Raw genomic sequence first — 144,179 nt, forward strand, 5'->3', positions numbered from 1 at the left:
GCAATGAGCACCATTCATAAATCTGTAAAGAAATGAGAGCAAGCTTCAAAAGGAGGCACACTTTTATGCAGAAGTTACTTTCAGGAGAAGATAACTTCCTTCCCTTTTTCTGATAGATCATAAGTCACTAAACTGAGAGTAAGAGAGAAGTAGATACCTGCTGAAAGAACTCATCTGTTTCTTTGGACTCTGATTCTGTGGTAAGAGCATGTACCTGGTTAGTGATAGATGGGATGGCATCTACACCAAGCTGCCTCTGGCAACCTGCATCAGTAGAAATACAATGAGAATGCCCATAGGTCATTATATTGATAATTAAATAATCCAATAGGGGATGGGAAGGAAAATAAATAAAAATCCAGTAAACCAGCAAATATTTTATTCACAATAAAGGCTTATATTTCTCTGCAATATAAGCTCCCTGAGAATAGGAATTTTCATGTGTTATGCTTATTGCTGTTCCTGTCACACAGTAGAAACTAAAGAAATATTTATTGAAAGAATGAACAATCTAGTATCATATAACCACTGATGTATATCTGAAATACAAACTCTGCAAACCCTTTCCTTATGCTGGCTCTCCTTGGAGTGGCTCTCCTTGGAGCATCTCTCCTTGAAATCAGTAGCAGCAGTGTCCAGATGTTATTAAAACGTTATTAAAACATTAATCCCTACAGGTGGCCTCCAGTGGTCCCCCAGTAGCTAGAGTACAGAAGGTCTCCCTTCTCCACAGAAGCAGCATGGGTCCATCTAATCACAGTTTTATGCCCCCCAGGAGCATTTTCCTTGTACTGTCTTACGATGTTTTATTTTCCATGCCACCTTCTTTCTCTCTTCCCACCTTTTCCATTTCTCTTTAGAAATCATAACTGGCCTAGTCCTTCTTTCTTACTTACCACACCCATAAGATTTAAAAAATAGAAATTCCTCTTAAAATAATGAGTAACTCAACACTGTGAAATTCTCTAGATAATTCAGCAGTCTCCTGATCACAAACTGTATCCTATCTACCCAATTGTAAAATTCCCAATTCACTACAGAAACTCATGATGAATTAGAAAAAGCAAGTTGTAAAAGTACTGTGGGGTTAGCTCTATTCAGGAAAGAAAATGAAAGCAATAAGGGCAAAACAGAAAAAACAAAAACAAAAACAAAAAAACTAGCACTGTGCATTGATACTGTTTTTATAATAATAAAAAATCAAAATTGTTGAGTACTTTGTCATTTACACAATCCACTGGTACACGTAATTAAACTGAGGCCCAGTATTTTTAAGCAGGTTCTTCAATATTATGTAACTGATATACCTTGGAACACAGAACTAGACTCAAGTCCTCTGAGTCTAAATGTTATGTTCTTATCTATACATTGTGTTACTTCTAAAAAGATTAATATACATTCAAAAATCATTAAAAAGCCTTACATCCTGTGGCAGGCCAGTACATTTACTGAATATAACAATTGTTTAAAATCATGGTATTGTAGCTTAGTAATTTATCTTCATCAGTTGAAAGGTATGTTAGAAGTAATTTAACAATAATAAGATGCCACTCTTCAGGCATGAACAATGGCTACTTTTTCTATAACTTAGAGCAGATATCCTTGTCACCCACACTCATTCACTTGCATTCCAATATGCCCTTTTAAAGGAACACAAAATTAGTGTAATGATAGCTATCATTATCAGGCCAGCATTTGTACAGAATTTTGGTTCCACCAATGAGAGTGCACCTCAAAGGGAAATAGCATTTTTGTGTATGTCATTTATGAGAACCTCTGGGTCAAAAAAAAAATCTAAGGTTACAAATGTTATTTATTTATTTATTTATTTATTTATTTATTTATTTATTTTACTGGTCACAGACTACACCAGCCACAGTACAAAGTTGTGCCTTTGGGTCATAAGTGGGACCAGTGAAGATCTGGGGTTAGAAGAGACCTGGGGCTGTTATTGGAAAAGAGAACCAATGTAATCATCTCTGTATATAAATGCCAACATCTTGCTTTTGGTCACATTTACTATCATGACCAAAGGAGTAGGAAAAACTAGAAAAAAATTAAAAGAACAGGACTCAGCCTCCATTAGCCAGTACAAATGCCATTTCTCTGTAATCTTCTAGGTCTATAACAGGCAATTCTAATTGATTGCTCCTTTCTCCCATGTTCTGTACATACATTCAATACTATAATAGTTATTGCTCTTGTAATTATTCATTGCATTTTTGTCTTCTCCCAAACCCAAAAACTCCTTAAGGGGAAGAAAAATGTTTTATTCATTTTTATGCATCTATAATAGGTACTCATAAAATGTCTATTTAATATGAATGATTGATTAGGATTGGAAAGTAGAACTTATGTTCTCTTTTAAAAAAGCACTGGGAATTTTTCAAGATGTGGAGTGGTCAAAATAAGGGTATTTTTTAATGAATGACTACTAAGACAGATACAGATAGTAATCAAACTCTTGTCTTCACCAGAAAAAAATAACAGTTTTATCAAAGTGATATTTATGTTACTCTTTGTGACAGGTTAAAGGTTTTCAAAGGGACCCAGAGTTAAATGGCAAGTTGTAGGTGGGAGGCAGCCTTTCACATCTACATGTACTCTGATATGAGCTGCCTGCCCTCTCTCCTCTAGTAAGGGATGGAAGTGGGACTCTTGTGAGGGCTGGAGTTCTCAGGAGATGGAATGTATTGGGAGTAAATGATGCTGGGAGATGGTAAGGGATATAGAGCTAAGGAAACTCAAAGGCCAAGTCATTGACCAAGTGATTTAGGACATAAAGGACAATTTTATCGTCAAACCCAAGAGAGTAGTGATGAGATACAAAAAGAAAGATGAAGAATGACACCCTATGAGGCATCTTGGGACTTTGGGCAGAATGAAACTCTCTAAAGTATCATGCGAATTTAAGTATAAATTTGTAAATATGTTTATATAAAAATTTAGGACAAAAATAGTGAAAACGGGAATAACGCTAGTCAAGGGAAAATACAGCAGTTTTTAAAGCCTCTCTCTTAATGGTCTACATGAGTTTTTGTGTAACGTTTGTTATACAAGCTTTTACTCATCTAACAATGGATTTTTATAAACATTCAGTTTATTTTTTCATGTCAATCTTCTAGATCATTTAATTGATATTCAAGATATGCCCCAAATGTTATGGACCTTTTTTTCAACTCTGGGTGGATAAACAAAAGTCACTTCATCATGTCACATGTTATGAGATCCAATTTTCTAAAGAATTAAATCACAGCATTTATCTGACTTCTGTCATTATAGGAATATAGTCTAGGTCATATTTGTATATGTTCTTCTCCCTTCAGTGCACTGCTGCCTGTATTCAATTGTAAGCTTCCTACAGGTAGTATCTGTAAACAGTCGCTGGTTATCTCTCATCTGTATGGTCTTCATGGCACTTGGCTGTGAGGACTCAAACAGTGCTCTTTGAACTGTGTATAATCACTATTTCTATATTTTCTCTAGCCATGCTGAAAGTTTTGCCATGGAAATAAATTCATTACTTTTATTCTTAAATTAGGTTGTCTGATACAAGAGATTTTCCAGGCTCCTTCATTTATTCATTTATTGAACAGATGTTTGTTAAGTACCTTTTTGTCTTAGCCATAGGTCTACATGCTGGAGAAACAGCAATGAACCTCAAAACAATTCTTGTTTACATGAATTTTATATCTACTAGTGGCAAAAGGATTTTAAAAAATTATAAGTATTTAGTATGTTGACAAGTACTACAAATTTTAAAACTGTGGTGGCAAGTCTATTATATAGAGTGTAGTCAAGGAAGGTCTCACTGATAAAATGACATTTCCCAGAAAATAACAGTTGTATGGGAATAAGCCATGTGGTTGGTTGATATAAATAAATAAATAAATAAAAGATATAGGTCAAAGCAAAAGCCTGGGCAAAACCTATGAGGCAAAAGCATTCTTGATGTGCTCAAGAAACAACAAGGAGACCAGTGTGGAGCAGAGTGAATAAGGGATAAGATAATAGAACATAAAGACAGTGAATGATTTTGCACTTACCAGTTATTATGGGGCTTCATAGGTGCTATGATTTGAATGTATGTGCCCCTGCAAAATTCATATGTTGGATGTATTAACATCAACAAATTTCAATATGACTGTATTAAGAGGTGATGCCTTAGGAGGCAATTAAGTCATGAGGGTGGAGCCTTCATGAATGGGATTAGTAATCTTGTAAAAGTACTGAAGGGAACTAGCTAGGCCCTTTTGCCCCACCTGCTTTTTGGCCGTGTGAGGACACAGCAACAAGGCACCATATTAAAAGCAGGGCACTTTGAGAGGCCAAGGCGGGCAGATTAGCTGAGGTCAGGAGTTCGAGACCAGCCTGGCCAACATAGTGAAACCCCATCTCTACTAAAAATACTAAAATTAGCCGGGCATGGTGGCACATGCCTGTAATCCCAGCTACTCGGTAGGCTGAGGCAGGAGAATTGCTTGAGCCCGGGAGGTGGAAGTTGCAGTGAGCCGAGATTGTGCCACTGCACTCTAGCCTAGCCAAGAGAGCCAGACTGTCTCAAAAAAAAAAAAAAAAAAAAAGCAGGGAAGAGCCCTCACTAGAACACCAACTCTGCTTGCAGCTTGATCTTGGATTTCTTAGCCTGCAAAATTGTAAAAAATAAATTTATATTATTTACAAACTACTCAGTCTAAGGCATGATATTACAGTTCAGAAACAGCCTTAGATAATAGGGCTTTGGGTTTTACGTGGAATCGCATGGAAAACCACTGGAGGATTTTACGTAGAGGGTTTACATGGCTGCTCTGTTGAAAATAATTTGTAGAGAAACAAAACACAAAGACAGGGAGAACAGGTGGGAGGTCATAATAATAATCCAGGCAAGAGATTATAATGACTTTGGTAAGAGTGGCAGTAGTAAAAGAAAAAGTGGTAAAATTATAGATTTTTATTATATGCTTAAAGTAGAGACAAGAGGAGCTCCATATAAATTGATTTCCATGTGTGTAAGGAGAAAGATGACAGCAAACACTTCGGCTGGAACAGTAAGAAGAATGGAGTTCTACAAGCCTTGAGACTGAATCATACAGGTAAGAGAGAAAGTGTAGGTAAAGAGGTATAATGCAAGAGATTTCAAAGACTGTGATATTTAGAAGTGGCCAGAGAAGTAGAAATAGAAGTAAGAGAAAGTGATGTTTTTGAAGTCACATGAAGGAATTATTTTTAAAAAGAAGGCATAATTGTGTCAAACCAGATGAGGATCAAAGATCCATGGACGTAGCAAAATGGAAAACATTGGTACACTTAAATAACAGCTACTCTTGATGGAGTGGTTGAGCTAAAATTCTATTGCTATGGGAACAGGAGAAAATCAGAGAAGACCTAGATACAGTGTGTATTGATAGCTCTTTTGAAGGCTTATGTTGTAAAGAAAGAGAGAAGAGAAATGGAGAAGAAACTGGAGAGGGGCATGTAATTAAAAAAAGAGGGCTTTTTTTTTAGTAGGAAAATCACCTAGATGAGGTTCTAGTGAACATTGGAGGGGTTGCATAGGAGCACAGTTAGCTGATTTACATTAAGGAGAGGGAAGGTGAAGTATATGGGTGGGTCTCCATGCAGATGGGATGGTAGATGTGGTGGTGAGACACTGGGAACAATATTTTCAGATTGCTTCTATAATTTCAGTGAAATATAAATCAAGATTATCAGAGACTGAGTATGAGGGAGAGTTTGATTCTTGAGAAGAGGGTAGAAGTATTGGGAAAAATGAAACAGACTAAGGAAATGTGGGTCTGCCTGACAGCACTGTAAGTCTAGTGGAAATGGTCATGAACTTAAAGTGCAATGAGTTAGTATAGATTTACCCTCAGTTTAGCTGCTGAGATGCAGGCACAAAGCAGGCAGAGTTTAAATACTGCTTCACCACTTACAAGCTGTGTGTTCCTGGAGGACTTACTTAACTTCTCCAAGCTCCTATTTTCTTATTTATTTTTACAGGTGTGTTGTAAGACTCAAATGAGATAATATATGTATACTGCAGTAATTAGGAGCTCAAACACTGGAATTAGTCTGATTGAGTTTAAATCCTGATTCCTAAAAGAGAGAGGGACAAGGGAAATGCAGGCATATGCAAAGTAATGTTTATAATTACAAACCATGGAATCTAAGCTGTTTAAGGAGGAAAATAAGAATATGAAATCAGATAAGAGAGGACAGTGAACACATGATTGAATCAGTTGAGCTTGTTTTGGAGTCAGCTTACTAGCTAGAAAAATAGAAGGTGGTCACAAAGTAGAACACTTAAAGCTGAGATTATGGAAGGAGTGCAGTAATTGATAGAACCTTGAAAACAAATGTCTCACATAAGGTAGAGGAATAGATTAACAAAGAAGAGGTCAAGAAGCTCAATGTCAACAAGTGTCATTCATGTGGTTATTGAGATCCCTAAGAAGTATGATGGGAAGTGGTGTTGGTAAGAATGACAATGAGGCAAAGCTAAAAATACTAAAGGAATGAGTGCATTCTGTAAGTGACTGCAGCAAGGAAGGATGTACGGATAATCTCATGGCAGCATTTTCAAAGACAGGGAAATGTTAAGGAGAAATATGGGAAAAAGAAGTGAGGAAGACACCACCTTACCTTGAAGCCTAGTAGTACAAGAAATGCAGGAGAAAAAAAAAGTCCCCGCTTCATAGAGATCAGAGCAAATTTGAACTGCCTAGTTTCCTAAGACTCAAACTTCATGTTCCTAGATCATAAGCAAGCCAATCAATTCTGCACTTTGTAGGAATGCACTCTACAACATCATTCATCCCCTATATTACAGCATTTTGCTGCATCCTTAGAGGAGTCTGTTGCAAATAAAAGGTCAACACATGTAATAATGGAATCAAAAGAGTGTGAAAATATGCAATAGGGCATCCTCAGAAAAATATTCAGAGTAATTAACTAAGTACATACCTGAAGTTAGCATTAATAGTAGGATAAATATAAAACACTATTTTCTTTTAAATAGTTACATTTTTCTGGTCGTTTCCAAATTTTTTTACATTGATATAGAAATCATTGAAGGAAAAACTTATAGATATTATTTTCTCTTTATTACAGAGTATGTGTGAAAATACATATATATTTTCTATAATATATGTTTGATATATATGTACACACATCACTATAATTAGTAATTAGAAACTATTACAGGAAAATATATTTCAATAATATATATTCTCTATGGTGTGTGTGTATATATATGTACACACACATGCACATACCCCATTCCTTTAACATGTTATTTTTGAATGCAAAAATCTATAAATACATGAATAATAATTCTTTAAATTTAGAATTTTAATTTTTTTTTATTTTTGTGGGTACAGGAGCAAGGTTTCACAATTCTAAATAAAGACGAGATCCACCACTTGCATGACTCTGCCTCACTCACGTTACCCTAATCCCCAGGCCTGGTTTCAATAACAATTTATTGACAAATATAGGCAGCTGACCTGCAAGCCATAGTTTGCCAATTTGATTTTTTAAATATTGCATTAAAATATTATTTAAGTTGATTACTGAATTTTTTATACCCTCTCGAACTTTATGCTTGAAACATGGGTTTAACTCACATCATGCTATTCCAAGACTGTCAGAAATTTTTGAACAAATAATAGCAAGATGGCTAAATAGGAGCTTATACTCATCATATTGCCACAGAAATATTAATTTTGATAACTATCCAGAGACAGGAATATTTCTCTGAGAACCTGGGGTTCCAGTGGAGAGAGTCCCTAACCCTATCCTAGCAAATAATCTGAAAATAAACACACTGAAGGGGTAAGAGAAACAATTGCACTTATCTGTGTCACCTCTACTGCAAAGTGGCACAGCTCAAGAGAGACCCCCTTGGCCCATGGCTTGTCTTACGGGGAAAGTATAAACAGAGTGGGCACTGTAATTATCTGTTCTTATGCTCCTATAAGGACATACCTGAGACTGGGTAATTTATAAAGGAAAGAGGTTTAATTAACTCACAGTTCCACATGGCTGGGAAGGCCTCAGGAAATTTACAATCATGGTGGAAGGTACCTCTTCACGGGGTGGCAGGAGAGAGAATGAATGCCAAGTGAAGGGGGAAGTCCCTTATTAAACCGTCAGATCTCAAGAGAACTCACTCACTATGATGAGAAGAGCAGGGGGGAAATTTCCCCATGATTCAATTACCTCCCCACTAGGTCCCTCCCATGACATGTGGGGATTATGGAATTACAATTCAAGATGAGATTTAGGTGGAGACACAAAGCCAAACCATATCAGGCACTCAGCCTCACTAGCCTTGCAGAATGCTGTCCAAGAAGGTCACTTACTGTCTTGCCCTACTCAGATTACTGAGGAGACATGCACAACAGAACAGCCTGAGAAGAGTAGTGCAAAGAGCAAGGAAAAGGGGCAGGGCTCACAGCAAATGACACATGGATCTCAAAAACTGCCCACAGATCCCAGTAACTGGCTTATAGACTTCACCAAGAGACCCACCCATGAATTCCATGGGATACATCACCTGTAGCTACCCCTTGCTGGCCAGCGTGTGCTCCAGCTCTCTGTACATTTCCTCAAAACAATGCACATAGCCACTATAGGAGGCATTGGCAAATCCTTGCAGATAGTACATGAATATAAGCAGCTGGCTCAACTGTGCAAGATTGGGAGAAAATGCACAACTGTGAACACTTAAGGGGACTTTACTGGAGAAGGAAATGAAAGGCTGTCAGCATTCAGACAGACTTTGTGAGAACAATAAAAAACACACAATCCTAAGACTCTCTTCCCAAAAGAGGAGAAAAAGAGAAATGGGACAAGCACACAAATACATAATGCCCGAGAGACTCCCAGTACTTCTACGCAGACTGGTGAAAGTCTTTCTTTGTCTCTCAAAGCCTGTTAGTAAAGACTAGAGAAGGACATTGCTTCTTCAAATGCAAAAACAGCAACACAAGATTTTAAGAAAAACGAAGACTCAAAAACATAACACCACCAAAGAAAAAATATCAAGTTCCAGTGGCTAACCCTAAACAAATGAGGATTTACGAATTTCGTGACAAAAATAACCTTTTAAAGAAGTTCAGTGAGCTACAAGAAAAAAGACATAGACAAGAGTACCAAGAAAACAATACATTAACAAAATTGGAAATTCAATAAAGAGATTAGAAACTATAAAAAAGAGCCAAAAACATTCTGGAGCTGAAGAATGCAATGACTGAAATTAAAAATTTGATAGACAGCTTCAACAGCAGACTCAAGTAAACATAAGGAAGAATTAAATAACTCAAAGATAGATTATTTGAAATTATCCAGAGGAGCAAAAAGAATGAAAATAGTGAAGAAAGGCCGTATGACTTATGGGTCACCATTAAGTAAAACAATGTATGCATTATGGGAATTCCAGAAAAAGCAGATAAAGAAAAAAAGGAAGGAAGCATATTTTAAAAAATAATGACAGAATGATTCCCAAATCTGGGGAGAGAAATGAACATTCAGACCCATGATGCCCAAAGAATTTCAAGTAGGCTGAATATCAAGAATTCTTCACCAAGACACGTTATAATTAAATGTCAAAAGTTAAAGACAAAGAGTTTTGAGGCAGTAAGAAAAAAGCAACTTGTCACATACCAGGGAACCTCCATAATACTATCAGCAGATTTCTCAGAAGAAACCTTGCAGATCAGGAGAGAGTGGGATAATAGATTCAAAGTACTGGGGGAAAAAATTCAACTAGGAATACTTTACCCAAAAAACTATCTTTCAGAAATAAAGGAGAGATAAAGAGTTACGCAGACAAAAGCTGGGGGAGTTAATTATTACCAGACTTGCCTTCCAAAAAATGCTAAAGGGAGTTCTTAAAGTTGAAAAAAAAAAAAAAAGAACACTACATAGCAACATGAAAGCATATGAAAATATAAAACATCCTGGTATAGGTAAGTATATAGTCAAATTCAGAATACTCTAAGACTGTAATGGCAATTAATAAAAACCTTTTAATGATAATATAAAAGTTAAAAGACACAAGTACTAAAAGTAGCTGAAGCTACAACAATTTATTAATGATGCACATTATAAAAAGATGTAAATTGTAACATCAGTGAAATAAAATGTGTGTCGGGAAAATAAAAGTGTAGATTTTTTGTATGCCATTGAAGTTGAGTTGTTATCAGGTTAAAATAACCTATTATGACTATAAGATGTTTTATGCAAGCCTCATGTTGATAACAAAGAAAAATCTAATAGATAGATGAAAGATTAAGAAGAAATAAACCATAACAATATAAAAAAGTCATCAAATCCCAAAGGAAAACAGCAAGAGAAGAAGGAACAAAGAAACTATAAAACATTCAGAAAACAATGAAGAAAATCACAATAACAAGTCCTTATCTATTAAAAAATGCTTCAATTACTTTATATGTGAATGGATTACATTTCCCAATCAAAAGATACAGAGTGATGGAATGGGAAAAAAAAAATCCACCCTACTCTATACTGACTACAAGAGACTCACTTTAACTTTAAAGATACACATAGGCTAAAAGTGGAGGAATGGAAAAACATATTCCATGCAAAGGGTAACCAAAAGAGCAGGGGTGGCTATATTTATATCACATAAAATAGATTTAGGTAAAAAATTGTCACAAGAGACCAAGAAAGTCATTATATAATGATAAAGGGGTCAATTCATCAAGAAGACATAACTGTTATAAACATATATGTTCAACCACCATTGGAACACCTAACTATATAAAACAATTATTAATGGAACTAAAAAAAGAAATAGAAATACAGTAAGCATAGGGGATTTAAAAATCCTCACGATATTAGATAGATCATCCAAACAGAAAACCAATAAAAATAAAAACAGCAGACTCGAATAATACTATAAATCAAATAGATCTAATGAATATACACAGAAAATCCAGCAAGAGCAGAACACATATTCTCCTTAAGTACACATGAAACATTCTATGAGATAGATGATGTGTCAGGCCACAAAACAATCCTAACAAATTTAAGACAATTGGCATTGTATCAAGTATCTTTTCTGACTACAATAGTATGAAACTAGAACTCAGTAACAAAAGGAGTATTGGAAAATTCACAAATATGTAGAAATTAAACATCACACTCCTGAACAACCAATGGGTCAAGACAGATATCAAAAGGAAAATTAAAAATCATATATTTAGACAAAAATGGAAACACAGCATTCCAAAATTCATGTTATGAAGCAAAAGCAGTTTCAGGAGAGAAGTTTATAGCAAAAATACCTACATCAGAAAAAAGGAAGATCTCAAATAAACAACCTAACTTTATGCCCAGAGCAACTTGGAAAAGTATAAACTAAGCCCAAAGTTAGCAAAAAGAAGGAAAGAGTAATTATTAGAAGAGAAATGAATGAAACAGAGATTAGAAAAGCAATAGAAAAGATTAAAAAAATAAGGTGTTTGTTTTTTGAGAAGATAAACAAATTTGACAAATATTTAGCTAAATTAAGAAAAAAAGAAGACTCAAAATCATAAATGAAAAAAGAGACATTGCAACTGATGCCACAGAAGTACAAAGGATCATGAGAATACTATAAAGAATTATATGCCAACAAATCAGATAACCTAGAAGAAATGAATAAATTCCTAGTAACATACAACCTACCAATTCTAAATTATGAAGAAAAAGAAAATCTGAACAGACCAATAATAAGTAAGGAGATTGAATTAGTAACCAAAAACCTACCAATAAAGAACAACCCAGCACCAGATGGCTTCATGGGTGAATTCTATAAAACATTTTAAAAAGAATTAATTCAAATTCTTCTCAAACTCTTACAAGAAAATAAATAGGAGGGAATACCTGCAAGCCCATTTTATGAGGCTGCCAGCATTACCCTGATACCAAAAACAGACAAGGACTCAACAAGAAAAGTATAGGCCAATATCCCCAATGAACACAGAAGCAAAAATCCTCAATAAAATGCTAACAGACCAAATTCAACAGTATATACCATGATCAAGTGGGGAATTATCCATGGGATGCAATGATGGTTGAACATACACAAATCCATAAATGTAATATATGACATTAACAAAATAAAGAATAAAACTTACATGATCATCTCAATAGACGCAGAAAAAGCACTTGACAAAGTTCAACATCCTTTCATGATATAGAAAGTATGCACCTCAACATAAAAAAGGTCACACATGACAAGCCCATAGCCAGCATCCTACTCAATTATGAAAGGATAAGAAAATGGAAAGATATCACATATTTACAGATCAGAAGTATTAGTGTTATTAAAATGTTTATACTACCCAAAACAACCTACAGATTCAATGCAATCTCTATCAAAATTCAATGGCATTTTCTGCAGAAATAGAAAAAGCAATCCTAAAATTTATATGGAATCACAAAATACCATGGATAGCCTAAGCAATCTTGAGATAGAAGAACAAGTATATGCAGGCATCACATTTCCTGATTTTAAAATATATTACAAAGCTACAGTAATAAAAACATTGTGGTACTGGCATGACACCAGTCAGACAGACTTCATAGACTAGTAGACCCATAGAATAGAGAGTGAAGAAATAAACCAACGCATACATGATCAGCTAATCTTCAACAAAGGTGCCAAAAATACACAATGGAGAAAAGATAATTGTTTCAATAAATATTATTGGGAAAACTGGATATCCATAGGTCAAAAAAATGTAATTTCACCTTCATATTACACCATATACAAAAATCAACTTGAATTAAGGACTTAGAAATAAGCTCAAAAACTATAAAACTCCTAAAAGAAAACATAGGGGAGAAACTGCTTGGCATTGGTCTTACAAACAATTTGTTGAATATGACACTAAAAGCACACAAAAGCAAAAATAAACAAATGGGATTACATTACACTAAAAAGCTTCTACACAGGTAAGGAAGCAATCAACAAAATAAAAAGTCAACCTATGAAATGGGAGGAAATATTTGTGAACCATTTATCTGATTAGGAGTTAATATCTAAAATATATAAGGAACTCATAGAGTCCAACAGAAAAAGAAAAAACAATCCAGTTAAAAAAATGAGCAAGGGACCTAAATAGACATTTTTTCCAAATAAGACATACAAACATTCAAGTATATAAAAAATGCTCAACATCACTAATCAGCAGAGAAATGCATATTAAAACCACAATGAGATATTACCTCACACCTGTTAGAATGGCTTCTGTTACAGAGATAAAAGATAACAAGTTTTAGCAAGGATGTAGAGAAAAGGGAACCCTGGTACACTGTTTGAGGGGATTGTAAATTGGTACAGACATTATGGAAAATAGCGTGAAGGTTCCTCAAAAAATTATAAATAGAACTATCATATGACCCAGCAGTCCTACTTCCAGGTATTTATCCTAACAAATTAAAGTCAGGATCTTAAAGACATACCTGTACTCCTATGTTCACTGTAGCATTTTTCACAATAGCCAAGATATGAAAATAACCTAAATGCTCATAGACAGAAGAATAAATATAGAAATGGTAGTACACACACACACACTCTTTCTTTCTCTGTCTCTCTCCCCCTCAACACACACTCACACATATACAAAATATTATTCATCCTTAACAAAGAAGGAAATTCTATCACATATAACAACGCGGATGGACCTGATCGAAATTATGTCAAGTGAAATAAGACAGACACAGAAAAGCAAATACTATTTAATCTCACTTATAAGTGGAATCTAAAATAGTCAAACTGATAACAGCAGAGAGTAGAATGGTGGTAACCAGAGGCTGAGGAAAGAGGATATGGGGAGATGTTGATCAAAGTGTACAAAGTTTCAGTTATGCAAAATCAATCAGCTCTTGAGATCTAATGTACGGCATGGTGACTAAAGGTAACAATACTGTATTGCATACTGAAAATTTGCTAACAAGGTACGTCCTAAGCGTTATCATCCCCAAAATAAATAAACAACTATGTTAAATAATGAGTAAGTTAATTAGATTGATTGTGGTGATTATTTCACAATGTATATATATGCACATCAAATCATCAAGTTAAATATATACAATTTTTAAATACATAGAATTTTTAAAGTCCCTGGAAATGAATGTTTATGGTATTAATATTTCTACTTCCACACTCCCCACAAATCCTGCTTCACTTTACACAGAGACACAGACAACTGATACACAAACACACACCTTAAAGTACCAACCAGTTACTCATTCCATTCATTTCGGTACAAAAAGTACTTCCTGGGAGTCTTGTGACTCTTTGCTTGCCAACTGCCCAGTTTGTCCATGCAATATCTATTAGTGAATTTATCTTGGAGCAAACAAGAAGCCCAGGAGGGTTGGCAATTATAACCAGCAGTTACCAAAATGGTGTTGAAATTATTTAAGACAGTGTTGGTAAGATTTGTTAAATACCCTTTGAAACTATTTCACATCTGGAATGGCTAAATTGAGGTGATCTTCACAGGAAAATTAAGTCACCAAGAATAATATGATTATACACCATGACAATACAGCATGATTATATCAATGATGTTAAGCTAATGGGAGAAGTACAAAAGTCTCAACTCTATCACCATTCAGTCTGGAATAAATAAAAACTTAGGACAGAACAAATTAAGAAGTGAACAATTTAATACCATAATTGGTAGTGAGAAATGTAAAAATTAGTAATCATTGAAGAAATTATTACCATATGTTTAATGTATTAACTGTAGCTATTAAAACTATATTATATTATTTTGTCAGATTATGTAATTAGTGAGATTTTTCTAGAGTGTAAGCTACTTCCTGAGAGGAAAATTCGGTTTTTGGGAAACCTCAGTATTTAGGACATATTTAACTGTATATTAATTCTGTATTATGGTTTATGCAATGTAAGGTCTGATTCAATTGTAAAAATAGGTTTTTTAAGGTGAGGTGCCAAATAAGGTGTCAAAAAACAACATTTAGTCACTGGTAATTACAGATCACTAAATAAATCTGGAGCCTTTATGCCTCCTACAATCTTGTAAGATTTTAGGAGATAGACCTGGGAAAGTTAGGGTGACCCTCATAGATCTTAGAATACTCTCCCAGTCAAGACATACACCGATGTCAAAGACCCTCAGAATATCAAGTACATTTCAGAACATTCCCAGGATACTAGTATGGACTGATGAGACAAGTCTATTAATGACTAGAAATTCTTGAAGAAAACTGGAAATGCGGACCTACTTAAAATATTCAGGATTTTTGTAACTTATCATCGCTTAATACAGGGAATATTCTTTTTCATTTATTCATTCATTTGTCACAAAATATTAAATATCCACATTGTAGCAGGCACTCAGATACATATACTCCACTTACAGGGCTTATATTTTATTAGAGAAAAGACTAAATATAGACATATAAATGCACAGGCACACACATAAATGAAACTAACTCAAAATTAAGCTAAATGCTATGAAAGAAATTCAAAAAAGATCAAAGATATTATGGGGGCTAGGGATCACCTTTACAAAGCCAGGGAAGACCTCTCTAAGAAAGTGGCATTAGCAAAAACTTGAAATAAAAGCAACCTTGAGAAGCTTGGTGGGAAAGAACATTCTAGGGAGAGGTTGCAGCATGTGTAGCAAAATCTCCTGGAGCAGAGTGTAACTTTTGCATATTCAAGAAACAGAAAAATTCTATCTGAGCTGGAACATTACAGAGGAGGGTAAATGTCACACATGCACATCTCAATTTCCCTGGACTTACACAGCATGCAAAATTGGAATACAGAGCTATAGAAATTGGACATAGATGTTAGAAATGGATAAGCATTCAGAATTATAGTCTTACTAAGATTAGTTTACATAGCATAAAATTCACCTCTTATGAGTATCAGCTTAATGATATTTAATAAATACATATATAATTGTGCAACCAACACCCCCAAATTTAAAACGTTTTCATCACCCTAAAAAGTTGCCTCATGTTCTTTGTAGTTGATTTCTACTCTGTTAATCACCCCCGGGCAACCAGTGATCTGTATTTTTTCTTCATAGATTTACCTTTTCTAGAAGTGTCATATAAATTTAAACATACAATACATAGTCTTAGTGTCTGGCTTCTTTCACTTGGCATAATGTTTTTGAGGTTACTCTGTTGTTTCCTGTACACATGATTCATGGCTTTTATTGCTGAATTGTATTCCTTTGTATGGATGTACCACATTCTCTTTATTCATTTACCAGTTGATGGACATTTGTGTTGTTTCCAATTTTGAACTGTTATGCATAATGCTGCCATAAACATTGGTTGACAAATCTTTATATGAACACAAGTTTTAGTTAGATACCTAGAAGTGAAATTACTTGGTTGTTTATATGGTAGCTCTGTAATTAGCTTTTGAAGCAGTTGCTGTACTGTTTGAGTCACATGTTTTTAATTTCTTACTCATAAACTGGTTATGGAGGATAATAGTAATTATGAGAGAGCCTGCTGGAATACTGAATGGAATCTGTAGAATACTCATCTCTTTCTAATCTGACATCATAATATCACGAGGAACCTGGATATGAAAATAGCAACTACTGCCACTTACTTGGAAATAAAAGATCATGAGAATAAAGTGGACAACTTTTAAAAGGTTTATGAGGGCTTTACATAATTGTTGTTTGTTTTTTTTTTTTTTGAGATGGAGTTTTGCTCGTTACCCAAGCTGGAGTGCAATGGCGCAATCTTGGCCCACTGCAACCTCCACCTCCTGGGTTCAAGTGATTCTCCTGCCTGAGCCTCCCGAGTAGCTGGGATTACAGGCACGTGCCACCACACCTGACTAATTTTGTGTATTTTTAGTAGAGACGGTGTTTCACCATTTTGGTCAGGCTGGTCTTGAACTCCTAACCGCAGGTGATCCACCCACCTTGGCCTCCCAAAGTGCTGGGATTATGGGTGTGAGCCACCACGCCTGGCCTACATAATTATTTTAATGAACCTCTCAGTTCATCACATTAATGCAGGGTCTGTCATAGAAAACATTTTTTCTAATTCTTGAAACTGAAGTTTGTATAATTCCAACCAGTGTGGAAATCTATCTTGCGATAACCAGAAATATTCCTCCACCATGAGGTCCAAAATGTAAGTTTTCCTTTTCTCCTAATAAGAACTATTTCCATGGCATTAACCTATTTCTTGGCCACCATCTACGTCTGGACAATGGAATTTTCCTATAATAACTTCAGATCTCAGAAATGTAAAAGGTAAATGAAATGCTAAATTTTGCCTACTAGTAGAGGGTGGCAAAACTGATGAAGACAATGTGCAATGACTTTCTATATGAGGCAGAAACATGCACAACGCATAAAGAAAAAGAAACTAAAAATATCTGATGTTGTTATAAAGGAAAGCAGAGCCAAAAGCAATTTGTCTGTGCTTCTTGCCCATCTGTGTGGCTCCTTCACTTAAACAGCCAATGCAGTCAAATCTGATTTGCTTTCCTGTTATAAAAGTTGTGGCTTAACTAGGAGCTATGCTGAAATGTCTAGATAAAGACATCTTTACATAAATACTGTATATATGTCTATGTTTTACACATATGCTTTCTACATGTGATTTTTGTACACACACCCTGTCTTCCCATCTTCAGGTAATGTGTTAGCCCATGAGAAATATCTAAAGGGAAGTCTTTCTTCTAGAGCTGGGAGAACTGTTCTTTCTTCTGAACTTGACTATATCACTAGCAAAGCTACAGAGACAGAGTTATTTCTCTGGTCTCATTTCAGAAAAGAAAGTTACCTTCAATGTACTCAAAACTGGAAGAAATAAACTGAGCACTTATAAAAATACCCCTGGGTAGCCAGGAGGTATATGTACTGTGGTCCTTGTCCATCGAATTGGGAGTCAAGAGACTAAGTGATTTGTCCAACATTATTAAGCTCTTCCCATGAGGAGCTAAACACGACATCCAGATAGCCTGTCCTTCAGACTGGTGTTCCAACCAGCTGACCACTCTAGCTATAAACATTTGCCCCGGCTGTATTTTCCCACTCCTGGATGATTGTCTGCCTGGCATTGAGACGACAGAAGCACGAAGCCAAAATATCCTTATGTGGGCATAGCTGCCTCTTCATGGCAGAGCCAATTTGGATCCCATCCATTGGCAGGGATGTCCCAGAAGCAGCCAATTTTAGTTCAGCCTCTTTAAAACTCTGGATTGTAAACAAACAGTAGGAGTTTCTTTCCACAGTGGAAGGGAGAATAATGAGAAGAAGGATGCAGAAGAGAGGGGGTAAGTGAGGCTAGCACCTAGTTTACCAGAGGAATTAGGAATGAAAAAAATGAGCTGGAAACCTCCAGAGACTAACTGATAATGCCCTAGATCTTTTAGCTTTTAAAGACGATGAACTGCATGTAGCTCTTTCCTCCTTTTCTTCCATACTCCTTTAAATTTCCATCTCATTGCTTAGTTCTCTCCATTATTGTCTTGGCCTTTTTATTTTTTATTTTTAATTATTTACTTATTTATTTATTTTTAGACGGAGTCTCACTCTGTAGCCCAGGCTGGAGCTAGGCTGGAGTGCAGTGGCGGGATCTCAGCTCACTGCAAGCTCCGCCTCCCGGGTTCACGCTATTCTCCTGCCTCAGCCTCCGGAGTAGCTGGGACTACAGGCTCCCGCCACCAAGCCCGGCTACTTTTTTGTATTTTCAGTAGAGACGGGGTTTCACCATGTTAGCCAGGATGGTCTCGATCTCCTGACCTCGTGATCCGCCCGCCTCGGCCTCCCAAAGTGCTGGGATTACAGGCATGAGCCACCGGGCCCGGATGTCTTGGTTTTTCTTGATATTTGAAACAGTAGGTCAAAATTGGACATGTCTAGTAGGCGGTTGCTGGTTTAGTAATAAAGGGTAGTAGCTGTAATTGCCCAGTTTGAATAGTGTTCATGTTTTTAAGGATTTCACAAACAAATCTTCATCGAATAAATGTTTTTAAAAAATGATTACTGATTAGATTCAATATAAATTAAGGAAGGTCCCATCATATCTCTTGCACAAATCATTGCCTTCCAGAATTAAGCACAGCATCGATATGTATGTCTTACATGACATATTGCTCTGCAATGTGATGGAATCAACAGAACAAGATGTTTGGAGTCAGATGGCTAAACTAGGATTTAAAGTTCACATTATTTACTAGTTAACTGTGGATGCTAAGGCAATATTCTTGAAGTCTCCATGTCTTGATTTCCTCTTAGTGAAATGGGAATCATAATAATAATAATTTTACAGGGTTGGTGTAAAAACGAAATGACTGCCTGCACTCAATACAATACCTATTATGGTTATGTTAGTTATATTATGATTAATGTATTAGTATACTATTGATAAAATGAATATGAAATTGCTAGTAGCCAGCTCACAATATTAGTATGACAAAAATTATTTCAATTTGGTTTAAATACAATACCTGTGGTCAATAACATCATCTTTTCTTAAAACTTAATGCACTGAGCACTGTCAATTACAATGAAAAAAAAATGCAAGTAACCCAGTTGGACTATCCATTAACTGAGAAAATATAATATGAAAAAGCCACCATGAATTCAGGACCACTTATGAATGTAGCTGTATTTTATTGATAGAATTTATATGTGCTTAGAAAAAACATAGTACATTTTATGTTAGATATATTTATTCAGATTACCAAAGAAAATGCTTACTGTACATATGGATTGATGGGCCCTATCCAATAACTTTCATCACTCCTCAAGGGCCCTTGGCACACAGGCTGGGAATCACTGATGTTGGTTAAGGTCACAATAGACAGGGGAGCCTCATGCTTATAATTCTGCTTGCCAAGTGGAAATGCTAACCTGCTCTTTCCCAGGATTTTAGAAAAACATTTGAAATATTTCACAAGATAAATGAAAATGGGTAAACACAAGGCCTTAAGGAAAATATACTTCTGGTGCATTTATTAAGCACTTGGATCTGATGCATGACACCTGCTTAAAACTCAAAGAATTATCACAGGCTTTGCTGAGGAAGAAAGAACAAGAATTATGACTGCACACAGGCTCATACTTCAGCAAGTCAATGTTTTTAAATCAATGAAAAACAATCCAGTGATTGTGTTTGCTACAAAGGGAAAGCAATGTAAGATGACATACAGTATTTCAAGCTGTTCAAATTACTGATGGCACAGTGGCAAGATATATATCCATTAAAACCAAATAGTTGTTTCAAAGTATGTTGGCCAACAGAGATAAATAATGTTTCTCTGAAGTGAATATAAAATAATGTCTCTCTTCAGAATGTAGGACCCTATAATGGCTTTAGCCACAAATACCTCTTGCTTATTTGGGGAATACGCATTTTCCACCTTCATTCAGAAATTCTTTAGTTAGCTCAACAAAATTCATCTTTCACCTCAACAAAAAAGCATGCGCATTAAGTATCAAAGTATGTATATTTCTACAGTAGGCTCACTGATGGTCTCATTCCTATTGGTAAATTTGTCATAGTGAATGAGTAAAGTATGAATAAATACAATGTGTTGAATGTAGAGGCTACTTTCACAAGAATATTGCATCATCAGTGGGCCAATGTTAAGAGCATGTTTGTGAGGAAGAGGAACATACAATTTCTCTTTTTTTCTTAATTCTTCTCTTATCAGCATTTTAATTAATAAACATAAAAAGGTAACACTGATACACAAAGTATTAAATCACCATCCATTCGTCTTTAAAGATTTGCATTCTCCTAATCAGTGAAAACAATTCTTTCTTCTTTATCTTTACAGAAAGTTGAAAGTAGCTGATATGGGACCACAGAATATTGGCCAATCAGTAAGTAGCATGTACCGACTCTAGGTGTCCAAAACTTAAACAGATTTGTTCTATACAAGGATTTTGTTGATACAAGTGATGATTTAAAAAATTACCTCAGTGCTATTTCAAGCTTCATCCCTCTCAACTATAACCTATACAAATTCTTATAACATATAGCCTAAAAAAGAGATATGTTAAATTTTCACAACTGAAAAAAAAAAATTCCTCTTTTTACTCCCTCCTACCATACTCCTCAAGAACTTCATCATAATAGTAAAGTCCAAATTTAGACTTCTATTTTCATCAAAAACCTGGAAAAATCCAAAAGATACTTATAAATTAAGTTTGATAAAGATACCAAATACAGAATAGTGGTGTTCATTGAAGGTGAGAATATAGCATGACAGTTTTTAAATAAAATGTGAAATGTAAAAAATATATGATAGTGAATGACTGTTGGTTCTTAGTCTTTTATTATTATTATTATTGTTTTGTTTGTTTTTTGTTTTGCTTTAAATGGGGTCTCTCTCTGTCACCCAGGCTAGAATACAGTGTCGAAATCAGTGCTCACTAAAGCTTTGACTTCCTTGACTCAGAGATCTTCCAGCCTTAGCCTCCTGAGTAGCTGGAATCACAGGCAAATGCCACCACACCTGGTTAATTAAAAAAAAAATTTTTTTAGAGATTGGTTCTTTATATGTTGCCTAGGCTGGTCTTGAACTCCTGGGCTCAAGTGATCCTCACGCCTCAGCCTCTCAAAGTGCTGGTACTACAGAAGTGAGCCACTGTGCATTGCTGATTCTTGTTCTTAATGAGGAAAACCACATAGGATACTAAAGATGTAAAAATAAAAAATGTTTGTATTGGATAATAGTATAAATATCTATAGGTCTTCATAGACAAATGAACCATTGGGAAGCAACATATTATAGGCATACCTTGAGAATATTGCGCAGTTTATTCCAGACCACAGCAATAAAGCAAATATAGCAATAAAGCGAGTCACACATGTTATTTGGTTTTCCCATGCACAGAAAAGTTACATTTAAACTATAAAGTAGTTTTTTAATTTTAAGTGTGCAACAGAATTATGTTTTAAAAATACATATCTTAAAAATACTTTTTTGCTAAAAAATGCTAATAATCATCTGAGCCTTTAGCAAGCTGTAATTTTTTACTGATGGAGGGTCTTCCCTAGGCATTTATGGCTGATAACTGATCAGAATGTCAGTTACCTAAGGCAGTGGTTGCTGTGGCAATTTCTTAAAGTAAGACTACGATAAAGTTTACACCATCTATGGACTCTTTCTTTCCCAAAAGATTTTGCGTAGTATGCAGTGCTGTTTGATAGCATTTTACTACTCACAGAACTTCTTTCAACATTGGAGTCAATCCTCTCAAACCCTGCCACTGCTTTATCAACTATGTTTATGTAGTGTTCTAAATCCATTGTTGTCATTTCAAAAGTATTCACAGTATCTTCACCAGGAGTAGATTACATAACAAGAAACAATTTTCTTTGCTTATACATAAAAAGCAATTCATCATCTTTTCAAGTTTTATCATGAGATTGCAGCAATTCAGTCACATCTTCAGGTTCCACTAATTCTAATTCTCTATTTCCACCATATCTGCAGTTAATTCCTCTTCTGAAGTCGTGAACCCCTTAAAGTCATCCGTGAGACTTGGAATCAACTTCTTCCCAAACTCCTGTTCATCTTGATATTTTGATTTCCTCTGCTAAACTGCAAATGTGCTTAATGACATCTATAATGGTGAATCATTTCCAGAATTTTTTTGACTCACTTTTCCCAGATTCATCATAGGAATCAATGTCTCTGGCAGCTATGGCCTTATGAAATGTATTTTTTAAATAATAATCTTGAAAGTTGAAATTACTCCTTGATCCATGGGCTGCAGAATGGATGTTGTGTTAGCAAGTATGAAAACAACACTCATTTAGTTGTACCTCTATCTTTATCTGAGCTTCTGGGTGAACAGGTGCATTGTCAATGAGCAGTAATATTTTGAAAGAATTTTTTTTCTGAGCAGTAGGTCTCAACAGTCAGCTTAAAATATTCAATAAACCATGCTATAGACAGGTGTGCTGTCAGTCAGCCTTCGTTTTTCCATTTATAGAGCATAGGCAGAGTAGATAGCATAATTCTTAAAGGCCCTAGAAATTTAAGAATGGTAAATGAACACTGACTTCAACTTAAAGTCACTGGCTACATTATCCCCTAACAAGAGAGTTAGGCTGTTCTTTGAAGCTTTGGAGCCAGGCACTGACTTCTTCTCTCTAGCTATAAAAGCCCTAGATGGTATGTTCTTGCAATATAAGACTGTTTCATCTACATGGAAAAATCTGTTGCATAGTGTAGTCACCCTTATCTATGATCTTAGCTAGATCTTCCAGATAATTTGCTGCTTCACCTTGCATTTTAACGTTATGGAAACAGCTTCTTTCCTTAAACCTTAACCAACCTCTGCTAGCTTCCAACTTTTCTTCTGCAGCTTTCTCACCTCTCTCCACCTTTGGAAAATTGAAGAGGGTGAGAGCCTTGCTCTGGATTAGGCTTTGGCTTGAGGGAATATTGTGGCTGATTTTATCTTCTATCCAGACCACTAAATCTTTCTCTGTATCAGCCATAAGACTGTTTCACTTTCTTATCATTTGTGTGCATGCTGGAGTAGCACTTTTAATTTTCTTCAAAATTTTTCCTTTTGTGTTCACAACTTGGCTAACTGTGTGGTGGGTGCAGGAGGCCTAACTTTCAGCCTATTTCAGCTTTCAATATGTCTTCCTCATTGAGCTTAATCATTCCTAGCTTTTGATTTAAAGTAAGAAACATGGAACTGTTCCTTCCACTTGAACACTTAGAAGCTATTGTATGGCTTCTAACTGGCCTAATGTCAATATTTTTGTCCCAGGGAAGAGGGAGGCCCAAGGAAAGAGAGGAAGACTGCAGAATGGTCAGTGGAGCCGTCAGAACACAAACATTTATTGATTAAGTTCACTGTCTTCTATGACTGCAGTTCATGGCACCCCAAAACAATGACAATAGTACCATTAGAGATCACTGATGGTAGATTACCATAACAACATAACATATGAAAGTAATGATCGTACAATAATAATGAAGAACTTTGAAATACTGTAAGAATTACCAAAATGTGACACAGAGACAAAAGCGAGTACATGCTATCAGAAACATGATACTACAGACTTGCTTAATGTGAGATTGCCACAAACCTTCAACTTGTAAAAATAACACTATCTGCAAAGCTTGATACAGCAAAGTACAATGAAATAAGGTTTGACTGCACTGCAATAAAATGAGGTATGAGTGTACTATGGTTAAAACAACACTGTGGTATATTTCCCTCTCCTTGGAGCACCGTTCTCCCTCATTGAGTAGGACTGACTCTGCCTTCTTATTTAGATTCCAACTCAGATGTCAGCTTACCCGGGAAGAGCCTTTCCTGAATCCCAAATCTAAAGTAGCCAGGCAGTCACTCTTTTATCACCCCACCCTATACTAGTTCTCTGCATTTTTCACACCCAGTATTTTCTTATTCTTGTTGGTTCGCTATTGGGTTTCTACACCCAAAAGGATATTACTTTGCTACTTCGCTAAGACATTGTCTAATTCACTGCTAGATTCCCAGGTCCCAGATGCTAGATGTTCAACAAATACTTGCTGAACAAATCACAGCTGAGGGGAGCTACTGTAAAAATATGGAGCATTTTATCTGATCACCTACACAAAATGATTTTGGTGATATTGACAGTAGTCTTTTACCTTCCTTTATCTAATTTATATAGTAACCCTGCAATTAAAACATAAATGTAAGAAAAAATGCTCTTTGTTAAAATTTAGGCATCCTTTTCAAAAGCTTACATTTTACACTGTAGCAATCATTTACACTTTAATGTGGATAAGGTTAACAGTTATACATCTGAAGGTTGTTTGATAAGCTATGGATGAGAAAAGCAGAAAAACTGAAGATATTAAGTGACTGAAAATAAGGAAAAGTAAAACTAGGGCTTTAAGACTTACCTGACAACTTCAAAGATTGTCCCAGCTTCTGTCCTGAGTGGGACTTTTGCATTAACAAGTGAGCCTGATGGAGGCTTAATGTTTCTTAGAAACAGTCTTCAAGTACTGACAGAAGATGGCCATCTGTTCTTCTGATTGCTGAGCCAGAACAAAGGGAAAAGAATAAAATGCAGTACAGAGGGTTTAGATTAGATCTGAGGAAGGATGTCTGCACAAAGTGAGTTATTATACAATAAAATAAGTTTCAGGAGAAAAATAGTTTTAAACTCTTTCAATATGGGACTCTTCAGAACTAATTCAGATTTGTATCCATAAAGGATGTTTAAGATAAAATTTTCTTTCTGAAGCCAGGAAAGCCAACTTTGTTGCTTTATTCCTGGAAGTGTTATCGATTTGATATAGTGAATGAAGATATTCAAAAGACCTTAAGCAATTAGAAATCCAGGGTGATATTTGCATATTCGATCCCACCTACATGACTACCTGTGACCAGGTACTTAAGTTACATTACATAACAGAAATCCACACATATATATTAATGATAGAATGACACATGTGATATATGCAAGCCTGTCACTATATGCTATAGCAGCATGGAGACTCCAAAAAATCAACCTGAGTATATTAAGCTGCTTTGTTCAATTTACTTGTATCAGAAGTCCTCTATTGTATGGCATAGAGTTGCCTGACTGTGGGATTTTAAGTGGCCTGCAAGGAAAGTGCCAAGAGAGGACACAAAATAATAGAGAAGATTGCCAGTGGTTTACTTTTTACTTTTCCAATGTTCTCCTTACAGGATTCTTTCCTTCTTTAAGCCCTCTCTTTTTTTTTTAATATCTAAATCTCCTACCCCCCTGAGGTGCCCATGATCCAAAGTTTGTCTTCTTCTATATTAATTTCCTCATTTACTCTACTCCCAATCCAAACCAGTGCTCCAATGAATGATTTCAGGTTTCTAAAGACCCCAAGAGCAAAGGTCTACTCATTTTGGTTTCGGAGCTCTGGAAGTTTTGTTTTGTTTTAGTGTTATGTTGTCTTTTCTAAAAGAATTTTGGAAAGTTGATATTTGCATATTCCATCCCACCTACATGACTACCTGTGACTAGGTACTTAAGTTACATTTGAATGCATTTTAAGTGACTGAAGGTCAAATGATGCCCAGCATGCATTCTGAATGACATTGAGTTATCAAAAAGCTTGCAATTGCAGAAACATACTGACCAGAGAAAAACTTCCCTGACAGAGAGAAAAGGCCAGTCTTTGAAGTGCTCATTGACTACAGACTATCTTAAGATAGTTCATTATCAGTGCACATAAGGACAAATATATTCTGGAGAATTTCTTATTTAGTTCTTGATCAATTGTATTACTATATTTTATATTGCGTACATATTCTTAAATTGGCCCATGAAAATAATAGAACAGTAGTTTTAAAAAACTGTTAAAAAGGAGAAATAGTTATAATGCTGATGAATTAAATTATAGCCCCTTATGCTCTCAAAAGCATAAAAATTAAGTTGATAGCAAGTGACACAGTAAACAAAGAGGTACATTTGTCACTTTTAAATATAATAGGAGAAATATAGTTTCAATAAAAATTCTGCCTGATTTTAAATGTTTCTCACTTGAATTTTATGTTTCTATAGTTTTGTTTGAAATTAAACGTTAGGTTTAATTTTATAGCTATATAAAATGTAAACATTGTGTTATGTTTGTACAATATTTAAGAAACTTTATATTAAATATAATCTGAGTCAACTATGAAGATCAAAGAGGTGTTTGGTTTTCCTTTAAAAGGTGGTGGTATATTATCTCAGACTGAGAAATGTTAGAACAGCCTAGTTCTATGTGTGTTAAAAGGAAAGGGACTTGAGTACTTGATTAAAATAACCTATACTAACTCTCCAAGTTACTATCATTTTAAAAGAATCCCTGGTAATCCAAACAAATCTCCCCTTGGACTTTTTGCCTTCATAGGCATCCTATGTGAAACCTAACTCATGGCTGTCACCAATTAGAATTGACTTCCCCGTGCTTCATCCCACATGTAGTGAAAGAATGGTGTTGATAGGTCATATTCATGAGTTTGATGATCCTGAGAGAGAGCTACACTGAAAAAAGTGTACATAAGAACCACCAGGATACTTGGGGGAGACACGCAAATTTAATTTGTTTGGGTTAATTCTGAGACTGTATTTTTCCCAAACACCTAAGGTAGTACTGATTCAAGGAGGCCAGAGTCCACTCTTAGAGAAACATGCCTTACCATGCCTTCATAGGAACAAGACAATGGGTACTTTAGATTTCATGTGACTGTGTATAAGTGACCATATAAGTGGAATGGACCAAGAATTACAATCGGAAGAATACTCGAAGCTACTTTGCTACTGAATATGAGTCAGTGGTCATCATTGTTTAGAGAGTTTTTTAAACTACAGAATAAGTGTAGACATATCTGTCTATTTTGCACCAAAGTTTTAAGCATCTTCATTTTTGGTACTAGAAGTTTCATTATCTAAGGAATCAGGACATTTGATTCTTGAGGCTTATTAATGGAGATCATATCCCAGCTACTCTACTTATTAGTTGGGTGACTATAGACTAGTCACTTAACTTCTTGGTGCCTCAGTTTATTCACCTATAAAATAAGAATGAAAATATGAGGATAATGAAGAAGTTAAATGAAATAATGAGTGAAACTAGAAACATGCCTAGCCACATAATAAGAACCCAGTAGATATTAGTTGCTGTTATTATCATATAATATCGTTTATTATTGCCATTTTCATGACTATTATATAAATAACAGAAATCCACACATATATATTAATGACTTCTCTCTCTAAGATATTGTGTTAGAAAAGATAATAAAACCCAAAATGTGCTCTGAAATACCTTACAAGCTAATGGAAGAATTTAGATATGTATCTAAGTAAAAAGAATAAAATGTAGAGAAAGTGGAAATTAAATGTAAGAGAAATGAAATGCAGAAACATTTCAGAGAAATGACACATTACTTGTGACCTAAGTAAATGAAAGAGAACCAAGGATGGCTTATGGGGGATGAAATATTTGGGCTGAAACTTGTATGACTGAAATATAGAGATAAAGAAGAGCTTTCTAGGTTAATTGGAGTAATGTAACAATGCGATGAAGGTAGGAAACCATTTGGACAATATGGAAAATTGTGGAGAATTCTCCATATTTGAACAATATGGAGAATATGTGAACAATATGGAGAATAATGCATTGGTTACTCTATGTGATATAGTGTTAAGGGTCCAGGGGAAAACAACTTAAAGATGAGCAGAAAAGACAGACTTGGAGTGGGTGGGGAACATGATAGCAATTGCTAAATACCCTGCCAAGTTTAGCTTGATTCTAAAGACTACTACAAGCTAACAAAGCATTGTAGAAATGGGAGTATTAGGGCAAGACTGGCTTTAAGGTAATTTATAAGGCTCCAAGGAAGTAGTTTTCAAAATGTGGTCCCGGAACCTGCAGCATCAGCATCACCTGGGAACTCATTAGAAATGGACATTCTCAGGCCTCTTCCCAGAATAAGTGGATTAGAATCTCTGGAAGTCCACTGTTCTATGCTTTATCAAGTAATCCAGGTAAAAGTACTCTATGCAAGCTCAAATCTGAGAACCACTTCTGTAAATTACAGAAGAGATTGAAAAAGAAAGAGACCAGAAGCTCTGGGATCCACTATGAATCAAGGAAACCAGTTGATGGGCTATCAATGATACTGAAATCCTATGTGAGAGGAAGTGAGGGCATGAGCCAAATCAATAGAGAGAGGAAAGGAGGTTGAGCCAGTAATATTGTAAAAATAATGTCATTTATACAATATATAATGTTACTATTCTTGGCATCTGTTAGTCTACAGCATCATTAATTTTTAAAAATGACTTATCAAAAGATAATCCTTAGTTAAAACTATACATATTATGTTATTAGTCAGAAAATATTAAAGTGGGCTAATGGTGCCAACTTCCCACTTCTACTTTAAATTTTTGAATTTCATTACAAAAGAAAAGAGGGAATATTCTGCTGTGCTACCATTAAAATTAGCATAGTGAGTACATTTTGTATGAATTTGACAATCTCTGTTACCAGTGAATCTAGAACTACCAATCTTCTCTTGCTAAAACCCAACTCTATTTGGTTTCACACTGTGATTTTTTAATGGTCTTATTTGTGCATTATTTCAATTTTCATTATATATTGTGCCATTTCGTATTCTCCATGATTATGTTTTCACTGAACAGATGCACTACAGTTTTGCTGCACCAAATTCTATGATCCATAATTAGATGTCAATATGTTTTCTTTATGAACTAAATACATTTTTAGTTACTTGGACATTAATTAAAATCACATGCTGGATTGTTACATCCTTTCAACACATTTTTGAGGAAATATTTTTGGTTTACTTGAATGCTTTAAAACATTCAGTTTTATACTATGTAATTCTTTTTTCCTAAGAACAGATACTGTAGCTAATATATAAATATTAATTACAGAATTATACCACAGAAACCATTAATGTAATATACCCATTCACACACAAAAGAAATGACACTTGATGAATTAGGAAAAAGAGTACCATTATTTGTATTTATTTTTATAGTAATTCTAGGAAAAAATAAATAAAACAAAATTTCACAATAATGGCAAACAATGACCAATACTGAACTACAATGGGAAAAGAAGCAAATTTTAAAATTCACCTACAGACCAAAAAAGACAGGATGAAAAGACAATGCAGAGCTCACACTCTTTAGTCATGTTATATTGTATCATTATGGATATTTTTAACTCTTCATAAGTTTGAATGAATGATGTACTCATCTCATGGAAAAACTGAGAACAGGTTTTCCCAAGGATGAAGAGAACATTTCTAACCTCTAACAAAATGTTGAAAAATCTAACCCCACAGAGTTGCTCCGCATATTCCAGGCATTCCCATCCATTTTTATATCATAAATGCAGTCTGAAACTGGTGAGAGGTTAGAACAGATAGGGAGGTAAATACATATGGAAATTATTATAGCATGTCTCTATCATTCTATCCCTGTTACTCTAAAGTTTCTGCATTTAAAGTTACATCCAGCTCACGTGAAAATTCAACAGGTATAAAACTTCCTTCAATAGAAGATATAGGGTTTCCTAACACTCATCCAGTTCTGGCTCCAATATATTGGGATATAAAGCTTTGGCTTTATGGAAATTTGTTTATCTGAAATAACTCCTCCATTTGAAGTTTCTACTGACTTGCTCCAGGGAATTTAATATATAGCAAAGTGATATTTATTTGGTTATCTGTGAAATATCCTAAACTACTTATATCTATACAAAGTGGTAAAGAGAACAGTAGTGGGTTCCAATACCTTAGCATTTTAAATAGTGAGGTGGTATTTTGGAGAATTTGCTGCAAGAATTGGGTCTATAAAACACACAGTCACATTTTATTAGTGATATTTATGTGCATACTTAATAATAAAGTTCAGAACCTGAGAAAATTAATTCTGCCTTGAAGGCTCCAGGAGGGAGCAGCAAGAAGTCCTTTCCTGTTGAGCAGAGATTATTGCTTGACATTTCTCTTACTTGCTGAGCAGTTTCCATGTTGACACAGCAGATCTCATCCATGTTAGGAAGGCAGAATCTCATACTCCATCCCAGACCTACTGAATCAGCTTCTGTAGTTTGACAAGATCTTCCAGGTGATTCGTATTGCACACTGAAATTTGAAGACTATTTCTTTGAGACTTTCAGTAAGTCACAATGGAGTGTTCATAAATCATATATTCTAGCATATCCAATGCTACTTGGATATTTGTAATGAGAGATGACTGGATGCAAGAGAATATGGGAACATATGTTTTAAAAAATTATTGTTCATCTGAAATTCAAATTTAACTGGATGTCCTGATTTTATCCAGCAATCCTATCTGGGATACACATGCTAACATTATTCCTGCCACTTTAAACATTGCACAGTGAAACTCCCTGGGGCCCTCACCAAAACTAACCTTTCCACTGGGAGAAGCTCTCATTGGTCTCTGTCCCACACAACTCTCCATAGTCAGGAATCACTAACTCCTGGCATGCCTGTGCTGAGAACATCCTTGCTATAAGGAATTACTAAAAAACCATGGTAACTTTTTTTCTTTTCTAAGTTTTATATTGATATTTGCCAGTCGAAAAGCAAATACTGAGACTTTCCTTTCTGGAAATATGGAACACCCACTTTCCCACTGAAAAACTTCTGAAAATGCCAGATATCTTCTTAAATTGATTAATTCAAAAGAAAATAAGGAATATTAAAAGTAAAATCTAAATTAAAGTGGGAAATAGAGTATTAAGCTAATTATTGAGGCTAGGTTTAATCCTGAAAGATTTACTACACAAAGTAAACCTGCGATGTTTCTAACATGATCTTCCAGAACTCAAAGAACAAGACACAAAGGACTTGTAAAGGCCTAAGGCCTGCCAGGGTAAGGAGTCTAAGAGAAAATCCTTAAAAAGCTGTGACCCCAGAGGTCCAATATTTATAAGTAAAAGTGAAGGTAAACACATTACCCTGAGTTTTCATAAGTAAAAGCTAGTTTTCACATGGGTTTGTAGCCTAAATTCACATGAATTGTTATTCTGAAAATCTTACACCAAAAACTGAATTTACATTTGTTCCAAAGTAGGTAATACACACAGATGCTATACAGAGGCAAACTGAAACTCTCTTGAGCACGTACCTTCATCTTGGACTGGAGTATTTCCCACAAATAATATTTAGAAAAAGATAAGATCAAATTGCATAACCTACTCCTACTCTGCCAAAGAAGACACCAAATGAGAAAACAAGCATAGAATAGCAGAAATGGATTTATCAGAATAAAATATTAAATAAATACATCTAATATATTTTTAAAATAAAAGTGGTATTAAAATATGAATATAAAAATTACTATGTTATTAAAGGAAATGGCCAAGCAGATTTGAAAAAGAACCAGAGACAATTTATGAAAATAAAACATGTAATTGAAATGTAAAATTCAATGGATAATAATAGATGAGGAATATATAAAAATGGAATTAGTAAACTAATGAGGAGTCTAAGAGAAAACCCCTAAAAATCTGTGGCCTCCCAATTGTCCAATCTTTATAGTAAAGGCAAAGTTAAGTTAATAACATTTATAAACAAAATCCAGCTTCACATGGGTCTGCAGCTTAATTCACCCTATTGGCATGCTCTGAAAAACTCAAGCTAAGATTTGAGTTTACAGAAACATATACAGAAGAAGAAAAAAACTAAGGTAGAGGAAATATTTGAAAAAAATAAATCTGAGCATTGTCTTATACAAATGAAAGACATCAATCTACATATTCAAAAAGCCTCAAAATTCTCAAGGTAAATAAAGGAAAAGAAATTCTCGCTAGACTTACAATAATAAAACTGCAGAACCAAAGACAAAGAAAAAAATCTTACAAGAATTGAAAAGCAAATTATTTGTCAATGAGTGAAGGGTAGGCTGATAGTTGACTCAATCAAAGCCAGAATTAAAGTTTACATTAAATGTGAGGACAAAAATAACTATGAACAATCAATTCTACCTATAAAGTTACTATTTCTTGAGAACAAGATGGCATAGGGTCTTTTCCAAAGAAAGCATGATAGATTTTCTTAGCACACAAGAAATAGAAAAACGTTTTTACTGGATAAATGTAATTAGAAAAAAAACCTATACCTAACATGATTCTTAACAATGAAATACTGAAAACTTGCCCTGTAGCATCAGAAACAAGACAATGGTACTGACTATCATTACGTCTATTCATGATTGTACTAGTTGTGATGGCCAGGACAATAAAGCAAGAAAAATAAATCAAAGTATATGCATTGGAAATTAGAAAATAAAGATTTCCTTAATGATCAACATATTAGAAAGCCAAGGAAAATCAGTAGACATATTATTAGAATTGATTAGAAGATAGCGTAGCAAGCTTGCAAGATACAAAGTAGCAAACAAAAAGCAATTACATTTTTATGCACGAATCACAAATTTAGAATGTACAACATTTTTAGTGTCATTTAATGTTTTATAGAAATATATGGAGCCTAAGGAACAAATCTAACAAAAATCTGTGAAAAATGTATGAAGAAAATTATAAAACTTACTTAAAAATTAAAGAATTAAACTAGAGAGATATTAAATAAATTGAATATTAATAAGTGGAAGGATTCTGCATCATAAAGATATTGAATCTCTCTTTTTGTCAATAAAATACAGTTTCTAACTAGATTTTCTTTATGTAGAACTTGACGAGTTGATTAAAAATGAAAGACTAAAGGACTAGGAATTGCTGACTCTTCTAAATAATAAATTGGAGTGTATCACTAGATTTCAAGAATTTTTATTTTTAAATTATTGAAATTAAGACAGTGTGGCATTACCTCAGAGACCAAAAAATAGTCCAAAGAAAATAGTCTAGAAAAAGCCCACCAATATAAAGAAACCTGATTTATGACAAAGGTGACATTTCAGATCAGTGGTAGAAAGATGAAATATATTGTAAACACTGCTGGGACAATTGGTTATCCATATGGAAAAAATAAATAAATCTGTATTTTTAACTCATGCCTTTCACAGAAAATAATCCATGGCATTAGGAACCTAAGTATGATAAAACTTTTATTAGATAATATATATATATTTGTTTTTAAGTGAAAGCAAGTTTATTAATAAAATAAAGGAATAAAAGAATGGGTACTCCATAGGCAGAGCAGCCCCGAGGGCTGCTGGTTGCTCATATTTATGGTTATTTCTAGATTATATGCTAAACAAGGGATGGATTATTCATGCCTCCCCTTTTTAGACCATATAAGGTAACTTCCTGATGTTCTCATGGCATTTGTAAACTGTCATGGCGCTGGTGGGAGTGTAGCAGTGTGGACCAACAGAGGTCACTCTCATCTCCATCTTGGTTTTGATGGGTTTTAGCTGGCTTCTTCACTGCAACCTGTTTTATCAGCAAGGTCTGTATGACCTGCATCTTGGGCTGGCCTCCTGCCTCATTCTGTGACTTAGAATGCCTTAACCTCCTGGGAATGCAGCCTAATAGGTCTCAGCCTCATTTTACCTGTCCCCTATTCAAGACAAAGTTGCTCTGGTTCAAATGTCTCTGACATTTTTCCCCTCCGTTTTATAAGAAAACTCTTAATGCTAAGGGTTGTAGAGGGATGAAGATCCATCTTCTATAATTTGTTCAGGCTAATTAGGGGGGATAACATTCCTGCCTAACTAATGGGTCTCTTGCATTCAAGATAGAGAAGAGCTCAGTCAGAAAACATCGGTATGGCATGGGCCATTTATAACTCTTAAGTTCCAACAAAAGGATATCTAGAAGATAAATAAGTGTTCAATTTAAGAAAACATTTGGTAAGCTTACCCTGTATTTCTACACAAAGAGTACAAGAGCAAAATATTCCACAACAGTAAAGTAAAATAAGTAAAACTATCCCAAGTAAACTAAATGAGAAGAAGTCTTTCTATGAAGTGGGCAACTGTTGGAACCAAGCTGATACGGGATGCTAGCTGATTCCAATATGTGTCCAGAATTAGAATACTGATCTTGATTTTTACATGACCCATCTCTCTTGTTTCTTTTGAGCTGCAGTCAGAGATTACTGATTGGTTCGCAGGAATGAGCAAGGTCAGTCTAAATTGCAGGAAAAAAAAACCAAAAGCAACTGATGAGACTGGAACCTAAAACAGGTGTACCATAGTCCTTGAAACATAACTTTTTCTCTCCAGTTTCCCATTTTCACTAAAGACAAATCATGGTAAGACTGACTTGCTTTAATATACTTGGCCTGATTATTTGTGTAAAGTGTAGCAATAATATTTTTTACAGAGGCTTTTTAAATTGACTTTGAACTTTGCTCCATAAAAGGAATTTCAGATAAGACTTTTTTTTAAAGCTGAACCCAGCCGTGGGTTTGGACCTTAAAATATCCATGAGTTGAGTAAATTCCTCTCCTCTTGAGGTCTCAAGATAACTTGGGGCTCCTAGGCCTGTCAAAAAGTGACATTCTTTACTTGCCACAGGTCAGGAACCTGGCACAGGGACTGTGTAGACAAGATACAAGACCAGTTTGCCCAAAGGACTTTTATTGGCTCTATAAGTCAAGTTTGATTCCTTAAAGGAAAGCACACCATTCCAGTTAAAGTCTTGGTAAAATAGCCAGTTTCTCCAATTGTGTCCTCTCACAAAAGAGAACATTCTTATTGCACTTATGCAAATAATCATATTGTCATTAGTTAAGAATATTTACAATTAGTTTCCAAATTCTGGATAAATCAGGTAGAGAGAAACAAATTCTGTTCACAGGAGTATACTTTACTCAATTGTTAAAAGCTGTAAATAGCTCAAAAGAAAGTATCCTTGACTCTGAAAAACAAAACAAAGGATCAACAATGTTTTAAGCAAAGTCAAAAAAGATTACTTTAGTCTCATATTAGTTCAGTTCATTCAGTCAACTCTGTTCTGCTTGATATTAATGAACATTCCAGCTTTCCATGAATCCTGAAAGTGTTTTTCCTGTATGCTAATGTCACAATTTTCAAAGTTTTCAGAAACATACATTCAAGAACACATGTCAAAGTCCCATCACTGATTATAAACCACCTTTCAAAGAAGATAGATAATATAGGAAGATATTTTTATAAACAGTCATGAATGAACTTTTTGTTAATAATACAAAAAGTGTAAGCCATACAAGGTAAGATTAAAAATTGGATCACATTCAATTTCTCTTCTTAGCTGAATGGTGTCTATTGTTTTAACATGTATTTTCAACATATATAACAAAGTACTAGAATCCAGAACTTCCAAAAAACTTCTACAAATAAATAAGAAAACAGGAGAAAAAATAGGCCAAATAACTAAACAGATGCTTCAGAAAGAGGAAATTCAAATAGTTAATAAAAATTAGTAACAAACAGCATTAGTTTTCAGAGAAATGTAAATTAAAACTACAAGGTAACATTACATACCTACTAAATGTGCAAAAAATGTAAAAGTCTAACAATGGCAAGTGTTGGCAAGCATGCAATGCAAACAGAATATTGATACATGTACACAATGCTTGTAGTATGTAAGTTGTTAAACTACTTTGGGAAGTAGTTTGAAGTTGTCTGTTATATTTGAACAGTTACAATTCTTATGATCCACAAATTCAATTTCTAGGTTTAAATCCTAAAGAAATATGTACACACACACATCAGGAGATGTAATTAAGAACATTCAAAACTGCATTGTTTATAATAGCAAGTAGCAATTAAAAATATAATATACAAGTAAATCAGGGTGTGATTATACAATGAAATGCTAGAGAGCAATGGAAAGTCAATTAATTACCTGCATCAATATATCTAAACCCCTGAAACCTAATACTGAGCGAACAACACTAAGTCCTGAATACATATGGTATTAATCCACTTATGGAAAGTTAAAGACAACATGCAAAAGCAAGCAATATATGGTTTAATGTTAAAAACATGCAGTTAAAAAATAAACAGAGGGCCTGAGCATGGTTACCAATGCCTGTAATCCCAGAAATTTTGGAGGCCAAGGCAGGAGGATTGCTTGAGACCAGGAATTTGAGACCAGCCTGGACAACATAGTTAGACCCCTTCTCTACAAAAAGGTGAAAATTACCTGGGCATAATGGTGTGCACCTGTAGTCCCAGTTACTCAGGAGGCTGACATGGGAGGATCACTCGAGCCTGGGAGTTTGAAGTTACAAAGAGCCATGATTGCACCACAGCACTTAAGTCTGGGAAACAGAGTGAGATCCAGTCGCTTAAACACACACACACACACACACACATGCACACACACACACAGAAATAATAAACACACACACGGAAATAATAAACAAGTTCAAAGTGGTGGTTTTCTCTTCATTCCATGGCATGGAATGAATTCAGAAAAAGGAGCACAGATTTGTGATATGGAATGATAATGTTCCATCTTGTAATTGTGTGATATGTACATAAACATCCATTGAATAATGATCATGTGTACATTATCTATATTTTATAAATATTTCTTAGAATCTCCTCGACATTTTATAAAAAGACAAAAGCATTAATATAAAGTGACTAATTTTATTAATATTCACACATTTCATATTATTGACTTTGAGAGTAATGTTGTACAAAATTAGCATAGAATTAGAAACAACTTAATAATGCATCAATCTGTATCAGGTAAAACATGGAAAAGCATTTAAATAAAATCTCTGATATCAGTCTCTACTTGGGGCTGTCACTGAATTCCCCTCCTTTACCTGTGCTTAGGAAACAATGAACTAGGACCCAAAGACTGTATGAAAATGTCCACAAAACGATGAAATGTTTATTAGCATATATGTTAATCCAACCAATATTTATTAAGCACCTTTATATGGAAGGCAATGTCTAGATATGTGGACTATACAAAAATACAGAGGATATTCAGGTCTTCTCCACCTCTCACTTAGAATTTCTAAATAACCTCCTAGTTTCTCTTCCTTTCTTCAACAAGTGCATTCCCAAACCATCTTCCATGTGGCTACCAGACACATGTTTCTACTACAGAGAGGCTAGCCAAAGTACCCAACTTATGATAAAAGTTTTAAATTAATTTCTCTGATTACTCTTTACTTGCAAGCCACTTATATTTCCCTATCACATTCAGAGCCCATCAAGTTAAATGCCTACCAAGGCGAGGCTGGTCATTTGATGAATGAAGCTTGCCAAGGAGAAGAAAGAAGATGAACAGCAGAAGCCCTATGTAAAAAGGGCAGCAACCCTATTCCAGCCAAGTGTTGCCTCACTAGATGGGGAAAAGCCACTAGTGTGGCTTTTTTTTGAGAAGCATGAACTCTGAATTTTTTCTTAAAATCACCTATGCCAAATGATGCCAATGAATTCATTTTCAAAAACACAAAAAGACCTGTTGATTTACAAAATAAAATACAAACCTCTTGACATATCATGCAAGGCTCTTCAAATTCTATTGCCGAATTGACTTCCTTAAGCCTCTTTCCACACTCTATGTTCTGCATTCACCCTTCTTGAATATGCCATGCTCTTTGACAGTTCCAAGATGGGTGCACATTTAGACTGTAGGCCAATCTCTGCTCCAGGTCTACTCACCCCCAAGGACTGTACTGAAAACCACCTCCACTCTGAAGTCTTCTTTAACACCTACAGGACAACGTCAGCCAGGGTTTACTATATCTGTCTCCTTTTCTTTGTTCATATACATACAGGCTGTCCCTGACTTTCATATTTTCAGCTTCTGAACAGCCAACACTTTCATGCATTATACATCGACACTCCAAAGTGCCTTTTGTATGCCAAATCCAGACTTTCATACATCAGCAGATCAACGAACATTTTGCACTAATGTGTGGTGGCACTGCCTGACAGCCAAGAGTTCTGTTTGGGCAGTCATGCCATCTTTGTCTGTAAGAGCAGGCTTTATATAATTATTTGAATATTTTTTGCTCTTTGCCCTTATTATTTTGCCAAAATGAGTGGAAAATGAACATTGAAAACGCTGGTAATAGTGATAAAAATCATAGGTCTCATAAGCCTAATACACTTGAAACAAAGATGAAATCATTAGGCATTCCCATCAGGGCACATCTTTAACCCCAATCAGGCTCTTATTAGATTTAAACCCAGTCAACTGTGGTTCAATTATGAAAGGAAAAAAAAAATAAGACTAAAGGCTCTGTATAAAATGCTGGAAATAAATTTGTTGAAGATTGTGTGTAAATGGCAAGGTATAATCAGAGATTATATCATATATTTTAGCTCTCAAGAGAGAAAAAAACTGTATAACATGTAAGTCTACTTTTTTCTTAATTTAACATGACTCTTTTATATGGTTAAGAAATGCATTATATATGAATCAACAGTTATTTGATGAGCTCTTTCATTGGGAATCATAGTGCTTTTTTACTATATCCTTTATCTTTGAATACCTTTGATTCACTTTCGCCCTCATTGTTTACCAGCTTTCACACCATCTTAGTATCCTTAGGGATACTAAGGAATCTAGCCTGCTCATCATCCACTTAATAGCCACCAATTCCAAGGTGGAGGCTGCAGTATATCTTCTGCCACCAACAGAGTTGGGATGATCAAGTTAATGGAAATATTGCACTTGCCTTGTGAAGCAAACAGACAGAACTTCAGGTTTTGAGGAGTGAGAGACAGCATTCTAACAATTTCTGAAAATCTAACTCTATGTGAAATAATATGTAATGTCACTTTATTTATCCTCATAAATACCTGTGCTTGTGAAACAACCATTGAACAGATGAGGAAAATGAACTCAGAAAGTTTAAGTAACTGACCCAAGGTCACACACACACGAGTAGCCAAACTGTTATTTAAAACCAAGTGTGTCTGAATCCAAAGTGTATACACTTTCAAAAAACACGATGCCTTCAGTGTATTGTGTTACAAATACTGGTCAAGACTATTGTCAAATGATCAATAGATATATTTTCTGCTTCTCTGTCATTTACGCTTATCCGTCTGTCTATAGTGATTTAACCTCCTTTTTCTGGGAAGTTCTAATGCAGTCATTACTCAAAGGGTTCACTTTAAAAAGAGCTACAAAGAAACATCTTGTTCTTCACCCAACAAGTGGTGAATTTTTCAAAGATGTTACATGTTTTATACAGTTCACTTAGAGCCAGTTTTCTGAAATGAATTCCTTTTGTTCTTCTTAAAAGTGAACTTTTTCCGTGTGCATCATCTCACAGTTCTTCCACTCAAAAGAGATTTTGAAATTTCAATAAAGCAATATACATGAAAGTAATGAATAGTGTATAAAATACAAGGAAAATTAAACGTAAATTTTCTGCTCATAATGATATACTGTGTGATGCCATGCGATCACAGCAATTTCAAACAGTTTTTACTCTATAAATGTGTGCTCAATACAGAAATGAATAACTAGGCACTATTCTTGTGAATGTCTTACTCCCTTGCCTCAATTTATCACTATCCTTTTCTTAAGATATTGCAATTAGTTCCTAGAAATCTAACAAATCTGTGGGTCTTAAAGGTATCCAATATCTACCTGCCCAAGCTGATTAGCTTGTTTTCCTTGATCTCTATATAGCATTTAATATGTGCATGGTTCTACTTTATTCCTGTTGTGTACTCTGGCTGCTCTGAAATGAACAACTTTCAAAGGATGTGAAGACTCTGCTCTCTGGCTGCAATCACTTATCTGTCCATCTATATCTACTTCTGCCAGCTGGATCCTTATTGCAGCCACTGCTGGTGCCCCTCCCAGATATTCAGGGATCCTTTTCACCTGCTGCTATAGGTGCTGCTGCTAACAGCTCATGAGTTCATATTTCAACCTTTTCAGACAGATAAGCCCACAGGGTCTTTTAATCACCTCACTGGAGGTGCCTGAGAGAAATACCCTTCACCTTAGGTGACCCTGACCCAATGAGTGACTAATGCAGATTACAAAAGCACCCCTCCTGAAGGCAGGACAGACTCTGTGATAGAATTTATGCTCCAGTGCTTCCCTGTAGGATCAGACTGAGGTTTGACATCTGAAACCAAGTCTTTATTTTGCTTCGTTCTTTTCCCTATCCTCCTTCCTCCCTCATGTATAGATTTATCCTAATCATATACCATCTGTTTTAATCCATTTTGTGCTGCTGTAACAGAATACCATAGACTGGGTAATTTATAAAGAACATAAATTTATTTGCTCACGGTTCTGGAGGCTAGGAAATCCAAGATTAAGATGCCAACGGGTTTGGTGTCTGATGAGGGCCCAGTCTCTGCTTCCAAGATGACACCTTGAAGGCTGCATCCTTGTGAGGGCAGGAACACTGTTCCTCACATGGCAGAAAAGTAGAAGAGAGTCAAGAGAGAAGCAAAAGAAGGCCAAATTTGCCCTTTTATCATGGCAATAATTCTATTCATGAGGGTAAAGCCTTCATGGCTTGATCATCTCTTAATAGCCCCATCTTTTAATACTGTTACAATACCAATTAAATTTCAACCTGACTCTTGGAGGGGACAAATGTTTAAACCATAGCACTCTCTTTTCTACTTTTAGGCATTGTCTTAATTGAGGCTCTACTTCAAGGAAACCTGATCCCAGAAAATGCCTAAAACCAAAACAGAGAGTATGTGGCACTTTTTAATTTTTTCCTGGAATCAGTGGTCATAACCCAGTTTACTGTTTGTGTGATTCTAAAATTCTGGATTGTGGATTGTTCCTTCCAAAATCTGCTACTTGTTTGCTGCATTCAATTGGAACTTAAAATAGATTTTAAATCCATCCTGGTAATTTCAGAATCATTCATTTCCTGTCCATCTCGTCACTTATTGGCCAAGTTTCCAGTCTTAACACTGCTCTACTGGAGTAAAAGGAAACCTAGTGGTATTGCCAGAGTGGGAATTTAGGGCCTTACAGCTTATGAACCTATAGGTGGTGTGGATTTATAAGCAATTAAAGAGACCACCTCTGATGGGAAGAAGGCTCAGGACCAAAGAAACAACATGAATAAGTCAATCCCAAAAAAGTAAAAATAAATTCCAAAGCAAAGAGCTTATGATGGAATCAAGAGACGGATCATGAAAGTTTGGGTGGTGAATTCAAGGCTAAGCTTCGTACAGATTCAGGAAACACTGACATATAGCACATACATACACCGATGGCCTAGGCGTATGTGGTGACCTTTAACAACTAAGCTATTCTGCACATAACTAGATGCTGAAATCCTATCTACTTTATCACACATCAATTTACTTATTCTCTTCTGGCTTCCAGAATAGTTTTAAAAACTATTCACTGCTTGACCATTCCTTTATCATTAACCTGACAACCTGTGACCAGTGCCCCTCCTCACCTTAGCTCCTATAGTTAAGACTCTTTCACCACTTCTATTCAATGTAGTACTGGAAGTCCTAGCCAGAGCAATCAGACAAGAGAAAGAAATAAAGGGCAACCAAACTGGTAAAGAGGAAGTCAAACTGTCGTTGTTTGCTGATGATATGGTCGAATACCTAGAAAACCCTTAAAACTCATCCAAAAAGCTCCTAGAACTGGTAAATGAATTCAGCAAAGTTTCAGGATACAAAATTAGCATCATAAATCAGTAGTTCTGCTATACACTAACAGTGACCAAGCTGAGAATCAAAACCAGAACTCAACCCCTTTCACAAACCTGCAAAAATAATTAATTAACTACTTATGGATATACCTAATCAGGGACATGAAAGACCTCTACAAGGAAAACTATAAGATACTGCTTAAAGAAATCATAGATGACACAAACAAATGGAAACACAGCCCATGCTCATGGATGGGTAGAATCAACATTGTGAAAATGACCATACTGCCAAAAGCAATCTACAAATTCAATGCAATTCCTATCAAAATACCATTATGATTCTTCACAGAACCAGAAAAACGAATCCTAAAATTAATATGGAACCAAAAAAGAGCCTGCATAGCCAAAGCAAGACTAAGCAAAAAGAACAAATTTGGAGGCATCACAATACCCGACTTCAAACTCTACTATAAAGGCCATAGTCACCAAAACAGCATGGTGCTGGTATAAAAATAGGCACATGGACCAATGGAACAGAATAGAGAACACAGAAAGAAAGCCAAATACTTACAGCCAACTGATTTTTGACAAAGAAAACAAAAACAAAGTGCAGAAAGAACACCTTATTCAACAAATGGTGCCAGAATAATTGGCAAGCCACACATAGGAGAATGAAACTGGATCCTCATCTCTCACCTTATACAAAAATCAACCCAAGATGATCAAAGAGTTAAATCTAAGAGTTGAAACCATAAAGATTATAGAAGATAACATTGGAAAAACCCCTCTACATATAGGCTTGGGCAAAAAGTTCGTGACAAAGAATCCAAAAGCAAATGTAACAAAAACAAAGGTAAACAGATGGGACTTAATTAAACTAAAAAGTATCTGCACAGCAAAAGAAATAGTCAGCAGAGTAAACAGACTACCCACAGAGTGGGAGAAAATCTTCACAATCTATACATCTGACAAAGGACTAATATCCAGAATCTACAAATAACTCAAACAATCAGCAAGAAATAAAATTTAAAAAAAATCTTATCAAAAAGTAGGCAAGGACTTGAATAGACAATTCTCAAAAGAAGATACACAAATGGCCAACAAGCATATGGAAAAATGTTCAACATCACTAATTATCAGGGAAATGCAAATCACAACCACAATATGATACCATCTCACTCCTATAAGAATGGCCATAATAAAAAAATTAAAAAATAATAGATGTTGGTGGGGATGCAGTAACAAGGGAACACTTTTACACTGTTGGTGGGAATGTAAACTAGTACAACCACTATAGAAAACACTGTGAAGATTCCCTAAAGAACTAAAAATAGATCTACCATTTAATCCAGCAATCCCACTAGTAGTTATCTACCCAGAGGAAAAGAAGCCATTATACAAAAAAGATATCTGCCCACGCATGTTTATAGCTGCACAATTTGCAACTGCAAAAATATGGAACCAGCCCAAATACCCATCAATCAATGAGTGGATAAAGAAAATGTGATATATATATATAGATATAGATATATAGATAGATAGATGCATAGATAGATAGATAGATAGATAGATAGATAGATAGATAGATATATGTATATATAATGGAATACTACTCAGCCATAAAGGGGAATGAAATAATGGCATTCACAGCAACCTGGATGGAACTGGAGACTATTATTATAAGTGAAGTAACTCAGGAATGGAAAACCAAACATTGTACGTTCTCACTCACATGTGGGAGTTAAGCTATGAGGGTGCAAAGGCATAAGAATGATACAATGGACTTTGGAGACTCGAAGGGAAAGGTGGGGGTGGCAAGGGATAAAAGACTACACATTGGGTACAGTGGACACTGCTGGCGTGATGGGTTCATCAAAATCTCAGGAATCGCCATTAAAGAAATTATTCATGAAACCAAACACCATCTGTTCCCCAAAAAGCTATTGAATTTAGAGAAAAAAATAAAGATTTTCATAGGTTAATATTCCTGAGTCTCTGACCTCTTCCATGTAAACACAACCATACAAAAATTGGGGTTTCTTGTAATCTTATGTGCCCCAAACTTTTCTAAACCACTTAATTATATTGCTACCCAAGAAATATTATGGTACATTGTAACATTAATTTTAACCATTAAAGTTACCTACAATTTTTAATTATATATCTACTTCCATCTCCTCAATTGGATTAGAGACTCCTAGAAGAGCCACATTGATATCCCCTTTAAATCCTAGTGTTATTTGCCACGGTAGGTTTTCATAAATTTTTAGAATGAATCAATAGCATGTGTTTATTTAGCAAGGAATTACTGTGTACCTACTATGCCCTGGGACTTTTCCACCCCTACCCGCTGATATAGGTATATTACTTTGAATAATATAAACAAAATATCTCCTCATGGAATTTTACATCCTATTGAGCAAAATTGGTAGATTAAAAATAAGCACATAGTAGTTAAGTTATATAAGGAAAATAAAAGAGAGAGGTGTGATAGCAATAACTTCTGTGCGAGAAGAGCTCCTCCAGTTAGCATGGTTAAAGAAGGTTTTCTTAAGAAGTGATGCTTATACTTAGAAATCAAGAACAAGGAGGAAGGGTATAGTGGAAGGAAGAAATAGCAAGTATAGAGTTCCTGAGGTAGGAAACAGAAAGAAATTTGTTAAAGAAAGAGGCAGAGGGGACTGGCAAGTTGGGTTCTATAAGATGCAACCTCAGAGGAAGGCATAGGAGATCAGGCTGAAGTGTCTGACCATTCTGCCACATGTTTGGGAACCAGCTGCCTAATTTGCAAACCTCAGTATAAAAACAAAATGTGGTGCCCCTTTGTTCAAAAATAACTGGGGGAAAATGAAGTTAAAAGTACTAAAATGTAACCCATTTTGCTTTACTTCTCAATCTCATTTTTAACCCTATACTTCAAATTGCTTTCAACTCAGTATTGTCTCACTATAAAGATGGAGTTTTTCCAATAATGCAATCCTCTCCTGCTTCTTCTTCTCCTCCTTCAGTGAATTACCATGTCTCTTATATTCTGTCATTCACAAGTATAGGAGTGATCAACAATTCTGAAATACCAATCTCCTTTAAAAAAAGTGCCCATCTTGTTTATATTTAGTTACTTCTAGAAGAACTATACTTCAAATTGCTTGAAATGTCTTTTTTAATTTGCTATTTAATATCTCACTCCTTCAGGCACAAGGATACTTGCTAGGCAAGCTGCACATAGGGACAGCGAGTTGCCATGACCTCTCCCAAAACACAAGGGGGTGTAAGTGTCCAAACCCTGATCTTTCCATGCCCCTGGTCCTCTCGGGGACTGATATAATGTAAATTCTGTTATTCAGAAAGACTGCAATATTCCATTGCAATATTATCACTTGCAATGGAAATACTGGGTTGTAGTGAAGGTAAGATCTTGAAGAGTCAAACACAAATGAAAGTACTTGAAACATACTTAAGAAGATACAATAAAACTAAAATAATTATGTAGCTTTTTTTTTTTTTACTTAAAGGTAATATTGCATCAATCATAGATCTAGAGATAGTCAAGACAGAGCTGATGAACCTCTTCCTATTCTTTCATTTTTTAAAAAAATAAATTTCTAGTTAAATTCCAAGATTTCTGTCTAAGCCACAATGTTTTCACTCAACATTTAATGCACGACCCTTTTGTGACAGGCACATACCTGAATACATTAACTCCAAAACTGAAATGTGGACCACAATATAACTAAAATTTATCTTTCATACAGTACAGTCTTTTTAGAATGAAAGTTTCATATTCCCCATGAAACAGGACTTTTAAATTCAGCATTTTTCAATGTCCCAAGTACTGCTTTATTTTAACACTCTAAACCTTAAGACAGAAGTGTTATTATTCTGCATTAGTAGATGAGGTAACCAAAGACCAGAGCTCTTAAGCAATTCCTAGAGTTGCACAGTGGGAGACTGAGCTTTCAACTCAGTATTGTCTCGCTATAAAGATGGAGTTTTTCCAATAATGCAATGCTCTCCTTCTTCTTCTTCTCCTTCAGTGAATTACCATGTCTCTTATATTCTCTCATTCACAAGTATAGGAGTGATCAACAATTCTGAAATATCAATCTCCTTAAAAAAAGTGCCCATCTTGTTTATATTTAGTTACTTCTAGAAGAACTATACTTCAAATTGCTTGAAATGTCTACAAGAAATTTTGAGTGTGATGTTAGTAAACAGCAATCCTTGCACATATCACTGGCTGTAAATATGAACCATAAATTCCTCACTTAAACATATAAAATCAAGCATGGAATTAGGTTATTCAAAGAGGCAAGTCTGTGACAATATTATTTACTATCTTATTTGCAAGGATCACATCTTCTAAAAACTAACTGTTGTATGTTTGTCTTTAAAGAGGTCTATAGATAAAGGCAGTGATTTTCTGAATACATCAAAACCCTCATAGCATTCCTGAGGATCTACTGATTAACCCAGTAGGATATTAATTATGAACACATCTGCCATTCTTACTTTTTGTTCTTTTCCTTTAAATAGGAGTGGAGTAATTCAGACATGTGTGTATGATTAGGTGTAGCTAGCAGTGCATGATGAGCTAGATTTAGATACATTTATGAAGCATCAAATACAATGAAACAGTTTACTGGAAAACAAAACTTGTACTGGAGATTGGAACTCTTAAAGCAGGAGAAAGTTGTTTTTAAAAAAGCTTAACCTTAAATAAAACACATATGTGGTGGGTGAATGTGAAAGAATATACAGCTTCATTGTTTCTCGAGAACAAAAGTATTTATAGTTCTTCCGCTTTGTGACTCATCTCTCTGCTGTAAAATATTTGGGCTATTACTCATAATTACAAAAAAGGCATCGAAGAGAATGGCTTGACGTTAGTGCAAAGGACAAGGTGAACAAACTGGCATTTTATTTGTGACATTCTCATTTATAAGAAGTTGGACAATCTGTTTTTTGACTGCTTTCTTTCTCTGCAAAAATGACTATAATATAGCACTTAAAATAAATGATAATTCATGTGCCTCTAATCTAAAACGATCAAAACAGGCAAGATGCAAACAAGACACAGAGAGTGCAAAGAATGCAGCATACTGCAATAAATTCCCCTTATATTTATTTAACAATAAATATGCAAATTTGAGATAATTATGAAGACATGTGCTTTGAGGAGCAGAGAGACTACTCAAAAGGTATTTTGTTCAATCATCCTTTTTCTTTTGAGCTAAGATGAGAACCAGAAGGAAACAGATATAATAACAAAAATGGAGTAAGTATTGATCATGGATGAGAAGACTGAGATAATATAAAACCTCTAACTCAAAAAGCATTTTTTTCTGGTAGATGAAACTAAGTGATTCTAAATAATAACTTATTAGTAGAAAACAATTAATTTTATAGCCTTTTAATGGTCCTTTTAAGGGAGTAGTACACTCCAAAGTGAAGTTAATCCTCCACAACGATATTAGTTTTTCTTAAAGAAAATGCTAATTAATAAATAGTTGCTCTGAACCATTTAAAGAATAGAGAAAAAATGTCAAAATGTTACTAACTTCCCGGGAACACAATTTTAATATTGTTTTTCATGAGAATTACAGATTTTTGCATTACTTACTCTTGACTACAATGAGTATTGCATTTGATCAATTATATTTCTAATATTTTGCCATTAATTTTTTCCTCTTCCAGAAAGATGGTATTTAGCCAAATTCTTAGACTTCCTATTCATTCTAAAGGACAAGCTTTCATTAATGTACAAAGGGGCCACTCTTTAATGGCACAGAATACTAGAAAAAGCTCATTCTGAAATATTGTTAGGTAGCTGTTATAGACTAGAATTGTATTAAGGGTGCATATCACATATCCATATCAAAATATATAAAATACATACAGCAGGATTCCTTCAACATGATGAACTATCACTGGATAATGGCTTTATCTCCAACCATCTCAATCGTGGGTATTACAATGAAATCTGAAAAAGGTGAAAAGCACTGTCAACCTTTCTTAATATTGTTGGAAAATGCTGGCGTATTAGAGCTTAAGTGGTTCTTGAAGAAGTCTGTGTGTGTTATCTGGAACAGCCAGATGATTCTTTGCTGTGTGGGGCTGCCCTGTTCATTGTAGAATGTTTATCAATATCCCTGGCGTTCGTACACTAAATGCCAGTAGCACTAGCACCACCCATCCCCCACTCCACCCCATTTTTGAAAATAAAAATTGTATCCAGACATTGAAAATCTCCCCTGCAGGGCATTGAGAACTAGGGATGTAGATGATTTCAACTTTTCTCTCACTAGCCTCATTGTCTCTTCCAAAATCTATATTAAGACACACATCAATTCTTTAATTTATGATATGGCAAACATTCTGAATTAATAAAGTGATTCATTGCAAAGATCAAATTAAGGATATGATCTTTTAATTCAAGCCTAATAGCCTTAAGATAGCCACCATAAAATTGAGAGAGAAGAAGGTATTAGGAGCAAAGACATTTAGCAAATTAAAGGACAATGTCTAAAAAGAAATCTGGGGTGGACTTCTGGAATATGAAACTTACTGGAAGCATATAGATTTGAAACTTATTAAGTTTGTATGTCAAATGCATTGCCAAAGAAACCACATGACTGGTTGAAAAATCATCTGTCTGCTCAAGACTTAAAACAACTCTTTGGCCCCCAGCCTTTCAAGAGCAGGAAGTGAGCTGAAAACGAAGGTGCTATAGTTAAAAAGGGCACATTCCTAGACATTCACTTCGCATGGGACTACTGAGAACAATGCACAGAGAAATAGAGCAGAATCATTACCTAATTAAGGAAATTCCCACCCATTCCCTGCCCACCCTCTCACTCCCTCAAGATAGGGGGCCATCACCTTATCTATGCAATGGGATTTCAGATGTGCTATGAACCAAGGACTATGGACTGTTTCCAATTCTTTCCTTTTCCTAATTAGAGTATTCCATTGTTGTGTTTAGGGTGGAGGGCAGATACAATTTGTCTTTCAAGTTCATAGGATGCTGGAAAAAATGAAGACATAGTTGGACCTAATTCAGAGGCTCTCATGAGTCCAGAGTTCCTGGACTTTAAGTTGGACTCAGTGACTGAATAAATTTTAGGTTATCTTTCTTTGGAGGGGTTGAGTTTGTTCTCTGAGAAGGATAAGGAAATAAGCGAATATTTTGTGACTGGGAGGTTGGACTACGGCAGAAACATTTAATTGTCAAATATCTGCATGATCTTCTACATTTCCCAGCCTTCTTTACAGTTAGGTTAGAACTACGTGATGAGTCCTGGCCTCTAACAGCTATAAGAAAAAATGACATAAATCATTTCCAGGTTGAGGCAGTTTAGAGTACAGTGATTCCTCTAAAATTCTCTTTTTCTCTTTCATGACCCCCTTGGAACCTATGCATGAGATGGTGGAGGCAAAAAAATAGAGTGAATCATGATCTCAGAGTCACTGCTTAGAAAAAAATCCCTGCTGCCCTTAACCAGGCTTTGCTGTTTTAAGCCACTGCAGTATGGACTAGTCTATTCTTTCTGATACAGTTCTCTAACCAAGAGTTCTAAGTCATCACAACCACTGATGGAGCCAGGAAATATGCCACTGCTATAGGGATTAACTACAAACAGAGCTGTCTACTGGTAAGGATGAATTTAAGGTTTCATATAGAAATTATTAGAGTGTATGTTGCAAAGACTTGAAAAAAAATGACCGTGTAAGAAAGATTTCAATAGACCACCACACTTGTTCTCCTCTCAGAAAAGGGATATAGCAAAAATGTTGCCTCTTGACATTATATTCATTAGCAGCTGGAAAGATCATTCAGTTATTTACATAGGATTTTCAAACCATAAGCATCTCCCATATCCGACCATGCTGTCATATTTTCTGCAGCAAAGGAAGAACTTCATCTCCCCAACCAGCACATAGTACCAAACCCTATATATACTGATTTTCCCCTACATACATACCTATGATGAAGTTTAACTTATAAATTAGGCACATTAAAGATTAACAATAAAGAATAATAATAAATAAAACAATTATAACTGTATACTGTAATGAAAGTTTTGTGAATGTGGTCTTTCTCTCAAAATATCTTAGCGTACTCATCTATTTTCAGACCACAGCTGACCACGGTTGACTACGGGTACTAAAACCATGAAAGTGAAACCTTGCATAAGGGAGAGGGATTACTTTACTAAAGGATCTTTTTGCTTCAACTCTCTCCATTTTTCTCTTCTCGACCTCTACCATAGGTATTTGAAAATTCTCCTCCTTTTAGGAACACTGTGAATTTGAAAGCCAACCACCCTTACTATTCTTATGCTGACAGCATCACATAAGACACAATCTTAAGCAAGTTTTGCTTCTGAGTCCTGGCTATTTGGGCCCTTGAATATCAGCGCTCCCATACGTCCCCACTATTCATTGCTCAGTTCCTCTGCCATTATAACAGCACACTGCATCAACTCAGACCAGCCCAATCAGGAGCTCCAAGAAAATATATCTTCATGCATATTTTATTAAATTGATCTAAGAAAATTTCAAAGAGACTCAAATTCCCATCTTGGTTTCTGCATATACGCCAACTTTTGTAAACATAGTCACATATCATCTGTGTTGATAGAGATACAAAATCAAATCTCAAGGTAGATCCTTCACTCGATGGATTTCTCAAGACAAATTAACACCTCCCTTTGCGCAATATCAGGTCACATTATGGAACATTAATTTTAAGAAAATAAATATGTGTCTAAACATGAGTGTGGAAATATCAGTGACTCTTTGTTTAAATACACCTTGACCTACGTTCCAAAAATCTCCTATAAACGTGAACTGCTTCATTTTCTCCATGAAAGTGGTTGTTGGAGTCCACAGTTTTAAATATTCAATACCTCTTCTCCTCTTCTGTAATATGTCTACCACATCCTTATAAAAATCAATTTAATAAAAGGGAAATATGAAATACATGTATGTACTTATAAACATACAATAATAAGATGCTGAATGCACAAATCCAAACATTTAATTCAAGAGAAGCCAAATGAAATAAAGAAAATGGAAAGTGGCTCCAGCATTCTCATATCCCTTTCTTGGGTGACCAACTGTTCTGGTTTGCTCTAGACTGAGGAGGTTTCCGGGACATGGGATTTTCAGCACTCAACCAGGAAAATCCCTCCAAACTGGTACTAATTTATTACTCTTCCCTTCATGATTATTAATATGATAACCTTAGTTCTTTGCAAATTGAAAAATATAAATATCGCTTTGCTTTTTATTTCCCTAAAGTATGGAAGCCAGATAAGATTTGTTCTCAAGAACTCCAGACATCCATATTCAATCTCAGCAGGTGTAAATCTTCTTTCCCAAAGAGTTTAAGTTTTTGGATCTCAAGCAGTGAGACAGGCCGGAAACTTGTCCTAGGGAATCAACTGCTCTCTGGTGGTTCAAATATATTAGCATAAAGAAATCCTCTGTTTCCCTATCTTGTACTTCCTGTCCCAACTCAATCACAAAATGAGAGAAAAATTGTAGTAGAGCAGGAGACTTTTCAAATCTCCGATAGATTCCTTTCTTAGCTAAACCATTCCATTTATACATCTTGGCAGTAGTCATTAGCAGTGAGAAAGCTAAAGAGACAACAAAAGAAAAATGTACAAGTCTTTTTCAGGAGCTTCTGAAGTGTTGAAAAGTGTTTCTATTTAAAAGCTCCTGACAATGATTGGCAGGATCTGAGAAAACTTCACAAGAGGAGCCCCACCCTCTGAGAATTAATGTTAGAAGAGCAGTAATTGGCTAACACCTAATCCATTCTTACCACAGTTGAGGGATTACAATCTAATTGTGACTTTCTGGTCCCTCTCAAATGTCACAAGAAGAAGGTGAACAAAGCACAGATCAATACTGAACACCCTGGAAGGACTGCAGAAGTTCAAAGAAGGAGATAAGTCTAATAGTCTGTATTAAACTGACACAATAAAAACAAAGGGAAACTTGTATTGATTGATTGAGTGATTATCAACAGGCCCATTAGGCTAGTGTCTTCCCAAGAACCTGACATTTAAAATCAAAAACAGGACAGGCCTAATTTTAAATTCTGCAATGAGGGAATTTAATTTAAATGTGAGTGAGAACAGAGGTGCATATATCAACCCAATTTAGTACAGACAGAAAAACAGACAGAAATGGAAATTACAGAGTCAGTTCAGAATAGACATAATGAAGCCCATTTACATTTGATGTAATAGATGTTTAGAATATTAATAGTCCAAGTGGCAAAATTTGAGGCTACTGACAGTGGGTGTCATTAAATACTGATTTTTGAATTTTATTTATTTTTTCCCAAGCATCTACTAAATTATAAATGTACATAACCATGAAGAAGTTAAACCAAAATTTTACCAATCAAGTCATTGAACTTAAGGCCCTAAACCAATATAGTTATGCCTTAGTGAACAGTCCTTCTAGTCCTTCAATAACCGGTAACTGTGATTCCCCAAAGATACTGCCTTGAAAGTTAATACTGAAAAAGTTGATGGCCATCATTATTATTGCAGGGAGAGGCAAGCAAAAAAAAATGTGTCTTTGACATTTATCATCAATTGCAGAACACAAATGTGTGAATCATTTATCTTTATCCATCGTTATGTAGTAATCAAGAAAGATGTCTTTCTGAGTCATTCGGTTTGTCAACTAGGCAATAGTACATGTAATCCAAACTAAAAAAGAAATTACTTGGAAAAGAAAGAGACTCCAAGAAGAGGAATAGCAGACATATGCTCAAACTGTGAGATTTCAAATGATATAAGATATAATATCTAATCACACATATAGAAAGGAGCCATCTCTTTGTAGGGGAAAAATGATATTTAAGCACCAGGTTAATACACAGAGATACTAGAAATGTTCTACAAAAACCATGTGAAGAAATTAAGTGATACAAAACAAACTCAATTTGGCATCAGAATTTTCCATTCAAACTAGAATCCACCAGGAAAGGCTGATGATGTCTGTTAGATCCTGCCACATGTTAACATGGAGTCACAAGTCCTATTTTGAAAAATATTCAAAACCAGATTGGACATCTTGGAACCAATGTCTACGTTAAAATAATAAAGACAATTTTCTACTTCCATTGCATAACTTCTTTATTCATTATCACACAGCAGATGATATTTGTTTTTCTGTTTCATTTTTTTGCTTCCTAACCTGAGCCACAGGCCAGATTCTCCTCCTCTGTAACTCTGCAGGGACTCTTTGATTTGTACCTTTTGTGTACTTCTGTTTGGCATTCTAAATATGGCTTATTCTCCTGGGTTTCAACATATTTCTTGGCACTCAACTGCAGACTTTCATAAATTGAGGGCCCTGGAATAAGGGGTATTTTTATCAGTAGGAGAAATCTAGGGATAGTATTGGTTTCCATCTATAATAACGAGGTATGTATGTCATACATTATATGTTTGTGCTGGATCTTATTTGAATGATAAATTTTATTATCTTGCAATTAAAATCATAATGTATTGTTTGTGTGGTGACTTCTTATCTAGATTAAAGTAGGATTAATACTTCATTGATATCATTTCAAAAATTACTTACCAAAGATGAACTACCAGAATTCTCAAAAACAACTTATCAAAGATGAATTAGCAGATGAATCTTTGAAGTCTGAGATTTCTTAAAAATAAAGCTGGGTTTCTGTACAGGCCAAATTACAATAACCTAGGCATCTTATCTAGGAAATATAATTCCTGAAATGAAATCAGATGCACTTAAGATTCATTCAATCTTTGTTTTTAAAAAGTGCTTTTTACGTTCCAGGTGTTTTACATAATGTCTGTGGAGTGGCCATGTGCTCTAGAAGAGTGAGACAACCTTGGCATAACCTTCTTTAAGAGCCAATCACATAACACTGTGAATATTTATAAAATTTTAGACCATTACCTGTTTCAGCTCCCTTTGATGATTCATGCTAAGGGTAGAGAACCAGAAGGTATGTTTTCCTACAGAATCATAAAAATAGCCAAAATATATTTTTCTTTTAGCCATGCATTTCAACATGTATAAACTCTCTGGATGGTATTTCTTACCATTTGGTCCAACTCTACTTCCTGAAGACACTGTATGAAAAGAACTAGTCTAATTTAAGAAAGAATCTGTCCCTGGTAAAACAATACATATAAAAAGGAAAAAAGAAATCATCTAATTCAGCCAACTTCCCTAAAGCCTTGATCTTAGAATCTGGTTTTTAAATAGAAAACTTAAACAAGAGTTACTATCCAAGTTATTTTGTTCTCAGTACATGCAGGGTCATTTTATGAAAAATACACAGAATTAATTTAATTTTAAGGTCAATGAACCTTACACAGTCTAAATAGATCCCTTCTAGGTGTTCCTATTCCACCTGGTGTAGTCTCAGGTATATATCATTTTCTTTCATCATCAAAAAAATTTTTATTTATAATTTCTATTACTGTGGTAAGTTCATCTTCAGAGAGAATTACCATAGTTTGTCTGGAGATTTATTAAAATATATATGGCCTCCCTGAAGTGTGAAAAAGTGAAATATTCTGAAAATAACTTAATTCACAACATATGTGCTCCTCATACATGGGTGGGAAACTAAGTAACAGAGGTCTGCCGTTGTCCTTTCTTCTGGTTTAAATCACCTCTTTTGGAGAATATTTGAATTTTTGAAAAAGTCTGGGTATTTATGATTTTCCTTTTTAATTAAAAAAAGACACACAAAGGAATTAAAGTACTATCTACAGACTCATCATGTTCAAATAGCAGTAAGTATTGGGACAAATACTCTCAGTCATGGACTCAACTGAAAATGATCTCATGATCAGAGCTAGGAAGCTATAGCACAAAATACGCTGAAGATTAACTAAAATATTAATACTTTCAGTCTGATTCAATGGGGCTATTATTTTACTGGAAATGGAGATAAAACTTGAGAAAAGCATAATGAAAGAACTTAACGAGGTAAATGTAGTGTATTTTCAATATTTTCAGTGGTATTGTTTGCTAGGTATTTGTTACTTATGGGAAAATGCACCGCAACATCCTAGGTCAGCAGTTCTTAAAGCATGTTTCCTGGACCAGCAATTGCAGCATCTCCTGGAAACCTGTTGGAAAGACAAATTCTCAGGCCCCCACTCCAGATCAGAATAGAACCACCACTCTCTGTTTTAACAAGACTTCCTGGTGGGTTTATGCACATTCAAGATTGAAAAAGATTGTTTGAAGTAATCATTTTTAGGATGTACTTAATTCAAATATAGATAGGTTCCTAAAATATTTTGTATATCACAAATAAAAATAATACTTAAATTTATATAGTGTTTTGTAAATTACAAAACACTTTCAAATGCATTAGTCTCATTTGATCTTTCCATAATACTGTAAGACAGACTGAGGAGGAACTAGTATTTTTATCTTATATGATTAAGTTGAGTTTGAGAGAGATTAACTAAATTCTTAACCTCACAAAGCTAGTTGATGAGGGAATTAGATTGGAATCTGATCTTCAGGCAGTAAAACAGCTATGCTGTGACTAAATTAAGGAAGAGTTGATCAGAATTAGTAGAGGTTCCAAAGTACTTAATATTTTTAATAAAATACAGTTTTGTTTTAATGTGAATTTGTTGAAGGACACCCATTGGCATCCAAACAATGTTGTCAATTCTTTAAACATTTTGAATTAAGTATAATTTAAATATGCTAAAAAACTTACAAGGAATTCAGATTGCACACCTCCATTTTAAATAGATATTCAGTTTAAGCTCCACCTCTAAACAGTGATAGATCAAAATCAAATTAAATAAATTCTAAAACTAGAAATTTCAGAGTTAATAAGTTTCTACCAATAAATAGAACAATCATTCATTTTTCCTCCTATGCAAAAAGCAATTAAGGGCCCCACAAGGCCTCAGCCAATTCTATTTTCACAAAAGCATAAAGAAAAACTTAAATTTGTGGTAATGTAGTCAATTAATTTTAAATATTACTTCTCCAATGGACAGTATAGGAAGTAATTACTCTTCTATCTGGAACTTTTTATCTCCTACCTGTTAGATAATTCTAGATATTGTTCGCATAGTCTTTTTATAAAGTGTTAGGGAATACATAACTTGGACCTGCTTCTTATATTACTTAAGTATATCTCTTCCAAAATCGTAGTGATCACAGTCACTTGATCTATAAAATGGTTTCTATCATGACCCAATCTCATTCTAGATCCTCTTCATAATTTTGAAAGAAGAATTTAAGGATATTAACAAAGTTGATACATTTTCAGTTCACATGGACGCTACTCAAGACATGGGGATGAATGGTATTTCTTCAGTAAAGCTAATATATCACACATCACAGAATCTGTGAGAATATCTGATATCTATAGAAAGATTAAAGCGAATTTTTTTAAGCATGTTTTTTTTTTCCAACTGTTGCAGATGTTCTCAGATGCAAATGCATTTCTGGAAAAAAAATATATGTGAGATGTTTCTTTGAATGACACAGGAGGACAATTTAAAAATCTGTCCTGGAATCTCTCAAATTAGTATCTGAGACCGGATCCTTGAGAATTAGAAAGGTCCATGAGAATTGTTTTTTGTATATTATCCCTCATTTTGATGGTAAGCTTAAAAACAAATACTTTACCAGTTATAAAGAAACTCTTTTGAAGTGATCATTCACAATTGAACAAACTACTTTTAGACATTAAACATGTGTTCCATAAATCATCTCTTCTCCAACCAGGGTTCAAGGATGTACATCCAAATGCACAATGAGAACGTCTTTTTCTTTTAAAAGGTGTGTTCATCATTCACCTTTGGACATCAATAATTGTAGCAATGTATTCAGTGCCTTAAACCTGATAGCAAGAGATGATAACTATAAAATAATTCTCCATTAGGAAGTTTAAATAAATACAAAACATTATTTTGGAAGCACATAGAAGAACATAGTGACAATGGCACAGTCTAGCTGTATTTTCATGTAGTGTCAGTGGAATCATTTTGACTGACCTCAAAGGGTGTACCAGTGGGACAAGATAGAAGAATCCTACCCCATCATGAAAGAGTATTTTATCACTAAAAGGTTGAATATTGCTGAGGCATGGTTATAACATAAATCAGAGTGATTTTATTTGGTTTTATTATTGTTTTTAAATTCTTTACAGACATAGATCCCTGGATAGCCTGTGACTGGGCTGGACTACTCCCACTGGTCCACCCCTTGGTGCATGGCTGCTGACCTTACCACATACAGAATGCAGTCAAAGACTCACGCCAGCTATTCAATAGACAGAGACTCTCAGTGGGAAAAGGAAGACCACTGTCTGAAGATAATCTTTAAAATAATCCAACTATGTAGAAGCTTAAAAATCCCAGTGGTAAAGGAAGGGAGAGGGCAATAGATTGAAAGTAGATGGGAAAATGTGCAGGAAACTCAGTATTCTCCATAATTGTCTCCAATATATTGCTACCTCTTTGTCTTACCCTATCCTCAATAATTTAATTTGTAACTTCAAAACTTTGTCAAGGGTTTCTAAGTAGAAAAGCAGGCCATCTCTGACATATCAAAATAGAGATAGCCAGGCATATTTGTCACTGTCAAAGAAGAGAATTACAATTATGGAAAGAAGGAAGACTGGAACTCTGACTGAAGGTATCCATATGAACTCATGGAAGGATGGACAGATAAGTAGATAGTTAATGAAATAGATACAGCAGTGTGTGTGTGTGTGTGTGTGTGTGTGTGTGTGTGTGTGTGTGTGTACAGGTGTGTGTATGTGTCCAAAACAGCCTAGAAACAATGGTACTTCAGTAACAATAACCACACCTATCATTCTTACTTTGGTTTCTAAATATTATTTTATACTAGAAGAAAACAGGACTTCTTGGAAAATTGGCTTATGCCAAGGTTGGGTCTGGGAAAATACAAGATGTGCTTGGAACATCTTTAAGTCCAGAAAGAAAGAAATCACTCCCTTTATCCCCTTCCCCCCCAAAATGAGGACATGTTAAGATACACAAAAAATACTTTTGAATGGAGCTCCCATTGGCCAAATCTGGGACAAATTGTGCATCGTGATAAATAATAATACAATAGTAATAATTTAATTTAATTAAATGAATATAAGAATCCACAAGTCCATTCTAATATAAAGAAGTAAATAGATAGTTTAAAAGGGGAATTGAAAAGCTCATCTCTATAGAAAAAAATGCCAAGTAATGAATTTTTAAAAAATTTGAAATTAGAAATTCACCATGTGGAAATAATTATTGTAACATTTGACTCAAGCACAAATGATCAATAGATACTAAAACAAGAGGGTGAATATTTGATGAGAAAAGATATTTACAAAGTCTGAAAGTATCTCCCCACAAGATACTTATTAATTATGGAGGAGGAGATAGTAACTATGGGAGAAAACTGGCAGATACCACCTTAACCAAATGATCAAAGTTAATTCACCATTAGTGGGACAAATGGACATCAAGTGCCTCCTGAGAATGACATAACATCACTTCATGGTATTCCTGCTAAAAATGCCCAATCTGAATCTAATCATGAAGTAATACCAGACAAACAAAAAGATTGAGGGACATATTACAAAATAACTGGTCTATACTCTTGAAAAATGTCAAGGTCATGAAAAACAAAGAAATACTGAAGAATTACTTCAGAATAAAAAAGACTCAAAATGTATGACAACTAAATACAACACGTGATCCTGGACCAGAACGAATATCTATTTTTCTATAAAAAACATTATTAGAATAACTGGCAACATGTAAGTTTTTTGTACTATCATTTACTATACACACACACACACACACACACATACACACACAATTATAATTGAGTATAGTTTTGTATAAAAGCCAATTTCCTGATTTGTGTAATTATACTCTGGCTGTATAAAAGAACATTCTTAATTTTTTAGGAAAATACACACAGAAACATTTAGATGTAAAGAGGCAATACTTACTCTCTAACAGTTTAACAAAAGGGGATAGGATGAGATTACCATTTAGGGAGTCTAGATGAAGTTTAATTACTTGTGCTGTTTTTTTCTGTCATTCTGAAATTATTTCAAAATAGAAAGTTAAGAGAAAACATATCCCTCCAATATGGCGGAAATGTAAAAGATGGCACAGAAAATTTAGCTGCAGACGGGTTAAAGAATAATCTCAAGAGGTAATGGTGTTATTGTCAGTTTTCATAGGAAACAACAAAGGAGTCTTACCCCTTTCCATGGTTTATCTCCATAATCCTTAGAATGAGCTCCTACAGGTAAATGCAAAATAAGCATTGAATTAGAAAATTAAAAATGCGAAAGTATAGTAAGAAAACATTTTACCATCTAAAATGTATTTAAGTATTTAAACCTAGTGAACAACATCCAGGCAAACTGAAAGGCATCTCTAAGGTTATTTGTGAAAAGCAATTTACTCAACAATGCAAATGTGAAAGTAAGCCGATCCTTGGTGAATTCTCTTAGACTACAGCATCAAGGAGAAGTATCTAGGTGCTACTCAGGAGACAAGCGGATGTTTTACTCATCTTCAAAAATGTAGATAATGTAAAGAAGAGAAAGTTGCTTGACATTATACAAACAAAATTCTGAAACTGATTACAATCTTCAAATATTTGGCACATAAAAATTAAAAAAGAGAGAGACAATTGCTGCAAGGATCACAAAGATCAAACTCAGCCAAACTAACCTTCTTCTTATTATTTTTTTTCTGAGAAGCTTCCTAGCTAGACATACAAGTCAGGATGAAATCTATACACATGTATTTTGCCACCAAAAAGTTGTTAACAACATTTTACAAATCATCATGAACAAGGTAGAAGGGTATGGGCTGATCCCCACATTCTAACACATTTGGCAGAAGGTAGGTTTAAAATCATTTAGATCATTGTTCTAAAGCTTGTTCAAACTGTAGGGAATGATCTAGTACTGTAAAGGATTCTATCCTATTCAGAAAGTAGACAATTGAAAGGCAAATATGCCAAATTTATTAGGGATGGCTTCAGAATTTAACTACAGAAGCACAAAAATAAAAAATATTTCCACAAGCTGGAATTATTGGTTGAAGCGAACGAAGCTATTGGTTCAGTAAATATTCTCCAGTTATAAAATATAAAAAATTTGGAAACTGCTGAAGATATAAAAAGTAAAATGTGTTATAATGGCCAACGCTGAGATGGACTTTGCTGATATTTTCATGATATTTCTTCTTATATTGTGTGTGTGTGTGTGTATGTATGTATTTTTAAATGAAAACATTCTGCATATCCATTCATTACTTCTTATATGCATATATGCACGGCATGCCTGCTAGCACCTGGCAATATTCTAGGTACTGGGGACAGTCAGCTATAAATAAAACAGACAAATACCCTTGAATTCATGAAAGTTACAGTTTAAATATAATTTAATATCTTATTGTCTTCTCAAGATTATAATGAAAGGGTCTTTCATGTTATTAAATATTTTTAAATGGCAGTAAATAACTGCAATGTTTCATTGGTGGTATGTATGACTCATTTATTCATTTTCTTATTGTTGGATGTCTAACTACTTTGAAATTTTATTGTCATAAACAATGCTAAGCTGTTTTGTGCATAAATTATTAATTATATTCCTCATTTATATTATTAGAATATGACCCAAGGAATGTTATTAATGATCACCTCTTCCTCTTTATTTTCCATGGCTTCTGAAAAGATTGTAATGACTATACTTATACCTAAACAAGTAATAAATAAATGCATTTGGCTTCCTTACCTTGAGTATTGAATCAACATTTGAAAACAAAGTAATCAACCTTTGGCAATTTGGTGAGTAAAAAATTATATTTTATTAAGCTTTCACTTTACATTTTTATTGTAATTGAGGACTAAATTTGTATATGTGTATTGGACATTAGTCTTCACTATTTTGTAAATTATCTGTTTATTTTTTACTGTTAGTAAGTGGAATGCTCATCTTATTTACATTAGTTATAAGCACACTCTATATAGGTAGGAAGAATAATCATTTGACAAGATGAACTTCAATATGGAAAAATTTTAAAAACAAAATTGAGGGTTGCGTTAATCTCTCTCTCTCTCTCTCTCTCACACACACACACACACACACACACACACTATACAAAAGCAACATGGAGAATTTCTGACCTAATTGTACTTTATTTTGATTTCCAAATCTAAAGTTTTCAGATCATATAAAAGTAAATGATGACCAACACTGAAATACATGAAAGAAAAAAGCCCTTTTATATTTTTTATATTAAGAAAAAGCATGTGTTCAAATGTGGGAGTTAACAGTTTTACTCTTCTTTAAATGTGAAAAAAGCCCACTCATATTTGGATGCACATTTTAAGTGGGACATTGACATACAAAGGCTTTTCTGGAGGAGAGTGACCAGAAACAGAATACAATTTAAAATTATATTGTGTCAGGATAAGTAGAAGTGGGAATACTTATATTTACAAATGTAGTTTTTTTCTCTTTCCCACTCAGAATAGGAAGGTAGTGTGTACCAGAATAGTATAATTTTGTGACCCTCTAGGGCCTTGAGCTGTGACAGCCTCTATATGTGGTAGAATTTTAAGATGATTATTGAGTGCATGTATAAATGAATGAATTAATGAATCAACAAGTGAGCCAAGATCAATGAGTAGAAGTTATGGTATATGCGTTTTTCACCAACTTTCTAAGCATTAGATTTTCCCAACAAAGGATGTGCTTCCTTAAGCAATAGTGAGCACCGTGAGATTCTGATGCAACTGTCAAATATAGAGAAGAGATTGGGTAGATGGAGAGAGAAGCCAGCATTCAGCCAAATATTTAGTAAGGCCACGCTTACCTTCATAACTTTTAAACTCTTTGAGAAAAGACAACTATTATATATCATTTAAAAGTCAAAAAAGAAATGAATAGAATTAAATGGGAAGCTGAGAAATAACATAGAAAAAAATTCTATGATTTCAAGCCTGAGGTGAAGGCAAGAGGTTGAAGAAGAGATTATTTGAAAGCAGAGCATTTGAAACTCTATTTCAAGTGGGAAACCTGAGTGTCAAAGGCTCAGATTTTAAAATATCTTGAAATAATTTAGATCAGTGTATACCACTTTTGCATTATAGAATGGAATCATAAATTTGAATGTGATACTTTGCCAAAATGTTGAATGAATAGAAAATGTTAGTGAAGTACATTTCATTCATATTCAAATTTGGGAGGGGGGGTTCTGTGGATAATAAAAAATAATAAATATAAGGTAGGTTCTTATTATCAGTAGGATTCATCATTAAAACATAGCTGGCTTGATAGAATAAGTTATTCTAGAAAATGGGGGTATCATTGACATAAGACTCTTCCTCTAAACTTTTATACCTAATACATTAACTGCAATCATGTTTCCAGCCAAATTAATCAAACAGATATATAAACTATTTAAGACGTTTGAGTAGGAAAGCCAGAGCCACTCTTTGTAGGCTCAGTCTGCCAAAAACCATTGGAGGCGTCTCTATTTCTAATATTAGATACTACAATTGGACCTCCGCCTCCTGCCTCCAGATAACTACTCAGTAGGGCCGACTTTCAGCTTATGTGAAGATAGAGGAGAACAGGATTTGTGACATTCTGGGATTTTGCCAGAATTTAGTAGGTGGTAGAACTAAGGCTGAAGGCCAAGTGACAAATCCACTAGATAGCTGCACAAAACATACCCTCATGCTTTTGTTGATTAAAGTGTTATATTATTTTTCTGAGCATGGGGGTAGGGAGGAAATAGTCTACTTTTTTGAAAGTGTCTCTCCAAGAAAAATAATTCCAAGTTAAGGCTGGTATACTGTGAGGGGGAAAAAACTAAAATAAAAAGCTTAGCTGTAGTTCATTAACTTTAATTGGTTTTTGTTGCCTCTCCTCAGGTTTCCTGGATCTTTCAGCCATCTCCTCCCCCAACTCTCTGCTTCCCCTTCTTCTACCTCTCGCCTCCTCCCCCTCCAATCTGGCTTTCCCTCCTTCCTGGCAGCATTTTTAGCTTTAATTTGATAGTAAAAAACTGAATCCAAAGTTACAAAATTCTTCAGATTCAACTTCTTTGAAAGAAAAAGAAGTTTTAGAAAAAGAATAGATATCGCAGCTTCTAACCAGAACTCCTTCCGAGGCACATGTCCCCCACATGTGGCAGGTGCCCTATGAAGGTGAAACAGATAATATTCATTCAGGAAATATTCCCGTATTTAAAAATGGGTTTTCTTTTTTAGCTCTTAGAACAGCCACTTTTCTGGGCCCCAGAGATAAGAAGGGAACAAAACAAAGTCCCCATTCTCATTAAACTTACGCTCTACTGGAACAACAGACAAAAACAAATGACCAAACCAACATATTAAAAATGGTTAGTGATAAATACTATGAAAATACATAAAGCAGGGAGAAGGAATTAAGAGTGTTGGGATGCTACTTTTGAGACTATGGTCAACAAAGGTTTTTCTGAGTGTGTGATTCTTGAGCAGGTGCTTAATGTGAGACTATAAGCCATGTGACCTTCTGGAGGAACAGCATTCTAGGCAAGGGAACAGCACATGCTGCAGTAAAAGGGTCAATTTATCTGGAGTGCAATGAGCAAGACGGAGATGGGAGAGAAAAAGCTCAAAGATAAATGAAAGAAAAATATTTAAAAATTGAATAGCTTTTACATTCATCTTTTACCATTAGAGAGTTATCTGTATGCTTAAGTATTCTGCAATAGCCACCAAATCTATAAGGCTCAGAATAATTGCTATATGGAAATTTCCTGAGCATTTAATTCTGAAACACATGCCTTTTAGATCTCCGCTTCAAAGTCTCTACCCCAATCATTACAGAAAGCTAATCTTTTCAGAGTCTTAATTCAAAAATGAGGTGCTAATTTTGGTTTCAGGGTAAGAAGGAAGATGAGACTGAAATGTATACCTGAACAATGTAGTTGATTCTTATTTACAGATAATTGACCCATCCAAATTTAATTTTTAAGTGAATTTGCATGAACTACATATTTCTTCCACCTTTTATTTCTACTAAATCCCATATGGTTGGAGTCAAGTTGATTCAAACATAGTCCATAACACCTTAAATACCCACACATGCAGACACACACACACTTACAATTTTTATACTCAAATAGAAATGTATGTGTATGGTATGTGTATCTGATACCCCAAGCCCATGAGAAACAAGATTGTTTTTAATTGTAGCTTCAGAGAATGTAAGCACCTGCCTTTTTTAGATTCACTCAGAACTCCCCAAATATATAGATTACTTTCAAACCAAAGCAAAGGGAAGGGAATGTTAAATTGCTTTTAGGTGCACTGGATGATTTCCATTAGTCTTCACTTATTTTAAGCCCAACACACACACAAGTGCTAATTTTCATCACTAGTGTAGTCCAACCTGATCTACCCAGGCATAATTGCACCTAAACTTCAGACTTAATTCAATGCTTCCCAATGGAAGTAACAGCCAAATTTGGAAAGAGAGAAAAAAATTTGGAGAAATAAAACACTGCAATAATGGCTAGACAAAGAATACTGCTGTGGAGAACTGTGTTCTAGCTCTGGTACATGACCATTGGAAAGTTATTTCACTTCTGTATATCTCAGTGTCCTTATCTGTATATCTGTATAATGAGCATATGCTTAATTGATTGATGATTTTTAAGACCTAGTTAAGTTTTAAAATGCTATCATTGAACTTTAACGGGATTCAAAAAAGATGAAAATAAATTCTTAGATAATAAATCTATATCAATAATTTATTTTTCCTTTGTGACACTGTATTAAACAGAATGCTGGTTAAGACTGGTAATTGCTCCTTACAGAAAACAGATTTAATGTAAGAGTAAGTAGGAAAGTAAGAGAAAAATGGGGAGAGATTTTGCAAAGAAGAGATAAAGAGAGCTTGGAAGGTGAACTGAAAACAAAATCTGTAGCGCAGTACCCACTGAATTATGAGAGTAGAACAAGAAAAGCAGAAGTCTATGTGGTTCAACACTTGAGAAAGAAGTCCTATTAATAATAGCAAAAGCAGTATCAGGAAATGGGCCTTTTTGAAGGTAATTAGGTTTAGGTGAGGTCATGAGTGTGGACCCCCATGATGGTATTAATGCCCTTATAAGAAAAGGAAGAGACATCAGAGATTCCTCTTTTTGGCATGTGAGGATACAGAGAGAAGGCATCTATATGCAAGCCAAAAGAGAGCCCTCACCCAGAACCAAATCTGCCAACACCTCCATCTTGGACTTTCCAGCCTCCAGAACTATGAGAAATAAATGTCTGTTGTTTAAGCCACTCTGTCTATAATATTTTGTCATAGTGGCCTGAGCTACAACATATTCATTGTCACATTGTTCCATGAGCCATTGAATGAGAAAGTTTATCTATTAAATGAATTTAGGACCCAAATGCTGTGTATTTTTATTTGCAGTCCTTCAGAGAGAGAAAAACTCCCTTAGAAACCCATATTAAAAGAAACGTGCACATGTATCCCAGAACTTAAAGTAAAATAAAAAATAAAAGAAAAGAAAAGAAACATGGGGAAAAAGGAGCAAGAGGAAGTTGAGAAGAAAATTCAAGAAGGTGGTGCTACAAGGGCTTCTCAATTTTGTACTTTTTCCTTTCAACATTTTCTCTCCTGGACCCAAGAAACATCAAAGGACTTTGTATTCTCCAGTGAATGAAGGATAAAAATTAGACATGGAGACACTTGGTTTGGCAGAGCAGGGTAAGTATTCTAAACTAAGGGGTTGACACTTGAAAGTTTCTTTGTCCAGAGACCACTATTCCCTCCAATAACAAATGGCTTGTGTTTGGCAGAAGTAATGTTCAATCTATAACCATAGATGAAATAGAAATGGTCACTCACATCAAGGTTTTTGCAAAAGTGAATAATTGGCCAGGTGTTTTTTTAAATAATTCTTAAACTACTCTTTCTGTGGATCTATGTTTCCTAGAATTTTCTCCTTCTTAATCTCTTCAATCATATTGAACCTAGGCCTTTGTCCTCACTATCAAGGACAATTGTCAGGAAAAAAATCTGACTCAATAGCAATTTTATCTTTTCATTCATTTTCTTATTCACTCATTCTTTTCACTCTTGGTTATATTTCCATTTTAATAGGATCCAAGCTAGATAAATTACATTCCAGAAGTGGGATTTCAGATAACATTCAGCGTGGAGTGCAGGAGTTGAAATGGTGAGGGTAAACAAGGAGACAAGTTCAAAGAGTGAGTGAATCTAATTGTGATATTGGATATCCCAAGATATAAATAGCTTACTATTCTGCCCAAGGAGAAGATGTGCCATGAACACTGAAAACTTGCTCCTGTCATCCCCCAAGTTATAGGTTCATACATGAATAATCAGTCTTAGAAGTATAAAATTGCAAAATATATTTTTGAGAAAAATATATTAATAGTAAATTATTATGTCAGTAGCCACACATAGGGATCAAAGCTATTGAAAAATGTATTCTTATACCTTCATCTCATGATGTGTGTGCAGCTCTGTGCAATGAGAATTGTAATAATGACTTTTAAGAAATTTTGTCAATAGATTTGAGAGAAATGCTTTACTTTGACTAGATATTTTAAAGCTAGAAAAGAAATAAAGACCCCAGTAAGGGTAAGATTGAAAGATAAATAAAACTTTTCATTTTCTTATAACACTTTTCCTCAAATACATTTATGAATATGTTTTCCTACCCCTATAAGTTTTAGTAAACATGAATCAGATTTTAATGATTAAGAATATCACGGTACTCAAGATTACCATAGCATATATGAAATTATTCTCATTCAGTAGTGAAACTATATTTGTAGTAGGGATAAGAGGTTGAGTTGACTGATTTTCAACACCAGAATATACTCTTAAAAACTATGTGCTGTTACAATTTGGTTTTATCATTATTTTCCTTTTTCTTATAAAAATAGAACTCTTAATTAAAGGTTCCAATTAATAGTCAAACAATTGAGAAATGAACACACACACACACATATATATGCATATGTGTACATCTATGTATGTATGTATATATTTCTTTTATAGTTCTTCATAGTGCCTTACCTGGTGTTCTGTATATAGAACACACGCAAATTGTTGTTTTCTGAAAGAATAATGCTTCATCAATGTGGGCTCAATATTTGTCTCAATGGTACCAAAAGTCTCAAGTCTTGATGGTTGACAATTTCCAAGGCAAATTCATGCTAATAATCTTTGTTACTGCAGCTCTGATCAAAAGAGCATAGGCTTTACACCGGGGTTCAAATTTTGGCTCTGTTAATTACACATTTTGTGGCCTTGGGCAAGTTATTGAAATTTACTGAATTTTAATTCTCTCATCCATAAAATAGGGGTAATAGTACATGCTTCAGTGTGTTGTTCTGAGGATTAAGTAAGACAGTGTGTATAGAACAGCTGAAAGAGTGTCCATCTTGGAGTAGATGTTTAACTGTTGTTAAACTCTTTTCCCTTTTTTTCCTTCCACAGAGGTGGCTGAATATGCATGGCTTTTATTTACAATATGCTATTGTAGGGTTAGTCATTAGAGAACTTGAGGACATAGGATCAGTTTTAGAGCTAATTAACTGCATGTTTTATACTCTAACTTCTAAAGTCACGTATCACTCTTTTATTGTCTAAAAACAACTGTACTCCTCATCATTTCATGAAGTTATCACAGAGGTTTTTCCCTTTAACCAGTCTCAACATTGTTCTTTGAAGTGTGTCATACACATTCTTGCTTTTATAAACTAAATATTACGAATATAATCTTTGTATCAACAAATATATTTTAAAAGATTAGTCTTTGCCAAGCAAGATGGTTAACTATTGGATAAAAAGATTAACAAAGACAAAAAAGCAGTCCCAGCCCTCTCAGAATTCACAGGCCAGTCAGAGAGATAAGGATGTGAGGAAATAATTATGCTACAAGCAGGCCCATTCCTAACATTTGCTAGACCTGAGAATGAATATGAATAGAGGCCCACATACCAGATGCCTAAATATTTAAAAGTTACGAATTAAGCTAACAAACAGTTGAGTAAAATATGTTTTATTTTGATGCCTTGACAAATATACCTTCTTAACAATATGACCTACCAGGTTCAAGTTTAGAATTCCTGGATTCTTTAGAGATCAAGGCTGGAAAATAATACCATCAAAGAAACTGTCCTCCAGGCCCAGGCCTGTATTGTTCCTTAATTCTTACACTACCCCATTCCCAATTCTGCCTTTTACCATGAAAGCCCTTGGACACATGCGTGTGGACACCCTAGGCAACAAGTTTAATTTCCATCCACAATACACATTCTCTTCATCCTTCAGACCTAGTGGTGCTTGCACCAACTACATGGACAACTCTCAGATGCAAAGACCCAGGAAAACGATTCCAGGCAGTTTCTCCAAGGGGATTGTTACTGTTTGGGTAAAGAGTTTTATAATCCCAGGTATTCAGAGCATGATTCAAAAAGAGAGAGGCTAGGACTTTGGGTAGCACACCCCTTGGACCCCAAGATCGTCTCTCCAGCTAGAGGAGGGCCAGAGACCTTTAAATCAGGGCCCTTCTCATCCAGGTCTGGGGATGGCACTAACTACAGCTATCAAATACGGGTGTCCACAAAAGGCCAGTGGATCTCTGAATAGGAGAGTATAGCTTTTCTTCACAGGAGTGGGAGAGTTTTCAGAGAAAAGATGGCATTTGAGCTGGGTCTTACAGCATAAGTGGGAGTTTACTGTGTAGAGAAAGGAGGGACGGGCACTCCAGGAAAAGTAACAGCATCTGGGAAAACAGAGTTTGAAAGAGTGGCATATTCAGAGAATAGTGCGAAGCTCCTCGTCACTGAAGCGTAGGGGGCATGTGGGAGATGAGAAGAGATGAAGGTGGCAAGGTTTGTAGAGGGAAGACTGGGGAAGCGTTGATCATGATGAATGTTGCTCTCCCAGAAGCCATTAGAGATGATACAATAGTAGCATGGTACACTTTAGCACCAGCCTTGTGATTTGAGAGAGGACAGCTGACAGTATGAACTAGCACTGAGGAGATCAACTAATAGGTAGTTCCTCCCAGAAAAAAATCATGAAGCAGAAGCCCCCTGCCATCAATCACTAAGAGGATATGCATGCATGTTCTATAACTTATGAGACTGGATGGGGAGCATGAAGAAGGAAGAATAAGGTTTCAAATGTACGGTCACCCCCAAAACAAAGCAGTGAGAACTGAGACATAAAATTAAGAGATACCTAAGAGGAGCAATCAGTAGGACTTGGACGCAGAATGGGTAAGGAAGAGAAGGTTAGGACTAAGGAAGGTATGATGATGGTTCAAGCTTTGGTAGGCTATGATGCTGTTAACTGAGATGAGACTACGGGGAGAGGAGCAGGTTTTCTGTAGTTGACAAAATTCACTTCATTTGTATATTTTCCCATATGGAAGCTCACTGTCAGACCACAGGTTTCCGTGTGTAGACTGAAAGGGCCCAAAAGTTTTTCATCTTTTCCTTTTTCTGCTGTTTAAAACTTCTCTTTCCTTGTGTTTGTTAAGAGATTTTCACTTGATTTATCTTTGTGAAGTCAAAGCCCCTACATGGTCTGTAAATAGAATCATTCTATATGTTAAGATTATAAGATTAAACAGGAAACAAAACATGGACTCAAAAACTCCTCCAGATTTAAAATGTGGAAGCTTCAGGACACCCTTGCTATGATTTCTTCCTTTGCTGCTTAAAAGTTCCATCCCAATGGTTGCAATTGTCAGATTTGACCTCCAAATGAGAGGAAAACTGGTATCATTCCCAAAACTCTGCTAAAGAGGTCTTGGGGTAATTTGAAGGAATGAAGGCTGTTTGTTCATTTGTTTGCAATCATCTTTTTCTATCCATTGGTGATTTTCTTTTCTGAAATGCTCATTTTTTATTCGCCTGGGTCACAGAAATATTGTTGGAAAATCTTTTACACTAACTCTCCGCATGTTTGAAACATAACGGTATGCTTCAACTCAGCCATTTGAATTTCTCCTTCCCATTTTTCCCAAACGCTTTGGACAGTTTTAAAGACTCCAGAAGCATTTGTAGCCAGCTCAGTTCCTGGGAAAATGATTCAACTGAATGAACTAAAAATAAGGCCATTGTATTTAGCCAAGACCTTGCAGAGAGATTCTGGAGCAGGTACCAGCACCTTTTGCAGAGCTCAGCTAAGGGCACAAGAGGTCCGCTTTGCCTTCTGTGGCTGGAAGAGCTGTGCCTGACTTCTCTACGCTGTCTCCATAGTTCTCACCTTTCCAACCTGTCAATCTGGTGCCATTCAGTGATTACTAAATATACAAACAACAACGACTAAAAAAATCAAATACAACAAAAATAGTATTTGCCCAGTAAGGAAGATGGTAATAAGTAGAATATAGACATATCATCACTGATTGCTTCCAGTTTAATGGAAATATTTTTGTTTCAGCAACTTGAGTTATGTAGATATCCATGATTGTGATTGCCATATACAAAAACAATAATGAAAGGTTTTTTTTTTTTTAGCATTCTTTCAGGCGTATAATCAAAACTAAGTAGTTTTAAGGAGATTGCTTTAAAGCATAATTTCTTTCTTCCAATCATTTAAATACATTAAAGATTTTCTCATGACTTTTTTAAAAATATTTTAATCCTCCATTTTTAGGTTTCCAATTAATTCAAGGATTTTTTTTTCAATAAAAGCATATTTCTGAAAGACCTCAATTATTTGCTCTTCCTAAATGTTTTCCATTGCAAGGATTAGAGGTGATAAATCACATTCAGTTTATCTCCTACGGTTTCTTCTAGCACGTTGTCAACTCCCCTCTCACCCTCATGTGCACACCCCCTGCATAGTAACTGCATATGGGACAGTGTAAAGGCTGTGGGATAAGTGACACTATTAGCACAGTGTGGTGGCTTTGATGTGTAGCTCTCGGCAGGGTTGCCAGAAGAGTGACAGACTCCTGCTCTAATGCAAAGACTATTTCTCATTTACTCGCTTCACTTCTAATAGTCTTATATTACCATTAGTGGCACAAAGCAGACAGACAGCATGGCTGAAAAATCTCACATCCATGGATTAGCTTATTACTTTGAGAGCCAGCTTTCTGTATGCAATAAGCCCTTTTTTGAACAGAAATAAAGAAAAATATTCAAAAGTAGAATAGGTATCAAAATGAGGCCAATCATTTTTATTTTAATTCAAATGAAAACAGTGTTACTTCCCACACCACCACCGCCACCCCCACCCCAAGTCCAGGAGCAGGGGTGTGGAAACTCGATTTTTCTGTGCAGTTTCTAAGGCAAAAGCTTTCCTAGTCTCCCTGCATGTGCTAGTGTTTCACAAATTTAGTTTTGCCAGTTTCTAAGCCTTGAGCAAAATGCTGTTCCCAAACAAGAACAAAAAAAATTAATGAATAATTTTTTTACCTAAAAATGAACCATATTAATGTTTGAAAATTGGAAGAAAGAAAAGAGGGGGGATCAGAGGCACCTCAAAAATAGTGTGGTTTTTGTTCTGTGAATGAAGGAGGAGTTAACCAATGAGCAGTTAACCAGTAGGTTTAAAGCAGAAGCCAAACTAGCTATAAATGGGGGAAAATTTTATGTGTCAGAAAGCTGTTAAAGGGGACTTAAAAGAACAAAAAGTACCATTTGTTCCCCTAATTAACTTTGAAGAGTCTAATTAAGGGCAACATAAAAGTCTAAGAAATGCTGGTTATTAGGCATGTACTTTAACTTGATCAGTAAGAGGGTATTCTTGTAAACAAAGATGCTAATTTCACCCAGCCCAAAATAAACCTCTCTGCAAATATCTCACAACATAATCATGCAGTACCTTGGGAGCAGAATTCCTATCTCGTGCAGCCTGCTTTTTGAGGTTACTAATCTAGGTATTAATGGCACTCAATTTAAAGATGCGATGGAGGATTAAAAAGCATTCTGATAATTTGGTCTGAATATGGCCACTTGTCTCCTTAGAGTGTTATCACGTATTTAACTTGGCCTGAGCAGCTCTAAGAATTGACCATTTCAGTCACAAGGAGGTAGAACTGCATCTCTAAAATAGAGACAAGCAGGAAAAAGTTAAAGAGCATTTATATCTGATTAAAACATTACATCAGTACTATTCAAGGTTAAGTTAGGCTTTGCTATTGCCTCAAAAATACCATTTAAGTTTTAGTTTTAACACTCAAATAGTATTTCTTTTTAGAAAAGGAACCTATCGGTAACATAAAAATAGTCATAATATTAGAATAATAAGATTATAAAATTATGTTTTTATCTAGTTTCACTTTAGTTGCTTTAAGTGAAGTGAACACTCATTCCAGAGCTAACAACCCCGACTTCTGGGAACTTGCTTCATGTTTTGATTCAGTGATAATCACTGTCTTCAACTGGGGAAACACAGATAAAGGTATTTTCTGAGTTCTTCACAGGGATGCTATAATGAGACCATTTTAAAGAGCTTTGCATTTCTTGTGATAAAGATATTATGATTTGTATTATTGTCAACACCAATACTAAGCCCAGGAGTGCATGAAGGTAGACAATTGTGGTTTAATGATATAATCACACCAAATGGTATTCCCAATCTGATTTAGTTTTGAATTAGCCGTAGCCTGCAATAGCTAGTGCAGCTTTACAATTGACGTACTATTAAAATCAACTCCATAGCTTACAGCTAGGAAAAAGAATGCCTTCTATGAAGCTTTGAGACTTTGGTTCTAAAATCAGTACTCAAAAGAACAGCTTTCAAATAAAAGGACAGTGTCTAACAGCCTTGAGATGAAGGATTACAGATTATAAATAGAATAAGTTTTAAAAATATATTTTGGCATACAGATACTTCTGAGGATGTTTCCCTGCTGGACTTTGTACAGTGGACTGGTTGTACTTAAACTGAAAGAACTTACAGGGAAGGCTACACTGCTTAGGGTCTCAATCTTGATACTCTTGCCTCTGGAGAAACAATCCAATGTAGACATTACAGACAAGAAAAATGAAACAGAGTCCAAATGGAAGAGTTACAGAAAATTAAGCACCTTAGACTTAGCAATAGACTGGTTCAAACTTTCTGAACCAGTAATGCCCTTAGCTGCCATTTCCATCAATATAAACCAGTATGTATACTCTATACTGTGTGCAAAACACTGAACTATTTTAAGAATAGCAAAGAAGAGGGTAGAACACTGATAGGAACCAAGTAAGTATTCACATAACAGAATCATAGAATCACTTTATTTAAGCCCAAACCCTTTAGCTCAGCCTTGAAATTAATATTCAGAAAATATTGGGCCCATGAAAATTCAATTACACTGCTCCAAACCACAATTATACTGTCTGAAAGTGTTGGTACTACTGCTTTTCACCCAGCCATTCCATTCCCTTCTACTGTAGTTCCTTCACCATTTAGGTAAGAGAATATCATCATCTCCCAGAAGAAAATGCAGAAACTTGTTTTAAGTGTACCAAATCCCTTGAAAGAAATAGTTAAGAATGAAGGGAAGAAACCATTTCAGATCCACTGTCAAATGTATTTACACACTTCCTGAGATCTTATAAGCTCTGATCATATCTTTTATCTTCATATTCCTAATCAATCAGTGAGAGGAATTATCCCCAATAAAGGCAATGGAGACAAGAATCATTTTTTCCTGTGAAAAGGAGTAGAATATGAATATTCTATATATCTTTGATTAGAATATTCCTCTCTGATGTGACCATGACTGTCCCATCATATTTTATTGCTACAATGACTCTGTGCCTTCTGATGTGCCCAAGGACTCGATGTGTCTTTACCTGCAGCAAGAGACTAATTTAGTGCTAATCGCTCAGTGTTGTCATCAAACAGTCAGTGTTGTCTGCAACACCTCACTACCTGTATGCAGCTTTGGGTAGGAATGCTTAATCTTCACATACATCCATTTATTGGCCTTTTAATTCATTTATATACCTTCTTTACTTTCCACCTTAGCCAAGTTAACATCATCAAGACAAAAATGACCCATTACTGAGAACACTGTAAGAGTTGTCCTATATGTAATATATGGATCATTCTTCACTCCTTTCTCAATTAGAAAGTTTAGGGAGGAAATAGAGAAAAAAAAAATTCAAAGGTTGAGAAGTATGTAAGTCTGTATTCTGAATCTCTTTTTGAATGGAATAAGTACCCATGCCTACATTTTCTCAAAACACCCTTAGAAAACTTATGTGTGGGGGCCTGGCACGGTGGCTCAGGCCTGTAATCCCAGCACTTTGAAAGGCCAAGGCAGGTAGATCTCTCGAGGTGAGGAGTTCAAGACCAACCTGAACAAAATGGTGAAACCCCATCTCTCTTCCTCTCTCTCTCTCTGTATATAAGTGTGTGTGTGTGTGTGTGTGTGTGTGTGTGCAAAAATTAGTTGAGCATGGTGGCATACACCTGTAGTCCCAGCTACTCAGGAGGCTGAGGCAGGAGAATTGCTTGAACCTGGGAGGTGTAGGTTGCAGAGCTGAGACAGACCACTGCACTCCAGCCTGGGCCACAGAGCGGGCTCATCTCAAAAATAAAAGAGAAGAAAGAAAACTTATGCTTATGCACGTGAAGAAGCAACTCCCTGCCTCCCTGGCCTCAGCCTTGTCAGAGTTTAGATGGTTAAATGACAGATCATGGAACAAAACTGACTATTCTTCTCCATATCAAAAGGAAACCAGGCATGTTTCAAAGCCTTATGAAAAGCCAACCTGTTTCTCATGGTTATCTTACCCAGCTTTGGGCCAAGTCTCAACAAGAACAGGAGCCCAGACACAGTCTCTTCAATTTTGAGTTTTTCCCTTCAAAGATGCATTTCCCACAGGTGGCATTTTAATGAGTACTTCACAGAATTCCACATCTGTGTTGAGTGGGCCTGATATTTCTCCCCAAATAATTTTTTTAACCTCATATTCAGATGAGCCAAAGTTTGGTCTTCAGAATTGAATACCCACATCTACTCTGCTTGATACTTGGATGAGTGGAATGCTTTATCCAGATGTTCTATCCAGACTAATTTTGTAGTCAGGCACAATGAATGATGACAAAAATAATTCAGCAAGATACAACAGTATGTGGGTCAGTGATTTGAAATAGAGTCACAGACACTCACATCCATAGGTAGCAACCTGTTTCTTTCCATCAGTGGAAAAGGAATTGCTGGTAAGAACATGGTTTATCAAATATAAGAATAACACTGCATACCCACTTTATTTTTAAGACATAATTTTTTAGAAGTTTTAATTTATAGCAACAGTGAGAGGAGGTACAGAGATATCCCATATTTCCCCTACCCCCACACATGTATAGCATCCCTTATTATTCACATCACCCACAAGAGTGGTACATTTATTGCAATTGATACATCATTATCACTCAAAGTTCAGAGTTTGTATTAGGGCTCACACTTGGTGTTGTATGTTCTATGGGTTTAGAAGAATGTGTAATTACATGTATCCACTCATTACAATATCACATTGAGTATTTTCACTGCCCTAAAAATCCTTCGTGCTCTAGCTACTCATCCCTCTCACCCTACTAACTCTTAGCAACCACTGGTCTTTTTACTGTTTCCATAGTTTTGCCTTTTCTAGAATGTAATACAGTTAGAATCATAGTGTAGCCTTTTCCGATTGGCTTCTTTCACATAGTGATATATATTAAGGTTTCTTTCACGTCTTTCCATGGCTTATAGCGCATTTCTTCTTAGCATTGAAAAGTATTCCATTATCTAGATATACCACAATCTATTTACCCATTCACTTACTGAAGGACATCTTGGTTGCTTCCAAGTTTGGGCACTTATGAATGAAGTTGATATAAACATCCATGTGCAAGCTTTTGTGTGGAAATCAGTTTTTAACTCCTTTGGGTAAAAACCAAGGAGTGCAATTGCTGGATCATATGATAAGGGTATGTTTAGTTGTTTATAAAGCTGCCAAACTGTCTTCCAAAGTGGCTGCGCTGTTTTGCATTCCCACCAGCAACGAATGAGAGTTCCTGTTGTTCCATATCCTCACCTCACTATTTGGTGCTGTCAGTGTTCTGATAATGGGATTTTGTCCATTCTGATAGATATGTTGTGGTATCTCATTTTAATTTGCATTTCCCAGATGACATATATAATGTGAAGCATTTTTTCATATGCTTATTTGGCATCTGTATATCTTTCTTAGTGAGGTATCTGTTGAGGCCTTTGGCCTATTGTTGGTTTTTTTTTTTAATTGTTGAGTTTTAAGAGTTTTTTTGTATATTTTGGATAATAGCTATTTATCAGATATGTCTTTCGCAAATATCTTCTCCCAGTCTTTGGCTTGTCTTTTTATTCTCTTGACAGTGTCTTTTACAGAGCAGAAAACTTTAATTTTAATATAGTCCAACTTACCAATTGTTTCTTTCATGGATCATGCCTTTAGCATTGTATCTAAAAAGTCATTGTCAAACCCAAGATCATCTAGATTTTCTCCTATGTTAGCTTCTAGGAATTTTATAATTTTGCATTATACACTTATGTCTGTGATCCGTTTTGACTTAATTTTTGGGAAGAGTGTAAGATCTATACCTAGATGTATTTTTTTTGCATGTGGATGGATGTCCAGTTATCCCAGAACCATTTATTAAAAGACTCTTTTCTCTATTGTATTGCCTTTGCTCCTTTGTCAAAGATCAGTTGACTACATTTCTGTGGGCCTGCTTCTAGGCTCTTTATTCTGTTCCATTTATCTATTTGTCTATTCTTTCACCAATACCACACTATTTTGATTAATGTAGCTTTGTGGTAAGTCTTGAAGTCAGATAGTGTCTGTTCTTCAACTTTTTATGCAGCACATACTTCAAGGCTTTCACACAGATGAAGTGATGGATCTATACCAATAAATGCAAACTCCGCTTCCTAGTCTCCAGTGTGAACCAATCACCTCTATCCAGGATGAGCAGCAGAGCGTTGAAATCCATTTGCAGATATGGATAGAGAGGAAGTAATTCAATCTCAGGACTATAGAGTTGGAGTCGTTAAGAAAATCTAATTCACTCAGGGGATTCTAACTAATGCACTGAGCTAACCACTTGGACAAGGGAAAGAGTGGTACTGGAAAAATGTGGGTGGCCCAACATAGTTTTTTGGTAATATTTATTATATATCAACCATTCATACTGACACATCCCTAAAAAATAGTCTTAAAAAGTATGCTGAAGGCGAATCTAAATTATACAAATGAAAAGAAAAGAAAATGCTAAAGATAAAAGTGCAAATTACACGCCATATCCTAAAAGCTATTCATTATTAGCATTGTGAAATACCTGAAAACATTTGTGATTTCTGTATGACTTGTTTTATTTTTTAACAAAAATTCTGCGTTGGTGTTAAACAGATTTTCAACCCTCAACAAACCAGATGGCTAATCCAAAATTATTACATGAAATATGAATAGGAAACTAAGAACTGTACTCTGCAGAAAGATAATGAGAATTTTTCAGCATTTACATTTTTACCAAATAAATTATATTTCTATTTCATTGGGATCTACTTCGGAATTATAACAAATAGTCTCAGTGATAATTACCAAATGTCTATATTTAGGGAAAACTAGCACATGTGTATCATAAATAATAGCACAAATTGATATTTCTGAATTGCCTGTTTTTCTAGATATAGACATTTGGTAATTATCACCAGAGTTGGCATGTAAAGAGGTGTTTAGACAATTTTAAAAATTCATATTGCTTACTCAATAGACCATGCACTAATTATACTCTGCAATGAAAATCTATATTCAGGTGTGTTATAATAAGGTAAGATCTTGACCCAATAGGTAATAAAGGAAAAGTATATACTTTGGCTTAATGAGTATAATCACTTCACTTTAGGACTACCTACAACAGCTGTCTGTGACTGACAAATCACTTGCTAATCTAATAGTGGTCCCAAGGTGAAATAACTTTGACCTTAAAACTAAAATGTTTATTTCCCAAATATTATTTTTGTACCTTGGCACAAAGAAGTTCATTAATTCTGCATCACTTTGTCTGTCTCCTGCAGCTTTTAGTTTTGACTTATTGACTGATTGGCAAAGAGTAACTGCCAACAGAGAAAGGTTTAGCACAACTTGGCCAGAAAAGGCCTGCTTTTGGCTCCTTCCCTACTAGAACTCATGTTTGTGGAAGTGTGTCTTCCCCACCCCCACCCCGCCCAGGTAATATTCAGGCAGTATGCAGAGAACAAATACAGGCAACAGATGGAATATTTGCTTGGTCCCAACCACCTTAGTGTCTGGCCAATTCTTGGCAAATATTACTTTCAGAACATAGGGAGGTATGTGAAACACCATCAGCCATTACCAGGTGACACTGACAACAGTGATGTCAGCTGTGACTTGGGCAATGGGGAGGACCAACTGGCTGGCAGCAATGAGAAGTTACTAAATTAAAGCTATCTTGCTCATTGCTGCCATGAGAAAGTGATACAGCTCAGTGGGCTGCTAATGAGAAGCAAAAGAAGAATATAAAGGCAATGCCAAGAGGTACAAGAAAAGGAAGAAAGATAATTATGAGTCAGAATTTAAGCTTCAACTAAAATGCGAATTCAACAGCCATAAGAAAAAAGAAATAGGCTAGTTTGCACTGACTAATAGGAATTTAACAATAAGCATGAGATGCTGAGGAGATGAATAGCATAGCAAAATAGGTAGAATTAAAAAAAAGACAAGATCATGCATAGAAATTTAGTTAGTATCACAATTCAACAAAATATGAAAACAAACTCTGCTAGGAAAAGTTGGTATGATGAGGTGTTTGCTGGTTCTTGGAAGGTTTCTGAAAATTGGATACAATTTTTCTAGATTAAATATCTTTAATTACTAGCTCAGCCTAGATGATGAAATGAACATATTATATAATTAAATGATGGTTCTCTTCTTTGTCGCACACAAATTCACAGGCCCATTGATCCCATCAGTCCTTTCACATCTTTTTCTCTGTTGTTGCAGCTCTTAATAAATGATACCTTGTGAGACCTAGTATAATTATCTCATATTCTGGCCGGGGTCATTAGAGCTCACCTATTATTTCATATGCTCCCTGGTAATGGTTTTTGTGATGTGTCATTTTGGCAACTTGGGTTAGTGTTCAATCAAACAATATGCTAGGTGTTGCTGTGAAGAGAGTTTGTAGATATAATTAAAAGTGCGTCATCATTTGACTTTACATAAGGAAGATTATCTTGGCTAATTTGGGTAGGCCTGATGAAAAGCAAAGCTGAGATTTCCCTGAGAGGAAGAGAAAAAAAAAAAAAGTCCTGTTGATAACCGCCGTAGGCTATGGTGCAAATGCCCAAAGTACCTATGAGTTTCAGCCTACTTGTAGTCTCCCCTTCCTGGTGGCCTGCTTTGTGGGTTTCAGCCTTGCATATCCAGCTCCCACAACTGCGTAAACCCGCTTCTTGTAATAAATCTCTTAATATATACATCTCCTGCTGGTTCTGCTTCTGTGGCTTAATCCTAACTCATACATCCCACTAAATTTTCCAGGCTCCCTTGGGTAGGTGAAAGCTATGTGACTAGTTTGGCACATGGACTAAGAGATGAGAATGAATGCACAGCTAAAATCAAAGCTGGCGTGCCTCCTTTGTCTCTTCTTCAGTGACAAGCCTGAAGACCGTGAGTTAAGATCATAGAGCCACAGACCAGAAGCAGCCTGCATCCCTGAATCCCAGTACGGAATAAAGTGTCACCTGAACTGCTTCAGACTTTGTGGGAATGAGAAACAAACCTTCCTTTTAGTAAGCCTCATATTTGTTAATTTTATATTTCAGGGTTTATTTATTAGTTCAGTATAGCCAGTCTTGTCACATTTTACGGAAATATTCTTGACTTTCTTTCTGAAATGTCTGGTTAAATGTTTATAGACAATTTAATAGACATGTAATGTGTTTGTTAAATGTCTGCACACATAGAGAATAATCAGAAACTCACTGGACACATTTTTGTCTTTAGTTATGACAAAGTACACTCCCATAGGATGATCAGAAGCTTCCTTTTTATGGGCAATACTGTAAGCTAAAAACAAGACAGGTAGAAAACAGTAATGGGTCAAAAACATGAGCACTGATTATGCTGACTACACTATTAACAAGACTTTGGTTGCTTTATAAAATCAAACTCCATGCTTGTTTTTTCTTAGCTCCACTGCAGTCCACTCTTATAATCTGAAGAGGCTCCTATGATCAGAGTCAAAGATATAAATGCTAGGATGCCACAAAAATGAGGAAGAAGAAACACCCTGTTAGCAATGTCCAGGTGTGACAAAATAAACTGCAACAATAAACTGGAGGGCTAGTTGATGCAAAAAATAATCTGACTCTTCAATCTTATTGGGCCTTTATTTATGTGGTTGAGTTTGTGATGAATAGTTTCAGGATAGGCACCTTGACTTGTCTACAGTGCTACAATCCCACCTAAGAGTTACAGATGGTCTCTTTATGCAGACCATTATTTCTTTAATTACTCTCCTTAATACATTTTATTTATTAAGACAGAAAATGTTAAGAAGCTTCTGTGTTTTTTAATTTAAAACAACATTGTTAAGATTGTTTTAATTAAATACTGTTCTAAATTAATTACACACATATACAAAGAAGAGGGTAAGAACACTAAAACTTTCACAATGATGGAATAAAAAGTGATTTAAAATTTTTCTATCTTCTAACTTTTCTATCTGATGTTAATTATAACTTACTCTTATCCATTTGTTTAAAAATAAAAATTTTTAAACAATTTTTCCAAAAAGAAGATGGATTGTTTTAACTCAGGAAAAAATTTACAATGTAATCAAAAACTAAATTAATTAATTATAGAATATTAAGCATTGCAAAAGATTATAATAACATTATAAGTACAAGATCTTAAATGTATGATAACACTCACTTTTCATATGACTTTCCATCTAAATTCACAGCATTTAGATGATTAACAAGTGCCTTTTCCATAGAGTTATCAAAAGTAACTTTTAAATGAACATTCAATCTTTCCCTGGAAACTAAATGATTGCTCGATGCAGTAAAATCTAAATCTGAATGCACGGTTCTCATTTTAACAAACATGTACTCAGGTTTCTTAGTGGATTTTATTTTTAAACAAATGGATAGGAGTAAATTATAATTAACATCAAATGCTCTTTATGTTACAAGATGCTACTAAATGCATAAGTATGCTTGAAACACTTTATTTCTAGTCAATACAAGCATTATATTCACCTACAAAATTTATAAATACTATTAGCTCACAATATCTCTTGCTAAGCAAAGGTCAACATAATCTAGTCTGCATCCAATTGATCATGAGTTCTTGATTTGCAGGGACTAATTAGTGTGTCTTAATTATTACCCAATTCTGCTACCATCATCACATTTATATTACTGCTACATTTCTCACTATTTTTCTTGGCAATATCCTTAATTTCCCAATTCTATTTTATTAGTTTTAATTATGTCATAGAAATTATCTCTAACCTACATATGCATGTTATTCTTTTTCATTTGCCATACTTGCCAATAATTGATCTTGGCTGTTCTCTATTTTATAATCTTCACCAATTATGAGGTTGATAGGGATTTATCTTCATGTATGCAGAACTGGCAAAAAAACATAGATATATACTTATGTACACACATATAAATTCATTTTAGAAACCAGCTGACAAAGTTGAACGTGGTTAGTGACTTGTTAAGCTTTAGAAGCGTTCAACCTTAGAAACTGAGGGGCAATGGAATACAAAATTACTTTTGGTTCATTTGAAGTTTTAAAGTCCCTGAAAGTTGAAAGGAAAAGGAACCTCCTGACAATTACTGTCTGAACTGTTTTTCTCTTGTTTTTGCCTAAATTTGGTGACTCTTTCCTTTTCTCCTTTCACCCTTCATTATCCACCAACATCAAAATACTAAAATGTTACTTTTTCTATGTCGAGGTATCAGTCTAAGGACCAAATATAGTCCCGGTCTAACCTGTTTTTACCAAAGGCTTCATAATGTTTTTGAGGTGTTTTGTAGGCTAGTTTTTGGGTTTGTTTATTTTAAAAAAAAAACTCTTTAATGTTTTTCAGAAGATAAGTAAACAAGAACAATTATACCTTTTTCTTAATGAACGGAAAGAATCAAGGGTGTCCCTAAGGCTGTGGTGAATATAGGAGCAACTGAGGTGAGGGCCAGGGGGCTGTCTCCCGCTAAGGTATCATTGTGGTTTTGCTGTAGAAGTCCAGGAAAATAAATGCTTTCTGTATCTTAATAAATGTAGCCATGTCATCCCTACCATAAACATGTGTACAGCCCTGCCACCAGAGAAAAACTACAGAATTAATGACTTTTAGGTGTCTATCTACTCACCTAGATCCCAAAACTCTGACCACAGTACCCGCAACCCCATAAGTGGCTTTTGAATTTGGAAAGCTACATATATTCTCATCCTTATATACAACGATTGTACAGAAATACAGCGAAAACAGCACGATGACATTTTCAATGAACACTTTCCCAAAATACCAACTATTTGCTGTCCTAAGACCTGTTTGGCAAGAGAGATAAATATAAAAATACAAATAAACATACAAATAAAACACAGAACTTAGCTTCTTAGCTTTGGGGAAGACAGAGAGAAATCATATTCATCATGTGTGGCTGGAACAAATGTAGTCAACATTTATTTAACTGCTAAAAAAATTATCTAGTCATAGTATTGAAGCTTCTTCACGTTTATTTTTTGGTCCCACGAAGCGGATAGTTAATGCAGGCATTATTGATGATAATAGCGGAAAATGAAACATTTTATATGATGGAAGAATTAAATAATAATGATAAGAGCCAGCCTAAGAATCAACTCAGTTACTGGCTTAAAGAGAAGAGTGTCTTTCCTATCCTGAGTTTTCCAGAATAAAAGAGGAACTAAAATTTCAGATGCCAAGGTTAGCACAGATATACATACCAAGTAGTCTGCCTGTTCATCTTTAAATATGTTCAAAATGTACAAAGAAAAAAATAAGATTCATTATCATTAATTAGCCAGCATGTAATAAAATCCAATGACAATTTTTTATAGTTCAGCATCAACTCCCCACACTACAGCTGAGTGTTTTTCTTCTTCCTTACGTGCCACAGCTGTTTCTGATCCTCTCACTATTTTTCTAATTTAAAGACCAAGAAGTTTGTTTTCATTTGACAGTGTATAAGATTTTCAAACTATTTGCTGGAAACTGCACTCTAATTTCTGCTGTTATGTGTTCTTCTATTTGAATGTCATTTTTAAAAATAAGCCTTTTCCTGGTGCTCCAATTCTGAGATGGTACAAAAAAGTACGCTGATAGGAAGGCAACAGTCAAAATAATTCAACCATTGCCCTGGAGAACTTGGCACCTCTCTTGTTTGTTTCTCTCCCAATCAACAAGCCCTTAGTTCTACCAGATCCACTGGCTTTATAAAAATGGTAAATCAAACGCCAAAATGTGTCACAATACAGGATGTAAATTAGAGATATATTTATATATTTATACACTCTATCAAGAACTAAAGGACTCAATAAAAATGCAATAAAAATGTGAAAGGGAATATGTGAACTTTTTTTTCCTGGCAACTTGTATCCTCTGGCTTAAGAGATAGCTGCTATTCAGTGAATCCACTGGCAAAACTAACATTTCTGTCTTTCTTTCTCCATTAACTGTGTCCTCCCGCAAGTTCTTCTTTTGATGGAATAACAGAAGTCATTGCCTGTATCACAGTGATCACCACATAACTTTTGAAACCACAAGCTTCCTGTCTTAATTTCTGAAAACTTCATTTTAGTGCCAGTTCTTGATGATCCTATCTGAATTAGTCATAGGAGTACTGCTGGCTTCTGTTTCTGAAGTATACTGTAGTATTATAATTATATTACATAAATATATACTATACCTAAAAATTGCATACTACATATGAATGCAAACCTATGAATTAGAAGTATATTGTATTGCTTGGGAAGAGGGTGGATTGGATTTGAATGCTGACTCTGCAATATATTAGTTGTCAGGCCTTGGACAAATTGTTCATCTTCCTGTGCCTCAATTTCTCCTCTTATGAAATGGAGACAAGAAAGTTTCCTATGCTATCAGGTTGTGGTGAGGATTTTTAAATTAATAAATACAAAACACACAGAACTGTACCTGGCATGCATTAACACTCAATTATTGTTAGTGTTTTATTTTTATTATCATCTTTATTACTTTCATCATCAAATTTCACACCACCACAAAAGTTTTATTACAAATTGCCAATCATGACAATTCCTAAAATATTTAAATATTTCAGGAACACATAGTCCAAAAACATTTTTAAAGTAATGCAAGATTCCTGCATGTGGCAAAGTTCCATTCTCATGTCATCCTTTACATTTCATATTTGGATTGAGCCTTACTCTTCTGTGACAAAAAAAGTTTCTCCTAAATTTTAAATATCTTAACATAAAGTTTGCACTACATAAATAAAAATTACATTTGTGGATAGATGTCACTTCTATTTGGAAATCTGAAATATTTAATTATGTTTTACAATTTCTATGAATTTTCCAGATAATAAAATATCAGTTGGAAATGTCCATTTGATAGGATTGGCTTCTGTGAGATCTGCTCAGCTGCTTGCGTGTATTTTTATGTTTATGAAAATACAGCCAATCTTGGGCAAAAGAAATAAATCAGGTTTGAACTTTTATCATAACCTGTTGATTAACTACTAGCAATCTGTCATGTTCTGGGTCACATTACTACAGAAAATGGAGCGTCACCTCCCGGAGTGCCCCTGAGAACCTTAAGTTCATGGGAATGAACAGTAGAAGGGACCTCTGAACCCTTTCCCACAGCCAAATGACAGCTGTGATTCTTTGGCCTCAGCTTGCCTTCTTAAGCTGATTCGGCATGAAATTTATTATGCTTCCTCCACAGCATCCCATGTCGGCTAGGGACATTTATTATTCTGACCAATTATTGAAGGATATATGTTTTTCCTATCATTCAGTTTGATCAAAATTCTAGCCTCTAAAAAGGAACAAACCACAGCTCAGGAATGAGGTAGGAGTGTACTCTGACATGCTGCCAAAGTTTGTTCCCTGCCTCTGGAGTGCAAACTTAAGTACACTTTAATCCTGCTTTAAAAAGCCATGTTGAGGCTTCATTTTACCAGCAAGTTTCTCAGATCGGAATAATGGGGGAGACAAAGACATCAAAAAGACAGATGAAGAGCTCAAACTTTTTAGAAAAATGCTGAGCTTCAATCTTTTCAAGTTTCTTCTACTTTTAAGCAGTGAGACCTTGAGTAAATTTCCTGACCTTGAGTAAATTTCCTAACCTTGAGCCTCAGTGTTCTCATTTGCAAAATGGAAATAATAATTGCTCCCAGTATTGTTGTGAAATTCAAATGAGATAATGAGTGTTAAACATCTGATGCAGACAGAATTCAATGAATATTAGTTCTTATGAGTAGGTTTATTGAACTTTGAAGTCACATGTACTGTTTGGTCTTTGTTGGAGTTTTTGAATTATTTGCTCATATCTTGAATACTTGAAGCTTAATAAGCTTATAGAAAGGAAAGGACTAGATAATGCAGGAAACCAAAGGAAGTGAGGAGGATTTAATTTTATCTTAGGAGTAATGGGAAGTAATTGAATAGAAAATATCTAACTTGTCTTTAAAATAAATTTAAATAGGAGAGCTGCAAGAGAAAACCAGGGATATTTTTTGGAAGCTTTTTCTGGTCCAGAAGAGGGATGACAGAAGCTTAGACCAAGGTAGTGGTGTTGGAGATGAAGAGAAGTGGTCATTTATAAGTAGAATAAAAAGGGCCTGCTGATATATTTATTGAATGTTGAAGAAAGGAATCAAAGATGGAGAATGGAAGTGCCATTTGCTGAGATGGGGGAAAATAAGGTGTAGAGGATGAGAGAGTGCCAATTGCTGAGATGGGGGAGAAAAGAAAGTTGTTGAGATGCAGAGGGTGAGAAATCAAGAGTTCTCTTTTGGACATGTTATGTTTATGAGGACCATTAGACACACATGGGAAAGTAGTAAGGGCTGAGCACATGGATACCTTGAGGCTGTCATCATAATGACATTTGAAGAGCCAGTCTTAATTTAGCCAGACATGTCCTGCATTGACCTGTTACAATGTTATAATAAGGGGCAACAAGCCCCTTATTCTTGAAACTCCCTAAATTAGAGTGTTAAATTTATTAGATAAAGGGTCTTTTTTAAGAAGCTCATTAGAGGAAAAGAGTTTGCCTATTATGTGGCAGAGAAAGAGGACTCTGGCTTATTGAAGTTTCTTTATAAGCAAATAGCCAGAGAGGTCTTGATCTCTTAGCTAGGCCTGGCCCACGACTTACAGAATTGGTAAGGTGAGGTTTGGCAAATGGGAGATTTTGGTAAAGAAAAGACTAACCAAACATCTTAAGCATCTAGAAGACATTATTCAGTAATTATGTGGAAGGCAATTTTGAAGATGGTATTCAGGATGGCTAGGTAGGGTAGAAAAATCAGCATTCAATATAAAAGACAAAATTTGTCTGCAATTTTTTTCAAAGCAATAATATGTATAGTCAACTCTCAGTTACGGAATCATAAAATCTACTGTCTCTAAACATTTATGCTAGACTTTAATTCCCTTCACCTTACATTTATAAAACAACCAAAAACTAAGCATACATGACTTATATAGCTTTTTCATTTGTTCCTTTCACTCTTATCCTCAAAGGAATGTTCTAATAAAATGTGAAATATGTTTTTTAAATGGAACAAAGAAGGAAAAAGACAGCAACAGTACGGTCAATATATTGCTCGTTTCCGGATAAACAGAGGTTTACAAATACTCAGAATTCGGTAGTTGTATTTTTAAAACCTTTCTACAATCGTTTTCAGTATCTTTTACTATAATAAGTTAGGGTAACTGTTTACAGAATGATGGAATATATCTTGAACAATTCACTACTCTCTTTTCAGAGGATAATGCTTCACAAGAAAGGGGTATGTGTGTATGTTTGTGCCCCAGTGTAATAGAGAGAGGAAGGGAGGGAGGGAAGAAGGGAGGGAGAGAGAGATAGAAGGAGAAGACATTTGGTGACACATCCAAATATTATTTAAATTCTAGCATGGAATCATAGCAATTGATCTTTGGAACCCTGGTGATCTCTGCGGTTGGCGTTATAACTGTTTGAAGGCTTCCACCATGTGGGGTGGCTGAGAACTGTTGTCCTGCAGCTGAGCCAGCACAGTTACACACTTTTGGTCCTTCCATCTGAGCTGCTACACAGAGAGCAGGTTTTGGAGCAGGTTCTTACAACATGAAGCCATCATGACTGAAGCTTGATGCTCCAAACACAGACACATTCTCACTTCCACAAATGTTTAAGTAAAAAGAGAATGTGCTGAAGGAGGAAATTATTGTCTTTTTGTTTCCTTCCTTTCATTTTCTTTTCTTGAAAAAACACACCTCGTATGGTGTTTTGACTTACAGAAAATGAAAAACAAAGATTAATTCTGAAACTGCTAATTGTGTAAAAAGCACGGATTTTCAAAGAAACTAAATGTTCTTTTATTAGCATGGAAAAACTTTTGAAGAGAAAGTATCAACCATTTTCCTTCGAATATTTTCCCCTAATAAAACAGATATTTGGACAAGATTCATCAAAATATGTCTTTCCACCCCCAAAATATGTGTATCTATTATGTATCAATTAAAAGTAAAAGTAAAAAATATAACTGTCAAAAATCCCGCCATATCATGCTGATTTTTCAATTTTCTATAAGATCATATTTTAAATTAGTATAATTTCTAATGTAGAAACACTTCCTTATAAAACAGCAGATTTTTATTTTAGCTAAAAACATTGATTTCAGATCATGATTATCTGAACTGATAGAGTTAACAGTAAAGAAGTAATATTTGCATTTCTCATAGGCCAAGGAAAATAGAATACAGTTGTAAAACTCTATGGATTAAAAACATTTGCCCATGGTTAACTATTGCTAGAAATCACAGTATAAAACCTCATCTCTGGCTTTTCCAGTGCTTCATCACCATAAGTCCTGAATGTGGCAACCCAACCATAAAAAAATAAGAAGGTTCCTACCCCAAAATATTATTCCTAACAAATCTTTGATTGGGGATTATCAATTTAGACAGAGCGCATGTTGGGTGGACATCCAGCATCTACTTAAAGGCACATCGTATCGCTCAATATTTTGGTGTGCACTTTCGACGTAACAATTGGCATTGAGGAGGTTTGTGCTCTGAAAGCATTTCTCATTACCCCACTCTACAGGGGTGAGAGAAGAATGCGTGTGCCCAGTTGGCTTCTGAAACAATAACCCCAAATACAGCATAGCTATAGTTGATATCTTTGGGGAGTAACTAGCATTATTTTATGAAAATTATTTAATGTATACCTGTATATTGACCTTTGTAAAAAGGAGAAAACAATATGGAGTCTGCAAGGGGAGGTTATTTTTTAATGCTACAGGAGTGAGAGAAGTTGGTCAATTACCACTTACCGAAAAATGAAAGAATAACCTATGGGTAGCAGCATCGTGATGAAGAGAATAAATCAAAATGCTCTTATTTATTGGGGAGTTATAACTATCAGAGGGATTGTGGAACAAAACACTCCTCATCTCTACATCCACCATTCAAATGCTTCCTCTGCTGTGTTAGCCCATTGGGAAATCACAGTTCTCTATAAGTTGCATTTTCCTCCTTAGCCAAGTAAACTTATTATGTGATTACATTGCCATTTAATCCCCCGTAATTGTAGCAATATGTACAGCGGGGTAAGTCAGCAAAAATTCTCCTCTGTCCAGGGAGGTGAAAGCCTTGTGGAATCTGGGCATTCCAGTACTTTGGAAGAGTAAGCTTCCATTGCTCAAGATGGTGACATCACTTCCACCAATGGCTGAGACTGAGGAAAATGTGTGTTTCTTTTCTTAAGAGATGACAAGTTAAGTAAATCATCCTAGGAAAATGCTGAGCAGGTTATTTGATATATGCTAACTAGATGGATGCTTTAGTGAAGAAGCAAAGGTGCACAAGCGATCTTGAGACTGAGAAATGTTGCTTCCAACAAGCTTGTCTCTCAGTGGTCAAAATATGTTTTCACTCCCTGCTCTCTTCATCTCCTTTACTCTGGAAAACTGATAGGTGAATCACTTTTGTTCAGCTATGATTATTTTTACACCTCAAAACACAGCCTACAGGCTCACTTTTAGGTCATAATTTCACACAGAGACAACTTGTTCAAAAGGTGAAAAAAAATTTAAAAAGCTCTCAAAGTCCTAGTAAATATTAAGCAGCAGATAAGTCAGGTTCAAGTGAAAGCAAAGGAAACATTAACCATTTCTTGCTAGAAACATACTGTATATTATTTAGCTGCATCTAATCAACTTCATTTGGTTCCTTATTTTCACTTCAAGGTTCCTCAGGGCAGTGTACACAATACAGTGTCTCCACCTTTGCAAATAGCTTGAAATCCAAAAATGCATTTGTAAATCAGTGTTCGAATTCAGAATGTGTTTACTGTCGAGGAAAAAAATATATGTGGGGGTTAGATTTCTAGGCTACCCTAAGGCATATGATGTCATTTTAATGTATTAACAACAGTGAACATTTATATTTGCAATGAAAATTGCAAAATTCAATATTCTTAAAATACTAATACTTGTACTTACAGAAAAGCATTTTAACTGTTGCTTGTTTTTTCAAACTGAAATGCTGAAAATAAAAATGATTGTAAAATACCAGATTTCTGTATAGACTGAAGATTTATTGCCTCTATGTAAGAATGATCCAAATTTTTTAAGAGTTAGATTTTAATATTGCAGAGAGCAAAAGTAGCAAATGCAAACCAATAAAATTTTGATAGGTATTACAAATTACATCATCAGCACATGTATTTATTTTGCATGTGTCTTCTTGCTTTATCAAGAGGTTGGACCACATTTTTCAATTATTTTATTTCAATCTCCATATCTATTGCAGCTGTCAATGCTCATCTGGCATAAGATAAATGAAATTATCTCTCAGACAGAATAACTGAATTCTGTGACCACTTTGAAGCTTATCCCCGAGGCTAAGCTTTTCTGGATCCTGTAGTGACTCCAACACCTGACCAATGGGAATGCTCTACATTCAGACACTTTATAACACTTCTCATCATGACCTACAACGACATGGCATTCCAAAGATATTCTCTTTTGAACTCATTAAATTTGGCAGTGGAGGATAAAAAGAGGCATACTGGATTTAAAAGATATTTATGAAGCATGAGAGAAACTACGTTGTCAACAGGTTTCCCTACTTCTGCTATTTCCTTTAGTAGTCCATTTCCACAGAAGCTACAGGAATTCTGTAAGACATTACATTACAATTCTATCCAGCTTATATTCATTCAATGGCTTCTGATTATACTTGAAGTATAATCTAAACTCAAAGTTTTTGCCTTCCAGGTGCTATGTGACCTACCGTAGTTACCTTGCTGAACTCATCTGGCTCTACTCTCTACCTCCCTACTTCTCTTGAGTCCCGTTAGCCAGCACACCTGGATCCTCCACATCTGAGCACCATCTGCTCCTTTATTCTGCCTAAAATGTACTTCCTCAAATCTCTGTATGGCTGGCTCCTTAATATAAGTCTGCTCACTATAAAATGGCATTTCTGACCTAGCACCCTTTTAAACATAACTGCTGACCTTCCTCCCTCTACTTTCTATCATTAAACTCTATTATTTTAGATCATTTACTTATCACTATGTGAAATCATATGATTTATCTTGTTTCTGTTTGTCTTTTCCCCCCAGATAGAATGTAAACTTGATGAGGGTAGGAACTATTTATGTCTTAGTTAACGTTGTTTCCCTAGCACCTAGCCTGGTGCCTAGCACATAGTAAATAATAAATGTGTATTAATGAATGAATAGCTATTGATGTTAAAGAGACATTCTTGAATTTAGGTCGATGTCTGTAATCATTACACCATTGCTAAACATTATTATAATTAACTAATTTTGTAGCCTTGAGAAAGGAAATCTCACCCTCTTGACTGAAATGTCAAGTTCAAGAGGTGAAAGTTCAAGTTATGAGAAAGACATAAAGTCTCAAAGTGCTTTAAGCCAATTCTTTCAAAAATGAACTGAAAAGAAAGGTTAAAGGGATTGAGGTATTTTTTTAGCTTACCAAATAGAGACCTGGAAGATTAGTTAATTATCGCCTTCACATATATGAAGACTTTTTTATCATGAAAATGTCAAGCTTTTATCTGTCCACGAAGGGGAAAGAAAAGGAAACATTTAAATTCAAGCTGGAGATAATTAGGGTGAACCAAAGACTCTCTGGGTCACAATAAAATGGGCTACTAAGAGTGATTTGGAATGCATGTGGCCAAAATTCTGACAGGAGAGAGTTTAATAGATCTATTTTAAATGTGACCAATAACTTCAATGAGAGGTGTACATAGTAGGGATTCCCAGGTAACTTTATTTGACTAAGAAATGTGTTTAGCAATGTAAGATTAACACATATTGATATATATGTATACAAAATAGCTCAAATTAATACCAATGTGTATAAATGCATGCCTTACTCTTTCCTAGTCCTTTTCATCCAACTAATATGTTCTATATACCTGTCCAAATAAGCTGCTGAGTCTAATAAGCAGTTTCCAAATAGAAACCAAGTGCATCATAATTCTGTCATCACTGATTTCTCCTTCTCCCTCCCCTCTTCTTACCTAGTTTACTCAGCAGATCTCAGAGGAAGAAAAAGGTAAGATAAATGTCCAGTCAAACTTAACCAACCACTGGTATAAGAAGTATTGCTTCTAGCTACTCAATGAAATCAGAAAAACACTTTTTCTACTCCATTATTAGCTAATAATATTAATTAACAGTTATTGAATATTTATTATTTGCCAAGCATTTCCCAAGGTGCTGTTGTAAATTACCTACCTCACTTACATCTCACAACTAGTTGATGAAACTGAGACTCAGAAAGGCAAATATCATTTGTTCCAGTTGATACAGACTGTAAATGGCGAAGACAACCCTAGAACCCACCCTCGCAGATGACATTGGCTGTGCTCTGAACCACTCTCCTAGAGGAAGGCGTAATAGACCAGAAAAAGAATATCATTTTTTACACATAGGTAGCATTTTCATTTATAAGAGAGCATTGGCATTTTCCTGGGTTCCACAAGAAAATAATTATTCCTTTCCCCCACCAAAGTCTCTCCCTGAAGAATCACTTCCCATCTAACATTATCCAATACTGGCCACCAACCACCAAGTATTTTTAAGTCAATCCATTTAAATATTGGACAGACTACCATGCTGGGAAACAGAAAGTCCTGAGTGTGGACTACAGAAATGCCCACAGCATCCAGCTGTTTGCAGCATCCTCTGGCTATGCTCCCTTTAAGATGCCCAGTTTGTATTAGAGTCAAATGAAGGCTATCTCCATGAATACATAGAGGCTAATGAACATTGTTATTCTTGTGTAAACACATAACTGCCAGTCTAGCTGGGCTTTCTTGGGGGTAATACAACAGCATATAACAATTTTTTTAAATGCATATAATGTTTGCCCTAACAATTCTAATGAATTGACAAAGGACATAATCATAAGTGTGCCCAAAGTTTAGCTAAAAGGTTATTTATTCATTGTAGTGTTGTTTACAATATGATAAATGAAAACAAACTACAAATCCCAACATAGTGGATCAGCTAAGTTAATCATGGTACACATCAATACAATCGTTCATTTCATTAAAACGTATGCACCATATATTAAGTCAAAATGCAGCAAATAAACTGTATGCACATTCAGGGCTCATTTTTGCAAAATAACATTAAAATGTACATAGACATGTATAAAACAAGGAAAAGATGCATCAAAAAGTTAATAATTGTTATCACTACATGTTGGGATTATATATTAATTTTATTCTTGGTTTTATGTGTTTTCTAAAAAAATCACATGCATTACTTTCATTATAATAAAATTAAAAGAAAAAATAGGCTATCATAGTGTCTCCACATAAGGATCATAAGCTCCCCTATGTTCTAAAAAGATTCCTATTTGGATCACATGAATTTAATGAAAATGTATGCTTAGCGATTTGGTATTTGTTCAGAAGTAAAAAGTTTTATCATGAGTTTTAAAATATGGAAATTTCTTATTTTTATCTCATCATGGAATTTGGAAAGAAATGTAACATTCAGTATTTACAGACATAATGATCACCTAAGTAACCCCTGTATGGCAATGAATTGGCAAAGGAAGATAGCCAAGGTACCCAGGAAAAAATCACTGAACACATATTAGCAACTTGGAAAACAGCCAGAAATTAATTGAAAATGAAGAATAATAACAGGGACCAGCCATGCAAAATATCAAAATATTGTTAAAAGCTACAGAAATTAATCCTCTTATATATGGTTACATAGTATATGGGAAGAGAGGCTTTCAAATTAGCTGTAGATAATGGACTCTCTAATAAGTGGCATTCAGATAACTGACCATTCATTTGGAGAAAAAAAAGAAGAAAAGATTTCTACCTCACATCATTCACAAAAGTAAATTTGATTCTGATTAAAGGGCCACATGTATAAAACCAAACTATTAGATAATTATAATAAAATAGTGGAAAGTACACATTATTTTTTGTTAACTTGTAATAGACTAGAAAGGTCTTTCAAAGCCATATGTAAATTCTCCAAGAAAATCAATTATAAATTAAACAAACTATATAAAATTTCTAGGATGCAAAATACACATAAAACAATTTTTTTAAAGTGATATTTTGGGAGAAAATATATGTAATGTTTAATGCAGAAAAATCAGCTGACATTTATAGCTCTCATAAATCAGTAAGAAAACTAGAAAGAACCTATAGAAAAATGAGCAAAGAATATGAATATGTGATTTAAAAAGCAATTCAAATAGCTAATACATGAATTAAAATAATGCTAAACATCACTAGTAATCAAATGAGTAAAAATTAAATAATAACATGATACCATTTCTCCCAAGTAGATTAATAAAATTTGTTTTAATTTGAAAATATTGAGGTCAACAATGTGGGTGAGATGGAGATTTTACACCTGGATTATTAGATTATAATTTGAGACATCTGTTCTAAACATCAGAATAATGTTATCTATCAAATACTTAACTAGATTTCTAGGAATCTATCCTCAAGAAAACCTCATGGTGAATAAACATATGCATACAGCATTATTACTAGTAGTGAAACAAAATATTATTCAACATGGGAATGATTTAAGAAAACACACACACCCACACACATACACACCCCTAGACCTTTATGTTATACAAAGATATGTATGTGCGCTAACAAATACAAATATGAAACCACAAACCAAAGCCTAAGACTAATTCAGTGGATCTTTTCTTCCTCTCCCAAGAGTATAATTTTTACTCTTAAGAGAGAAAAAAAGTGGAAGGGCAGAGCAACATTCTCAAATGGCCAAAGGACTCCTGGAAACCATAATGGGTAATTTCATCTTAAATTGCTTGCACTGCTGTCATGGCAAATACTTCATCTTCTCAAACTTTAAAAAACAAATCTGCCCTACACACAAAAACCGTGTGTGTGTGTGTGTGTGTGTGTGTGTGTGAGAGAGAGAGAGAGAGAGAGAGAGAGTGAGAGAGAGAGAGAGAGAGAGAATTAAGAAGAGGGTCTGAAGTTTCATTCATGGGTTTGGATTGAAGCCAGGGCAGATAATTTTTAAAAAGCTAGAATATAAAGAGAAATTAAGAAAATCAAAAGACGCAAGAAAGAGCCATGAAAATGTAAGCCTATCAGTAAATAATTCTCAGAAATCTTGGAGGTGGCATGTTCTCACCACACACCAATAATAGGAGTTCAAGAATATCTGTTCTAGATCATAAAGAGCAGAGGTGTCCTAGGTGGCCTGCAGGTTACATACGTTTACAAACATAATGACATAATGTTTACATTCATTGTAAAAAAATTACAGAAGGAATGTGTGCTAGTGTTTTAATCCATTCTTACAGTGCTATAAAGAACTACCTGAGACTGGGTAATTTATGAAGAAAAGAGGTTTAATTGACTCACAGTTCTGCAGGTTGTACAGGAAGCATGGCTGGGGGGCCTCAGGAAACATAATCATGGCAGAAGGCAAAGGGGAAGCAAGCACATCTTTACATGATGGCAGGAGAGAGAGAGAGAGTGAAGGTGGAAGTGTCACATATTTTTAAACTATCAGATCTCATGAGAACTCACTCACTATGACAAGAACAGCAAGGAAAAAAATCCACCCCTATGATCTAATCACCTTTCATCAATCCCTTCCCAACACCGGGAATTACAATTCAACATAACATCTGGGTGGGGACACAGAGCCAAACCTTATCAGCTAGTACACAAAATATACATAATAAATTGGAAAAGCCTCTTTTCACTGGGGAAGTCCCTTTGAGTAGAACATTGCAGAGTTCTAGAGACACAGTCATCGATACAGAGAGACATTGAATTGAACTGTTATTAAGACTATGGATGCTTTGTGGCTCTCCAGGAACAGTCTACTCTGCCTGGCTGGCTTGAATATAGCAAAAAGTGGAATACTGGCTGTCTGTATTTGGATAGATAAAATGAGTATAATTGTTTATATTCATTGACCAAATTTAGTAGACTTTTTAAATATAACTAGGTTTGTGGATCCAGCTGAACCACAGAATGAAGAACTGTATCTGTGTAGAAGTTGAGATCAATGAGTAAAATATTTTTTGTAGAAATTGAGAGAAAGACTAGTCCAGTTGATTCGAAGCGCGTAAGTATTCAACTTGGAAACTAAGTAGAGAACTGGCTTCTTGTTTCTTAGTAAGACTTAGGACACACTCAAGTTTGACCAGAGATAACATGTGTTAGAAATCTAAGAGACTAAAGACATCACAGATGATGAAAATGCATCTGACAAAGGCATCTATAAAGACAAACACAGGGATAGAAGCAAGAGACACTTTGTTGTTACTACCCATTGTCTCACCACATCAGACATTACTATTGGATCCCAGCACTATTTCAAGTGCTGAACCAGCTAAAATTCACAATCCTTTTTTTTTTTTTTTTTTGAGATGGAGTCTTGCTCTGTCACCCAGGCTGGAATGCAGTGGCATGATTTCAGCTCACAGCAACCTCTGCCTCCTCAGTTCAAGTGATTCTCCTGCCTCAGCCTCCAGGGTAGCTGGGATTACAGGTACATGCCATGACGCCTGACTAATTTTTGCATTTTTAGTAGAGACAAGGTTTCACCATGTTGGCCAGGCTGATCTCCAACTCCTGACCTCAGGTGATCTACCCACCTTGACCTCCCAAAGTGCTGGGATTACAGGCGTGAGCCACCGTGCCTGGCCTCACAATCCTTCCTAATGTAACAGTCCAGGCAGCAACCACCAACAGATCAGAGTTAACACAAGAGATCAAATATGTTACCACCCAGGTGATTGGACACAGACATGTAGAAACAACCTCTCTCAAAGATATCTCCTTGCCAATACAGAATTCAATATGTACATTTGGCCAGGGTGTGGATTACACATGTAGTTCGTAGCCTGAGTGATAAAATAAATTCCTGTCAATCACTTTCTGCCATCAAGTGGTACAGAACAGAGGTGAAAAATTTATATACTCACAGCTTTAGCCAGGAAAGAATACACCTCAGTCTTCAAATTTTAGCACCAAAAGAGAAAAGCCTAGTCATTATGTAGAAATACACAATGCTGGCAAGAATATAGAAGACTTTATTCCAACTCTTTACTTCCTCTTTATTGCTTCTCCCAAAAAAATTCAAAGCAGGGATTACCAGCTCCCCTGACAAACATGTCAGCCCACTCCACTCCTAATCTTACCAAGAACAGAAATCTCGTGCCACACAGTATTCTGCAGAGGGGGCAGAATTTCTGCTCAAGAGCTCAGAAGAGCCAAGAATTGCATTCTTCCTAGAGAAGGCTCTTGCAAAGTTTCTGCTGAATTGAGCTTTACATGCGGGTGGAAAACCTACTGTAAGGGATGTGGTTGCATTAATTATAAGATTTCAATTTGACAGTTTAATTAGGAAAAGGAGAGTTAGTGTAGGGCTTGCAGAATTCATGATGAATCACATACTCCAACAGACTTCATTTTCATATTTCAATTACACACATTTCTAACTGATGAACAGCAACATAGCATTTTCTGTTTAATAAATGTGATATCTGTTGGAATTGATAACATTAGTTCAGTAATTACAGAGCCATTATTGTCAGGCTTTTAAAAAATATGGAAAGAGGCCTTAGTTATTAAAGTTTAGCAACGACACAAAACTACATTTTGAAATGTTTCTACTAAAGAGCTTTTTAACAGCGCATTAGCTATCCCTTATAGATAGAAGGGTAAAATTCAATAGCAGGTATTTGCATGAGATCAATTTTGATCTAAGCACACCTTATTTGATTCCCAGACACACCACTGCAGTTATAATGTTCTTTCTACATCTTTATTCAGAATTCAGACCAAAAAACAGGGGAGTAGGACTCAATTGGTTGAATAACATAATTTAGTACAGGATCATGCTAAGATTCTGATATTTGCTTGAAATGATTATAATAAAATGTAAAAAAACCACATTTTTTTATAAATCTAAAGACAAGTGTGGATTCCAAGAGGAATAAGCTTTAAGTAACTCAGTCAAAACACGTACAAACTTATAAGTTTTTTTCCCAGAGTGCTTGCTTTGAGTTCTGGGAACCAATGTTGAAAGCTGGATGTGCTCATAGATGCATTATTGTCTTTGCATGGGTTATTACCAAACAGAAGTTCATTAAATCAAATACAGATGTCAGCTTCCTCCGGGACTAGGAAAAAGATCACGCCCTACAGTAAACACAACTGCATACACTGGATGTGAAGCACACTTCTGTTGTTTTAATTACTTCAAAATTTGTTCATAATGATCTTTTCGTAAACAATATCTTGAGTTCTATCCACCTGAACGATGAGCTACATGTTTACTCACGTACCAGGAAAGTCCTAATGATAATTTGCTTAGGGAAGCACATTCATATGTTTGTGTATGTTATGTATATTTGCATAGGTATCACAAATATTTCTAAACATTCTTGTCACAGAAGACAGAGTTTAAAAATAGTCTTGCAACATAATGTCACTTACTGTATGTTAGAATTGTACACATAAAGGGTTTGTGTCTTACATTCTCAAAAAATAAGTCATACTTCTTTCTATTATTGGTAACTCACTTCCATTAGCTTCCAGGAGACCTTGGTAGTACTGAACATTTTATTGATTGTTTCAGAATGTTAAATAAGATAATGACCACAAAGAGATTAGCATAGTGCCCAGCACATTGCTCAATAAATGGTAGCTATGATTACCATTAGCAAACCTGAGATTCTGGTACAAAAATTAAATAATACAAAAGTATAAACCCACAAAAATGATAATAAAACCAAACAGGTTTGAGATTTATTTCAAATTTAAAAAGAAAAATTGTAAAGGAATCACATGTCTATCCCCAAATGGCACACTAGCAAGAAAATATTTAAATATAGCTTCTTAGATCCTGACTTGACACAAATTACAGCTTGAAAAGTTGACATTTTCAGGATTTAGAATTGCTCTGCCCAGCCACGTAGTGGCAATATACAGACACAAACAAGAGAATCAGAAAAGAATACAGTTTAAGAGCTAGAGATTTCCACTTTCTCTCATTTTATAAATAACTGAAACCCAGAAAAACTAATCTTTTGCATAATCACAACAGCTAAGAGTATCAGACTAGACAGTATTTTAGCATAGTGAGTTATCCACTTTAGTCACAGTTGTCAAAGTATCACACAGAACCCTTGGACAACCAAAACCATTTCAGGGAGTGCATAAGGTCAAAACTAGTTTTCTAATAATCTTAAGACATTATTTTCTATACCTTCTATTGATATTTACACTTACGGTTCAAAAGAAATGGTGTTTAAAACTTTTGGCAACTTGGAATAAAGCCGGTGGCACCAAACTGTACGAGTAGTCATTGCATTTTTCACTGCCACACTCTCACTACGGAAGGCAAATAAACTAAAAAGCCATTGTCATTACATTCCGACCCTTGAGTCTGCATGTTTTTAATATTCTGCATGACAAAATGGGAAGTACACTCAAAGCACTTCTGCATATTGAAGGGCACTGGTTGTCTCCAGGGAAAGCACTATGTGATTGTTTGAATTTCCTCTCACCTAACCACTTTCCTTCATGAAATAGAATTTTTACTTGAAATAACAAACTTTGATTATCCATATTTGCTTATTTGGAAGACATTTTCTTGAAAAATGACAGATGTGACCCTGTTACACCAGGAAAAATACCTGGGCAGTCTTTTTGTTTTTTGTTTTTTCCAAATGCAAAATTTAAACTTTCAGGCAGAAATTAGAATTTTAGAAAATCTTTGATGGTGACAGTTTCCCAATATTTAAAAACTTTTTTGATAAATTGTTGGTCATGTTAATGAATGTGATTTATTGATATTGTATAATGAAATGTGCCAAATTTTGGTAGAAATGCGTATCTTAGCCAATAATTTCCAAATCTTGAATATATAATGCTATAAAATCACGCATGGACAAAAGATAAATTTAAAGTATAAGATAGATCAATGGATTTTAATGTACAGAGTATGAGAAGTTCTTGCAATGGTTTCAGATTCTACCTTTAAAAATTATTACCACGTGTTGAGTTTTGGAATAGTATCAAAGAAGAATATCCATAATAATCTGAAAATGTGATTAAAATATCCTTCCCTTTTCTAACTATGTATGTGTATGAGACTAGATTTTTTCATATTCTTTAACCAAAACAATGTGTAACAACAGACTGAATGCACAAATAGATATGAGAATCCATCTCTTTTCTATTAAACCATACATTAAAGATATTTATAAATATGTAGAACAATGCAATTCTTTGTATTAAATGTGTTTTTGAAAATATACATATATTTCAAAAAATATGTTACTTTGTATTTACATACAGTAATAACTTTAAAATTATTTTTAAATGAATTAATAGTTTTAAACTTTCCTAACTGTAACTTCTCATATGCTATATATTTGTATATATTACTCAAGAAAAAGGTGTTTTGGTCCTAAATAATTTTTAAGAGTGTAAAACCGTTCTGAGTCCTAAAAGGATTTTTTTTTTTTTTTTTTTTGAGAGGAGTCTCGCTCTGTCGCCCAGGCTGGAGTGCAGTAGCACGATCTCTGCTCACTGCAAACTCCGCCTCCCAGGTTCACGCCATTCTCCTGCCTCAGCCTCCCAAGTAGCTGGGACTACAGATGCCTGCCACCACGCTTGGCTAATTTTTTGTATTTTTAGTAGAGACGGGGTTTCACCATGTTAGCCAGGATGGTCTCAATCTCCTGACTTCGTGATTCACCTGCCTCAGCCTCCCAAAGCGCTGAGATTACAGGCGTGAGCCACCACGCCCAGCCCTGAGTCCTAAAAGTTCGAGAACCATTGTACTATATTATCTAATGGAGATGACAAATGGATTTCAGGTAGAATACAATCTTGGATCAATTGGTGTGACTGACTGGATTTGGTAGGGAAGAACTTGGAAGCCATGTTTTGAGTTATGAAGACAGAAAATGAGAAAATTTGGTATTGAAGCCACATTTTACCCAAGAACACACTGTGGGACATTACAGATTTTTCAGGATAATTCAATATCCTACCCATATTCCTCCTTCCTCATAGTGCCAAGCAAAGTAGAAGACTAGTAAATGTTTACGCATTTAACTGAGTCTCATTTTTAAAATCATGCCAATAACTTTTTTCACAAATGCTGACACAAGGTAGGGGGATAATGGTTATTATTCTAGGAAGCAAGTGTCAAAAAAAAAGTCTTAAGGTAGAGAGAATAAGAAGTATAATTACATAGGTTGCATTATTTTTAAGGGAACAGAATAAATTCCTTTCTATAAATAAAACATTTTCCCCTCATAGTTACTACCTGAATTCACTTTTATAAATAGTGATATGGCCTTTTGTTCTACCATGAAAATGTCAAAATACAAATAGTCAAAGGAAAAATAGCATTCACAATTTATTCAAATTCACAATAAATTAAAAATGATTGATATTATCTAGGTTTTGAAGTGACATAATTAAATGGAAATAATAGGGTAGTAGACCTCAGATGAAAGACATGCAGCAGATGGTGTGAGGAGACACTAAGTGTAAAAATTGGAGGTTCAAAAGAAAACTTTATTTTATAATTTGATGTAAAGCCAGTCATGTTTTGGGATTCCTGTAGAACCAAAAAACTTAAAAACTAAAAAATTTGAATTATGTATTTTTCAGCCCATACACAATACTGTACTACATAGAATGAAAATCTACTAAATAAAAATCATAATTGGCCCAGAAACTAAATCTAGATTTTGGCCTACTGGACTCCTACATGACATTTAACACACTATCAAGTTACTGGTGTGCATGTCCTGTATGCAGACTTTCAACAAGATTTCCTTCTTGCAATGGAAGGAAAGAAGGCAGAACTTTAAATAATCCGTGATGGCTCAGCATAATGGAAAAAGTACTAGAGTAGAAATAAGTTAACTTGGGTTCAACCCAACCCTCATAATTGTTATCTCTGTGACTTTGGATGAGTGTTTTGTGCTCTGTGGGACTCAGTTTTCCCGTAAGAAAAAGGATCTAATGATCTTTTTTTGAAATATAAAATGCAATAGTCTTAAATTTAATTATTTAGATAGGAAATTAAAATTTCTGTCACAGACATTATTTTTAGCATGTCTCACTGGAATTTTGTAGAACAATATTTCCTTCAAGGAAAATCAGAATACAGAATATTAAAAGCATTTTAATGAGACAAATTATATGAGGAGAAAAATCTATATTTAAGCAACTCTTTTGTTTATCTCAATTTTTCATTAACTAGTTAAGAGCATATATTCTTTCATCAGCTTTCTCCAGCAATGCCCAAAGGACTACTACCTGAATGATATAAAAAATGTTTTAAAGAGTTTAAAATGGGGATTTGTTTCTATCAAAATCCATCTCTAGCCATTTCCTGAGGGAATTTTAAGAGTTCAAGATGTCAAAATCCTTTATTTCCCAGCCATTATACAAAATATGTAACTGTACAGAATGAAAATTTACTCTTTTCCTCCTTTTTTTTATTTTTTATTTTTATTTTTTTAATTTGAGATGGAGTCTCGCTCTGTCGCCCAGGCTGGAGTACAGTGGCGTGATCTCTGCTCACTGCAAGCTCCGCCTCCCGGGTTCACGCCATTCTCCTGCCTCAGCCTCCCGAGTAGCTGGGACTACAGGCGCCCGCCACCACGCCCGTATTTTTAGTAGAGACAGGGTTTCACGGTGTTAGCCAGGATGGTCTCCATCTCCTGACCTCGTGATCCACCCGCCTTGGCCTCCCAAAGTGCTGGGATTACAGACGCGAGCCACTGCGCCCGGCCCTTTTTCTCCTTTTATTACTTCAAGAAATGCTGAAAATAAATTTTAAATGTGGTAGTGTTTGTCATTTTAAGTCTGTTGACAACTATGTTTGGTCACATTTTCCCCCCAGTGTTTGTTGGAATAGAATTCCAATTCTAGAGTCACTTTAGAGTGGAAAGAGCAATTTTTTAAATATAAAAGTTAATACCAAATGCTTAACTCTCAATAGCTGTTAAAGTCTCCTTCCTTTTTAAAGAATGTGCTGTATCAATATAGCTTCAATATTCTTTACCAATAACAACTACATGCAAGGTTTCACTAGACCACCAAAATCAGCAGTCACCTAAATTCTCTACCTGGGCTAAGTGTGTCAGTAACTAGCTCTAATCCTCCCACTTACTTTCAACTTTTTCTTTTCATTTGGAACTCTGACATACATTGATATATGTATGATTTTTTTCTTAAGCCCTTCGAAAAAACTAACAACAGGTAATTAAACACCAAATAACAGGGGAATGGCCATCAGATTATCCCGATTACAGTAGCTTTATTTGGAGTAACTTTCCCTCTTACTTGCCAAAGGCTGTGTAGCTAATAGGATTATTGATGTGGAACAGGAAATGGAGAACAGTTGTCAAGGTGGGGCATTTTTTTTAACCCAGGTAATCAACAAAGATTCATATGTTGGTCATGTTGGTCTTCATACAGAATAGTTCACAATAAGAATACTTCAGATTATAACATTTGCTCTGCATGCAGTAGTACAGACAGGCCATTGCCTCTGAGTGATGGGATCATCACTCACCTTGGGCAGAGGGCAGAGGGATGACTTTGAGAAGATAAAGTCTGGATCTGGGCTGGTTACCACCTGTTCTGGGTAGCCTGCTTGCTCTGACCAGTCTATACATTAATTCATACACATAATAATGAACATAATGGTCTCCAGTCTTAATTTGTTTCATGCTACTGTTTTCTCCCCTCACTTTATTGAAGTATAATTGACAAATAAAAACTGTATATATTTAAGCTGTAGAATATGGTTGTTTTGACACACTTACCTATTGTGAAGTGATTACCACAATCAAGCTAAAATTAACACATCCATCACCTCTCATAGTTACCATTTGTGTGTGTGTGTGTGTGTGTGTGTTGGGGGGTGTTATATGTGGTGAGAACACTTACGGTCTACTCTCCTAGCAAATTTCAAGTATACAATACATTATTATTAACTCCTGTCATCATGCTGTACATTAGATCTCTAGAACTTATTCATCTTGTAACTAAAAGTTTGTACTGGCTGACGCTGTTTTTCTAATGACGTTATTTTCCTAATGAAGTTTTAAATTATTTTTTAAATTCCAGGAAAAGTATTTGTAACAAATATAGAAGTTCTCTAAAGTTTTGCTGTCCTTTAAAATACAAGTCAAGGATCAATTATCAAAACAAAGTCATTCTGTTAATCAGTTTACAAAGGTGCGAATTGTTTGTCAGAATACAATGCCAGGGAGGCTGCTTTGTTTAATGACAACCCTAACAGCAAGAATCCCTGGGGCAGGAAGTAAGTAATCAAGAATCCATCTCTGAAACTTTTAAGAATGCTGGCAACAGTCTATTATAATGCATGGTTATGGGGAGACCTTGTACAGAGAACAATACACTGAAATAGACCAGACTTGTTACGAAACAATAAACTTAAATATAGCTTTGGACCTGACACAGCTAAGTAATTTTGCCTTCTAGGATCCAATTTAACACTCCGGGCTAAATATTTCAAACAGATTTTTTTTTTTTTTTTTTTTTTTTTGCTGTCCACATTGCATGCCTGAATGCATATATCATAATTACATTCTGGTGTGCAACTTCAGCAATGTGTGTAGGTCCACGCAGGGTCATGATGTCATTAAAACCCAACTAGAACTGCTGAGGAGATGTAAAGATTGTTTGATCAATCAGATATTTGAATGTATCGATGCACTCATCCTGTGTTAGAAGAGATAAAGGATACTAAAAATTTGTTATAATACATTCTGCAAATATAGCAACAGGATATTTATTGTATGCAAGTGAAATGTCAAATGAAGAGAGCCATATAATTTCAGAGGAAGGACAAGAGTGAAGCTGAACTACAGAATTGGGTTTGAACTGAGCTTCACAGGCTCAGTGAGGAAAAGTGGAGAGGGAGAGAATTGCATGTTACACAGCAGACAGCTCAGTCCAACACCTGCGCTGAAAATAGGGGTTCCTGAGAACGAGTAGTGGAAGATAAATCCAGAAAGGCAGGTTGAGAGCCAAGCTGGCCTTCCAAACAGGATTCTTATTTTTTCAGCAATGTCCCATGACTTTTGGAGAATGTTGTGAGGGTTACATGACGAGCATCATTTTCCCCAACACAGAGGTGGGGTCAGGAATGCTGGGAAGAGGTCAGGGTCACTCAGAGAGTGACACAGGGAATGGCAGAGAGTCCTGTTTCCCAGTCCAGCCATCTCGCAGCCAAGATATACTACAAACTCCCTCCTCTTTCCCAGGTTCCAAAGTACTGAAATGGAATGACCATGCCGAAATGCTGGAACTGCCCCTTATTTTTTCCTTTCCCTGTGACGAGAAAGAAAAGAGAGGAGGACTATTGAACTTTAAACTTCCTGATAAACTATAATGTGGGAAAGTGCCATTTTTAGGTTTACATGAAGGAGCTACCTCTGAGAATGGCCTCTTGGCCTGTGAAAAACTAGAAACATCCCAGGAAGTCACTGAAATGTTGTATTACTGTGAGAATTTGTATAAAAATAAACACTGGATTATTTCAGGCCTAGTCCCTTGAGAAAATGAGCCAGAATTACTCAGAACTACTAGCCTAATCTTGACAGAACAGAGGAAATTAGCAACTGAAGCCAGATTTTTTTCCCTTCTAAAAAAATGAAAAAAAAAAAACCCCACTATTTATGATATTTTGGAAAATGAAAAAAAAAATCAGGTTAACTCATGTGATTCCAAATGACCCTAAAATTAAGATGGCTGAGTTCTCTGATGAGAAAATGCAGTACAGATCATTGCCCCTTGGAAGGTGTCAGCTGGAAGCTACAAAGGCAGGAAAGCTTGAACCCATAGATTCAAAAAGTCACATAATTTAGCTGCCTATAAACCCTATTCTCTAGAGCTTGGTGGATTTTTTTAAGCTCTGCTCAAAAATTTTTTTTCCAAGAGACATAAAGATTTAAAAGCCAAAGGAAGCACATTCTATCACATGTCACTATGGGAACTGCTCCCAGGCATGCTCAACAAAGTGCTTCCTTTCCACTGAAAAATAATTTCCCATTGAATCTCTGGTTTGAAAGAACTCTACTCATTGAGAATGCCAAATCACTCCACTACTGAATTCATATTTGTAACAAGAATTCCTAAACAACAGCTCAGAGTCATTTATTGAAATGTTAAAGGTAATTTCCTCTTCTAGGCAATTTCTTCTTCATCCTCTATACTTTAGTTCTATCAATATGGCATATACACATTTGGTACCTTCTCCATGCCCAGAACTGTTCTTTCAACTGTAACAGTGTAAGCCATAAGCCTCTGCTCAAGGAATTAGGCCACACAGGCAGAGCTGTTGGATGCGTAGTGTCCTGGGTTTGTTTTTTTTTTCTTTTTTTCTGGGGCCACAGAGATAATCCAGGGCCTTCCATGGATCCGAAAAGGCAGATAAAGTCAACATCATACCCCCTGTTTTTCCCTGCTAGCTGTGACCTTATAATTCTTAATTCAGACAGTGAAACAGCTGATTGCCAACTCTTTTCTTTGCAGGATAATCGGAGTGATATACACCCGTGGGTGCTGTTGTTCACCCTGTGTCACATGGATTCACTTCTTCATTTGTCCAGATGCAGCTACTCCAGGGTTCCAGTGGGCCTCACTTCCTGAAGAGAAACTTAGAAAAGGGAGGTTTCCAAAAAAAACTGTATTTCCCATCCCTGAGGTTATCTCTAGGCCATAAGTGGTATTCACTATCTCCTTCCTTCACTATCCATTCTAATTTCCCCTTGCCCTCATGGATCCCCTCTCCTGGAATGGTATCTTAATTGGTGGAATGACACAAAACTTTCATTCTTAAAGGATCTGGGCCCTGATGACCACCCTTTTCTCAGGCTGGAGTTGCTACATTTATGCATTCACAGCCATAATTACACAAAGGAACATGCCAGGAAATGTCCAAATAGATCAACTGAGTGTATTCTGGTCTCCCTCATTGAATAACAGTAGTCCTGCCTGCTCCTGCTATTCAAGTCAATCACTCCTGTAACATAGTAATTACTCTTCTAACCTGTTGGGTCCTGGATACAGGACATCCAAAGTGCTCAAGCAATAGCCAGAGATTGGATCTCAATGATATCCATGCTGTGTCACTAAGGAGGGTGTGCTATACTTAGGAACCAGGATCTCTACCCTAGAGAGCCCAGAGTGGAAAGGACAGGGAATGCAAAGTCCCCCAACAGGTCATTGGAAATGACGGCAAGTGGGACTACTTCTGCATCCAAACCTTGGTTCCTAGACCCATGAATTTCTCCATCAGACACAATGCCATAGAGCGGTATCTGATTTGCAGAATATACTACATCTTGGAGCAATGTGCCATATCCTTCCAGAGCATTACCCTTCACCAGGGCATTCATATGCATTAGTCAGGCCATTCTAACACTCTGTTCATCTGGTAGCCTTTCCATGTTGTGGTATTTAGTGTACTCAGTAGATCCCATGGTCGTTGTCCTGCTCCTACACTTCTTTAACTGTGAAGTGTGTTTTGCTGGGGGACTCTATGCACTATGGGATTCCATGCCTGTGGGTAAAGCACTCTGAATGTCTCTGGATGGTGGTGTCTCAAATATTATTTAGAAAGACAAACTCAGGTGTTTGAATATCTTAAATATCATAAGAAAGAGAAACTCATGTTCAAAACACATCTATTTCTGTGAGAAAAACAGCTGGGCCTTCTAGGACAGAGTGAGGCCAAATGTAGTCAACTTGCTACCAGTGGGTGGTTGGTCTCGTTAAGGAAGAGAAACATTTTCAGAGACTCAGCATTGACGATAGCTGATCAATGCTGAGTCTCAGCCTTGGCAAATGAGAGTCATGCTGTTGGGCTTATGTGAACCTTCCATCTCTGCTGCTGAGTCCTTTCTAGTCATGTGTTCATTAAGCCAGTTCTGGGGTGGCTTATGACAAAGGCAGACTAATGTCTACCAACCAAGTCATTCTTACCTACTTTGTAGTTCCGTGATTTTTCTACAATAATGCTTTCTGGTGGGTATTCACAAGCCATAGAAAGCTCTTCACACTTTGTGCCCACTCCCATGTGTTCATCCACATGCTTCTACCTCAGACATTCCTATCTTCAGTTTTCCAGGCCCCTGAGAAGCCAGCCAGGTTATTTGAATTGCTCATGACTCTGTATATATTCTCACTTCAAGCTACTTCTTCCACACAAAATAGCTGTACCACTTGAAACTCTGACATTGGAAAGATTTCTCTCACCATTGTCTGAGTGTAGCTTATAAAGCAACCACGTCTATTTTTGGTTTGACCCATATACTGAACCAACCCATCTGTAAGTTAAGCTTGGACTTGTTCTGCTTCTTCAGCAGTCATGAAGGACACCTGCATTGCCCCTATGGTCATAGATGTGAGCTGAGGAAAGCTGCTGGTGCAACCCTGTGGCTGACGTGAAAAGTCAATGACGTCTAAGCTACCTGCTCATGCAGATTTCTCATCCTCACTTGTCTGCTCAGGGTCAATGCAAATTAATCATTTATTATGATCAACTGATGCTGGTTTCACTCAATGCCTTGAGGGATCCAACAGAACCCAGCTCATATGAGTCTCTACAAGGGTCTAGTAACATCATGAGGCAGATGCTACCCCTCTGTTGATGGCATAGCCTTTCTCTATAACCCTAGAGCCTTTGGTTCTCTAGAACCCTAGAGCCTTTGGGATGATTCTCCCAATGGGCTTGACATAAGTTTTACACTGTACCTTTTCCCACCACTGACACCTCCAGCATCATAGGATCTGCTAGATAGCATACCCAAAGAAAACATTTGCTTGCCTTGCGTCTGAATCTGCCACATAGCCCTTTCCTGTTCCAGGCCCCACACAAAGCTATAAGTCTTTTGTATCATTTAGGATATCCGCTGAAACAATATGTCTAAGTATGGAAGATATTACCTCCAAAATGCAAAGAGGCTTACCAAATGTTATACCTTCTTTTTTAGTAGAGGATACATGCACCAATTTGTCTTTTATTTTAGATGAAAAACCTGGCATGCACTTGACCACTGAACCCCTAAAAACTACAAAAGTGTCGGGTCCCTGAATCTTCAAAAGGTGTATCTCCCAACCCCTGGGACACATGTGTCTTACCAAAACCTCCAGCATCCTAGCCACCTCTTGCTCATTCTTTTTTATCAGCATGGTATCATCAATTTAATAGATCAATATGATGCTCTGTGGGATGTCTAGATGGTCCAGATCTTTTCTGACTATCTTATGTGAGAGAGTTGAAGCATTAACATATACCTAGGGCAAAATATTAAGTGTATACTATTGTCCTTTCCTTGTGAATGCAAATTATTTCAGATTCTTTTATTCTAATTGCAATAAAAAGAATGAGTTTGCTGTCTCAAAGCCTCATGCCATATGCCCAAGAATTCATTAATCTATTCTAGCAAAGATATTACGTCCAACACAGCAGCTGCAATCAAGAATATTACTTGGTTGAGTTTATAGTAGTCTATAGACATTCTATTTGGTTTCTGTAGGGACTAGACTTGTGAATTAAATAGAGAAATGATAGAGAGCACCACTCCTGCATCCTTAAGGTTCTTGAGGGTGATTCTAATCTCTTCTATCCCTCCCAGAGTCAATACTATTTTTTATTTACTCTCTTGGTTGAAAGAGGAGGCAATCCCAAAAGCTTCTACTTGGCATTCTCTGATAGCTCTTACTCCACAGGCCAAAAATTCAACTGGGGTTATTCCAACTGCTGAGTATTTCAATTTTACACTTGGGAATTGAAGAAATGACATTTGGGTGAACGTACTCTAAGAATTTACCCAAGACTCCATTGATTATTTGGCCCATGTATTCCCTGAACTTGAACAGGGACATGATAATGCTTCAGATCTCCAGGTATTGTCAGTTGAGACCCTATGTGCAACAGCTCTGAGAATATCTGGCATTCCTCTTTCTCCAGTGTATGGGCACCAATGTAAATACTCATAGATCCATTTGGGGAAATATCAGAGGAATCATACAGTAAATACATGACATTGTAATACCACGTGTTCTCTGGGGGATCTAGCCATCACATCAGTTATTGGATTCTGTGTCAAAAAACTGACTCAGGTCTTGAAACTGGACAAGACAATGTGACTTCCTTTTGGGGCAACCACCCTCAAATGCCTGCTCATCTGTCCTTGTCTTCTTTTTATTGTGTATGTTAAGTAACACACAAAATATCTGTCTATTTTTGACCTAGGAGTACCATGTTCTATTAGCCACCAAACTGCCCTGTGGACAGCCTTCTTGGCTGTTCCTTGGACTTTGCCAATTCTTAAAATAATAGTAATCCCCTGGCTTTTAATGCTTAAATGATGACACATCAGCTCCATTTCTTCAGAGCCTCATCATTCCCATGAGCTTGTGAAGATACCAGCTTTGTGACTGCTACCCCTGAGAGTTATTCTAACAATAAGTTTTCCCTTTTCTCTGGGATCCTTGGCAGGGTGTTAAATCCCATGTGCAGATAAAATGCCCTTAAGTAAATGAACTCTTGCTCATGCAGTCTTATGTTCCAGCTCTCTTGATCAAACATCCTCAAAATCCAATCCCATGACTCCCATCAGTACATGCTAACTAATCCTTGCAGCTTCCTCAATGTCTGCTGTAAGTATGCCCTTTACTCTGATCCTCAAATTCACAAAGCATCTTTTATTTGCCCTCAATCCCATTAAGATCAAGCCCTAACTCATATGCTTACAATAAAGAGCATAGCCATACATTTATGTTACAAAAGTGTTTAATTTTAATAAAACAATTTATATCTGTTCAGATTCTTTAGCGCAGGAAGTAGAAACTCCCATAGTTGTCCTTAGGTTTTGATTCACCTTAAGCTGAGTTTCCCTCAGAACCACAATATGGATGCCAGTGGCAACTGGGCCACTAGTTTAGAAGGGGACAGAGCAAGCATTTCTTTCCTCCAAGCAGAAATAAAATCTCTCCTCTCTGGTGTGATTGAGGCAATATGGCCCATACGCCACTGCTGGCACTGGACCATAAGAGTCACTGGGGATACTGCAGCCTGATTGGCTCTGTCTTGACTAACTCATTAACCCCATTCATAATACATAGGAATTTTTGACTTCTGGTATATTTGCTTTTGTTATTTGTGATATTTTTGTTTTGTTTTATTTTGTTCTGTGCTGTTTTTACAGCTATAACCCCAGCACATAAAATAGTGCCTGGTCATAATTGGTACACAGTAAGTATTTGTTGAACAAATGAATGAACTGAGTAATTAGGATGACCTTCTGAAGGTGAGGATAGGGTGGATTTCTGAGCAGAATTGAGGAAACTATCAGGAAGGAGAAATACACTAGGCAATATCATCTCCCTCTCTATTTTAAAGCAGACATAGTGTAAGCAGTTCTCTCTCAAGCTGTGGGCTGCCACATTGTGATGGTTAATTTTTTTGTGTGTCAACATAACTGGGCTAAGGGATGCCCATCTAGCTGGTCAAGCATCATTTCTATGTATGCCTGTCAGGGTGTTTCCAGATGAAATTGGCATTTGAATTAGTAGACTGAATAAAGAAGATTGCTTCACCAATGTGGGCAGGTATCATCCAATCCTTTAATGCCTCAAATAGAACAAAAAGGCAGATGAAGAGTGAATTCACTTTCTCTTCCTGAAATGGGACATCCATCTTCTCCTGCCCTTGGGCAATGGAGCTCCTAGTTCTCCAGCCTTTGGACTTTGACTTGGACTTATACCAATGGTTTCCCTTATCCTCAGCCCTTTGTACTTGAACTGAATTACACACTAGCTTTCCTAATTCTTCAGCTTGCACATGGCATATTGTAGGACTTACCAGCCTCCATAACTGCATGAGCCATTTCCCATAATAAATTTCCTGTTACATAACTATGTTACCCTAGTTCTGTTTCTTTGGAGACCCTGACTGAAACACACATAAATATTTCAATAGAAGAAAACAACTTTCAATTGATATGTAGGATTAATCAAACAAATGCTCTTTGTCCCTGAAAGTGTGTTCGGCCTCAGTTTGGAAATGTTTACTTCTCTTGGTATTAATAAAAGTTAAGGCATTTTTCTCTATGTTAAAGAATAGTACTTTACAATGTTCTTAAGGAGATATTGTACTTTTAACACTACTATACACTCATATGTCTGATATTCAAAATAATCACTCTCAAGCAATATAATATCTAAAGTGAGAATTCAATATCTTCTGCCATTAACAACATCATTAATAACAAATGTCTGTTTAATTACTCTTGCTAAGATTAAAAAGGCCATTATTCTTGTAACTTGAGAAATTCATTAGCTGGAAAAGGCTGCTTAATGCCAAATGCACTCCTTAAAGATGTAGTCCCCGATATTTGAAGGTATTTCTGACATTCATGCACTTGCATTACTTTAAAAAAGCACTATCCAACTGTGCTGAAGATCATGCTGTGACAATAAGCAAGCACTGTAACATTTCAAAATCAGAAATGAAGCTACAAGACATTTTACAATATCATACAGAGTCTGTTCTTTGGAATATTTAAACTCCACACACTGAGCCTATTATTCATCATTCACCTCTCACTAATTCTGTGCTCAAATGAGTCTTGTACCAACACAGTGCATCCTAAAGTACAGTTAATATTCATAAGCACCTCCTCCAAAGGGATTCAGAGCCATAACTTAAGATCTCTGCAAGTCAATTTTAAAGTCTGAGACTTCAAGGAATTTAGACCCATTAAATGAAAATTACAAGATGGGATTTTAGAACAACATCATTCTTAATCCACTGTTTCAGCTCAATATATTTTTAGCACAGAAACCTACTTAACATTTAGTAAGAATTAGATCAGTGACAGTGTACTCACAGAAAGCAATTTAAATTGCTTCAATGATAATGGTTATATACCATGTGTTGCATCATTCTTTCACTCTTTTGCCACTGTAAACCATAAAGCAGAGTCATAAAACAAGCTATAATGAACGATTTCGCCTTGCTTCTGAAGTGCATCTACTCACTGAACCTGATTGCATTTTGCGCTTTCATAGGTTAGGCTCTGAGAGATAAGATTTCAAAACCAGAGGGACAGAAAGAACTACAAAGTTCAAGCCAATGAAGGTGAATTACTATCTGGGAGAAAGTTGCTGCTCATAAAGAGGAAGTACGCGTCTTGCAATGAGAGAATGTTCTCCCTTTTTCCTTCCTTCCTCCAGTAATATAAATTGGTTACCTCCTGTGTTGGGAACTATGCTACAGCCTATCCAGAGTTTAATAAGACATGATGTCTACCATCCAGTAGCTCTTACCACCTGTTTGAGGCTGCTAAACCTGCTGACCGGTGGACCCAATCCTGTTGCAGGTGCTGTGCTGGATGTTTGTGCAGAATGTAGTAAGACACAAAAAGGGAGTGGGAGGTTCTTTAGAGGCAGTAAAGGCATATGAAAATCCATTTGAGCTTTGATGGATCTTGAAGGATAACTAGAGCCTTGGTCATTTCTCTTTACTTGTCTTTCATGTGATAGGGCAAGGTGGGTGAAAATAGTCTGTACCAGCCTCTAGCTTTAGTCAGTGAGCTTGACATCTGTTCCTTTCTCCTATGCATGTGACTACAGTTTTTCTAGTTTGGTCTATTTATTTGTTTGTCTCCATCTCTCTGGAGAGGCACTGGAAATGGGCTCATGGCTTCAGCACCATTTGCCACATTGCTTCTTGGGATGCTTACCTTTAGAAAAGGCAATGTCTTCTAAATTTTGTCTGATCAATTTTTATCTATCATTGCTCTCTGTTGGGATGCACTGGTGCTCAAAGTATAAACATACAAGGATGATAACCAAAAGCTAGAGGTTTAATTTTTCTTCATTTCTTGACATGAAAATGCAGTGCTTAACTGATTTTAAGTACTTGGGACGATTAAGTTCATTGATGGTGCTGTAACAATTTGTGATAGTCAAGTGAAAGTGACACATACTTGATTATGCAGAAAATAAGGACAGCTCACTCTAAGGGGAAATTCTCTGTTAAAATTAGCCATCAATAAATGAAGTGCTTTTCTACTTGCTAAATTCTCTGATAGTGAATGTGGGAAAATCAAAGTTCAATGTCATTAATTAAGAAAGTCGATAAATATATCTATTTTAGAAAGATTATTTTGATTACATGACCTGTTATCTCTAAGATTTTTATGATTTTATACAACATTATTGTTTTAGACAAAGCAATAATCTTTTTGGTCTTTAAAAATTCGAAGACAGCAATATTCTGTTTGTTTTCATGAAGATAAAATGATGGTATCAAGAACAATTGCATTAAAGTTGGCATGTTTTCTTATTTGGAACTTTTTACCAAATTAATACCTCCGAATTTTGATGAATAAAAGTATTGTGGGAACAAAACAAAAATACTAGATAGCATCCTCATCTGCATCAATGACATTCTTGTCAACACATGCAGAGTGTCTTACTTGATAACATGAATTGCTCTTTGACCCTGGCTGGAGCTTAGTGTCTGAATTTAGCTGTGCTATCTGTTTCTGAAAGAAGTGAAAGAAATAACAGGTAGAGTTTTATCTAGGAAGACTCTTTAAGTGTTAGCATTCCGGTAGGGAAAAAGGCCAGGATTCTATGGCTGTGGAATCCCTGGGGTTTTTAAAGATTGCAGAACAATCACAGTTAGTCCCCTAGGGCTGGAACACGGTCTGCATATTACAGTTCTGGTATCTGAGCAGTATCCCTGGCTCAGCTTGAGCCTTTAGATACCTAAGCCAGACTTCAGCTTGGCCCTGCCTTGTTCTACCTTATGTCATCATTTTTGAGGCTTCTGGTAAAGGAAATCACATATAATTTTTCACACAATGAAAACTTCATAAAATGCATTAAAATAATTCAAACATGCCACATGTTTCCTGGAGAACCTTTCTTTACTCTGCTACATCTTTACCACCCATAGCCCTTTGAGCTTGTTCCATGGAGTACAAAAGGATCTTCTTGCCAAACTCATTTGATCTTATCATCAGAAACAGCGTTTTAGTCTTCATGACTGGGGGTTTTATCATGCATGCTTTTTCTCATACACATATACAAACACATGCACATAGATATTCTAAACTTGAGTTTGCATTTCCATGGGAACTAAATAGACATTTATAGTACAGATAAAAATGAAAGGGGAAAGGCATTTTTTTCTTCTATAAAAGAATCATTTTTATTCTGTGAAACTCTATTGGGAAATTTTAAAAGGTAAGACTGTAACTCCTTAAGTGGAAAAAAAAAGCCTGTTTTTGCTATGAACATTAAAATTCACACAAAATTGGTTGAAAGTCTAGCCTAGGATAGAAAATGTGTGTGTGTGCATATTAAGAGAAAGACATATATAGATACAGGTATATATATATATATATATATATATATATATATATATATACATATATACACACACACACACACACACACGTATATATATAATTTTCCAAGTAATTTAATAATGGTATAGTTTTTAACTTTTAAAAATCCATGAGTATAAAATATATAAAATATTTTACATGGAAATTAATTTTCAGTGAAGGTGATTAGGCTTTAATTTCATGAAATAACACAAGGAACTGGCTTCACAAATAGGACAGGAATTTCTCATTTGATAAATCAGTTTGAATTTGATTATTTGGTATGTGGGTTGAAAGATCTTGGAGAAAATTTTGACTCAGAGTCACAGCTTTGTATTCAAGATAAAGTAATAGTAAGAGGATAGAAAGAAACATTTGATTTCTAGTATAGTTCTATTGGAAAACCTTTTAAGCTACCTTAACGAGAAGAAGAGGTCATTTAATATGAGGATAAAGGAACTCAAGAATAGGAATACAGCTGAACTTCAGGAAGAAATACACTGAAATCCAGAGCCAAAGGGTCATACATAATTTGAGAACTCTTCTCTCCTAATCTCTTATTATCCACTCCTATTATTACCCAGATATATATTCTTGTTGTGATCTCGGTCTAGCCCAACCCTTTCTGCTTCCTAAGCCACTTAAAAAGATCCTTCAAGTTCCTGATTTTCTAAAAGAGCAGTTAGAGTGGAGCTAAAATGTATTATTAATAATACAAGTTTATATTTTCAGGTAAATACTGATTTCCTAGTTTGGGTAAAATATTTAACTTTGGACAAATCAAGTGTGGCAAGGTGAAAAGAATCACATTTTATGCACATTGTTGCCCTGTTACTAGGTAGACTGAAGGGGAATAGCAGTCCTTAGAAAATGAGCAGGCAATAAGTTGAGCTACACTTACTGTGTACCAGGCAGATTTCAAAGACTATATGAAACCCTTCCTCCACCTGATGGTTTTTCTCTATCTTCCCTGGTAGCTGAAGACAAAAGACATAAACTCTTGAAAGCTCTATGGCACTGCCCATCACCTGAGAAACCCAGTACTTATCTTGGTCAATGTAGGGCAGGATTATATCCTCCTTCTGCTACTACAACTGATACTCTCACGAAGGCGCCATCTCCTGGCTGGAGGCCAACTAACTCAAGCCACTACAGTAACTCATAACAGAATAACTCTGCTCCAAAGAAGGAAAAAACAATAGCCAATTTCACCACCTTCAACACACTGACTAACCAGAGGTCCTGAGTCTGTCCACATGACAACTTCATTGCTAGCATTTGAGAAAACCAGTGCACTAAACAAAACCACAACCAGTGCACTAAAGAAAACTTCAGCCAGTGCACTAAACAAAACTGCAACCAAGGATTCCCACAGAGTCCACTTCACTTGCCTGCCACCTCCATTGCAGCAGGTGCTGGTATCCATGGCTGGGAGACCTGAAGATGAATACCATCACAGGACCCTGCAAACACTCCCCAGCACCAGCCTGGAGCTTGGTAGCCCTGTTAGGTAGCTAGACCCAGAATGACAATAACAATCACTGCAGTCTGGCTCTCAGGAAGCCCCATCACTAGGGCAAGGGAGAGAGTACCACATAAAGGAATCAATTCATGGACAAAAGAATCTGAACAGCAGCCCTTGAGTTCCAGAAATTTTCACCGAAACAGTCTACCCAAATGAGAACGAACTAGAATAGTAATTCTGGTAATATGACCAAACGAGATTCTATACACCCCTAAAAGATCACACTAGCTCTTCAGCAATGGATCCAAACCAAGAAGAAATCTCTGAATTGGCAGAGAAAGAATTTAGAAGGTTGATTATTAAGCTACTCAAGGAGGCACCAGGGAAAGGTGAAAATCAACTTAAAAATATTTTTTAAAAATACAAGATATGGATGGAAAACTCTCCAGATAAATAGATAGCATAAAGAAAACACAATCACTACTTCTGGAAAGGAAAGACACACTTAAGAGAAATGCAAAATACACTGGAAAGTTTCAACAACAGAATTGAGCAAGTAGAAGAAAGAACTTCAGAGCTCAATGACAAGGCTTTCAAATTAACCCAGTTTGACAAAGACAAAAAAACTTTTTTTTAAATGAACAAGGCCTCCAAGAAATTTGGGATTATGTTAAACAACCAAATATTAAGAATAATTGGTATTCCTGAGGAAGAAGAGAAATATAAATATTTGGAAAATTTATTCGAGGGAATAATCAAGAAAAACTGCCCTGGTCTTTCTAGAGATGTAGACATCCAAATACAAGAAGCTCAAACAACTCCTGGGAAATTCATCACAAAAAGATCAACACCTAGACACATAGTAATCAGGATATCTAAAGTCAAGATGAAGGAAAGAATATTAAGAGCTGTGAAGCAAAAGCATCAGGTAACCTAAAGGAAAATGATCAGATTAACAGCGGATTTCTCAGCAGACACCCTGCAAGCCAGAACGAATTGGGTTCCTATCTTTAGCCTCTTCAAACAAAATAATTGACAGCCAAGAATTTTGTATTCAGTGAAACTAAGCCTCATAAATGAAGTAGAGATAAGGTATTTTTTTAGACAAACAAATGCTGAGAGAATTTGCCACTATGAAGACAGCACTACAAGACATGCTAAAAGGAGTTCTAAACATCTTGAAACAAAACCTCAAAATACACCAAAATAAAACCTCCTTAAAGCATAAATCTCACAGGGCCTATAAAACAATAACACAATGAAAAAAAAGTATTCAGACAAACACCACCATGATGAATAAAACAGTACCTCACATCTCCACACTAATATGAATGTAAATGGCCTAAATGTTCCACTTAAAAAACACAGCATGGCAGAATGAATAAAAATCCACCAACCAAATATCTGCTGTCTTCAAGGGACTCACCTAACACATAAGTACTCACATTAATTTAAGGTGAAGGGATGGAAAAAGATATTTCAAACAAACAGAAACCAAAAGCAAGCAAGCATAGCTACACTTACATCAGACTAAACAGACTTCAAAGCAACAACACTTAAAAAGATAGTGACATTACATAATGACAAAAGGATTAGTCCAGCAGGAAAACATCACAATCCTAAATATATATGCACCTAACACTGGAGCTCCTAAATTTATAAAACAATTACTACTAGACTAAAGAAATGAGATAGATGGCAACACAATAACACTGGGGACGACAATACTCCACTGACAGCACTAGACAGGTCATCAAGACAGAAAGTCAAAAAAGAAACAATGGACTTAAACTATACCTGAAAACAATGAACTTAAGAGATATTTACAGAATATTCTACCCAACAACTGCAGAATGCACATTCCTTTCATCAGCACATGGGAACATTCTCCAAGATAGACCATTTAATAGCCCACATAAGTCCTGATAAATTTAACAAAATAAAAGTTTCAAGAAGTACTCTCCCAGCCCACAGTGGAATAAAATTGGAAATTAACTGCAAAAGGAACCCTCAAAACTATACAAAAACATAGAAATTAAATAATCTGCTCTTGAATGATCTTTGGGAAACAAGGAAATCAAGATGGAAATTTAAAAATTATTTGAACTGAACAATAATAGTGGCACAACCTATCAAAACCTCTGGGATACAATAAAAGTGGTTCTATGAGGAAAGCTCAGAGCATTAAATGCCTGTATCAAAAAGTCTGAAAAAGCACAAATAAATAATCTAAGCTCATATCTCAAGGAACTAGAGAAACAGGAACAAACCGAACCTGGACCCAGCAGAAGGAAAGAAATAAGAAAGATCAGAGCAGAGCTAAATGAAATTGAAACTATATATATATATATATGTATATATATTTATATATGTGTGTATATATATATGATAAATGAAAAAAGCTGGTTCTTTGAAATAGTAAACAAAATTGATAGACCATTAGCAAGATTAACCAAGAAAAGAAAAGATCCAAATAAGCTCAATTAGAAATGAAATGTGAGATAGTACCATCAACATCAAAGAAAACAAAAGATTATTGAAGGCTACTATGAAGATTATTATCCACACAAACTAGAAAACCTAGAAGAGATGGATAAATTCCTGGAAATATACAACACTCCTAGATTAAACCAGGAAGAAATATTAACAGAAACTCTGAACAGACGAATAACAAGCAGCAAGACTGAAACTGTAATAAAAACAAAATCCCAACAACAACAACAACAACAACAACAAAAATCCAGGGCCAGATAAATGTATAGCTGAATTCTATCAGACATTCAAAGAAGAATCGGAAATTACTCCCAAAGATAGAGAAAGCGGGAATCTTCCCTAAATCATTCTATGAAGCCAGTATTATCCTAATTCCAAAACCAGGAAAGGACATAATAACAACAACAGCAACAACAAAAATACAGACCAATATCCCTGATTAACATGGATGCAAAAATTCTGAACAAAATTTTAAATAACCAAATCCAATAGCATATCAAAGAGATAATCCACAATGACTAAGTGGGGTTTATACCAGGGATGTAAGGTTGGTTGGTTGAATATACAGAAACCAATAAATGTGATACAGCACAATTAAAAACAAAAATCATATTATCATCTCAATAAATGCAGAAAAAGCATTTGTCAAAATCTAGCATCCCTTTATGATTAAAACCACCAGCAATATCGGCATGGATAAACATAGCTTAAGGTAATAAAAGTCATCTATAACAAACCCACGGCCAACACTATACTGAATGAAAAGTTGAAAGCATTTCTCCTGAGAACTTGAACAAGACAAGGATGTCCACCTTCACCACTTCTATTCAATATGGTACTGGAAGTCCTTCCTGGCCAGAGTAATCAGACAAGAGAAAGAAATAAAGGGCATTCAAATCAGTAAAGAGGAAGTCAAACTGTCACAGTTGGCCAATGATATAATGGCATACCTTTGAAAACCCTAAAGACTCATCCAAAAAGCTCCTAGATCTGATAAATGAATTCAGCAAGGTTTCAGGATACAAAATCGCTGCTGGCGTATAGCAGTGCTACACAAATCAGTGACCAAGTTGAGAATCAAATCTATAACTCAACCCTTTTTGCAACAAAGCAGCCAAGTCGAGAATCAAATCAATAATTCAACCTCTTTTACAACAGCTGAAAAAATAAAATAAAATACTTAGGAGTATACCTTAGCAAGGAGGTAAAATATCGCTACAAGGAAAACTACAAAACACTGCTGAAAGAAATCACTGATGACACTAACAAATGGAAACACATCCCATGCTCATGGATGGGTAGAATCAATATTGTGAAAACGACCATACTACCAAAAACAATCTATAAATGTAATGCAATTTTCATGAAAATACTATCATCATCTTTCACAAAACTGGAAAAAAAAATCCTAAAATTCACATAGAACAAAAAGAGCCCACATAGCCAAAGCAATACTAGGCAAAAAGAACAAATCTGGAGGTATCACGTTGCCTAACTTCAAACTATACTATAAGGCTACGGTTAACCAAAACAACATGGTACTGATCTAAAAACAAGCACATAGACCAATGGAACAGAAGAGAGAACCCAGAAATAAAGCCAAATGCAACCAACTGATCTTTGACAAAGCAAACAGAAACATAAAGTGGGGAAAGGACACCCTTTTCAACAAATGGTGATGAGATAATTGGCAAGTCACATGTAGAAGAATGAAACTAGATCCTTATCTCTCACCTCCTACAAAAATCAACTCAAGATGGATCAAAGACTTAAATCTAAGACCCAAAACCATAAAAATTCTAGAACATGACATTGGAAAAACTCTTTTTAGACATTAGCTTAGGCAAAGAGTTCATGACCAAGAACCCAAAAAACAAATGCAACAGAAACAAAGATAAATAGATGACATTTCATTAAACTAAAAGGCTTCTGCACGGGAAAAAAAAATAATCAATAGAGTAAACAGACAATCCACAGAATGGGAGAAAATATTTGCAAACTATGTATCTGACAAAGAACTAATATCCAGAGTCTACAAGGAACTCAAACAAATCAGTAAGAAAAAACAAATAATCCCAACAAAAAGTTGGCTAAGGACATGAACAGACAATTCTAAAAAGCAGATATACAAATGGACAACAAACATTAAAAAAAATGCCCAACATCACTAATTATCAAGGAAATCCAAATCAAAACCACAATGAGGTAATACCTTACTCCTGCAAGAATGGCCATAATTTTAAAAATCAGAGAATAGACGTTGGCATGGATGTGGTGAAAAGGGAATACTTTTACACTGCTGGTGGGAATGTAAACTAGTACAACCACTATGGAACACAGTGTGAAGATTCCTTAAACAACTAAAAGTAGAACTACTATTTGATTCAGCTATCCCACTACTGGCTATCTACCCATAGGAAAATAAGTCGTATGAAAAAGACATTTGCACACCCATGTTTACAGCAGCACAATTCGCAATTGCAGAGATATGGAAACAGCCTAAATATCCATCAACCAACAAGTAGATTCACAAAATGTTATATATATACATATATATATACATATATATATACATATATATATGTATGTATATGATACACACACACACACACACACACACACACACACCATGGCATATTACTCAGCCATAAGATGGAACAAAATAATAGCATTTGCAGCAACTGAATGGAACTGGAAACCATTATTCTTAAGTGATGTAACTCAGGAATGGAAAAACCTAACATCGTATGTTCTCACTTATAAGTGGGAGCTAAGCTATGCAGATGAAAAGGCATAATAATGATATAATGGACTCTGGGGACTCAGGAAGGAGTGGTGGGAAGGTGGGAAGGGACAAAAGACGACACACTAGTTACGATGTACATTGCTTGAGTGATGGGGGCACTACAATTTCAGAAATCACCACTGAAGAACTTATCCACGTAATCAAACACCACCTGTTACCCCAAAACTATTGAAATAATAATAATTTTAAAAAGACTATATGAGTGAGAAATATAACAGGAGCAATTGAAGTAAGATATGAGAGAATTGGGCCGGGCACAGTGGCTCACACCTGTAATCCCAGCAGTTTGGGAGGCCGAGGCTGGCGGATAACAGCAAGAGATCGAGACCATCCTGGCCAACATGGTGAAACCCCATCTCTACTAAAAGTACAAAAATTAGCTGGGCATGGTGGCACGCATCTGTAATCCCAGCTACTCGGGAGGCTGAGGCAGGAAAAATCGCTTGAACCCAGGAAGTGGAGGTTGCAGTGAACCTAGATTGTGCCACTGCACCACTCCAGCCTGGCGATAGAGTGAGACACCATCTCAAAAAAAAAAAAAAAAGATGTGAGAGAATTATATGACCAATTCTTTAGCTCTGGATTAAGCAGAAAGTCAGGAAGCTATGCTGTAATCAGAGTATTGGGAGGGTAACTATGGTGGGGAGAATTAGGCAGTTTTATAAAGTTTTCTGTCCATTACCAATGTAAATCATGGAAGGGATAATACACATTTATAAGTATATGGCAATATTTGAATATCCCTGGGAAGTTTTCATCAGAAGGATCAAGGTCTCATACATGGTCTTTGAGAATTTTCCTTAAGGCTTTGCTCCTTAGACATGCAAACCCAAATATTACTTTTTTCAAGACACAATAGCAAATCCATCTCTTCAAGGCAGACTCATGTTAACCCTCCACTGAATGAATCATGAGGCTGCTATATATGCTCCAATGCAACACTTCTTTACATATGTTAGAATACATATGTAAAGAACATGATAGGAGACTGTCTAGAAATTAAGAAACATGGGACATAACTTCTTTGAATTTATCTCAGTGACACCATTGCATGTCTTCATCAAATATGTATAGAGGTGCTCATAGAATTATTTATATACAAAAATATAGCAAATAACCTAAATCGATCATGTGTATATTAAGGATAGTAAAATATAAAACTACAGTTTTACATCTTAACCATTTAAGAAATGACTCTGTATGTTCCAAATAAGAAGGCTCTGCATTTTAAAACTACATTCAGTATGGCTTTAAATAAAGAACATATGGGGAATAAAATTATAATCAAAATACTAAGGTATTAATTTACAGTGAGAAATATGTATACTTCAGTAATCAGAATACTCATGTCTAAATGATCAGCCAATTTTCTCTCTAAAGTGAGGCCTATCTGGGAAACCATATAATAATTAAGAGCTTGCTCCATGAACATGGAATTAGAACAAGAGGATTTTGTTACCAAAATCAATGTTTAACGGTGTCAGGATAAGAGAGGCTTTTGTATCTGTTTTTAGACAATGGTGATGGTGTTTCTATTAGAACAGGAAGAGCTGAAGGTTGTTGGCTACACTCTGCTATAGACTTTTCCTTGGAAAGTATGGTTTAGCAAATGTGATCACAGAGTTCCAAAGACTTTTTGGCTAATTACAGCTCCCTCCCTTGGGCAAGTTGTATACAAGGGCACATCTAAAGTTTATGACTTTCCTTTCTCTATACTTCATGTATGAATACTCTCATTATTTGACAAATTATTTCTTTAGCACCTTCATTCAGGAGGAAGACCAAGTTTTCAATGGCTTACTTTTGAAGCAACTTAGTGTTTCCCAGCTTTGATACAGTTATGTAAAAATTTTACAGTTTAAATTTCTAGGAACAATCTTATTCACCAATTTGCAAATTCTTCAAGGAAGCTTCTCCTTAAATCTCATGTAATGAATTTGTAGGTTCTCTCATACATTACTCTTTAATTGTTTGGGAATCTACTCCACATGAGAGAAAATGAATATCTACTACAGAATATTTAAAAGTCTTGTGTCACATCCTAGCTGATTCAAGTACAAGCCATCGAGAGACCTCCACAGTGAGCCACAAAAAGGATCTAGGACCAACCTAGGAACAACTCTAAAAGTAAAACTTGACTCTGAATGAGACAAGCCACAGTTCAAATCCAGAGGGAATTCATGACATCAGGAAGAGGTGGTATATGAAATGATGTAGTTGGCAATGTCATGATGCCGAGTGATGTCCTCAGTTAGAGTGAGAACCCTCTGCAGCAGCTCAATAAATGTGAAAATGTACCAATTTCTCTTAGACAAAGTATACTGTTAATCAATTCACAGTAAATAGTAAATGAAAAAAAGCTCGTGTACCAAGGTCAACAGCAGACAAAACAAAACTAAGGGCAAATAGCATTAACAGAGATAAAAAAAGAACATACATAATGGCCCACATAATGTTGAAACAATCTACCAATAGGATATTATAATTAAACTTACATATATTCGGTTGGTGCAATTACTTTTGTACCAACCTAATACCTAAAAAAGATAATTTTTAATAGGTAAAAGGAAAATGTTATAATATTATAAGAAAAATACTGACAACACCTTAATAAAAAAGGAATTTTCAGAAACTGCCAAAACAATAAGACAAAAAAGTAAAAACATGTAAAACTTGAACATCACACTTAAATGACTCTCTATGTTAAATATAATTAGAACACTGTGGCCGCCAACATACAAAACATTCAACCTTTTTAAGCACAGATAGAAACTTTTACCTATATTGCTCTACCGTTAGACACACAGAAATCTCAACAAACACTTGGAAAATTACTACCTCACAGATCATGTCTCTCAACATAGTTAAAAAATGAATAGTAAAAATACAATACAGTATATGTTTGGAAACTGAAAATGCATTTCTAAATAGCTCACAAGTTAAACAATAAATCTCTAACTAAATTATATGATAAAGAGGAAATAATTAAATACTGCTGCTTAAAGAGTAAAGGGGAAATTACGAAACATTTAAAATTGGATCGCAATGAAAGAATTGCATTTAAAAAACTTGTAGAATGCAAACTAATGCAAAATTAACAGATAAGTTTAAAATCTGAAATAGATTTGATAACTAAGACACTAAAAGTTAATAAAATAAAAAAATAGATATTATCAACAAAAGTTGGGACATTAGAAAAACTAGTAGAAAAAGACTGAGGAAGAGAGAGAACAAAGTAAAAGTATTAGAAGTTAAAAAAAGACAGATAAAACCACTGAAATGGTAGATATTTAAAATCAAAATACTATAAACAAATAACATTTTGAATTTCAAAAACATGTACTTTTCTAAAAATATACACATTATCAAAACTAAAAATAAGTAGAAAATTAAAAAGAGTTACAAATATTTAAAAAATAATTAATCCAAAATCAGTTATCATTAAAATATATGAACTCAGACAATTTTAGAAACTATTCTACAAAGCCTTTAATAAACAGATAATCCCTATCTTATAAAATCTGTTCGAGAATCTTGAAAAGAGGAAAAGCTACTCAACTTATTTCACAAAGTTAGCATAAGTATGTTTCCAAAACCAGGCAAGACTATTCATGAAGCTTGAAGAAACAGATTCTAAAATTTGTATATATGAGTAAAGAGCCAGAAATAGCTATAACAATTTTGAAGAAAAAGGAAAGGAAGAAAGAGTGGGAATGGGGGTGGTGCTCACTGGACAATGGAACATAATAAAGAGCCCAGAAATGTAGCTACACATAAATAGCAGCTTTACATATAGGTAAATATTACACTTTGGTGAGAAAAAAAACAGATTGTTTAATACAAAGGACTGGGTCACTTTGCTATCTACATGAAAAATAATTTCTTGTTTCTCTATGGATAGAAAAATCAAGTCAAATAAGGAAATTGGATTCCTCCACACACCATAAACAAAATCGATTCCAAACAGCTTAAGAAAATATTATATAAAGAATAAAACTTAACAACATTTCAGAAAAAAGAATGGAGACTATTTTACGGGCTTAGTAAAGAAGAATATGTCTTAACAAACATAAAGGGGAAGAAAGTAAAGACTACATTAAAGATCAAAACTATGCTATTACAATAGATTCCATAAACCTAGTTAAAAGACACATTTGTTTAATTTCAAGACATCCTTGAAAAAGATAACTGGATCTTTGTTATACAGCAAACAAGGAAAAAGTATTCAGATCTGGTAGATAATATATAACAGATAAGAAAACAGTAGTTACCTAATTAAAATTGGGCAAAAATTATGAACATTTACAGATGAGAAAAGCCCAATGGCCAATGAAAATATACTCCATCTGCCTCAGTTAAATCAACACAAATTTAAGATTATGTAACTTTTTACCCCAAAAATATTGACATAAAATTGTAAGATACTAAGAGTTGATGAAAGTGTGGTAAAGAGGATCTAATATACAAGGTAGGTAAGAGTACAAATTGGAGAAACAATTAGATAGTAGCTCATTAAGTTAAAGATGTGTAGGCATTCAGTCCAATAATTTTATTGCCTGGCATACGTACTAGAAATTAATCAAAATACATGTACAAGGAAGCTTAAACAATAGTGTTCATTTTTGTAATAGAAATTGAAAACAAGCTAATAACCATCAGTAGGATAGCAATACAGATAAATGGTGGTACATTTCTACATGGAACACTATAAAGGGTTACAATTAACAAAACATATCCACAAGAATTAAAATTGATGATTTTTGAGAACATAATGTTGAATTAAGTAAGAAATTTACAGAATGATGCATATTGCATGATTCTATATACAAAAATATTTAAATACATATTATTCTACATTTTCATAGATGCATATATAAATAGTAAAGGGAAAAAGGAAGAAACACTTTAAGGAAAAATAGAAACCAACTTTAGAAGAGTGGTTACTCAAGAGCAAGAAGGAAACCACAGCATCTTCAAAGACTGCAAAAAGGCCATCCATTATATTTATAATTCTTATTAAAGAACTATAAATAGAAAAAGAACTATGAATTATTATTAAACAACTATATAATAGAATAGCAAAATAGTAACATACTTAAACTTTGGTAAGTCTATGAGTGTTCGTTGTATTAAATTTTATCACTTTACGTTTTCTTAAACTTTTATAATTTAAATAAAACTTTAAAAAATTAAAAAAGAAAGTGAGAAAATCAGTTGCCTCTGTCTCAATGCATCCCTTTAGGTATATGCTTACAAACCAAGGTACTCATAATTTCAGCATGCACAGCTCTGTGCCAGAGGCTCAACAAAGTCACATCATAAATTAGCCACATCTTCTAGGAACATCAACTTTTTTCAGGGATAGCAGAGTACCCATAATTATGACAATATAAGAAGTATACATTTTCATAAGTAAGAGTTTGAGTTGCTTTTTATTATCTCTAAACTTCATTTCCATTCTACCTTTTCTCCAAAAGATTCTTCACTATCACCTGTAGCCACTATTGGAGATATTTTAGTAAAAATATTTTTAAAATATTGCCCTTGGAGAAACTGCATGTCCACATCAAATTCCTTTATAAACAAAAATCTATATCAGAATGAAGAACCCAAAGGGAGAAAATAGTCTCATATGGATTTACTCAACATTTGATCTCTTCTATTGTCAAACCTCTTTCTTCAGTTTCATTACTTTTGTATTTGTTGGAAACATAATAGCCAGACAAACACCAATGAATTTCTTTTACTGAATTGTGTTGCAGTGTGATGTGTTCATCCTCTACTGAGGGTCAGTGTGTAAAAGCCTTACAAAACTATAAGAACACTGCTGAAAAATGGTCATATTATACAATTCCATTTTATAAAGACCCTCAGTAGCAATTTTTTCTTGACTTCTTTCAAAGAAATCTTTGCTTCTTCTAGGTTGTTGATTTGTCATTATATTTTGAACAAAGTGACTTGTGGAACAGTAACAACTTCCTTTAAAGTTATAGTAGCTCACTCAGTGCAGGTAATACTATGTAGTGTCTTTTTCTTTTGTTTTGTTTATTTTTTTTTAAATATAATTGATGGTTTAGCCTTATGTTCCCCCACTTCTGTTTATCCTTTCCCTTTCATACCCACTTTTAAATTTTGCCATTTTGTTCATTGTATGTAACTTTATAAAATACCATAGATCTTAAATTTAAAAAGTAAGTTCATAAATAACAGCCTATAAGATATACACATATACTTTGAGGTTTACCAATCATAGGTGTATTTCTGCTTCTCAACTATTTGAGGTTTTTTAAATCAAGCTAATTTCTCAATTTTTATTCTGGAATTAAAAGGAGTTTTTTACTTTAATTCATTCTTGATTTGATGTTACTATGACAGTTAACTATACTTCTAAACTTTTCCCTTTGGTCAGATAGACAATGTAAAAGGCATTGTGTTTTGAGTCAAAAACCATGAAATCAAGAACTCACTCTGCCAAAAACAAGTTATATAACTTTGACCAAGTCAGTGGGATTTTTATAAAGCACACTATCCTTGTCTGCAAAATGTGCCCACGGGGATGTTTTTAGCATTATGTTAGGTAATGTATATAAAACCATATTTTAAATCATGAAGTTGCCTAAAAATATAAACCACAATAAGAAAAGCAAGTAATTTTGACATATAAAAACCTAAATTTAAATTCTGCTTCCATTATTTACTAGCTACAAGGCTTTGGGCCAGTCTCTTAATCTCTAAAATATCTAAAAAATTGAGATAACAACCTACTTCAGAAATAGCTATGAGAACCAAATGAGTAATATATAAAAAAGAGTCTTGGAAAATATAAAACAATAAAAATGAACCTATAATATTTATAAATGGAATATGTGACAATTATTTTGTTTTGCCAGATCCTAAAGCATTGCCTAAAATATAATTAGTATCCAACAATTCATGTAAATTGAATTAAACTATTTTTATAAATATAAAATACTTTTGAAGTGGGCCTAGTTTTCTCATATACATTTTCTCTCAGAACTTTTTTCTGAAATAACTGATTGAAAAGCAAAATAATAATAATAATGAATTAGCCAGGAGTCATATTTATACACACAATCGACTTTTCAGATATTTTTTCCCACTGCATTCATTGGTAACTTAAGTAATTTTCAAATAATTCAAAAACATATCTTTAAAAATATATAGAAATGAAAAAAATGCTAACATTAACATATGAAATATAAGTAATCTCTGTGCTGGAAATTCTTTTTGGAGATATCTCCCCATGCATGTTTTCTTCTAGTGATCCATTTTATCTTTCTGCATATCATCTAACATTTATTCACCCACTCATGACAAATATATGTATGGATGCATGCTGAATTCACATATGCCTGTGTGTGTATTCATCACTATGTGCTGGATACTATTCTAAGTACTAGGGCTATCCTATTCAGTAAAACAGAATCCCAGTCTTACAGAGTTTACATTCAGATAGGAAAATACTGATGATAAAAATATATGTACAGTAAATACATGATATTGAGATGAATGGTACCATGAAGATATACCAAAGAAGCATAAGGAAATAGAGAGCTGGACATGGTGGAGGGAAGGAAAATTTCCACTTCACTTAAGGTGAGCACAAAAGGGGTCTATGACAAGAGGTTATATAAAAGAGATGAGGAAATTAAAAATGAGGAAACAAGCCATGTTAATGTATGGCATATGTGAATTCCAGACAGAGAGAAAAAATAAATGAAAGTTCCCGAGGTTGGAGCACCTTTGGCATTTTCAAGGAAAAATAGGGAAGTCTATGTACCTGGAGTGAAATAAAAAACAGGAAAACTAGTAGAAGGTAAAATCAGAGACGTGGTGGGGGTTGAGTTCACAGGGACTTGATGGGATTATAAAGATTTGATGACTGCATTTTGAGTTAAATGAAGCAGGAAAAATTCAGTGAAACTGAAAAGGAGTGCATAGCTTAGGTTAAGTGCTTCCATATAGAAAGAGAAAGTAGACAGCCCTCCCCCTCTTGGCCCTAATGGAATAAGGATCAAGACGAGAGTCAGAGGTGCAGCAAAAGGGGCCAAACTTGAGGCAGGGGCCTACAGAAACTCTAAATATCTATGAGGAAATTTGGGAACATAATAGCAAAGGTCTTCTTTCTCCAAAGCCTGAGAGTCATTGCAAACATCTAGGAATAGTCTTGCAGGAGAGGAAGGAAGGGAAGGAGGTGGGTAGCTCAGTGCTGTTACAGGGAGGTGGCTAGAGACAGGAGCCAGAGGCTGTGATCCCAGTCCCCAAGGCCTATGTGGAGGGGCTTAGAAGTTTTTGCATGCCTCAGTAAGGGTTCAAGGTACTGAGAAGACTGGTGAAATAGCAGAGGCCTGGGGTCAGGACTAAGAAATTGTGGTGAGTTTTTAGTGTACTTGCATGCAAATAACTGGGACCATGAATCTCAGTAGTGGTTGCCTTCATGACAACCAAGGAGGCCAGCTGGGACTAGCAGCACTATCCTCATTGCCACCAATCTACCCAGATGCTATCTGGAGGTGAAAGGAAACCCAAAGAATCTCTTCTTTTTTCAAGAGAAATTGTCTAAAATATGAAGAGACTGGGAGACCATTAATTGTCAAGTTTTCATCCCACCACCCCTCCCTGCACAGTATTCAGTGACATAGAGGTCATGAGAAAGATTAGATTAGTTACTTACAGACTATACCCTTCATTTGCAATTTATAAATTGTGACCGTACCCTATACCTAGAATCTGGAAATTCTATCTCATATATCATTTATCTAAGATCTGTGCCATACATTAAAATGATTTTTCCCAGTTTGTGTGAGTAGTTATATAACCAATAAAATCTACTTTAAAAAGTAAAGACATTTACTATCAGCTTGACTTTATAATAAAACCAAGTTTAATTGTTTGAAAGTTTGATAAGGCATCTGCCCCATAGAAATGTCTTATTAGGCAAAATCTGTAGATGTTGGTCATTTGCTAAAGAGCCCCATTTTCTCCTCTCACCCCAATTTACTGAATGGGTCTGCTAAAAGCATAAGCTTTTTAGTCCCATAAGTAATTTTAAAATGATTATTCTAACTGAACTGCTCCTAAGATTTACTACCTATATTCAAGTGTAAACAAAACACTAGATCTCAGATTCAGTAAGGAACTTTTCCATTTCCTTTCTCTCCATTTAAGCTCAAGGCAGATATTATGATTTTGAAAGTAATATTTATTTGGATAATATCAGAAAACCAACCTAAACAAATTTTTTCTTCTCATGCTATTATTCTGAAACTTCCATGGTTATTTTTGTATACATTTTTCTTTCCCTCTTCCTTACAATCCTTATAACTTTATCCTCACTGGAGTTATTCTGTGTTGGAGCAGATAAACAAAATGAATTCTTACACTGTATTAGCCGAAGGGCAGCAGACATGAGAAGAAAAGAGAAGTGGTGTTCACAGTCGAAGGACGTGCTTTTCAGTAGTGATTCAGACAATTCAGAAAAGCTTACTCATCTCTTTCCTATCTGCTAGTGTGACCACTGTATTCTTCTTTTTCAGATTGCCTTCAGGGTTATCTGCTGTTTGAGTGTCATTACAAAAGTCAGGTCTGCTCAGGATCATGTCAAATAATTTATCCCCATGTCCTCATTTTAACTCCCCATTGCTTCTTCTCAGCCCTGTGCTCTGGGTCCTCACCACACATCAGGTCATAGAAGCTGGGTGCCCCCTCACATTGCTTTCTTTCTTATTATGCATACCAGTGTTATGCAAACCCTACAGGAGTATCTTAGGTTATGCAGTTTTCCCATGACATTTAAAGGAACCCTAAGCCTCTTGTGGGAAGTAAGATAAGGCATCCTTAGAAAGTGTTATCTCTACAGTTTACTACATTGGGATTACTATTCACTCAACTAAATATGATTTCAAAAAGTTAATTGTATTTTCTAGATATCTTAAAAAGAAACCATACATTTTTAAAAACATGCTGCTTTAACTTTGTCTAGAATCTTACTCCCTGCCCCCAAATTTAACAGCTTAGCTTTTCCATTGCTTAAGTAAGTGCCTTGTATTTGAATAATACAGCTTAATCAGATTTTTGAAAGCTTTTATTACATCGTTTTAAAGTGGCATAAATAATGTAAAGTAAGCCTAATTTCACATTAGACACCTTCTATGGCGGCTTATGAAGCTCAAGTTTTTTTAGTTTTTTTTTTTTTTTTTTTTTTTAATTAAGGCGATTCCAGCAGTCATTTCTGACTCTGTGGCATCTTTCTGCAAATCCTGTCCACTTTACTGCTATACCGAGGTTCATTTGTGTCATTCAAATCTTTGCTCTTTAAATATCCACTTATAAATTTATTATGGCAATACATTCATATCTTTACATTTAATCTGAAACTTCGGTAACAAGCAGGAGATGGAATAAATGAGTAGCAGACACACTTGACAAAGTCAAAATGCTCTCCTGTCAGTGCCCATATGAACTATTACAATGACAGAAGAGCATTTTAATTTTGTCCAGTTCTTCTTTCTCCTTTTCACTCTGCATTTCTCCTTCTCCAGCTGGCTACGGAAACTTTGATAAAAGATCCAGACTTTAAATGCCCAATATCCTCAAAAAAATGTCAGAGAATGTTTTAAAATCATAGATTTTGAATGACACAGATGAACTTCACTTGCAGCACTGCTGCAGTGGGGAATTTATCATTTTGTTAATTAAGAAGGGTTTTCCAATAGTCACTCCAGAAATTGCCTCTGGAATATCATTAATTAACAATCTTACTTCCACCATGGGAGGGAGGAATGAGGCCGAGCAGCAAAACTCACAAAAGGACTAACTTAAAATACACACACACACACACACACACACGCATTTGAAAAGCACCAGACAAATCTGGAAAAGAGGAGGGGAATGAATTACTTAACACAAATATTATAGGATCAACAGAGCTAACAAAAAATCCAATTCATAGCATTTAAAGCTATCTTAGTTCACAGGCCTTATGCTAGTCCCGAAATAAAGTCAACAATTTAGAAACTCTATCTGAACTAAATAATTTACCATGTTGTTTGGAATTTAAGGGCTTTCCCCCCAACAATGACTGCTTCCTTTCTAGGGAAGAAGAAAACAAGTCTTTTTTCCCCCCAGTTTTCTTATTTGTTGAGTATCCAGGTAACAAACTACTTAAAATCAACCAAACAAAACTTGATAATTGGCCCTATCCCCATGTGAGCCACAGAAGGATGTAACCATGGCAACCTGTCATTTAGAACAGACCATCTCACGTACCTTTCAGAATTTAAGCATATGAGAACTTATCCATTCCCAAGTAGAATTATCATGCCGGGAACATTTTGTTCTTTATTGCAGAGGAAGTATAAAGCCAGACTCTTAAATTGTTCTCAACAAGGTGTTCAGGAGAAAAGGAGGTTCAGTAGCCACGAAAAGATGGAGATACATACACTAATCTAAAGTTCTTTCTGTTGAGGAGTAAACAAGAATAGACTTGAGGAAAGGGCAATCATTAAAGCCGTGGTGACTGTAGCAGAATAGCTTGGTGAAACCTAAGTTTTCAAAGTAAGAATCTTTTCCAATGAGGAAAACAGCAGCTGACTGACACAAACACAGACCCTCCTTGATTTTAAAGGAGTTTGATCTTCATAGTCACTTTTAGCACACCAGAAAGTATTATTTCCCTCACATTTTTGCTGGTTGTTTTTTTTTTTTTTTTTTTTTTTTTTTTTTGGCAATCAAGACCTACAATAAGACTTTACCTCTCTGGATTTCATAATACAGGAAACTTTTTTTTTTGTTACTTTTTTTTTGTTGTTGTTAGTATTTAGTGACAGGGCTCAAACTGGCTGGGAATGTTCTGATAGACTCTTAATCTTCAGGTGTCTCAAACTGAACATAAAAGAGTTTGAAAAGTATTTCTTATTGAGATGACCAAGTCGCTTTTCTTTAACCATCAAAATGGTAATCATGATTAAAATCTGTGATCAATTTTAATTGTAGCAATGAAATGACAACCAACTTCTCCATTTCCACTAGAAAAATTTTAGAGAGTAAGAACATAAAAAGAGAACCTAGTGTCGGAACATCTCAAATTGTAAGGCTAGCCAGAATGAAGTAAGTTTTGTTAGAGCCAGGTGTATTCTCTTTGTAGTCTCTACATCAAGGGGCTATAATGGGTGTCTGAAGAAAAATCACGGGTTGATTTTATCCTTTATATTTAACATGCTGTCAAATTTATATTTCCACATTACTGCAATATGGGGATCACTGGGAACTGTGACTAACACTTTTGTCTATGTACAATAGTGTGGCATCTATAATAATTCTCTAACTCCTATTCACATCAACAAATGTGTATTGAGAACATACTCTGTGAAAGATACGCTGAAAAGAGTGGTGGGGCATGCCAAGAAGCAGTAGGTGATTTACCTAGAAGCTAATGTAAATTTAGGGCTCTTCCCCTAAATGACTCCCTTGCAAGAACCTAGCAGGGATGCTAGCAGTTTTTAAATTCATAGTTATTATTTTCCATTAAAAACACTTCCACAATTGCATGATCTTTAGGCTCCACAAAATCTAAATGGGCTGCCCTATCATCTCCCACTAAAGTTTAGTGGAAGCATCTGAAAACTTAGCACCATTTTTCTGTTTGAAAGTGTTGCAAGAACCACAATGAGGAGCCAATTGACAATGCTGCTAGAAGTTTGGAGACTTAAGGGAGAGAAAGAACGTGACCTAGGCAGCACTGTAAATATTGTGATGAAACGTAATAATTTAATGAGGTCTGTTTTACCATTTTGGACATCTATATTTAAGATTATTTTTAATATGTGAAAGTTCTTAACATTAATTTAAACCATTTGGAATTTTTTTTGCTACCAAATATATGGAGTCTAAAGTAAAAGAATATAAGTGGAACAATATATAATTTGTCTAATACATAGACAAGTATAATGTATTTGTTGACAAAATACATTAGTATTTTATGTTGGGCAGTATGTACAAATTTTACGTACATCAAACTCATAATGAACCTATGAGATAGGTACCATGATTATTTCTGTTTCACAGAGGAACCTGAGGAATGGAGAGATTAAATAATTTTCTGATAATTATATGACTTGTAATCATTTAAAATCTCATCAGAAAAAAAACTGTTTAGCTATAATAAAAACAAGAACTCTTTCGGGATCTTGATTTGGAATTCTAAATCAGTAACACCTCCCTTGAAAGCAATTTAGCAATATCATTTTTTAACTAAAATTTTCATACCTTTGACCCCAAATTTTATTTCTAGGAGATTAACATAAAGAAATCATCTAAAATTAGACAAAGATGTATATATATAAATGTTCTCTTTAGCATCATGTATAGTAAGAAATAATGAGGAATTAAAATTAAAGATACGTTATTATATCGGAATGGTGAGCAAATATATATGTTAGAGTGAAATACAGCCATTACAAGTTTTGTTTTACATTTTGCCTAATATTATAATATAAAATCATTGAACATATAAAAATGCATATTTTTAAAAAGACTGGAAAAATATGTTAAAACGGTAATAATTGCTTGAGATTATGGCCATACAGGTGGGAAAGTTCTATATGCAGCTGAAGGTATGAAGTTGGAACTGGGTAGTAAGTAAGACGTATCTGAAACTCAATATAATGATGAAATCATGAAAATAATGATGAAAGTCAAAGTAAATCATTCAGGATTAGATGAGATGGTAGTATGCTTTTTTTTTTTCCAACGTTGTGAAGATTCCCTGGACTTTTGAAATCTTCTAAGTTTGTGTTGCATTTATAATAAAATGATTTTAAAATGGGGGATCGGCCGGGCGTGGTGGCTCATGCCTGTAATCCTGGCACTTTGGAAGGCCGAGGTGGGTGGATCACTTGAGATCAGGAGTTTGAGACAAGCCTGGCCAACATGGTAAAACCCCATCTCTACTAAAAATACAAAATTTAACCAGGGATGGTGGAGTGGCGCCTATAATCCCAGCTACTCGGGAGGCTAAGCAGGAGAATCACTTGAACTCCAGAGGTGGAGGTTGCAGTGAGATGAGATCGCACCACTGCACTCCAACCTGGGCAACAGAGTGAGACTCTGCCTCAAAATAAACAAATAAATAACAACAAATGAGGGCATTGAAAACTGAAGATGTTGAAGAAGGATTTCAGGTTCTTAAAATATCAATGAGATTCATATGAGAAAAGAGGGTGAGGGCAATCCAGGGCCAGTAGCAGAATGAGTAAAAGCTTGCAGTAGCAAATGTGCAAGTTGCATCTGTGAGCAAATGTCCGAATTTCATGAAATTCAGGATTCCCTATATAAAGATAGAAAATAAATTTTATCTATTTGTGTAAATCCAATTATTGTGGCATTTTATGCCATCTTTGGAGTCTAAATCTTATCCAGTAATAATCATGGGTCCATATAGGCTTTTGAGCCAAAGACTAGCATGTAAAACCGGCCTTGCAGGAAGATAGATGGAGTAGCAGTAGGTAGAAGACACAGGAGCCATAGAAGACTGAGAGAAGTAGCACTCTGCCATAGTTTTCAACACATATGATGATTAATTTTGAAACTACAGTAGTTAATGCATGATGTTGAATGTACAGCCCACCATCATGGTCTGGCAAAGAATGTAAGACTCCAGAGAAACAACTGGATTTGATGCAAATAAATGTATGAAATGAAAATGATGAAAGAAGAATAAGCATTTTGGAGACTCTGAGTTCCAGTGAATTGAATGGTATCATCTACTTTTAAAATAAATAAATAAATAAATAAATAAATAAATAAATAAATAAAGGCAGCGGAGAGAGAGAGAGAGAGAGAAAGTCACAGCTTATTTGAGATGAAAATGATCTCAAATTTTAATATGTTTAGTTTGAGGAGATAGTGCACAAAGGGAGTAAGTCCCAAAAGCAGCTGAGATATATAGAATTTTGAAGCTGGGGTAAACGAAACAAAAGTTTCTCTTATGACTCAAACGAACTCGCTGAGCCAGGAAAAGGAGAAAAAACAAAAAAAAACAATCAACTTTGCCTGGTACCATCAGAGGGTGTTAGCAGTTACTCATTTTAAGTGTCACTTTGCAAACAGACTTAAACCAACCTTTTGGAACCTAACCAAAGCATAAATAGAAGAAGTTCTGTAAAGAGGAGGGCTATCAACATGGAAGTGAAAGTCAAAACCATGAGTCACAGTTGATTCAGGGAAAGCATACAAAAGAGAAAGAGAAATGGCCAAGAATTAAACTCTGGGAACATTCACAGATAAGAAAAATATAAGGAAGAATTTAATTTCAAAATACAGTTTCTTTAACTACCCAAAACTCAGAGACATGAGGCCAAATTTGGTCAGATCAAATGTGGAAAACCCACACTGAAACACTGGAAAGAAAAAGCCGGAGAAAAACCAAAACAAATCTTTTAAATCAGAATTTGGAGTACGTTGTTTACTGGAAATCAAGAAACTCTCAAAATCAACCAGTATATGACTGTATGTCACAGAAGAAATTTATTACTAAAACAAAAATTCTCTGGGGAAAATAAAAAGCAGATACATTTTAGTTTCAAATTCAATTACAAAGATATTAAGACTAAAAAATATATTTACCTGTGGAGTAGCCCAATTAGCTGAATTAACCTGTAATATTAAATTTGAAATGATTATATTTTTCTTCAAAAATCACATATGTAAATAAAAATACATTAAAAATAATAAATAAGTCCAAAGTTTAAATGCTTTTATATGTATTTTTTTCAGATGGTAAATATAGTGAACTGCTTTCTCTGTAAATGTTCCTCCTCTATCCATCATGTCAGAAAGATCCACTATACTCTTTCTCATAGACTCTCACATTTATGGATTCTCAAGAACAATTTCACTTTCACTGGAATTAAAGCAAGTATGTTCTTTTTCCTGATGGCCAAATCCCAAGAGATTTAGTTAAATTGAAGTTGGGCAAAGGTACTAAGTCTCAAGAGCACTTATTGGGAATCTGTGGGTGTGTCTTGTCACCAGGGTTACAGTAAAACATGTTTCCAAGCTTGGAGGTAAGCAAAAGTGGCTCTAAAAACAATTATAAGTTTTAAACTTGCTTTAATGTGGTAACCAAAAAGAGTAAGGCTACTTTAACGTATTTTTATTTGAATTTAACAATTGCCCACATTTTTCTGTACTTTTTTCAAATCATATTTTCAAGAAATAAAGCAATGAAGATAAATTTAAAGTCCTTCATATCTACCTCCACCCCACTTTCACTCTTTTCCTCCCTAAAGGCAAACTTCAGAAACTAAATAAATATTCAGCCTCACCAGTAACCAGGGAAGTACAAATTAAAACCATGAGATACCATTTCACATGCATCAGATTGCCCAGCATTTATAAAGCCTGACAATGTCAGGCTCTGGTGAGTCTGTGAGAAAACAGGGATCCTCTATCCATATGATGGGAATATAAACTTGGAACTATCACTTTGGGGATAAATTTGCCAGTATCTTGTAAATGTAGAATGTGTTTACTCAATGGCAGGGCAATTCCACAGATAGATTGAGAAAATATTCTTTCCTTCTTCTGGGCATATAGAAGGATTAAACTCCTAGTCCCCATGTCTTTGGGTGGGACTAGTTCTAGCCAATAATTTACAGTCAAACAATGTTGTCATGTGTTGCTGGATATGTAATTGCCAGTGTAAGACTCTCAAGCTCCATCTTGCCTTGTGAAGATGATCTTGGAAGCATATGCTAATGTGTAGGGGACACAAAATCAAGTCAGCCTCAGAATGCTGAGCCACATACATGGTCAGGAGCTGTCCTCAAGGATCATCTGAACCTGTTAACAGATTTTATGTGAGAAAGATAAAAAATTTCTCTTGTGTTAGGCCACTGAGGTTTGGAGGTTGCTTCCTATGGCAGCAAAACTAGCTTATCCCAGCAAATACATAAATTTACACACCAGACAAAAATTCTTACTCATATACACAAGAAGACACAGGCACAAATGCATCCTTTATAATAAAAGAAAATTGAAGAATGTTTCAGTTTATGAGTAGTGCAGTTAATTGTGGTATACTTTTATGTTTTCAACCAAAAACATAAAATAATTTATGTGTATATGGATTAATCCTGAAACAAATTTTTGAGACAAACAAGTTGACATATGATATGCACAATACAGTAATGCTAGAAAATAAGCTCTATTAGCACAGGATATTGTTTCAGTAACTACCATATTCCCACTGTTTAGAACAGTTCCTGGCAGGTGACAGCAATAACTCAATAAATATCTTTTAAGTGAATAAATTATTATTTTGCAATGTTTAGAAATGTAGTATATACTATATAATACCTAGGGATCATATATGTAATAAACATTTATGAAACATGCTGGAACTTCATTTTATTAGTTCATTTTAAGTCCCACAGAGTAATTATAAGGGTAACTCCATTGACTTGTAAACCCCAAATTAAGCTTTCCTTGTATTAGGACATTCTGATTTGACATTTGCTGTTGACATTACTTCAGAGCCAGTCTCCTCACTAGTAAAGGACTGAAACAGTATCTACTGCACAATATTCTTGTGAGGATGAAATTAGATGGTATGATCAGAGTGCTCAGAACAGAGAGTAGCATAAGTAGGCAATCAATAACTATTAGCAACTATTATTGTTGTTGTTGTTGCTGTTGTTGTTATGGCTACCATTATTTCTTATCTGGCTTTAAACTATAGATCACTTTATTTTATACTTTTTTAGTATTTGCATAATGATGTAAAATACCTGCAGGAATTAACGAATCAAATGTCCTCTTATATTGCCAGCTTCTTGGCGATATACTAGGTTTGTAAGTAAACTATTTCAACATCTAAACTTTTATACTAACAAGGAGTTCAATATTATACCTAAATTTGTGAAACTAAAATATAGAAGAAAAAAAAACTAACCAGGTTTAGGAGAGAAGTTTGAGATGTTGGCCTCCTTTTTTCTGAAGTTTCTCAATTGTATTTCCTACTATAAAGCCAGATTGAAAAAATGATTGTGAATGTGTATGTGTGTGTGTTATACCAAATAGATATTGCCATTAGCTATTTGAAGCTTACAGGTTAAATTATAATTGAGTATGTAGAAGTTCAAAATTCAAAGCTATTTTCTCCACTGATGAGAGTGAACTTTTGTTTGGGATTGTACCCTTAAGAGCAGCAAATGAAAAAATTAATGGCCCTCTAATTAAAAAAAATCAAAAGATAATAGATGTTGGCATGGATGTGACGAAAAAAGAACTCTTTTACACTGCTGGTAGGAATGTAAACTAGTACAACCACTATGGCAAACAGTATGGAGATTCCTTAAAGAACTAAAAGTACAACTACCATTCGATTCAGCAATCTCACTACTGGGAATCTACCCAAAGGAAAAGAAGTCATTATACAAAAAAGACACATGCACACGCGTGTTTATAGCAGCACAATTCCCATTTGCAAAAATATGGAACCAATTTAAATGCCCATCAACCAACAAGTGGATAAAGATAATGTGGTATATATACACCATGGAATACTACTCAGCCGTAAAATGGAATGAAATAATGTCTTTTGCAGCAACTTGGATGTTGGAGGCCATTACTCTAAGTGAAGTAACTCAGGAGTGCAAAAACCAAACATAATATGTTTTCATTTATAAGTACAGATAAGATATGCTGATGCAAAGGCAAAAGAATAATATAATGAACTTTGGGTACTCAGGGGGAAAGATGGGATGGGGGCTAAGGGATAAAAGACTACATATTGGATACAGTGTACACTGTTTGTGTGACAGGTACACCAAAATCTCAGAAATCACCGCTAAAGAACGTATCCCTGTAACCAAAAACTACCTGTTCCCTAAAAACTATTGAAATAAAATAAAATGATTTAAAAAAATTAATGGCCCTCATTGTCCTTACCAAACTTTCTGAGCCCTGGAATGCCACCTAAATAGAATTCCTTTCACTAACCCTTCACAGTCTTTGTATTTCTCACTGACAATCACTTAGAATTCTAATATACAGATAAATTACACTGGCCAGATTTAATCTTTTTTAATTTTAATAAGATTAAATGTGAATTCCTACATTGCCTTTTAAAAAAGATGCAAACATTGGTAGACATCTGCTCACCATATATTTAACTTCTCTTTAGACAGTGTTCATTTTGGAGACACACATTTGTGAGAAAGTGATAGTGGGTGTCCAAAACAAGCATCAATTTACAACATCCTACTTTAAATGGACATGATGGTTTTACTGTTTCACATGGAACAACTTTTTTGACTACTCTGTCTGTGCCTGAAGGAAATATAAATTATAAAAAAGGCTGAGTGACTCCCAAAAATCAGGCAAAGTTTACCTTATTGCCAAAGTTTAGCATGAAAACAAGTCACATAAATGCATTCTATGTCTATTGTATAATTTCACTTTTCTTTTAACATATCTTTCTATGGTAATACCAATAATTAATAAACATGTTTGTTGAAAATAATGTAGTCAATATTAGGGATTTTTAATTTTCAGAAAGTAAACACTGCTTTGCCACTAAACTTTATCCTTGGAGAATTTTTTATCTTGTTGGTTTTAATAGAAATAAAAACTCATTAACAGAAGATTTTTTACCCAAACCATTACAACTTCATCACTTTAAATCACAGCTCATTAAAACAATTATAATCAAATGTTTCAATTTTTTTCCCTTGTGTGAAACAGCTGAAAAGGTTATGTTTGTTTTTCTTTATCTAAATCTCTGGAGTGACATAAACAGGCTATATAGATCTATATGCTGTTTTTCATTTATATTTCAGTGTGTCTCTGATGCTAGTTTGAGTTAATTTATATTTATTTTAACATTATTTCTATAGAATTTGAAGACACTTAATACCATCCTCTCAAAATTCAAATATTGGCAGGTGATTGCTTAATGAAATTCGGTTACATTTCCCTGCAGGTGGACTCTATTTTGGACATCTCCAAATTTAAAAGAAGATAAATTCTTAATGGTTATTTTGCCTTCTTTTATATTTTGAAGTACAACACAACATACAGTGTTATCTGAGCAACCCTGGACCACCAAAAACAAAAACAAAAAACAAACAAACAATAAAACACCCTAGCTACAGGTATGCAGAGCTCAATACAGCTACATATTTTCTGTTTTAAGAGCTGTGGGGAATGAATTGAAATGTTCTGGTCTCTCATTGTTTTAGCTTGTTGTTTTTATTAATTTTCATACTAAATACATATAAATTAAATATGAGTCAATATGTAAGATTTCATTCAAATTGACCCACCCAGTTATCTGAATACCAAGATACCTACCACCAGAAAGACATTTTAAGCAGAAGCTTGGAATCTGCTGCAACTTCCCATATCAATGCTATTCCATATAACATGCCATATTTTCAGGATCACCTTCCCTTTATTAACCATTGCAATAATATATATAATTGATGTTTTCGTCAACAGTTAGTAGCAACTGCACAATTACCAACTTAAGTTGACAAAATTCTAGATGTACAACTAAATATTTTACATCACAACCCAGATAGCATAGGCAAATCTTTTGTATATGTAAATCAGATTATCATTTAGAAAATATTAATAAAGTCATTATTCCATGTAGAGCACTGTCCAAAGTGCTATGAAAACATATGACAAGATAAGGTCAACTTCCTGAAGTTCACATCACAATTTTTAAAGAATATTGCATGTACATATCAAAAAGATAACATATCATGATCAAGATAGTTTCATACCAGGGATACAGGGTTGGTTTAACATATGCAGGTCAATAAATGTGACACATCATGTAAACAAAATTAAAAACAAAAACCATATGATCATCTCAATAGATGCAGGAAAAGCATTTGACAAAATCCAGCATCTCTTTATGATAAAAACCCTCAACAAAATAGGCAGACAAGGGACTTACCTCAAACTAATAAAAGCCATCTATGATAAACCCACAGTCAACATCATATTGAATGGAGAAAAGTTGAATGCATTCCCCCTGAGAACTGGAACAAGACAAGGATGCCCATTTTCACCACTTTTATGCAACATAGTACTGAAAGTCATGGCCAGTGCAATCAGGCAAGAGAAAGAAACAAAGGACATTCAAATTGGAAAAGGGGAAGTCAAACTATTGCCAGTGATATGATTGTATACCTAGAAAATACTAAAAACTAATCCCAAAAGCTCCTAGATCTGATTAACAAATTCAGTACAGCCTCAGGATGCAACATTAACATACAAAAATGAGTACCACTGCTATACACCAAAAATAAACAAGCTGAGAATCAAATCAAGAACTCAATCCCTTTTACAACAGCTGAAAATAAATAATATTCTTAGGAATATACTTAACCAAGGAACTGAAAGATCTCTACAGGGAAAACTGTAAAACACTGCTGAAAGAAATCATAGATGACACAAACAAATGGGAACACCTCCCATGCACATGGGTGGGAAGAATCAATACTGTGAAAATGACCATAGTGCCCAAAGCAATCCACAGATTTAATGCAATTCCCATCAAAATGCTATCATCATTTTCCACAGAACTAGAAAAACAATCCTAAAATTCATATGGAACCAAAAAAGAGCCTGGATAGCCAAAGCAATACTAAGCAAAAAGAACAAATTTGGAGACATCACATTACCCGACTTAAAATTATACTGCAAGGCTATAGTTACCAAAACAGCATGGTGCTCGAATAAAAATAGGCACTTAGACTAGAAAACTCAGAAACAAAGCCAAATACTTACAGCCAACTGGTCTTCGACAAAGCATACAAAAATGTAAATTAAGAAAGGACATCTTATTCAATAAATGGTGCTGGGAAAACTGGCAAGCTACATGTAGAAGAATGAAACTGGATCCTCATCTCTTACCTTATACAAAAATCAACTCCAGGTAGATCGAAGACTTACATCTCAGACCTGAAACTATAAAAATTCTAGAAAATAACATC

At 35.2% G+C, this 144,179-nt stretch overlaps 1 long non-coding RNA gene and 1 other non-coding gene across 4 annotated transcripts, besides 3 other annotated features; one reads left to right on the plus strand and one right to left on the minus strand.

Annotated features, from left to right (window-relative positions):
• Positions 1 to 18,250: 18,250 nt before the first annotated feature.
• On the plus strand, positions 18,251 to 89,959 carry LOC102724637 (uncharacterized). 3 transcript variants are annotated; one of them, NR_188242.1, is made up of 6 exons: positions 18,251 to 18,310; positions 20,822 to 20,867; positions 60,832 to 60,944; positions 65,575 to 65,871; positions 79,801 to 79,939; positions 87,315 to 89,959. It is a non-coding gene; the product is annotated as an uncharacterized LOC102724637 (long non-coding RNA). The 3 variants fall into 3 exon arrangements; NR_188243.1 differs by lacking the exon at positions 79,801 to 79,939; NR_188244.1 differs by lacking the exons at positions 79,801 to 79,939; positions 87,315 to 89,959 and adding an exon at positions 66,268 to 66,812 and having other exon boundaries at positions 65,793 to 65,871.
• Positions 107,610 to 107,689: an enhancer, noted in NCBI's record as "active region_22774". NCBI's record gives its function as "activates an Ori minimal core promoter by ATAC-STARR-seq in GM12878 lymphoblastoid cells {active_cell/tissue: GM12878}" and the evidence as "EXISTENCE:reporter gene assay evidence [ECO:0000049][PMID:35858748]".
• Positions 114,376 to 114,933: an enhancer, noted in NCBI's record as "NANOG hESC enhancer chr5:89294234-89294791 (GRCh37/hg19 assembly coordinates)". NCBI's record gives its function as "activates a minimal SCP1, AML or CMV promoter by ChIP-STARR-seq in primed H9 embryonic stem cells {active_cell/tissue: H9 hESC(primed)}" and the evidence as "EXISTENCE:reporter gene assay evidence [ECO:0000049][PMID:30033119]".
• Positions 130,670 to 130,719: an enhancer, noted in NCBI's record as "active region_22775". NCBI's record gives its function as "activates an Ori minimal core promoter by ATAC-STARR-seq in GM12878 lymphoblastoid cells {active_cell/tissue: GM12878}" and the evidence as "EXISTENCE:reporter gene assay evidence [ECO:0000049][PMID:35858748]".
• MIR3660 (microRNA 3660) lies at positions 132,580 to 132,679 on the minus strand. Its single transcript, NR_037433.1, has one exon. It is a non-coding gene; the product is annotated as a microRNA 3660 (primary transcript).
• Between the last annotated feature and the right edge of the window lie 11,500 nt (positions 132,680 to 144,179).

This window comes from Homo sapiens, chromosome 5, assembly GCF_000001405.40.
Source record: "Homo sapiens chromosome 5, GRCh38.p14 Primary Assembly".
Taxonomy (NCBI): Eukaryota; Metazoa; Chordata; class Mammalia; order Primates; family Hominidae; genus Homo; species Homo sapiens.